General features: G+C 49.6%; 5 protein-coding genes across 13 annotated transcripts; 4 read left to right on the top strand and 1 right to left on the bottom strand.

The window, feature by feature from the left end:
* Positions 1-6,007: 6,007 nt before the first annotated feature.
* TBXA2R (thromboxane A2 receptor) lies at positions 6,008-41,579 on the top strand. 2 transcript variants are annotated; one of them, XM_053289209.1, is made up of 4 exons: positions 6,008-6,171; positions 6,539-6,609; positions 33,767-34,766; positions 41,183-41,579. In XM_053289209.1, the coding sequence occupies exons 3-4, from the start codon at positions 33,951-33,953 to the stop codon at positions 41,450-41,452; spliced, it is 1,086 nt and encodes a 361-aa protein (XP_053145184.1). In that variant the 5' UTR covers positions 6,008-6,171; positions 6,539-6,609; positions 33,767-33,950; the 3' UTR covers positions 41,453-41,579. The 2 variants fall into 2 exon arrangements, with proteins under 2 accessions (XP_053145184.1, XP_053145185.1); XM_053289210.1 differs by lacking the exon at positions 6,539-6,609.
* Positions 41,580-47,123: 5,544 nt separating this feature from the next.
* GIPC3 (GIPC PDZ domain containing family member 3) lies at positions 47,124-59,522 on the bottom strand. Its single transcript, XM_053291108.1, has 6 exons — positions 59,203-59,522; positions 58,119-58,304; positions 55,662-55,842; positions 52,206-52,318; positions 49,031-49,112; positions 47,124-47,860 (listed from the first exon to the last, which is right to left on the bottom strand). Exons 1-6 carry the CDS (start codon positions 59,485-59,487, stop codon positions 47,709-47,711), a joined length of 999 nt encoding a protein of 332 aa, XP_053147083.1. The 5' UTR covers positions 59,488-59,522; the 3' UTR covers positions 47,124-47,708.
* A 3,131-nt stretch (positions 59,523-62,653) lies between these two features.
* HMG20B (high mobility group 20B) lies at positions 62,654-82,489 on the top strand. Of its 5 annotated transcripts, none has more exons than XM_053291099.1 (10): positions 62,654-62,741; positions 65,666-65,756; positions 66,384-66,501; positions 73,628-73,831; positions 74,565-74,685; positions 75,080-75,126; positions 76,998-77,076; positions 78,336-78,551; positions 79,230-79,362; positions 80,180-82,489. In XM_053291099.1, exons 2-10 carry the CDS (start codon positions 65,719-65,721, stop codon positions 80,190-80,192), a joined length of 969 nt encoding a protein of 322 aa, XP_053147074.1. In that variant the 5' UTR covers positions 62,654-62,741; positions 65,666-65,718; the 3' UTR covers positions 80,193-82,489. The 5 variants fall into 5 exon arrangements, with proteins under 5 accessions (XP_053147074.1, XP_053147075.1, XP_053147076.1 ...); XM_053291100.1 differs by having other exon boundaries at positions 66,384-66,489; XM_053291101.1 differs by lacking the exon at positions 66,384-66,501 and having other exon boundaries at positions 62,707-62,741.
* Positions 82,490-85,969: 3,480 nt separating this feature from the next.
* FZR1 (fizzy and cell division cycle 20 related 1) lies at positions 85,970-105,032 on the top strand. 4 transcript variants are annotated; one of them, XM_053291092.1, is made up of 14 exons: positions 85,970-86,121; positions 90,022-90,178; positions 90,841-90,966; positions 92,431-92,494; positions 93,042-93,169; positions 94,010-94,092; positions 96,112-96,295; positions 96,826-96,891; positions 97,576-97,678; positions 98,638-98,822; positions 99,144-99,377; positions 100,267-100,371; positions 100,868-100,960; positions 102,359-105,032. In XM_053291092.1, the coding sequence occupies exons 2-14, from the start codon at positions 90,110-90,112 to the stop codon at positions 102,398-102,400; spliced, it is 1,482 nt and encodes a 493-aa protein (XP_053147067.1). In that variant the 5' UTR covers positions 85,970-86,121; positions 90,022-90,109; the 3' UTR covers positions 102,401-105,032. The 4 variants fall into 4 exon arrangements, with proteins under 4 accessions (XP_053147067.1, XP_053147068.1, XP_053147069.1 ...); XM_053291093.1 differs by having other exon boundaries at positions 86,024-86,172; XM_053291094.1 differs by lacking the exon at positions 85,970-86,121 and adding an exon at positions 86,962-87,096.
* Positions 105,033-108,545: 3,513 nt separating this feature from the next.
* TEKTIP1 (tektin bundle interacting protein 1) lies at positions 108,546-117,551 on the top strand. The gene is made up of 4 exons (XM_053291110.1): positions 108,546-108,769; positions 114,024-114,253; positions 115,926-116,051; positions 117,093-117,551. The coding sequence occupies exons 1-4, from the start codon at positions 108,621-108,623 to the stop codon at positions 117,236-117,238; spliced, it is 651 nt and encodes a 216-aa protein (XP_053147085.1). The 5' UTR covers positions 108,546-108,620; the 3' UTR covers positions 117,239-117,551.
* The last annotated feature ends 1,101 nt before the right edge of the window (positions 117,552-118,652 follow it).

Consider the following 118,652-nt stretch of genomic DNA (forward strand, 5'->3'; position numbering starts at 1 on the left):
ACAAAAAAGCCCAAGTGACTAGACCTCATGGTATGCTTGAAAGTATGCTGGGAATCTTAGAAGGCCAGAGGGGTGTCTGAAAAATATTTCCAACAATCAGCAGCGTGGCTTCAGAATCCTTAGACCTCCTGTGAATAAATTATGCAAAAGAGCAAATGCAGAATCAATTATGCAAAGTCACTCATTTTGCAGCACTTATACAGACCCCAGGATACCTTTCTTGGAACATAATTATAATTCTTCAGACTAGAGTACATATGCCCCTCTGGAGGTCTTGGGGTGTGGGGAGTGTGCATATATTTATTTAGATTTAGACTTAAACTTCCGAGGCCTTTGGAGAGAAACTTAGAAAGTTGAGCTTATGGGACAGAGAAGGAGCTAAATCAAATCAAATCAACGATTTCCCATACCTCAGCAATGGAGCTTCTGTTTTACTGTCCCAAGCAGTAGTTCACAACAGATCCATTGGGAGAACGGAAACTTTGCCTTGCAGGAAACTTTAGGTAGCTGCTGCCAGTCAGAGCAGACTGTCCTGGTCTAGATGGAATAAATATCTGACTCAGCAGAAAACCGCTCTGCTGCCTGTTCATACAGACCATCAGAGGCAAGGCCTAGCTAGTCCAGCATCAATTTTTTAGCAGTGGCCAGAGAGACAAGAACATAACAGCAACCCTGCTGCTGTGTCAGGCCCAAGGCCATTCTAGTCCAGTATCCCATTTCACCAGATGCCTCTGAGAAGCCCACAGGCAAGATCTGAGAGGGGCATGTCCTCTCTCCTGCTGTTGCTCCCCTGCAACTGGTATCAATTCTGAGGCTGGTTGCTGTACCCATTGTCATTAGTTTAGTCTTCTTTACATTTAGTCGTAGTCCCATTTTTTCACAGTGCCCCTTGACTTTCATTACTAGAACTTGCAGATAATCCGCATTCTCAGCTCTCAGGGTGGTATCATCAGCATAGCGCAAGTTATTGATGTTTCTTCCTCCAACTTTAAAGCTGCGCTCATCTTCTTCCAATCCAGCTTCTCTCGGTATATGTCCAGCATATACGTTGAATAAAGAAGGAGAAAGTAGACAGCCTTGTCTTACTCCTTTGCCGATCTGGAAAGAGTCTGTTTCACCATGTTCTGTCTGGACTGTGGCTTCCTGCCCTGTGTCTAGGTTTCTCATGAGAACAATGAGGTGTTCTGGGACGCCCGTTTTCCTAAGGACATTCCACAACTTGGTATGGTCGACGCAATTGAAGGCTCTTCTGTAGTCAATAAAGCACATTTTGACTTTCCCCCCTGGTATTCTTTGGCTTTCTCCATTATCCAGCGTGCATCAGCAATGATGTCTCTTGTTCCCCCGGCCTTTTCTGAAACCAGCTTGAACATCCGGCATTTCCCTTTCCACGCAGGGCTCTAATCTGCATTGGATGATCCTGAGCATTATTTTGCTAGCATGTGAAATTAAGGATATTGTGCAATGATTTGCACAATCTGCTAAGCCTTCTTTCTTTGCTATGGGTATGTAGACTGGCCTCTTCCAATCTGTTGGCCACTGTGTTGCTCTCCAAATTTGCTGGCATCCTTTGGTCAGAGCCTTGACTGATTCTTCTTCTGTTGGCTGCCATATTTCTGTAGCGATTCCATCGATTCCTGTAGCCTTCCGACTTGGTAATGACTGGAGTGCTGTTCTAACTTCATCTTCCCGTACTAGAGGTTCTTGCAAGTAAGGAATATCTTCCAGAGTATCTTCCCTGCTGTACAGATTTTCAGTATACTCCTTCCATCTCTGTTTGATCTTCTCTGAGTCAGTCACTATCTGTCCTTTGGCATCCCTTAATATACCAGTTCGAGGCTGGAACCTCCCTCTGAGTTCAGAGATCTTTTGGAAAACTTGCCTTGTTTTTAGCCAACTTTCCAGTAGGCCTATGAGATCAGCTGACATTCTGTGTGTGTGTCCGTCCATGCGCCCTCCAGTATCAACTTCACAATGCCTGGACCAATATGAACCAAATCAGGTAAGAACATCAGAACAGCCCTGCAGGATCAGGCCCAAGGAGGCCCATCTAGTCCAGCATCCTGTTTCGCACAGTGGCCCACCAGATGCCGCTGGAAGCCACAGGCAGGAGTTGAGGGCCCTCTCTCTTGCTGTTGCTCCCCTGCAACAAACAGTTGTAGGGATGCATCGGGACACTTCAGCGGCATAGCTTGTGATGGTGTCATCCACCCTGATCTAAGACGGCGGACATGTAAGCTTTCTAGGTGCAAGTGGGCTAATTTGTGAACCACTTCACCGATTTGAACCAAATTTGCTACAGCTGCAGGGATGCCCAAATGGCATGGTGTTTGATGATGTCATCCACTCCAATTCAAGATGGGGATTGTGTGAACATTTGAGGCAGAATGGTGGGTACATTGAAAATGGTGGGTACATTCTCAAGATCCTATTGTGGAAGCTGGATAGTATTGTTTTGATTTTAGTTTGATTTTATAGGGGGTGGTATTTGATTTGTTAGTTTGATTTTATAGAGAGCCCCCCCATGCGCACACACACACGTACATACATGTATGTGGCGGATCCTACCCTCCAAGGAGGTTGCCCAATGCTTCTCTGGATGAGTTACTGCAATGGCTTGGCTTCTTTCTAATCCTGGGACTCGCCTGAGTGACTTGTACAGAAGCCTGTTTGGGCCTTCCTGGGAGGGTGCATAATGTAAGACAGTGAACTGTTTCTGGCTACAAATCCGAAACAGCACACACGACACGCCAGTTGCCCAAAGGAGTGTGTTTGTTCCTTCAGAACTAAGCAGCCCAGTCTTGCGGGTGGTTGTTCTCCCCTGCTCCGAATGTGACGGCATCTCTCTCGCCCCATAACCCCCCCGGCCTTTGCCTTCTGGAGAACTAGGAGGAGGGATCCAAGCTGCCCTCCCCCAGACATCAAAGGGGCTTCTAGCACGTGCTAACGGTCATTATCCCTCATCTAGGACAGGCAGGAAAAGTCTGCAGAGGCTCAGAGCTGATGGGTGGTGCGTGAGGAGAGGCGCATGTTGCATTGCCTGGACACGGGGGTGGGGGGGGGGTGGGGGGGGAGAGACGAACTAGAGGCAGCCGCTGCCAAAGAGGATGGGGAAGAGTTTGCCAGAATCTCAGCCTGGCTGGGGCCATGAAGGAATTCGCACACAGGCCTTATTTAGCACTCTCCTGAAAGTTGGCGAGCTTTGATTTTCTTTGAGAATGTGGCCGCTGCCAGGGAGGCAACATTTTGCAAAAGAAACTGGGGGAGTGGGCGACAAAATGGCAGACGCAGTTCAGTGTAAGCAAGTGTAAAGTGATGCCTATTGGGGCAAAAAAAAAAAAACCCACCTTCACATATAGGCCGATGGGGTCTGAACTGACTGACCAGGAGGGGGATCTTGGGGTCGTGGTGGACGGCTTGTGGGAAATGTCCGCTCACTGCATGGCAGCTGTGAAAGGCATGAATGATGGAGGTGCTGTGGGTCAGCAGGAGAGCCAATTGGGATGAGGGCATTCAACACGGCTTCAGCTATTTTAATTTAATATTTTTATTGTGTAACTTTTATAGTCTTATATGGTTTTGCCTCATATTGTCTTATTGTTTTGTCAACTGCCTTGTTTTAAAAGTTTTGCAAACCGCCTTGAGATTGTTTTAATGAAAGGCAGCATGGAAATCTAACAAGAAAATAAATAAGTAAATAAAACTTCACTCGCAAACCCTAAACTTCGTCTTTAGCCAGGGCAGGGGCATGAGGAGCCCACTGGGGCTGCCGGACACAGCCCCTTCTCCGGTATTGGTTTGGGCATATGTGCCTGCACACATGGGCCTTACCCCCAGAGCACGATATGTCATGCGCAGAGGGTAGGGGTGTGCAGAACCAGTTCTATTTGAACCTGGTTTGAATCGAACCGACCCGGTTCGACCAGTTCGGACCAGAACAGAACTGGACCTCAAAGTGCTGCCGGTCTGAGTTTGAGCCAAATCAGCCCCAGGTCATAGGAACATAGGAAACTGCCATATACTGAGTCAGACCACTGGTCTATCTAGCTCAGTCTTGTCTTCACAGACTGGCAGCAGCTTCTCCAAGGTTGCAGGCAGGAATCTCTCTCAGCCCTTTCTTGGAGATGCTGCCAGGGAGGGAACTTGGAGCCTTGATGCTCTTCCCAGAGCGGCTCCATCCCCTGAGGGGAATATCTCACAGTGCTCACACTTCTAGTCTCCCTTTCATATGCAACCAGGGTGGACCCTGCTTAGCTAACAGGACCAGACATGCTTGCAAGCACCAGACCAGCTCTCCTCTCTAAAATAGGAAGCTGCCATATACGGAGTCAGACCATTGGCCCATCTAGCTCAGTATTGTCTTCACAGACTGGCAGCAGCTTCTCCAAGGTTGCAGGCAGGAATCTCTCTCAGCCCTATACTTCGTTGGCAACGTACTGTATACTTTGGTAGTTTGTTGGTTCAATAAAAAATTCTTGTCCTATTAAAAAAAAAAATCTTGTCCTATACTTCATTGGAACTAACGAAATAGTTTGGAACTGGTTCAGCGGTTCGAGGGGGCATGCCTATAAAAAAATAATAACAATCTGAATGGGATGGGCAAGAGGGCGCCTGTAGTCTGAGGAGGGTAGTGGCGGTGGAGATGGTGGCAGTCGCGCTGCTCCTCCTCTCTGGACCGGGCCCAGTGCTCCAGAGCGGCCCGGTTCTGGCCTCTGTGCATGCGATTCAGCCCAGTTTGACACTCAGACCGAACCTGGGCCCAGTTTGACTCGAACCAGCTTGTGGTCCAGTGCTCCGGTTCGGGTTTGGTTCTCGAACCGAACCCCCAGAATTGGTTCATGCACACCACCGGTGGCAAGGATTCAGTGCTTCATTCACGCACCATTGGGGTCGGGTGCCTTCTTGCTCTGCTTCACTCTGCGCAGAGAAAGAACGCACCCAACCCGAATGGTGCATGAACGAAGCGCCGACTGGAGGCAGCAGAAAGATGAGCGTGTCCATCTTGTCACCTGTGGCTATGGGGTGGTGGTGGTGGACCAGCTTCCGGAGGCCCCCTGGAGGTGCGTGGGGAGCCTATGGGGGCCCGCAGCAGTGCTTGGGGTGGCGGTGGCTTGAGAAGGCTTATGGGCTGAGTGCTGATCAGTTCAGCTGTTAAATATAGGAGTTGTTGATATCTACATATTACTGTCCTGGTTCTGGAGATAACGGAGTCAAGGCCGTGAGGACGGGTCCCCCAAGCATCAAACTGCACTTTCACCAAATGCTCTGTGAAGAATGATCAAAAGTGTGTGTGTGGGGGGGCTTATTGCCTTTGATTCCTCCACAAGGGGAAGGTGTTGTGAGAGGCTGCCCTTCTCAGGGACTGCGATTTTGGCTTTCACCCAGAATCAAAAACTAAGTTTCTAGTCCCCTTGATTTATGGAGATAGAAAGAGAAGCAGGGAGGCCAAATTCTTGCTACTTTCAGGAAGAAGGAAATCACCTTCCAGGGGGTTCTGTGTGTCAGGAGTGCAAAGGGACAACTGCCAGGCGCTAGGTTTATTTTCCATTTTTCTAAATTTGGTAATATTTCTATCTGGTGACAAAGCCTTGAGAAACATATTCGGCGACCCCTGTCTGTGGAGGTCTAAATGGAACCTCCATGGACAGAGACATTCTTCCTCCGATTGCTAAATGCCGAGGATGGGGAACAGGGCGGAGTCCCCCCACCCCCGGCCGCCGCCAGATGGACCCAGGAACCTACTCCGCATCAGGCAGTGTAGGCCGATTCATGAAGGCTCGGTCTCGTCCTGGCAATTGGCCCTGGCGGCTCAATGGAGCCTCCAGCTTCAGGAGCAGTCTACCCCTCAGCCCCGACTGGTGGGAAGCCAGCCGAGCGGGGCGGGGGAGCGCAATAGCCTTCCTGGCCGGCTGGAGGCGTCTGATTGGCCAGTGTGGCTGTGAGGAGCAGCGTGCGAGACCCTTGGCTGGCTCTCGCGGGGGTGGCGGCGCGGGGGGGTCCCCCCCTCCAGTCCTTTATCTTCCCCCTTTTCCCTTGGAATACGAGGAATGACCTTCTTGGCGTGGAAGCTGCGAGGCAGGAGGAGGAGGAGGAGGAGGAAAGCCCTCTCGGACGGACGGAGGCGGCGCGTCCCAGGGTCTCTGCTCCCCCCGCCTCGCGCCCTACTCGGGGGTGAGTCATTTCCGCAGCCCCGTCCCCCTCCCCAGCCCGGCTCCCACGTCTCTGCTGCTGCTGCAGCCGCCCTCTTTGCGCCGCCAGGCTTCCTGGGATCCCCCTCTCCGGGCGCCTTGCCCAAACTCTCCCCCAGCCAAGGGGATCCCTCCTGCTGCTGCCTGCCGGGGACAGTCAGATCAGAGGCTCAGCAGCTCCCCCCGCCCCCGCCACGTGGGAGTCCCTTCCCTGGAAGAGGAGCGTCCCCGATCCACCAGCCGAGCCAGGAGCCACCCTCTTCCCCCCGCCCGCCCGTCCCTCCTCCCCTCCCCGTCCCTCCTCTATTTCAACCCCCCTCTCCTCCCCTTCTCTTCTCACACTCACACAGAGCCGGCAAGTTCCCTCCGGGCGCTTCCTCCTCCTGAGCAAAACCCACCGGGCTTCATCTTGGAGAGGAAGGTAAGTAGCCCAGAAGATCCTTCTTGCTCATGCCGGATTCCTTCCCCGCACGGTATTCCAAAGAGAGGGGGGTCCTCCTCCTCCTCCTCCAAAAGAAAAAGAAAGAGAGAAATTCCAGAGATAAAAGTGACACTGTCTTCTCATTCCAGCTCATGGGGATCAAGGACAGTAATTCTTGAATGGCACACTTTGTACGTGATCAGGGGTTAGGGTAACCAGCTTGCCGGTTCCCGTGAGCGGAGGACCTCCCACACAACGTTCAAAGCAGGTCCCAGCGTTGATGCACCCTGGCTCAGTTCAGTCCCGTTTTTATAGTCCTGCTTGCGGCGTTGCTCGAATGCCCAGTTAAGCTGTGGAACTCTCTGCCACCAGATGAGACGGCAGCCTCCTATGTTGATGGCTCTCAAAAGGGGTTGAGATGAGTTCCAGTCACAGAGCTGAGCTCTGCCACGGAACGTTAGTCTTGATAGCTAACAGGAGCCTCCACAGTCAGAGGCAGTCTACCTCAGAGCGCCCACTGCTGGAGGTACACTCTGGCAGGAGGGCTGTTCATGCTTGCTTGTGGGCTTCCCACATGATAGGAAACACAATGGGTTTGACGGACCTTTTGCTCTGATCCGGCTGGGCTCTCATATGGCGCCCAAGTGAATTTTACCGAAGGGGTGGTTTTGCTTCACATAGGCGCCTGGGTGGGCTTTCTTAGTTCCTATATTCAGGGCCTGGCTCCAAGTTTCACAAGATAATGTAGCCGTTTACCAGAGAGCACCTCTGGCCGTGTGCAGAGTGCGTGGTCCCGGCAACTGAGACATCACCACCGGCCCCTTTTGGACTGCCACAAGAAATGATCCCCAGGCAGGCTTTGAACCTGAGCGCCGGTTTCGTTTTAGGACATGAGGCGTGGCCGTCTGCAGCCTCTTGCTGGGAGCTCTTTGCAGGGTGGGGCCCAGAGAGGGTTTGGGGTTCACGGCACCCTTCTGCGGTTTTCCGCTCCCGGCGTTCTGCAGGTTCAGCAGCAGATGGGTGGGCAAAGGGGAGATGAGATGAGAATCAGAATCAAGCTCACCCCGCTGCATGAATAAGGCTGTTTCTGCAAACCATTTTTTTATTTTTTCCCCTTTTAAGGCAATTAGTGTGGTAATCTGTTTTCTTGGATTGGTTCGGACTGGCGACTTTGAAATGTAGCCCCCTGTAGCTAGCGGCGAGACAGGCTGGGCTCAATGGCTAAACCTGGGGAGATGTGAACGCATGGATGAAAGGGTGCCCTTGAGCAAGTGCAGAGAGCTTTTCGTGCACTCTGAGTGGCTGCATAGCAAGGATTAGCAGGGAGGCTTCAAGATTAGAGGTGCGACAGTCTTCTAGATGGACTGGCATTTCTTTGTTGTGCGTGCTAAAAATTCTGGAGAAACAAGGTTGCAGCGGTTTGCTAGACATTTGGACTAGCAGGACGTACGGACGCCCTGAGCCTCATCTGGGTTTTGGATTCCACAAAAGCCTCAGTGGAATCATCTTTATCAGACGGGGAGGAAGCACTTAGAGGGGCCTTATGCCAAGGGTTCTCAGATGTTGTTGGACTACAACTCCCATCATCCCCAGCCTGGGGTTGGTGGGAGTTGTAGTCCAACAACATCTGGGGACCCAAGTTTGAGGACCCCTGGAAAGCTGAGATGAAATTTCTGTCTCCAGCTCCAGCCATCATCTGTTCTTAAGCAGTCCTCTGAGCATACACAGAGTCCATTTCCCAAAAAGCCAAATCTTGCAGATCAGCGTGGTAAAGCCAATGTCTGTTTTATTAATTTAAATTAATTTTTGCTGAGCATTGCCCATACTTTGGAATGTGGAGGAGCTGTTTCAGAACATTCTGCAACATCTCTCCATGGGAAAAATGCAGAAAACATCTTCACATTTTAATTTCTTCTGGAAGGTACCCTGAAAAACTATTTTGAACTGCACTCTTTGAACTCCAGGCATTCAGCTCCAGCCGTAGGGGCTGCTTCCTGAAAAGTATCCATCGGGAGTTCACTGTCTTTCCCTCCCTGCCTTTCCATATCTCCTGCCCTCAGCATCAAAACACAGATTTCATCTTCCTTTTCCAAGGACTCTGTTACTTTTGTGCAGAAACTCTCAGTATAAACAGGGTGGTGATGGCCGTTAGTTGACTTGCAAAGGACAACTCAACGTCCTTTAAATCAATCTCATGGAGTAGGAACCTATTAATGACAGACTATTAGGATCACTCAATGGAACCTCCATGATCGGGAGCAGTTCAGGATTTTGGGGTTGCAGCGGACAGCTTATTGAAAGTGTCGACTTGGGCTGTGAAAAAGTACTTCCTTTGCTTGCTCCTAAATTTCCTGGCATTCAGTTGCATGGGATGACCCCTGGTTCTAATGCTGTGAGAGAGGGAGAAGAATTTCTCCCTGTCCACGCCATATGTCATTCCATACACCTCTATCACGTCTCCCCATATTTGCCCCTCTTCCCAACTAAAAAGCCCCACGTGCTGTGGCCTTGCCTCCTAAGGAAGCTGCTCCGGACCCCGATCATCTCGCTTGCCCTCTTCTGCACCTTCTCCAGTTCTGCAATGTCCGTTTTGAGACAGTAGTGACCAGAACTGTACACAGTACTCCAAATGTGGCGGCATTACAGTTTTCTCTAAGGGCATTATAGTATCAGCAGTTTTGTTTCCCATCCCCTTCCTAATGATCCCGAGCATGGAACTGGCCTTTTTCACACAGTGCATAGTTAACCTATAGAATTCTATGTTAGGGGATGTGGTGACGGCCACCAGCCTGTTTGGCTTTAAGAGGGGCTTAGACAATTTCATGGAGGACAGGCCTATCAATGGCCACTGGTGGCTAGAGGCCACCTCCAGCCTCAGACAAGATACCTCTGAATTAGGGATGTGCACAGAACTGGCTGTCCCGGTTTGGTTCAAGGCCGGACCGGCCTTGAATCCATCCGGGCCCATTTGGTCCTGCACCCCCTTGAACCCCCCACGGTTCGGTTTGGTCCGGGGGGTGGGGTTCACAAGTCTTTTACTGTAATAATCTTTAAAGGGGGGGTCTGTGGAGGTTCCCCCTCCCCTTGCAGGCCTTAATAATCACCGCCGCGGCCAGTTCTTCTGACCTTTTTGGCCCGTTCTTACTTTTATTACAGTAAAAGGCTCGTGAACACCCCTGGACCACCGGGGGTTTGGTTCCTCGTCAAGCTGAACCGGAGTGGGGGTTCGGCTCGATGTTGAGCCTTCAAACCGAACAGGCTCGAGAGCGAACCATTGAGCCGTCAAGCTGTTTTGCATATCCCTACTCTGAATCACAGTTGCAGGGGAGAGGATATGCCCTCACCTCTTGCTTGTGGGCTCCCCAGAGGCATCTGGTGGGCCACTGTGGGAAACAGGATGCTGGACTGGATGGGCCTCCTTGGGCCTGATCCGGCAGAGCTGTTCTTAGCTCCTAAGTGTACCTTCCAGTATCAGTTGCTGGGGAAGAACATCACGAGAACTTTTGCCACCTCCATTCCCCGCTCTCAAGCTTCTGGAACACGGGATGAGGAACTTTCGGTGAAGGGCTTATGTTCTCCCCCAAACCCTGCAAACTCCGGCCACCCCCCAGAATGACAGATCTCTCTCCATCTGCATGGCTTCGAAGCCTCCAGATATTTAGCAGCTCCTTTGAGCAGCCAGGATCAAAACATGTCGTGGTGGAAAGACCTTTCCACGTCCATCAACTCTTCGTTGTTTTGAAAACCCTCGCTGATCATTGCCGCATGTGCTTCATGGTTTGCTGTAGTGGTCCTGTGACGGTTCTTTTGTGCGTCTGGGTGTGGGTGGCTTCTTCGGGGCTTCCAGACACGGCTCATGGTCCCCACAGCTTGTATCCAGCACCGTTTGTGTGTGTCAAAGCACACCATGAGCGAAGGCGGCGGAAACCACTCAACTTTCTATTTTCAAAACATGTCACGGAAACCAAAAGGAAACAAACACCGTCATTTCAGAAAGATTGCTAAAACAGAAAATAGTAATAATGTGGAGCGGGGAGGGGAGAACCCAACTCCTGCCCAAAGAGCTTGGCTGCTGTGCCTATGTGGGTCCTGCTGAGCTCCGTGATCAGCCGACTGCAGAGACCTGGCCCAGTTGCCTGCCCCCAGGAGGCCTTCTGTTGGGTCTCTGTCTGAGTGACTGCTCCGTCCTTGCCCTGTTCCTGAGCATCTCTTCCCAGGCCCATGTTTGCCAGTGGCAGAGCTGGGCCTTGGCAGGGATGGATTTGAACAGGGCAAGGACAGAGCAGTCACTCAGACAGAGACCCAACAGAACCAAATGTCAGAAATTGGATGTAGTTGGACCATTCAGTCATGTTGGGTGCAGAGATGCAGCAAAATCACCTGCCCCGAGGAGGCTGCATCTGTCAGTGCTTTGTAGGACTCTGCAATTATTTAGTCAGTCAGTTTATTTAGCACATTTCTGTACCGCCCCACATTGAAATCCCCAGGCCATTTACATTTTTTTAAAAAAAAATCATTTGGTAATCGGTTTCTTTTAAATGCACTCCTATGGGGCCGGGGATCTTTCAATAACAAGAGTCTAATTGTCCTGGACTGGAGTGAGACCTATCAATCGCTCTTGCTCTGGACCTCTACGGGAGTGTAAAGGAGGCGAAGAAGATACAGGTGCTTGGACTGTGTCAGCTTGTCTCCTGGCCTTGGTCTGGAGATCTTTCATAGCCTCCTGGCCACCCAGCTCGGCGTGGACAGCTTGGAGGCCGGTCCGTGTAGCCGCGCTTTGCCCTTTCGCCTTCCTGAGTGCCGGCCACTATTTCCAACTGTGGGCACTAATTTTCATCTGCCTCAGCTTGGAGTCACCTGGGAGAGAGGCGACTCTGAGGTTTTGGGAGCCTATAAAGACGGAGGGAGCGCCAGTGGCCGACCTGTAGGTGGCCGCCAAAGCCGGCCGCCAAAGGGGGCCAGCCTTTGGTGGGTGGTCTTCGGTGTGGGACTATATTCCTATTGGTTATTTCACAAGCTTCAACAGCTGGTTTGCCCACTTGTTACTGAGACTTGGCTGAAGTTGTGTCTGGATTTGTCTGGAGATGGGGAGACAGGGGGCGCCTTTGTTGACAGTGGTGGTGGGGAATAGAAGAAGGAACGTGGGCAGGTCAGCAGGCCGTTCCAGGGAAAGGGTGGTCAGAAATCTGTTAGCTGTTTCCCCTTCCGGCTGCCCTGCCAGCTCTTTGACCTCGGGAGCACTGCCAACAACTCACGTAACTTCACTTTGCTCCTTTGCAATGCCAGGTCGGTCCAAAATAAACCCGAACTCATCCATGATTTGATTGTGGATGAAGGGGACGACATGGTGTGTATCACCGAGATTTGGTTGGGAGAGGCTAGTGGCCCAGTCTAGTCACGGCTTCTCCCTCCAGGGTATTCTGTAGAGGAGCAGGTGAGGGGACGTGGGTGGGGAGGTGGAGCGGCTGTGGTCTAGAAGGATAACATCTCCCTTACCAGGGACCCTGCCAGGGTATCTGGCCATATTGAATGTGTGTACTTAAGTTTGGGGACCAGGGATAGATTGGGACTTCTGTTGGTGTACCGATCGCCCCGCTGCCCAACGGAGTCCCTTACTGAGCTCACGGATTTGGTCGCGGAACTTGCATTGGCGTCTCCCAGACTTTTGGTGCTGGGGGACTTCAGTGTTCATTTTCGGACCAACTTGTCCGGGGCAGCTCAGGAGTTCATAGCGGCCATGACAACTATGTGCCTATCCCAAGCGGTCTTTGGACCAACACATGTTGCAGGTCACATGCTTGATTTGGTCTTATACTCCGATCAGGGTGGGTGGGGACTCCTCTGATTTCCCCATTGTCATGGACGGACCACCATCTGGTTATGGTTAGGCTTACAACCACTACCCACCTGCACAGGGATGAAGGACCTATTAGAATGATCCGCCCAAAGAGGTTATTGGACCCAACAAGATTCCAAGAAGCCTTGGAGGGATTCAGTGTTGGCTCTGCCGGTGATCCTGTTGATGCCTCGGTGGAGAACTGGAACAACTTGCTCACCAGGGCAGTAGACATGATTGCTCCCAAGCGTGCCTTCCGACCCGCTTCAGATTTGGCCCCTTGGTATACGGAAGATCCATGGGGGCAGAAGCGGCAAGGTAGGCGACTGGAGCGCAAGTGGAGAAAGACTCAAATCAAATCTGGCAGATTACGACATAGAGCACATTTAAAGATCTGTGCTCAGGCAATATGGTCAGCAAAGAAGCAGTTCTTTTCTGCCTGTATTGCCTCTACGAGTTCACATCCAGCGGAATTGTTCAGGGTTGTGAGGGGGCTAGTATGTGCCCCCCCTCCTTGAATCAGAATCTGGAGCCATCAGTTACCCGCTGTGATGTGTTTAATGAATCGTTTGCAGATAAAATCTCTTGGATTCGGGCCGACTTAGATGGAGACTCCACAATTACTGTGATGTCTAAACTGAAGGTGTCCAGCAACTCCTCTTATGTGATTCGACTGGATCGATTTCAGTTTGTGACTCCTGAGGATGTGGACAAGCTGCTTGGAGTGGTGAGGCCTACTACTTGTTCTCTTGACCCTTGTCCAACATGGCTTGTTCTATCTAGCAGGGAGGCTGTTGTAGGCAGCCTGGCAGAAATAATAAATGCTTCTCTGAAGGAGGGCAGGATGTCTCATTGTCTTAAGGAGGCAATCATTAGACCTCTTCTACAGAAGCCTGCATTAGATCCATCGGAGTTGAGCAATTATAGGCCTGTTTCCAACCTCCCATGGTTGGGCAAGGTAATTGAGAGGGTGGTGGCCTCTCAGCTCCAGGCGGTCTTGGATGAAACTGATTATCTAGACCCATTTCAAACTGGTTTTCGGGCGGGTTATGGGGTGGAGACTGCCTTGGTCGGCCTGATGGATAATCTCCAATTGGGAATTGACAGAGGAAGTGTGACCCTGTTGGTCCTTTTGGATCTCTCGGTGGCTTTCGATACTATCAACCATAGTATCCTTCTGGAATGTCTGAGAGTGCTGGGGGTGGGAGGCACTGTTTTACAGTGGTTCTGCTCCTACCTCAGACAGATTCCAGATGGTGTCGATTGGAGACTGTTGCTCTTCAAGATCTGAGCTTAAGTATGGTGTCCCCCAAGGCTCCATACTTTCTCCAATGCTTTTTAACATCTGCATGAAACTGCTGGGAGAGATCATCAGGGGATTTGGAGCTGGGTGTTACCAGTACACTGATGATACCCAGATCTACTTCTCCATGTCAACTTCTTCAGGAGTTGGCATATCCTCCCTAAATGCCTGCCTGGAAGCAGTAATGGGCTGGATGAGGAAGAATAAACTGAAGTTGAATCCAGATAAGATGGAGGTACTTATTGTGCGGGGTCAGAACTCCAGAGACGATTTTGATCTACCTGTTCTAGATGGGGTCACACTTCCCCAAAAGGAACAGATATGCAGTCTGGGAGTACTTCTGGATCCACACCTCTCCCTGGTATCTCAAGTTGAGGTGGTGGCCAGAGGGCTTACTATCAGCTTCAGCTGATATGCCAACTGTGCCCGTTTCTTGAGATGAACGATCTCAAGAAAGTGGTACATCTGTTGGTGACCTCCAGACTTGACTTCTGTAATGCACTCTATGTGGGGCTGCCTTTGTACGTAGGACGGAAACTTCAGTTGGTACAGAATGCAACAGCCAGGTTGGTCTCTGGGTCATCTCGGAGAGACCACGTTACTCCTTTGCTGATAGAGTCACACTGGCTGCCAATAGGTTTCTGGGCAATATATAAGGTGCTGGCAATTACCTATAAAGCCCTAAACGGCTTGGGCCCTGGGTATTTAAGAGAATGTCCTCTTCATTATGAGCCCTACTGCCCATTGAGGTTGTCTGGAGAGGTTTTTCTCCAGTTGCTGCCAGTTCACCTGAGAGAAGCTGAATGAGTTCTTTGCATCTGTCTTCACAGCAGAGGATACTGACCATATACCCACTCTGGAACTGAGCTTCTTGGGCTTGGAGTGTGAAGAACTGTGCCAATTGGAGGTGACAAGGGAAGATGTTCTAAACTGTCTTGAAAAACTAAAAATTAGCAAATTGTCAGGGCCAGATGGCATCCACCCAAGAGTGCTGAAGGAACTCAAAGGTGAAATTACTGATGTCCTAGCAAAAATATGGAACTTGTCCCTACAATCAGGCTCTGGGAAGTAGCTAATGTAACACCAATTTTCACAAAGAGACGGGTGGATCAGAGAAACTGCAGGCCGGTTAGCTTGATGGATGGAAAGCATACTTAAGGACAAAATTGTTAAGCATATAGAAGAACAGGCCTTGCTGAACCAGCAAGGCTTCTGCAAGGGCAAGTCTTGCCCAACTAACCTTTTGGAGTTCTTTGAGAGTGTCAACAGGTGTGTGGATAAAGGTGATCCAGTTGACGTAGTAGGACTTCGAAAAAGCTTTTGACAAAGTTCCCCACCAAAGGCTCTTGAGTAAACTTAGTAGTTATGGGATAAGGGGACAGGTTCAATTATGAATTGGTAACTGGTTGAAGGACAGGAAACAGAGAGCAGGAATAAATGGAGAGTTTTCACAATGGAGGGAAGTAGGGAGTGGGGACCCCCAGGGATCAGTACTGAGACCAGAGCTCTTTATTGTGTTCATAAATGATTTGGAGGTTGGGGTAAGCAGTGAAGTGGCCAAATTTGCAGATGGAACTGAACTATTTAGAGTAGTGAAATCCACAACAGATTGTGAGGTTCTCTAAAAGGATCTCCCCAAACTGGAGGAGTGGGTGACAAAATGGAGAATGTGGTTCAGTGTAAGCAAGTGTAAAGTGATGCACATTGGGGCAAAAAACCACATATAAGCTGATGGGACCTGAGCTGTCAGTGACTGACTAGGAGAGAGATCTTGGGGTCATGGTAGATAGCTTGTTGTAAGTGCATGGCTGCAGTGAAAAAGGCCAATTCCATGCTAGGGATCATTAGGAAGAGAGTTGAAAATAAGAATGCTAATATTATGATGCCCTTATACAAAACGTCCTTATACAAAACTCCAGGCCACATCTGGAGTCTTGCCTACAGTTCTGGTCATTGTATCTTAAGAGGGACATTTTAGAAGGTGCGGAATGGAGTAGAGATCCCCTGCTAACTTGGCAAAGAGGCACCTTTTAACGTGTTGATTCTCCTTTATTTAGCAGGGGGAGAGTAACTGGCCCTGTCCACCCCCAGCACAGCATCCCTCCAGTGGCTGTTGCTGGTGTCTGACTTACGTTTCTTTTTAGATTGTGAGCCCTTTCGGGACAGGGAAGGGATCCATCTTTATTATTATTATTTATTATTTCTCTGTCTAAACTTCCCTGAGCCATTTTTGGAAGGGCAGTACAGAAACTGAATAAATAAATAAATAAATCCCCCCCCTCCCCGCTCACAACACAAGAACCAGGGGCCATCCCATGAAACTGAAGGTCGGGAAATTTAGGACTGACAGCAGGAAGTACTTTTTCACACCGTGTGTAATTAATCTATGGAATTCTCTGCCACAGGATGTGATGGCCACCAGCTTGGATGGCTTGAAAAGAGGCTTAGACAAATTAACAGAGGACAGGTCTATCAAGGGCTACTAGTCTGGTGGCTGTGGGCCACCTCCAGCCTCAGAGTCACAATGTCTCTCAATACCAGTTGCAGGGGAGCCACAGCAGCAGGAGAGAGGGCAGGCACACACCACCTGCCTGTGGGCTCCCTAGAGACATCTGGTGGGCCACTGTGGGAAACAGGATGCTGGACTGGATGGGCCCGATCCTGCAGGGCTGCTCTTATGTTCTTGTGTTCCTGTTTGCTGACTTCCCAAAGGCATTTTTGGCCATTGTGGGGAAACAGGGTGCTGGCTGACAGTGGGAGAGACTGAACCAGAGCGTCCCTTTTCAAGGGACGTATTGCAAGATCTTTGGTGCAGCTGTTCCCAGCCCTGGCCTGTTGGCACTGCAAAAGAAAACAGCAAATTCCTTGCATTCAGCAAGCTGGAGAAGAATCCCAGTGCTGTGGGTTGGGGGTGGTGGTGAATAGGATGTGTCACTGCTCTCTCTCTCTGTGTGTGGGGACAGAATAGGGCGAGAAAGGGACTCGGTGTCCCATATTCTCAACCCAGCTCTGCAGCACACATCTGGATGGCTTGGTTTGTCGCGGTTTGTCCTCAGGCGAGAGGGACGGTGCTGCAGATCTCACCAGGGACTAAGGAGTTGCCTTGGCCACGAGTGGTCCGCCTGTGAAAGGGGGCTTTGGAATCTCTCTTGCCCAAGTTCCCATCTCTGTCTTAGCCAGGGGGGAGACTTTTTTTTAGGGCCTCTTTCCTCGGAAGGAGAAAGCCCTAGAGACGTGCACTACCTTTCGTATGATTTGGCAAGGAACGGTTTCTAAAAGGAACCTAGGAAGCTGCCGTATACCGAGTCAGGCCCTTGGTCCATCGAGCTCAGGAATCTCTACCCAGACCGGCAGCAAATTCTCCAAGGTTGCAGGCAGGAGTCTCTCGCAGCCCTACCTGGAGATGCTGCCAGGTACCCTCTGGCTCTTTCTGCATGCAAAGCAGATACTCTTCTACTGAGCTACGGCCCCATCCCCTGAGGGGAATACCTTACAGTGCTCACACATGGAATCTCCCATACAAATGCAAACCAGGGCAGACTCTACTTAGCAAAGGGGACAATTCATGCTTGCTCCCACAAGACCAGCTCTCCAAATGGGCTCTGGGCAGACAATTCAAAGGTCTCCGACAGCAACCAGCATGCCCTTGAAACACTTCCCTCCAGCTGCAAACCCTCAAGGGCATCTGCTTCCTTTTCTGGCTGTGTGCTCTTCAAACTGGCCTGCTTTCTGAAATCGTTCTATTCCTGTTCCTCTGTACTTAAACTTTTTCTGTTTAGCTTCTTTTCTCCCCTTTCTTCTTTTCCTACTCTCTTTCTCAGTGTCTGTCATATTCATCTGTACAGGTTTCTCTCTCTCTCTCCTGTACATTCTTCCTTTCCTTCTTTCCATTTATTTTATTCATCTCCCCGACCCCAACAAATTGTATTAATCTGTAAACCAATTTTGGTTCAATTTAGGCAGGATTCATTTAGATGGTGACAGTTTCTTCCTTTCTCCCTCCCTCCCTCCCTTCTTTTTAGCAGGAGGTCCTGTTGTCGCCTCTGTGCCTCAGTTTCCCCATAGAGGTCCTTCCTTCCTTCCTTCCTTCCTTCCTTCCTTCCTTCCTTCCTTCCACATCTCTTGTCTGTCTGTCTGTCTTCTCCTTACAATTATTGGATGTCTCTCCTTTTGATGTTACTGTTTGCTAGTCTCCAAAGGAAGGAAAGGAGAGAAGCAAGGAAGGAAGAAATGGATGGGCAGAGAGATAAGGAAGGGGAAATGGGATGGATTGAGAAGGAAATACAAGAAAACTGAAGACTTGCTAATGACAAACTTTAGACGCACACAGAGAATAGTTAGTCACCAGCTAACGAGCTGGTCTTGTGGTAGCAAACATGACTTTGTCCCCTTAGCTAAGCAGGGTCTGCCCTGGTTGCATCTGAATGGGAGACTTGATGTATGAGCACTGTAAGTTATTCCCCTCAGGGGATGGAGTCGCTCTGGGAAGAGTAGAAGGTTTCAAGTTCCCTCCCTGGCAGCATCTCCAAGATAGGACAAGATTTTTTTTATTGAACCAACAAACTACCAAAGCATACAGTACGTTGCCAAAGCACAATTATATACAAAGTGGTTGTTTGTACATGATATATCTACAAAGATTTACAAACAAGGATTTGGAAACCCACAAGGTTATGAAGTATATGCAGGTAGTACTCCAAGACAGGGCTGAGCAAGATTCCTGCCTGCAACCTTGGCAAAGCTGCTGCCAGTCTGTGAAGACAATACTGAGCTAGATGGACCAAGGGTCTGACTCAGTATATGGCAGTTTCCTATGTTCCTAATGCTCACTGGATAATCGTCTTCTGGCCTTCAGTGCCTATATAAAGGAAGGACATTTAGGGTAGTTAGCGAAACAAAAGCTTTGAGGTGAGCATTTCTTTGGTGGGCATCATTATTTTGTGAACACAGTGGAGGATTCTCTATAGAGATTAAGGCTATTAATGCAACGTGAGTCGCCTGGGGCTTTTACGCACAGCAGGTTTTACCATGCGTTTATGGGGAGGCTTTACTGCGAATTTAAAGTTGTCCAAAAAACCCGCCGCAAATAGTGGATTTGTTTACCCCAGATATAAATCGGGTTACACTCTAATGCACAGTGAAAAACCCGAATTGTGTATGAACTGCTCCCCGAAAACTTGCAGGGACTTCGGGGTAAATCTAGCCAATATGTGAACACACACCCTCCATTCGTGAGGATCTGTGAGTTGAAGGGCTTCAAAAGCCCCATGTGAAAAGCTTCCAGACTAGTAGCCATTGATGGACCTGTTCTCCATGAATTCATCTAAGCCCCTTTCAGTGCCATCCAAACTGGTGGCCATCACCACATCCTGTGGCGGAGAATTCCATAGATTAATTATGCACTGTGTGAAAAAGTACTTCCTTTTGACATTCCTAAAATTCCCAGCCTTCAGTTTCATGGGATGGCCCCTGGTTCTAGTGTTATGGGAGAGGGAGAAGAATTTCTCTCTCTCCACTTTCTCCACACCATGCATGATTTGATAGACCTCTATCATGTCTCCCTGCAGTTGTCTTTTTTCTAAACTAAAAAGCCCCAGGTGTTGTAACCTTGCCTCATAAGGAAGGTGCTCCAGGCCCCTGATCATCTTGGTTGGCGTCTTCTGCACCTTCCCCAGTTCTGCAATGTCCTTCTTAAGATATGGTGACCAGAACTTTACACAGTACTCCAAATGTGACCGCATCATAGATTTGTAAAAAGGCATTATAATATTGATTGGTTGTTTGGTTGGTTGATTGATTGATTTATTGAGTGCTGTCAAGTTGGTGTCAACTCTTAGCGACCACATAGATAGAATCTATCTATCTATCTATCTATCTATCTATCTATCTATCTATCTATCTATCTATCTATCTATCTAATTTGTGAGACAAAATTTGCACTTGCAAAAGCCATGCTGGTTCTCCTTCAGCAAGGCCTATTCTTCTATAACCATTTTGGCCTTAAGTATTCTTTCCATCAATGTACCCAACACAGAAGTTAAGCTAACCAGCCTGTAGTTTCCTCGATCCCTCCTAGATCCCCTTTTGAGAATTGGAGTTACATTAGCTCCTTTCCAGTCCTCTGGTATAGAGCCTGTTTGTTGGGACAAGTTACATGTTTTTGCTAGGGAAATTACCAATTTCACATCTGAGTTCCTTCAGAACTCTTGAGTCGATGTCCTCTGGCCCTGGCGATTTGCTAATTTTTAGTTTTTCAAGGACATCCTCTCTCCTCACCTCAAATTGGCCCAGTTCTTCAGACTTCAGGCCTGAGAAGCTCAGGTCCAGATTGCATATATGTTCAGTATCCTCTGTCCTGAAGACAGATGCAAAGAATTCATTCAGCTTCTCTGCAATCTCCTTATCCTGTTGAATTTTGGACAGAGCCAAGTTTTGGTCAGAGCCGCTGAAGGCCCAGTGCTCTGAGTGGCCCGAAATAAATACATGTACATTAATAATACACAGCAAGAAAGCAATATAAAGTGCAGTGGAACACAGAAGGAGGTGGGATTTGCATCCTAACTGGATACAGCCGGAGCTCACAACTCCTGCTCCAGTTCAGGAACCAGTTCTAGGGATTCTCCTACTTCAACTAGAGGTTGCAATTCTGAAACCTTAAAGGAACAGAATGGGAGGGAAAGTGGCTCCGTTGATGAGCTCCCAGTCAGAGAAGACTATACCAAGCTAGCTGAAGCAATGATCTGACTCGACCTGTGGCAACCTCCTTTGTATGGTGCACCTGGGCGCTTTCCAGATTGCAGGCTACCACAGGGTCATGACATATCCCTTAAGGGTCCTTCTGTACTTCCTTTCATGTTTTATTGCTGCTCCTAATGACACAGCAGGGAGATGACTTGACTAGCAAGCCAGAGGTTGCCAGTTCGAATCCCCGCTGGTGTGTTTCCCAGAATATGGGAAACGCCGATATTGGGCAGCAGCGATCTAGGAAGATGCTGAAAGGCCTCATCTCATACTGCGCGGGAGGAGGCAATGGTCAACTTCTCCTGTATTCTACCCAAGACAACCACAAGACTCTGTGGTCGCCACGAGTCGACACCGACTCGATGGCACACTTTACCTTTACAGTCCTATAACGTCGCATCTGTGTTACCAAAAAAATACCAAAAAAATCTGTTGCCTTGTTGGAGGCAACAGATTTCAACTGCGGTTTTAAATCGGCACCAGAAAACGTCGCAGGTTACGCCACTTTTTGCGGTGTGAAGCTCGCTTTCTGGAAACCACCCTGGGGAGATTAATTCTGAACGGCTGAAAATGCCACATGCACCTGTTGTTGCCCAAACCACGACAAAGCCAAACACGTCAACAGCCTCAGAAGCTTTTCTTGGCCAGAGCCCTTTCCTGACGTCGTCCTAGAATCCCTTTAACTAGGAAGAACCACCACCCTCTCTGCCTACAGCACCACCTTTGCTTTGAGGTTTATTGCACCTCAGCTCCCGATAAAGAGCGAGTCCTTCCCCTGAGGATGAAAGGCATGCCTCTGCATTCACGTCCAAAAGGAAATGGTCTCCGACTGGATAAGCGAGGAGTCTTCTTTGCTAAGCAGGGTCTGCCCTGGCTTGCATTTGAAGGGGAGACTACATGTGTGAGCACTGTAAGATACTCCCCTTTCAGGATAGAGCATCTGCAGGCAGAAGGTTCCCAGTTCCCTCCCTGGCAGCATCTCCAGATGGGGCCAAGAAAGACTCCTGCCTGCAGTCTTGGAGAAACTGCTGCCAGTCTGAGTAGACAATACTGAGCTAGATGGGCCAAGTGTCTGACTCAGTAGAAGGCAGCTTCCCATGTTCCTTTGTTCACACACAAACTCACACACTGGATTGGGACTTCTTGATTTGGGGGATTATTATTTCTCCCTAAATAATAGGAATAGTGGTAGTTTACTTTTGTCAGTGCAGACAGTATTGAGTGAGGTGGACCAATAGTCTGACTCAATACGAGGCAGCGTCCGATGTCCCTATGATTTCCAAATTCACAGCAGCATCTTTTCATCTCTGAAGTGTTGGGAACTCTCTCCCACTGGATCCTCAGACCAGCACAGGCTAGTCATCTGCTGGCCATCCTCACGGGCTGGTCACTCGGCCTTGAGAATGTTAAAGCGGGGGCTCTGACCTTCTCTGCTGCGTGGAGGGAGCAAAGTCAAACTCCACCTCGGGCGCCAAAAACCCTCAGGTGTAAGAGGGTGGGTATGTTTTTGTTCCAGAAAACCATTTCTGCTGCAAACTAAGGTTGCCAACTTTAGCATTGGTCCCCTGCTCCTGTGCCTCTACAAGTGTGTAAAGTGTGTGTCGATCTACAGGCATGCGTGGAGAAGGCAGCTTGCTCCTGTGCAGTCAAATGTACACCCTGCTGAGCAAAAGAGGCACCATTTTAAAGAGGTGGTTCTCTTTATTGAGCAGGGGGAGAGCAACTGGCCCTCTCCATCCCCAGCACAGCATCCCTCCAGTGGCTGTTGCTGGGGTCTAGCTTAGGTTTCTTTTTTAGATTGTGAGCCCTGCTTTCGGGACAGGGAGCCATCCTCTGTATGTATGTATGTATATACAGGTGAAACTCAGAAAATTAGAATATCGTGCAAAAGTCCATTAAATTCAGTAATGCAAATTAAAAGGTGAAACTGATATATGATACAGACGCATTACATGCAAAGCGAGATGTCAAGCCTTAATTTGTTATAATTGTGATGATCATGGCGTACAGCTCATGAAAACCCCAAATCCACAATCCCAGAAAATTAGAATATTACATGGAACCAAGAATACAAGGATTGTAGAATAGAACAATATCGGACCTCTGAAAAGTATACAGTGTACTGTGCTTGATTGGCCAGCAAACCCGCCTGACCTGACCCCATAGAGAATCTATGGGGCACTGCCAAGAGAAGGATGAGAGACATGAGACCAAACAATGCAGAAGAGCTGAAGGCCGCTAATGAAGCATCCTGGTCTTCCATAATACCTCATCAGTGCCACAGGCTGATAGCATCCATGCCACGCCGCATTGAGGCAGTAATTGCTGCAAAAGGGGCCCAAACCAAGTACTGAATACATACGCTTTGCATGTAATGCGTCTGTCTCATATATCAGTTTCACCTTTTAATTTGCATTACTGAAATTAATGGACTTTTGCACGATATTCTAATTTTCCAAGTTTCACCTGTATGTATGTGTAAGCCACGTTGGGAAATTTTGTTGAAAAGCAGCATATACATACCCGCCGTATTTGCATTTCTGCCGACCGAGTTGCTGTTGATGTCACAGGAGCGGGCTGGGGTTCTCCTGGTGAGCTGGCACCACAGCTTCAAGCCAGGATTTGGCTGCGTTTCACAGGAGGGCAGTGACTCCTTCTCGGATCAGCGGACGCTTTTCTCCCAGGCGTGCTTGTACAGGTCCAAGACCCAGGAAATGCCTCTCAGTTCATGAAGGTCGCTGTTCTCGCTTCCGGGGCTCAGCCTTTCCTTGGTAAAGTATCACCAGCCCGTCAACCCAAGCAGATGCTGCAGTTTTGGGTGAGGGATCAGGGCCAACTTATGCGTTTTGCCCTTCTCTGGAGAAGCAACACCAATTTGCCACCGGGCTGCTTCTCCCTAGCCCCCTCCCGGTTCTTTGGTTTCCACAGCTGTTCTTGCTGCCTCCCGTCCTCTTAGGAGCATAGGAAGCTGCTGTATACCGAGTCAGACCATCGGTCCATCTAGCTCCATATTGTCTACCCAGACTGGCAGCGGCTTCTCCAAGGTTGCCGTCAGGAATCTCTCTCAGCCCTCTCTTGGAGATGCTGCCAGAAAGGGAACTTGGAATCTTTTTTTTTTTTTTTTGCAAATTAAATTTTTATTGATTTTAACAATATTCTTATTAACATTCACAACAAATAAACAAATATGGACTTCCCACTCACACCTCTTCGTGAATCATCAGCTATAAAATTTACCTTTGCTATAATAATAATTCAAAACATAAATTTAAACCTTATAAACACGATTTTAAGGGAACTTGGAATCTAGATGCTCTTCCCAGAGCGGCTCCATCCCCTGATGAGGGGAATCTCTTCCAGGGCTCACACTTCTAGTCTCCCATTCAGATGCAACCAGGGCAGACCCTGCTTAGCTAAGGGGACAAGTCCTGCTTGCGACCCCCAGCCCAGCTCTCCTCTTCTGTAACCCCAGAAAGTTCCCACTGGCCTCTGCTGGTAAAAGCTGACCACTTTAGCAGTGCCTTAGCTGGACAGAAAATAACAGAGGATTCATTGGGTTGGGCCGGCAGAGAGACAAGCTTCCCCCCAAAGAAGGACGGCTCGCAAAGTGACAGCAAAGCCTCTGCTTTGGTAGCTACCAAACTGCGCTTTCCAAGCAGGGAGACCACAACCCTGGAGGTGCCCACTCAGAAGGCTGGACCTCCTGTGTTCAGTGAGGCTTGCTCCCGGGAACACGTGAGCAGGCTTGCACCCCCGGTTGCTTCTCATGGCTTGGCCAAGCTCTTTTGCAAGACCCGTGTTGTGACTCTGGGGTTCGCCAAGTCAGAGTGCCTCTGAGCACATGCCGAGTTTTCCCTCAATACGGAACCGTTGCAGCTTGCGGCTGGGCCAAAGATGGGGATCTTACTCCTGTTCGGCCTATTGCTCCTGATATTTTGAGCCTTGGCTTGTGGACGGAGCCAGAGGCGGAGTCCTGGCTTTGCGTTCTGGTCCTTTCCCCGTGATATTATTGGGTCTGTTTTTGGTTTAGGGGGAGGCCCAGTTAAAAGTGCCGGTAGGACTTTGCCAGAGCCGAATTCATGGCTTAGGGCTCTTCTTCCCAGCCATTCTGTGTGTGGGTTGTGTGTGTGGGTTGTGTTGTCTGCTGAGTGGCGAGAGTCATCTTGCCCAGCTCTTCACAAGAGCGGAGGACAATTTCCAGCCAGTTCCTTCCCGCCGCAGCCCCTTTGGCTGAAGCCAGGCAGGCGATTGCCGAATGCAGCACACAGCAGAAAGCACCTAGTCCAGGAACCGAGCCGCAGATGGGCACCTCCTGGGAGATCACAGGGGGATTTGCAGGAGAACTGCATGCTTCCAGTGGTTTAGCAGCAGCTGCAGGGATGCTGGTTTTGATTCAAGGTGCTGGTTTTGTCCTTTAAAGCTTTTAACAGTTTGGGCCCGGGATACCTGAGGGACCGCCTGCTCCCCAGGGTTGCTGCCCGCTTGGCAAGGTCATCTGAGGGGGCTCTGCTCCGTGTGCTGACAATGAGGGAGGCTCGGTTGTTGTGCACGCAGGGCAGGGCCTTCTCTGTGGCTGCCCCCAGACACTGGAATGCTCTCCCAGTGGCCATTCGCTCCTCAGTCTCCATCATGTCTTTTAGGAAGCATGTTAAATCCTGGCTTTTTACCCAGGCTTTTATGTGATTGTCTCTACTGCTGCTTCTTTGTATTTTGTACAGTTTGATGCTTGTATTTTAAATATTTTTAATCAGATTTGTTTGTTTTTAATATTTGTGTAAACCGCCTTGGGATTGTTTTAATGAAAGGCAGTATATAGATTTAACAATAAATAAACAAAATAAATAAAATGCAAGAGGGGCCTGAAGCTCACTGGGGGAGCCCCCGATTTGCAAGCTGAAGGTCCCAGGTCCGATCCTGGGCAGGGCTAGGAGAGACACACACATGTTTGTTTATTATACTTGTGCACCGCCCCAAACTCACGTCTCTGGGTGGTTACGACGACACAAAACAAATTAAAACCTTCAAACAATTGGGAACCACAAATCTCGTTTTAAAAAGCATGGCCGAATCAATGTCTCTTTTAAAAAGCTGTCTCCGATGGGGAGGCGCCTGGCAATGCGGGAGCCCCTTCCGGTTAATTCCCATGGGGGTTAAAAGAGGGGGGCGTGGGGCAGTCGCCCTGCTGGCCCTGCCCCAAGGACCCCCCTGCTTTTTCCAGCAGGGAGCGCATTCCTGGGGTGGCAACCTGGAAGGCCCATCCCCGAGTTAGTGGCAACTGTAGACGGACTTCTCCGGGTGGTCTCTCTAGTGCAATGCTGCACTTTGCCCAGGATTGGTGGGGGCTTTGATAAGGGGCACGGGGGCCTTCTGGAGCCCCTGCACCATCGTGGGAGGCGTGCCCAGAGTCCTGGGAAGTGTAACCCTTCCCAGGAGGAGTGCTTTCCTCCGAGAGCTCTCAAGAGAGGGCTCCGTCTCTCTTCAAGGGCCCTCCCAAGGGGGAAAAGCCCTCCCACTGAGAAAAGCGCAGTGCTGTGCAGAGGTCAGTGCCGTGGGAAATGGCTTCTGCCTTGAAGGGTTTATTTTTTATTTTGGGGGGCAACCTGAAAAAACTTGAAAAATAGCGAAGATCCCAGCTGTAGAAGATCCAGAATAGAAGGCAGCATCTCATGTTTTGGAGAAGCTTGTAGTGGTACCGTTTTGCGTGCAGAAGATCTCGGTCCTTGGCAGCATCTCCAGGGCGGGGATGGCTGGGAAAGATTCCTGCTTGAAACCCTGGAAAGCCGCAGCCGGTCCATGTAGACAGTCTTGACCTCGATATGGACCGAAGGTCTCAGTAGGCAACAGCTTCAACCTAGTCAGTCAGTTACTGGGTCAGTTTCCTGCTGGGCAAAGGGCTTTTATTTGCACTTCTGGATAAACGGAATGTGTTGTTTTGTAATGCGCAGGAAAGGATTCTCCGTGATACTGTAATTGGATACGTATTCTTTTAAAATCAGCCCACCGATAAACTAATGAAGTTTTTAAAAATAAGTTGGTGGGGCTTGGTGGTGGTCTTTGACTTTTTTTAATGGCCTAAGCTCCCTTGGGGCATTAAAAAAAGTCAAAGACCACCACCAAACCCCAACAACCTATCCTTGAAAGACACCTTAAGTGGCACAGCAGGGAAATGCTTGACTAACAAGCAGAAGGTTGCCGGTTCGAATTCCCCCGGTACTATATCGGGCAGCAGTGATCTAGGAAGATGCTGAAAGGCATCATCTCATACTGCGTGGGAGGAGGCCATGGTCAACCCCTCCTGTATTCTACCAAAGACAACCACAGGGCTCTGTGGGCGCCAGGAGTCAGAATCGACTTGATGGCACACCTTACTTTAAGCTACCTGGAGCAGTCTGTTTAGTGTGGAAAGGCAGCAGAGTCAGAGTTAAATCTCCAGTGAGGATTGAGGTCTCTAATGTGCACACATTAGAAATGGATGCACATGAACACAAAGCCCACAGGCAAGAGGTGAGGGGAGCATGCCCTCTCTCCTGCTGTTGCTCCCCTGCAACTGGGATTCGGAGGCTTCCTGCCTCTGAGGCTGGAATCGGCCTATAGGCCTCAGGACTAGTAGCTTTTGATAGACCTGGCCTCCAGGAATTTGCCTAAGCCCCTTTTAAAGCCAGTTTAGTTGCATAGTTGAATAGGAAACTGTCTCCTTCTGAGTCAGACATTTGGTCCATTAAGCTTTGATGTTTTGCTCTGAGGTTTATTGCTCCTCAGTTTATTGCTCCTCAGCTCCCAATGAAAAGTGAGGCTGATCAGCTGTGCTTCTTCTCCTGAAGATGAAAAGCATGCCTCTGCATTGCATAAGCGAGGAGAGCTGGCCTGGTGGCAGCCAGCAGGAATGGTCCCCTTTGCTAAGCAGGGTCTGCCCTGGTTTGCATTTGAATGGGAGACTACCTGTGTGAATGCTGCAAGATATTCCCCTCAGAAGATATGCCCTGCCTGTTTGCTTGTGGAAGGTTCCACGTGCCCTCCCTGGTGGCATCTTCAGATAGGGCTGAGAGAGATTCCTGCCTGCAGCCTCGAAGAAGCCTCGAAGAAGCCGCTGCCAGTCTGCGTAGACAATCCTGAGCTAGATGGACCAAGGGTCTGACTCAGTATATGGCAGCTTCACACACACACACACCCCTGCCAAAACAAAGGAAGCTTACAGGAAAACCAGGGGTGGATTTCTGTGGCAAAGGACTACCAGTGCAGCAGACCAGTTTTTAGGTTGATCATATGTCCACTGGCAATCCGTTCTTTAATTCTATGCCTGTCCCCCTGCCCTGTTCTTTTGTGCCTAACTTTGGTTAGTGGATATCAGGGTTTTAAGTAAAAAAACAACCATAGAAAGCTGCTGCCATGCCGAGTCAGGCCCTTGGTCCATCTAACTCAGTTTTGTCTACACTGACGGGCAGCAGCTCTCCAGAGTTTCAGGCAGGAGTCTTTCCCAGCCCTGCCTGCTGGGGATTGAACCTGGGACCTTCTGTATGCTAGCAGATGCTCTTCCACTGAGCTACGCCCCCATCTTCAATGGGGAATATCCTTCAGCTGACAACGCTCACATGGACTCACCCATCTAAATGCAAACCAAGGCCAACCCTGCTTAGCAAAGGGGACCACCCATGCTCGCTGCCACAGGACTGGCTCTCCACCCCGTGCCAGATCCCACCAGCCCCAGGGCTCCCCAACGCCTGGTCTTGAGCCTGTAGCCAGATGTAGCTCAGGAGGCTCAAGTCTGAGCCCTCAACGGGGCTATAAGGACAGGGGTGGTGAGAAGCATGGTCTCCTGTTCACACGTGGAGTGTGTGGAATCATGATTTCTCACAGTTCTGGAGCACTGGCCCTCTGTGCGTCAGGATTCGAGCATTGGCTGGACTGCACGGCAACGGTTTGGGGTGTTTCCAACCTTTGTGTGTATGTGAGAGAGAGGGAGCGCCTGCCCTCTCCGCCCCCCGAAATGCCTCCCCTTTCCCAGCTGCAAGCCACATGTGACTTTTGGGCAGCTAATTAAGCACCATCCAGTTTCCATCCCTTCCCAGATGCTGCACTCTGGGAGATGAGCCACGGGTGTCATTCAGGGCGGGATGGATGGGGTGCCACTTTGCTAAGTGAACCTCGATTGTGATTCACAGTCACAAAAAGTGCCATTTTCTGGCTTCGATCTAGACTCCCGTCCCTCCCCTCTGTCCTGATTTCCCATCCCGGCAGCCCTCCGTTGGGGGAATCCCTGCCTCGGACTGGACTAGATGGCATAGGAACATAGGGAGCTGCCATATACTGAGTCAGGCCATTGGTCCATTTAGCTCAGTACTGTCTTCCCAGGCTGGCAGCAGCTTCTCCAAGGTTGCAGGCACGAGTCTCTCTCAGCCCTATCTTGGAGATGCTGCCGCCAGGGAGGGAACTTGGAACCTTCTGCTCTTCCCAGAGCGGCTCCATCCCCTGAGGGGAATCTCTTCCAGTGCTCACACATGTAGTCTCCCATCCACATGCAAACTGGGGTAGACCCTGCTTAGCAGAGGGGGCAATTCATGCTTGCTAACCCAAGACCAGCTCTGCTCTTGGGCTCCCTCTAACTCTAGGATCCTGTGAGCCTTGCACACTTGTGGAACAGTTGGCGTCTCCAGGAAGCAACAACACCCTTCTCCCAGGTGACTCTTGAATGGCCTGATCTGATGCAAAATATTGCTGGGGACGGTGTGTGTGTGTGTGTGTGTGTGTGTGTGTGTGGCATGAATCTCTCGCCATAATTTCCGTGAGAACTGACGACCCAACGTAGTATGAAATGACGGAGCTTCTCCGGTGATTCAGACCAAGTAATGTCTCATTTATTTCAACAGTCCTTAATACAAATAACTTCCGTCTGGGTCCTCCTGACCCCTGCTAGGTGATTATATGCAGATCAGGGGCACAACGATACACGGGCGGTGTCTGGGGGCCATGGTGACCCCAGATATGAACATAATAAAATCCGCCCCACCACCCCCGGATACATATAGCATAGGCTGTTCTCAGAGATGGAGGTGGGAGTGGAACTGCACTGAGTCTGATGCCTGACCACGGCTGGAGCAGGTTCTTCTGCCGTCAGAAGGTCGCTTGGTGGTCTCATGAACAGTCATAAGAACATCAGAACAGCCCTGCTGGATCAGGCCCAAGGAGGCCCATCTAGTCCAGCATCCTCATTCACGCAGTGGCCCACCAGATGCCGCTGGAAGCCACAGGCAGGAGTTGAAAGGGGCAGGCCCTCTCTCCTGCTGTGACTCCCCTCAGAGGCATCCTGTCTCGGAGGCTGGAGGTGGTCTGTATCCCTCCGACTAGTAGCCCTTGATAGACCTCTCCTCCATGGAGTGATCCAAACCCCTCTCCAAGCCATCCAGGTGGTTGGCTGTCACCACATCTTGTGGCAGAGAGTTCCACAAGTGGATTATGTGTTGTGTGAAAAAGTACCTCCGTTTGCTGGTCCTAGATTTCCTGGCGATCCATTTCATGGGCAATTAGAATCTTTTTAGTCATGGTTCTAAGACTGTGGAACTACTTGCCCCTTGACAACTGTACCCTCACAGTACATTTTTAGGCCGCATTCCCAGAATCCCCTGTCCCGCTTTGGCTGCGGCTCCACCATGAAATCCCAGTTTGAACCAAACCTTGGTGCCATTCTCTCCTGTAGTCCGACAAATGCAGATTGGTGGAGTCCCACTAAACTAAAACTTCTGGTCTGTATTCGGCAGACGACATGCTTATCCATCTGACCGGGAGCCACACGATCAGGCTGGGTTAGCTTCTGTTTCTCCGTCCCGGGCCCCAGGAGGATGTTCTCTCCTTCTTATAGTGTCGGGTTTGATCTCCCAGGGAGGCCTGGCCCGTCTGCTGCTGCTGCTCCTCAACCCTTGGCTGACTCCTCCTTCCGGCTTGCATCAATTACCAGCAGGATGGGAATTCTTTGCTGTCTTGCAGGATTGATTTATAATTTGGGGTAAGCGAACGCAGATGTTTGTCCAGTCTGCGGGTCAGATGTCATAGGAACATAGGAAGCTGCCATATACTGAGTCAGACCATTGGTCTATCTAGCTCAGTATTGTCTTCACAGACTGGCAGCGGCTTCTCCAAGGTTGCAGGCAGGAATCTCTCTCAGCCCGATCTTGGAGATGCTACCAGGGAGGGGACTAGGAACCTTCTGCTCTTCCCACCCCCTGAGGGGAATCTCTGACAGTGCTTGCACATCAAGTCTCCCATTCATATGCAACCAGGGCAGACCCTGCTTAACTTAAGGGGACAAGTCATGCTTTCTACCGCAAGACCAGCTCTCCTCTCCAAAGTAGCTGCCATATACTGGTAGAAGAACCCAGGTCAGAGCGAGGGTCTCTTGGCCATTCTCCTGCTTTGCACACTGGCTTCTGCAGAGCCCCAGAAGCAGATCAGCCTTCTCCCAGAGTGCCTTCCCTGCAGCTGGTATGCAGGGGTAGACTGCCTCTGGGTGTGGAGGCTCCATAAGGCCCGCATGACTAATTGCCAACGATACACTCCTGCTGATTGGTTTCGTTGGCTAACCCTGGCTTCTAGTGTTTGAGGATAGAGAGGGGAATTCCTCTCAGTTTTATACACCTCTGTCTTGTGCCCCTACCTCCTGATTGCCTGAGTGTCAAAGGCTCCCCCCCTCCAAGAAGCATTTCCCCCTCCTCTTCTCCTCCCTTATTGTTCAACTTACACACCGCCTTTCAGAAAACATATCCCAGGGCGGTTTACAAGAGCTAATACAATAAGACCCCATAAAATCCCATTAAAGTATTAAAATCAAGTAAGACCACAAAACTCTTTTTGACTCTTCGCTTCCAGAATGGCACACAGGATTCCGAGTATGGCTCTGCTCTAGATTTGTATTCGGGCATTGTGGTGTTTGTCGTTATTTGCAGTCCCTTCCCTAAGCGATTCCTAGCAGGGAATTTGCCTTCTTCACGGTGGCTGTGCACTGGGGCGCCGTTTTCATGGAACTGTCCGCCAACCCCACCCCACTCCCCACTGGGGTAGGAGCGTCCCCCTGTTTGATATGAAAATCAGGATTTCTTGGGTCCTAATTTGAGGCAGAAGAAATGAGCTCATCCATTCCGGAGTGCTGGGCTGATTTACGTCCCATTTGGCAGCAGAGAATCCACAAACAAGTTTGTTTAAACAGTGTGCAGAAAGGGGAATGATCGCTCTAGCATAACTTTCCCCAAATGGCTTTGCTCGGGTGGCTGAGTCAACCGAGATAATCCCAGGGTCCACTTGTGCAGTATTTTTCCCCCGGAGGGGTCATGGCATTGTAATTCTCTGGGCATCCACTCTTCAGGGTTCAAATCCATGGGAGTAAGGATGACGAGGGGTTTTTTTGGGGGGGGTTGCTTTAATTGGTGAGAGTAGGCATCATTTAAGATTTCTTTCCTTCATGAGCTGAGCTTCAGTGAGGGGGGGCGTATTTTAAAATCTTGTCTCTGGGCCCACTCCAACCTTGCTACGCCCCTGAGCCCTAGGGATCTGGAACTGATTTATGAATATGGGTGTCCAAGGAACATCAGTGCCTGGATTCCTCAAGGGGTGGGGGACGGAAATTATGACTGCATAGCTGAACGCCAGGATCTCAGCCTTCAATGCAGCAACCAGAGCCAAGAAATCCGAGGGGGTGTTTTCCAAAATGCACTTTTGCCACATCCTTTTCTGCTGGTGGTTTGAGGTTTGAAGAAGTTTGTTTTTGGGTTCTCGCTTCTCAAACAGGGCACCTGTTTCGTGCACCTGCCCCATCCCTGCGCGGTCATGATTGCAAAGACAGGCTGCTTTTTTGGACACGGCAGCTGCTGAGGTCTGCCCTGAACCGTTTTGTAGGAGAAGTGATGCGGTTTTACTGTCTCTCGAAGCCAAAGAAGAAACACCCTCCTGGTTTTTCAACAGCTGGCGGGAGAGAGAGAAGGGCAGAGTTAGCAAATTATTATTACTAGAAATATTCATATGGTCAATTTCAAGCTTGCCTGCCACCTTTTTCACTTTTCGTCCCTGCTAAATGGAATCGTCAACTACATTAAAAACCAGCGGTATTAATGTCGCGCTCTGTGTCTAGCTGCCTCTGGACGTAGTTCGGAAACGTCACTTAGTCCAAAATGCAGCAGCCAGGATGCTCTCTGGGGCAACCCGGAGAGACCATATTATGCCTGTCCTTAAACAATTGATTTGACTGCTGATATGTTTCCGGGCAAGGTGCAGAGTGCTGACCTGAGGGAACACCTTTCTCTACAAGATCCCCACCACTCATTGAGACCATCAGGAGGGGTCCGTCTTCGGGTGCCACTGGTTCATCTGCTGGCGACTTTGGATCGGGCCTTCTCAGTTAGTCACCCCTGGGTTGTGGAACGCACTCACTGCCCGTGGATCTAAGAGGATTATCTTTCCTGGAGGCCTTCAGGGGAGCCTTATAAAGACTCATCTTTTTAGCCTGGCTTTTCGTGGTATCTAATGGCACAGCGGGGAAGTAACTTGCCTAGTGAGCAAGAGGTTGCCAGTTCGAAATCCCGCTGGTATGTTTCCCTAACACCTATACCAGGCAGCAGCGATATAGGCAGATGCTGAAAGGCATCATCTCATACTGCATGGGAGGAAGCAATGGTCAACCACTCCTGTGTTCTACCAACTCTGTGGGTGCCAGGAATTGAAACTGACTCGATGGCACACTTTACCTTTACAGCCCTATAAAGTCGCATTTGGGTTGGAAGGGGGGAAAAAGCTGCACTTGCCTATTGTAGGAGGCAACGGATTTCAACTGTGGTTTTAAATCGGCACCACAAAACATCGCACAACTTTACTAATTTTAATTTTAATCTGTTTTTAAATGGTTTTTCATTTTAATGTAAACTATCCTGAGCTACTTTAGGAAGGGCAGTATATAAATTGAATGAATGAAATGTTTCATGAGATTATGCTGGTTTTAAAAGCTATATAAATGAGTATTTGAATGAGGCCTTTGCTGGTGTGATAATATCTTCCTGATGGAAGTGTAACTTGTGGGTGCTGTTTTCTCTTTTGTAATGTTTGTGGGCATTTTTTCCTAAAGGGTGCTGCAGACCAAGGTATGTTTATTAGGAACGTGTGCAAAAGAAATGTGCCCGTTTTGTCTGAGAAATATTTGGAGGGGATGAATTTATAAATGTCTTCAGTAACAACAACAACAACAAAAGACAGAGATACATGAAAATCTCTCTCTCTCTCTCTCTCTCTCTCTCTCTCTCCAGAGCTTGGACTCATGACAAAGTGGAATGAGTGAGGAATATGTGAGGTTGCGTCTCGCTCTCAGGAGGAGAGAGAGTGGGGCCCTGAGCCATGAGATCCCGCTGAAAAGGGCAATAGTTATAGCCAGATAGATATATCAGGTGGCATATAAATATGGCAGATACACAGATCAAATAAATGTTTTGAATGGAATACGAGGCCCCGTTGTTCCTGACTATGGAGCTAAGCAACTCCAGCAGGCTGGGCTCCTGCTTCCGCCCAGGCAACGTCAGCAAGGAGGGGCAACTCATCGCCTCGCCGTGGTTCTCCACCACCTTCGGCCTCATCGGCCTCTGCTCCAACCTCTTTGCCTTCTGCGTGCTGGTCAGCTCCTCCCGGAAGATGCACAGCGGCTCCCGCTCCTCCTTCCTGGTCTTCCTGTGCGGCCTGGTGGTGACGGACTTCATGGGCCTCCTGGTGACCAGCTGCATCGTGGTGCCCTACCACTTCATCCGCTTCCAGTGGACGGCGGTGGACCCTGGCTGCCACCTCTGCAACTTCATGGGCCTCGCCATGGTCTTCTTCGGGCAGTGCCCGCTGCTGCTGGGAGCCACCATGGCCGGGGAACGCTTCGTGGGCATCACCCGGCCCTTTTCCCGCTCCACTCGCCTGTCGAAACGCCGAGCCTGGAACCTGGTGGGCTTGGTGTGGGCCTTGGGCTTTTCCCTAGGCCTCTTGCCCCTCTTGGGCCTGGGGGATTACACCTTGCAGTACCCCAATTCCTGGTGCTTCCTGACTCTGTTCCACGATGCCAAGAATGTGACCTTCTGCTTTGCATTCGCCCTGCTGGGCATCTTCTGCGTGGGCCTCTCCTTCGTCCTCAACACGGTCAGTGTGGTGACCCTCTGCCGGGTCTACCACGACTCCGAATCTGTGCAGCGTCGGCGGGACAGCGAGGTCGAGATGATGGTTCAGCTTGTGGGGATCATGATTATTGCGAGCGTCTGCTGGCTCCCTCTGCTGGTGAGTGATGCTTATGAACATAAATATTCTGTGGTCTCTCAACAGCCTAGTTCTCCCTCAAGGTGAACAACTTGTCTTTGGCCTGCACCTTTGTTTTGTTTTGTTTTGTTTATTGCATTTATATCTAACTCTTCCTCCAAGGAGCCCAAAGAGGTGCGCTTGGTTACATTTATCCTCACAACAATCGCCGTTTTCCCATTCAGGTGAATGGGAAAATAGGGCCACCTTGGCAGGTATGCAATCCTGTGAGGTCGGTGAGGCGGAGAGAGAAGTGACTGGCCCAGAGTCACCCAGTGAGTTTCATGGCTGGTGGTGGATTTGAACTCGGGTCTCCCCGGTCCTAGTCCAGCACTTGAACCACTGCACTGGAAAAGGCTAATCTCCTTGGCGTTCTATTTTGGGGGGGGGTTGTTTTGTTTTGTTAATGAAGAGCGCCTTCCTCGGTCTGATCCCCACCACATGCTAAGATCATCTGAGGAGGTCCGGCTCCAGTTGCCACCGGCTCATCTGGTGGTGACCCAGAGGCGGGCCTTCTCTGTAGCCGCTCCTAGATTGTGGAATGCGCTCCCTGCAGAAATCCGTAATTTGAATTCTTTATTGCCATTTAGGAGGGCCCTAAAGACCTATCTGTGCAGCCTGGCCTTCCAGGGTTTTTTAATTGTTTTAAAGGGTTTTTAAGGGTTTTTAATTGTTTTAAAGGGATTTTTAATGGGTTTTTAAAGGGTTTTAAATTATTTTAAAGGGTTTTAAATTATTTTAAAGGTTTTTTATAAGGTTTTGAATTGTGGTGTTTTTTAGCTGTTTTATTGTATTTTAAAATTTTCATTCCCAATCACTGATTGATTTTAACTGTTTTATTATATTTGTGAACCGCCCTGAGCTATTCTGTAAGGGCGGTCTAAAAATCGAACAAATAAATAATGAATGAATAATAAATGAAGGACATCCCATGAAGCCAGTTCCTGCCTGCAGTCCAAAGTGGTACAGTCCAGACATTCAGTCCAGAGCCAGTGTGGTGTAGTGGTTAGAGTGCTGGACTAGGACCAAGGAGACCCGAGTTCAAATCCCCATTGAACTATGATACTTGCTGGGTGACTCTGGGCCAGTCACTTCTCTCTCAGCCTAACCTACTCCACAGGGTTGTTGTGAGGAGAAACTTCTAGTATGTAGTACACCACTCTGGGATCCTTAGATATAAGAGCAGGATATAAAATGAAATAAGTAAGAAATATGAGGGTTGTGCTACAGTCCTGGCCACGTCTGCTCTTCTCTTCTGGTCTGTCTTTCCTTTTGCCGTCATCTGAGACCAGGGCTTGAAGCTGTGAGGAAGAATAAAACTGGAGGCCTCCTGGGTTTTTGTTTGGTTTTTTACTGCTCTCTTATAATTCTAAATAAAACAGAGACATCCTCACCCCATCTGGCTTGTAAACGTCACCTCCTTTGTGAGTGGTGAAAATGAGAGAGATCGGTTTACTGGAACGGAGGGAACCCAACCGGGCCCGCAAATGACGTTCTGGCCCACGGTTCAAATATTTTGCAGAGAGCGGGGTGCACAGCATGTCGAGTGCCAGGGTCTTTGCTCCCCCGTTGCCACAATTCTGTTATAACTCCCATTGAATCCTTCTTCTGAGATGACGAAGGGGGCGTGAGGAGTGCATGAGAGACAGAGAACCAGAGGCAGGACACAGACGGTCAGAGTTGAAGGCCAGGCTGGGCTGAGAGGAATGTCTCACCCTGGCTCATGAGGTGGGAAGTCAGGCTCACCCCCTGAGAAGATGGTTTGTGGCAGGTGGCAAAAAGAAGTCTTTTGAAGAAAATGCCTGACTGACTTATGGAACTCCCTGCCACAAGAAGCAGCAACCACAAGAATCATAGAAGGCCAGAGCTGGAGGGGACCTAGCTTAACTCCTTGTTCACTGTGGGAGGAGAGCTGGTCTTGTGGTAGCAAGCATGCTTAGCTAAGCAGGGCCTTCCCTGGTTTGCATTCAAATGGGAGACTGCATGTAATCACTGTGAGATATTCCCCTTAGGGGATGGAGCCTCTCTTGGAAGAGAATCTGCATGTTGCATGCAGAAATTCCATGTACCCTCCCTGCAGGGGCGTAGCAAGGTTGGAGTGGGCCCAGAGACAAGATTTTAAAATGGGCCCCCCCCCCCCCCCCGCAAAGTCCAGGGCCTCCGCACACCCCAGGCCCCCAAGGATTTAAGTCTGATATTCCAAAATAAGTATGCTGCCTGCAAATACATTTCACTGAATACACACACGCACACGTCACAATATATAGTGATATACATTGAGTACTATACATTTGTTTTACTTTTAATGCCTAGAACACACTAGAAAGATGAATTATTAAAATGGGCCCCTCGCTGCAGATTAGCAAAGGAGACTTTCAACCATGCAGGGTGAGCCTATGATTGTTTTCCCAGAATTCTGAACAAATTCAGTCAAGTTTGATTGCAGGAGGTTTTTCACAGGAGGCTTTTAAAGCCCTTTAAGACACATCTCCTCTGGAATGGAGGTGCTGCATTCACATGTGGGCCAGATTGACCCTGAAGTCCCTGCAAGTTATTGGGGAGCAGTTCACACACAAGAAAAATAAAATAAAATAAAAGCACCGCACATGCTTCACAGTTCTCACTCAGACCTTCTGGGTTGCAAAACAACTTGAACATACGTGCATTTATAAATGAATGAATGAATAAATAAAGTTAATAAAATACTGTTCCAGAAGTTTTTGCAATTTTCTGCCATGAAACAAGCCACTTATAGGACTTTTTAGATAGTTTTTTTTAAGTCAGCAAATTTTCTAAGCTGTTTCAAAATAAATATTCAGAGACTTCTCGGTCCCTCCCCCCCCCCCATATCCAAGCCCTATGGCAAGCAGATGCCTATATATGGGGGGGGTGGGGCGGGAAAGGTAACCACAAAAAGGAGTTCAGACTCTACCTGGCAAATGCTGGTCTGGGTTAAGCAGGGCAGCAAGGGGTCTTCTGCTGCAGAGAGCACTCTGGCTGCCTCCTCCTTCCTGGCTGGCTTGGGCCCTACTCGAGTTCAGGCTTCACTGCGGCCTACACGGAGGCCTCCGTGGAAGCCCCGCCCACCCGCCGATCAGCTGAGAGGCGGGAGAAAAGGATTGTGGCCAGCAGAACAAGCAGGAGAGACGGCGAAGAGGGCAAGTGGCTGAGAGGCTATGGGGCTGGGCAGGGGGCAATGGGGAGTCACATGAGGTGCCTCTGGGGTGCCCCTCCAGGCAGTGGGGCCCCCAGACAACTGTCTCCCCTTGCCCTATCATTGTTACCCGCCTGCCTCCCTGGCAGCATCTCCAAGACAGGGCTGAGAGAGATTCCTGCCTGCAGCCTTGGAGAAGCCGCTGCCAGCCTGTGAAGACAATCCTGAGCGAGATGGACCAAGGGTCTGACTCGGTATAGGGCAGCTTCCTATGTTCCTATGAATCTGTCACAGCATCCCTGGCAGGGCTGTCCAGCCTCCCTGTTTCAAGGAGAGCCCTCCACGGCACGAGGCAGACTGATCTACAGTCCAACAGGTCTTGCAGTCATAAGGACATAGGAAGCTGCCATATACTGAGTCAGACTATGGGTCCATCTAGCTCTCAGTATTGTCTTCACAGACTGGCAGCGGCTTCTCCGAGGTTGCAGGCAGGAATCTCTCTCAGCCCTATCTTGGAGATACTGCCAGGGAGGGAACTGGGAACGTAGATGCTCTTCCCAGAGCAGCTCCATCCCCTAAGAGGGGCATACCTTACAATGCTCACACATCAAGTCTCCCATTCATATGCAACCAGGGTGGACCCTGCTTAGCTAGGGGGATAAGTCATAGCTTGCTACCACAAGACCAGCTCTCCTCTCCGAAAAGTTAAGGATATACTGTATAAGGATATATGGTCAAGAAATACAGCTTAACACTAGCTTTGGTGACATTTAAAATTTAGACAAGGTAATAGATAATGGATCCATCAGCCATGATATCCCTAAATATGCGCAGCTGACTTGTGCAGAGTCTATCCCTCGGTCCATCTAGCTCAGCATTGCCTACACTGACTGGCAGCAGTTCTCCAGGGTTCCAGACAGGGGTCTTTAAGAACATAAGAACAGCCCTGCTGGATCAGGCCCAAGGAGGCCCATCCAGTTCAGCATCCTGTTTCACACAGTGGCCCACCAGATGCCTCCCAAGAAGCCTACAGGGAAGAGGTGAAGGCATTTCATCTTACTTGCTGTTGCTCCCCTGCAACTGGTACTCAGAGGCATCCTGCCTTTGAGGCTGGAGGTGGCCTGTAGCCCTCCGACTAGTAGCCGTCGATAGACCTCTCCTCCATGAAGTGATCCAAACCCCTCTTCAAGCCATCCAGGTTGTTGGCTGTCACCACATCCTGTGGCAGAGAGTTCCACAAGTGGATTATGCGTTGTGTGAAAAACCCTACCAACCCTACCTCCAGATACTACCAGGGACTGAATCTAGGACTCTGAACTATGGGTCTTCCCCATTTTTGGCCTGTGGGTGCCATGCTCCCCCAGCACTCGCCCTCCTATATTGTTCTGTTGAAAAGATAATAATTTATTCTTTTCCAGCAATGTGCAATAGCCAATCAAACAGAATGAGCAAAGGGCATTGATGTATTGCAGAGAAAAGAAGAACACCCACTGATTGTCTTTTGGGGAGCCCTTTGCCTCCTTGGATAACACTGAATAAAACTGACAGCTCAGATTCTATGCCGCCACTGTTACGGCTAGAGTTTTACAAGCTTTTGAAAATTCTTGTCACTGGAAAAAAGAAGCTTTTCTTTTCCATGTGTTTTGCTGTTGTTGTCATGGCTGGGATTTTAGAGCCTTCCAGCATTTAGGACTTTAAAATCTCTTCTGCCTTAAAACAAAACAAAACAAAAAACCAACCGTTAGTATACATTAATCATTGCCTGTTAATATTTCTTCTTTTTAACATAGCCACGAAGGAAAAATAGCAATCTAGAAACCTTAAATGCTGCCTCCCTAATGACACATTGCTCCTTTAATGTTGTGCATTTTAATTCTGTGCTGCCTCCCTTTTCTCCTTCTTGATTCCAGTGTAATTAGGAGAAGTTCCAAAATTACTTCCAGAATTGGAACGTGTGTGGTTTGTTAAAACAGAGAGGGAAGGATGAAAATTCTCAGTGTTAACTTTGGTAAAACACTGCAAAAAAGCAACCATTGTGACAGCATGATTCAGTGTCACAGGATTCTTTGTGGTGTTTTACTGATGCGCTCCGTGTGCTCCTGCGCAAAAACTACATAAAAAGACTCTTGTGGCACTGATACATACCATCCCATCTGGTGCTTTTTTTGCAGTGTTTTATCAAAGTGCACGTCAATAATTTTGATACACACACACTCATAGATACGGCCATGTCAGAATTGCTTTTTTGTTCTGTGCTTTAAAAAAACCAAAAAACCCTATGTGCACATCACCCCTGGGAAAACAGGATGGTGTTGAAAGCCATGTCCCAGAGCACATGTGCTAGGTTCTGTGAAAAATTATAAACGGATAAAATAAAAAAAATGGGGGACTCCTAAAGCATCTGTTCCTGTTTTGAAATGAGAGCAGGTGATTCAGAACATCTGGAGAGGAATTCAGATGAGGGGAAAAGTGAGGTCAGCTGCCTAGAGATTTGTATTTGGGCTGTATAAACATGTACAAAATAAATAAAAGGCAATGCTGGAAGCGTCTCTGTCGCTATGACCCAAACTCTTGGAATCCATGCGAAATCCATGCGGAGAGGAGAGCTGGTCTTGTGGTAGCAAGCATGACTTGTCCCCTTAGCTAAGCAAGGTCTGCCCTGGTTGCATATGAATGAGAGACTTGATGTGCAAGTGCTATAAGATACTCCCCGTAGGGCAGGGGTGGGGAACCTTGGCCCTCCAGCTGTTTTTGAACTACAACTCCCATAGTGCAAAAACAGCCGTAGGGGATGGAGCCACTCTGGGAAGAGCAGAAGAAGGTTCCCAGTTCCCTCCCTGGCAGCATCTCCAAGATTGGGCTGAAAGAGACTCCTGCCTGCAACCTTGCAGAAGCCGCTGCCAGTCTGTGAAGAGAATACTGAGCTAGATAGACCAAGGGTCTGACTCAGTACATGGCAGCTGCCTATGCTCCTATGCCTGCTAGGGATGTGCACGAACCGGACCGGTCTGGCACTGAGGGGGGGTGTCTACCTTTAAGGGCAGGGGGGTAGAACTTACCCCTCCCGCTGTTCTCCCCCCTCCGGCGCTGCAGTTTAAATCAAAGTTTTGGGGGCGGCCGCGTTCCTCCCTGCCGCCCCTGCCCCCGTCGTTGCCCGGAAGTTGCAGTACTATAAGCGCGCACGTGCCACGTGGTTCCGTGCACACCACTAACGCCTGCTCTCTTGTTTCCTCCTCTGCTGCAGATATTCATTGCCCAAACGGCACTGAAGACGCCTCCTGTCGGTTTCGCCCCCAACCAGATTCCCCGTGAGACCGAGAAGATGCTGCTGATCTACCTGCGTGTGGCCACCTGGAACCAGATCCTCGACCCCTGGGTCTACATCCTGTTCCGCCGGGCGGTGCTGAGACGCATCTACCCCAGCTTCAAACCTCGGCCCTCTATCATCTCTCTGTACCCCACGCTCAACCCATCCCTGCGGCGGAAATTTACCCAGGAGTCTGTGCTCCCATAAGAATGGTCCTTCAGATTCTACGGCCCCTCCCCAGCAAGGCAGAAGCCACCCATTACAGAAACGGGAAGTGGCTTTGCTCCCATATACCACTCACTGCTGCAACCTGGCTGTCACCACAGGGAGAAGCTGCTCGGTGTATACTCTCACCTGCCTGTATTCTGTCCCCCCGCCACACCCCGGACTTGATCTTCGGACCCAGAAGGCCCCCAAGTGTATCCGGCTTCACCCATAATCTCTCCTTTGGCAGAGCTGGGGTAGGCGTTCCTTGTCATGCCCACAGGCCCTTTGGCCCAGTATGGATGCTCGGTGTGCTTGCGCTTTATCAGTCTGGGGACAGAGGAAAAGATGGATGCCTCAACCAGTCCCAACGAGCAGAGCAGCTTGGCCAACAGGAACAGGGATTTCTAGTCCTGTGGGGAATATGACAGTCCAGTGGTCAGGGTAGCGCATGGAGCATGTCAACTGCATGCATGATTGTTGCGTTAATAAAGGTGATGGTGTTTTGTCTGTGCAAAAGCTGTCTCCTTTGGCTGGAAGGGTGCTGCACCCAATCTGCACAGAAGGGTCCCAGACCTGTGATGTCTCGGAGAGGGAGACCTCTGAAATCCTCCTCCCTCCACATTTCCCCCTGGATTTTGGAATTCCAAATTATCAAACAAAAAAAGGCCATCCTGCTTCATTGCCTCCTTTATTTCTGAATTCCATAGAGGGCCTCCCATGTGAATTTCCCACACCTTTCTGTGGATTTCCCACACCTTTCTGTCCCTCTGTTTCTTTTCTCCTCCGCATTACCAGTTTGCTGGTGCACACACTGATCACACACTACCAGACAAAGGCCAAGAAACACTTCGGTGTACAATTGTACCAAGATGAGTTATGTGCAGTGTTTTGACTCGTGCACAGGAGTGTGCGTGTGTGCATCACAGGAAACTGTGCAGAAAACACCTGGAGACGGTGACAGGGATCCTCATGTCAAGATTAAATTTTCACAGTGCTGTGTCCATGTGCATTAGACACATACTGAATGGAGTGGCAAATGGGGCATGCCAGCGTGGTGTAGTGGTTAGAGTGCTGGACTAGAACCGGGGAGACCCGAGTTCAAATCCCCATTCAGCCATGAGACTTGCTGGGTGACTCTGGGCCAGTCACTTCTCTCTCAGCCTAACCTACCTCACAGGGTTGTTGTGAAAGAGAAACTCAAGTATGTAGTACTCTGGGCTCCTTGGAGGAAGAGCGGGATATAAATGTAATAATAATAATAACTCTGAAATTAATCTTATATCTATTTTCAAAAGAGATGAAAATGTTATGATCCTTATGAAAAGAAGAAAAATACAGTGGAAAACTAATCAATTATATTAGAACATATCGAACTTGCTCAAAATAAATTTATAAATTCTAAGTCAACAGAGAAAAATATAAAATATCAATACACACCTATAAATATGGGAACTATAAATACAAAATAAATAACTATAAACAAAGATATGAAAGTCTCAACAATAATACAAAAACTATATTAAAGCTATACAAAAACATAGACATAGATGAGGAATGAGTATTCCAGTATCCAGGGCATGAAAACAGTAATGTACAAGGATATTCTTCGTCTACATATGGGAGACCCACAAGCATGTCCACAAGACTATCACTCTGATTTAATTGAATGAATTATTTTAGGAATTTATTCCCCTGGGTCCATGCAAAAAGTCTAGCTTCTCCTTGTACATTACTGTTTTTCCAAGAGTTTATCTATTCATGGCATATTTGTGACGGGCTTCACTGTATTCAGTTCTCTTCCAACAACGGAGGGACTTTTCCACCATATTATGGACTTTCATGCCCTGGATACTGGAATACTCATTCCTCATCTATGTCTATGTTTTTGTATAGCTTTAATATAGTTTTTGTATTATTGTTGAGACTTTCATATCTTTGTTTATAGTTATTTAATTTGTATTTATGGTTCCCATATTTATGGGTGTGTATTGATATTTTATATTTTTCTCTGTTGACTTAGAATTTATAAATTTATTTTGAGCAAGTTCAATATGTTCTAATATGTTTTTAATAGTTTTCCACTGTATTTTTCTTCCTTTCACACAGTCTTTTTATTTGTGGTACCTTTGTTTTTACGTGTTACCCATTTTTTTTATTTGTGACTGTAATGATCCTTATGGGTGCATAACTCGAGTACCTACAGGCGAGGGGGAGGTCCCAGAACAGACTCGGGGTAACCCGCAAATAGTCGTTTTCACAAAAATCTGAAAGGGGGGGGGTCGAAAGGCCTCTCAAAAACACCCCCCCAAGTAACTCAATGGAATGGAATGTTTGTGGGTTCCGAGGGCACGTAACAGACAACCGGATGGGTAGACCTAATGGAACTCGGTAAGAAAATTGGTGATGGGGGAGCTTGAAGCAGGAGAGCAGGACCTTTCTCAGCTTGAAGAATGCTCCCTCAAGACAGACACAAACCCTTCTGCTTCTGCGGGTGAAGGATGTCTGAAACTCTTGTTTCCTCACCAGCCATTTCACAGCCTGTTTCCTGAGAGGGAAGGGTCTGACACATTTAAGCTCTTGGCATGTGGGAGGGTTAATCCAGCCTCCCAAATAACATAAAAACCAACTGTACGGGTCTGAAGTCTCCACAGGGACAGTGTGGGAAGTTGCTCACTGAATCTATTAATCTGCACACACAGACAGAGTCACGGCCACACAATAAACTCAGAACATTCCTCGTTTCTATCCACACCAGGGATCTGCTGCAACGTTTTGTCACGAGTCCAGACTCGCTTTAAGAATTGTCCAGGGTCAGCTGGGCTGCAGCCAGAGAAACAATAATGGAATAGAGAGTGTTTCTGTGGCAGAGTGAGAGATGCCTCTGAGAAGCCCACAGGGTCGAGGTGCTGGCTGGCATTTTCTCTTGCTCTTGCTCCCCTGCAACTGGTATTGAGAGCCATCTTGCCTCTGAGGCTGGAGATGGCCTGTAGCCACCGGACTAGTAGCCCTTGATAGACCTGTCCTCCATGAATTTGTCTAAGCCCCTTTTAAAGCCATCCAAACTAGTGGCCGTCACTACATCCCGTGGCAGAGAGTTAACAGATTTTTAGATTGTGAGTCCTTTGGGGACAGGGAGCCATCTTTTTTATTTTATTCCTCTAGGTAAACTACTTTGGGAACTTTTGTTGAAAAGCGGTATGTAAATACTGGTTGTAGTAGTAGTAGTAGTAGTTCCACAGATTAATTTACGTGCTGTGTGAAAAAGTACCTCCTCCTTCTGGTCCTACATTTCCCAGCCTTCAGTTGCATGGGATGACCCTTGGTTCTAGTGTGGTGTGAGAGGGAGAAACATTTCTTGCTGTCCTCTCGTTCTACTCCATGCATAATTTTATACACCTTTATCATGTCTCCCCGTAGTCACCTCTTTTCCAGACCGAAGAGCCCCAGATGCTGTAGCCCTGCCCCATAAGGAAGGTGTTCCAGGCCCCTGATCATCTGGGTTGCCCTCTTCTGCACCGTTTCCAGTTCTACAATATCCTTCTTAAGATACAGTGACCAGAACTGTATGCAATACTCCAAATGTGTCCGCACCACAGATTTGTATAAGGGCATTATAATATTAGCATTTTTTATTTTCAGTCCCCTTCCTAATTATTCCTGGCATGGAACTGGTCTTTTTTTACAACTGCCAGGCACTAAGTCAACACTTTCAATGAGCTGTCCACCATGACCCCATGATCTCTTGATCCTGGGGTGAGTCACTGACACCTCAGACCCCATCAGCGTATATGTGAATTTGGGGCTTTTGGACCCCAATAGGCATAATTTTACACTTGCCATCAGTGAACCGCATTTGCCATAGTGTCCCCCACTCACCCAATTTGGAGAGATCTTTTTGGAGCTCTACACAATCTGTTTTGTATTTCACTACCCTAAATAGTTTCGTGTCATCTGCAAATTATTTCCACCTCACTGCTTACCCCAACTTCTAGAGCATTTATGAAAAAGTTTAAGAGCACTAGTCCCAGTACATATCCCTGGGGGACCCCACTTCTTTCTTTCCCCCATTTAGAGAAATGTCCATTTATTCCTACCCTCTGTTTCCTGTCCTTAAACCAGTGCCAAACTCCAATCCACACATGAACCTGTCCCCTTATCCCATGACTTCTAAGTTTACTCAAGAGCCTCTGGTGGGGAACTTTGTCGAAAGCTTTTTGCAAGTCCAAGTATACTATATCAACGAGATCACCTTTATTCACATGTCTATTGACACTCTCGAAGAACTCCAAAAGGTTAGTGAGTCAAGACTTGCCCACGGCAGAAGCCACGCTGGTTCTCCTTCAGCGAGGCCTGTTCTTCTATGTTTAACCATTTTGTCCCTAAGTATGCTTTCCATCAATCTACCCAGCACAGAACTTAAGCTAATTCCAGTCCTCTGGTACAGAGCCTGTTCCTTGGGACAAGTTACATATTTTTGCTAGGAGATCAGCAATTTCACATTTGTGTTCTTTCAGAACTCTTAGGTGGATGCCATCTGGCTCTGGCAATTTGTTAATTTTTAGTTTTCAAGACAGTTTAGAACATCCTCTCTTGTCACCTCAACTTGGGCTAGTCCTTCAGCCTCCATGCCTGAGAAGCTCAGTTCTGGAGAGGGTATATGGTCAGTATCCTCTGCAGTGAAGAAATAACTTATTCAGCTTCTGAATTAAACTCCCCAAACTCTCTTTTTGCACCCCTTATTATCTCCTTGCATTTCTTTTGCCAGAGTTTATGTTCCTTCCTGTCCTCTTCATTTGGGCAGGACTCCCTATTTTCTGAAGGAAGTCTTCTTCCCTTTTATAGCTTCCCTGACTCTACTTGTTAGCCATGCTGGTGTCCTCTTGAACTTGGTGGTACCTTTCATCCTTCTTGGTATATATTCCAACTGAGCTTCTAGTATTGTGCTTTGGAATAAGTTCTTTCTGGAGTGATCTGACCCTCCTGACTTTCCCTTTCAGCTTCCTTTTCCCCAGTCCCCACATTTTTGAGAAGGTTCCTCTTCCGAAGTCCAGCACATCTGTGTTGGACTTCATTGACAATTCTCCACTCACACATAAGCTGAACTGGATCACACTATGGTCACTGTTCCCCAATGGTTCTACAACTCTGACATCTCAGAAACCTGCCCACAAGGATTCTGCAGACCCCACACTGGGCTAAAGCACACTCCAGGCCATCCAGGAGAGGTATCCATGTCCAATTCTATCCTTTTACATGGTTGGACAGCCAGTTGTGAAATTCAAAAGAGGATTTCAGGGCTTTTCTCCAGGAGAAACCATCTTTCTTACATCCCTCAGGATTTTCCCCATACCCGGCAATCCATGTTCCCACTGGAGAAACACTGTACAAAATTCACCTTGATGCTACTAGATTTGTGAACAATCACCTTTTTTGCAGTGTATGGTCAATTTGAGCCTTTGAAATGGCTCAGTTTAATTTATACCGACCATAAAAAGATATAGGCCTTGGAAATTTGGAAAGGATTGGAAGCTGCAAACTATTGAAAAGTTGTGGTGTATTGAATTTGGTCTTGTTGCAGGAGTAATTTAAAAAGATTATCCTAGTTAAACTAGAGTGAAGGAGCACCTGTGTGCATCAGAAACACACTGCACCAAAATAATCATACCTACAATCATAATCAAGATCACTTTTTTGTAATGTTTTAGCAATGCACATGGGGAGCGTGGAAGAGGGAAAGATGCATTCTATTTCTATTCTGCAATTAATTCTATCCTTTCTTCTAGTTCAGAGCTGCACAACTTTGGAACTCCAGCTCTTGTGGGACTATAACTCCCATCGCCCCCATCATAAGTGTCCAATATGGATGATGGGAGTTGTAGTCCAACTTCAGCAAGCAGTCCAAAGTTGTGCAGCCCTGTTCTAATTAACCCAGAAATCAGGACAAGAGCAAAATTCCGAAACCGTAAAGAAAGGCTGTGGCGAGGAATCCCTACAATCCTGGGACCCACGGAGAAGGTTCAAAGGGGCAGCACAGGCTTTAGTGCCGAACAGCTCTCCTGCCAGATTTGGGATCAGGCGAAATCTTCTAAAATGTTTGTGTTTGAAACTCACCCTTAAGCAATTAAAAAAATAAATAAATAAAAATAACCACTCCGGATAGAAAGAGCTGGCCAAGAAAATATTGACCGGGGTGGGGTGGGAGACAGAGGGGATTCTTTGCTGGGGAGGGAGGTAGCAGCAGCTGACCCTCCGCCTGCTACTTGGAGTCGCCTCTGGATTCGTAGATCGCTGTCCAGACCTCAGCGACAAACTCTTCCGGAAAGGCAAATTCCCCCAAGAGCGAGTCCAGGCCACGGGCAAAGTCTTCGGGGTCGTGGCGTTCCTTGGACATCTCCACCATGGTCGACGCTGTGGAAGGAGCGGCTGCTGTGAGTGTTTGGTAGGATATCGCTGTGGGGACCCCCACCTCCCACCCCCACAAATCCCAGCCTTCCCAAATGAAGGGCGCTCGTTGGTGTGAAAGCAGAGCAGGGTTGCACCAAACCAGGAAAGGGCAAGCCCAGGATCAGAGTGTCATGACCCTGGGCTCAAGCGGAGGAGGAGAGCTGGTCTGGTGGTAGCAAGCATGAATGCCCCCTTGCTAAGCAGGGTCCACCCTGGTTCACATTTGGATGGGAGACTCTCTGAGCAGCACTGTCAGATGATGGGGCCACTCTGTGAAGAGCACCTGCATACAGGAGGTTCCAAGTTCCCTCCCTGATAGCATCTCCAAGATCGGGTTGAGAAGGTTTCCTGCCTGCAACCTTGGAGGAACTGCTGCCAGTCTGTGAAGACAATACTGAGCTAGATAGACCAAGGGTCTGACTCAGTATATGGCAGCTTCCTATGTTCTTAAGTCCTCTTTCACACAAAATGCCTAACCAGCAGGCAGAACTCCCTGCCACAAGATGCAGCCATGATCACTAGAATAACAGAATGTTAGGGCTGGAAGGACCCTTGGAGGTCTTCCAGACCAACCCCTTGCTCAGGGCAGGAATCTGCCACAGGATCCCTGGCAGGTCACTGACCGGCCTCTGTTTGAAGACCTTCAGTGAAAGGGAGCCCACCACCACTTCATGAGGCAGGCTGTCCCACTGCCCCACAGCAATTATTGGCCACTAGCTTAAAAAGAACTCGGTGCCACACTTTTAAAAGGGAATCATTTGTCACATCCAAGGAGGAGGAGACATCTGTCAAAGATAAGTCATAATGGCTTCATGGAACCTCCAGGATCAGTGGCAGTATACCACTGAATACCGGCTGGTGGGAAGCAACCATGGGAGAGGGCTGCTCCCACCCCTGATCTCCTGGGTGAGACCAACGTTGCATCTAGTCCATCCTCCTGTTTCCCACAGTGGCCAACCCGATGCCTTCTCCGCTTGTCTGCCTTCCAGAAAAATGGGCATTTAAAGGTAGACTGTCTCTGAACATGGAGGGTCTATATAGCCCTTGTGGCTGCTGGCAATGGCTCTTGGCCTGTTGGATTTCTGCCTGCCGCTCAGCTTTTTAAAGCAAAGGAGTACCTTGATCTCTACTCACCCAGCTCCACATCGCGAATGCCCATGTAACTTTCCAGTAGGTCATCCACTTTTCGGGCGGCTTCTTCCTCAAACTCACTAGGCTGTTAGAGGGGAGAGAGAAGTATCAGATGGAGAGGATAGCTGGTCTTGTGGTAGCAAGCATGACTTGTCCCCATAGCTAAGCAGGGTCCGCCCTGGTTGCATATGAAAGGGAGACTAGAAGTGTAAGCACTGAAAGAGATTCCCCTTCTTAGGGGATGGAGCCGCTCTGGGAAGAGCAGAAGGTTCCAAGTTCCCTCCCTGGCAGCGTCTCCAAGATCGGGCTGAGAGAGATTCCTGCCTGCAAGCTTGGAGAAGCCGCTGCCAGTCTGTGAAGACAATACTGAGCTAGATAGACCAAGGGTCTGACTCAGTATATGGCAGTTTCCTATGTTCCTATATAACTGCAACACCGTGACTTAACAGGGGTATCCCAGTACCGGGGCTGCACAACTTTGGCCCTCCTGGAGATGCTGGACTACAACTCCCATCATCCCCGACTACTCACCGCTGTGGCTGGGGGTGATGGGAGTTGTAGTCCAGCACCAGCTGGTGGGCCCAGTTTGTGCAGCCCTGCTCTATAGGGCGGGCAGCTCTTGCTTCTGGCCTCTCAGAGGGGCCTAACAGTTCAAGGCAGAACAGCATGGCGGAGTGGATAAAAAAGCATCACACTTGAGGAGACGTGGGTTCGAATCCCCCCTCGCCCACCACCAAGCTTGGTTTGTTCTATCCTTTGACTGGGTTTGCTACATTTATAACAGCAGCATCTAAAGAATATTACAAACCAGGTCAAAGGATAGAAGAAGGAGAGCTTGGAGGGCAAGGAAAAAGAAGAAGAAAAAACACACCAAGCGGTTCACAAAATGGGCTGAATAATCCATTGTGAAAAAAACACAATGAAGAACGCGGAAAGAGTAGCATTTAAATCAGCAAAGGTTTAAACCGGTTCAAATAGGGAACAGCTTTAAGCTGCAAAACGAAACTCCTTCGGAAGGAGGACAGAGAAGCAGGGAACCTGCCTAACCTCTCTGGGAAGTAGTTTTCCAGAATTCTGGCTGCCAGCAAAAAGATCCTCTCTTGGCGAAACCTCCCTCGCAGGTTTGTTGTGATGCTAACGTTGGGGGTGGAAGAGCAACACATGGGCCACCCTGAGCCTTTTGGAGAAAGGACAGGATCAATATGGAGCAAGCTCAGGGCAGTCCTCAGGGGGCTTTTTCCAGCCAGGGCAGAAAATAATATGCAGTATCTCCTGCAATCTGGACGTTATTGTGTATCGGACACCCAGAACTGATTATCTTGCAGAATGCAGGTTGCCTGGGGACCCTCTCCGCCAGCCCCTTGCTGGACCTAGAGTAGGGTTGCCATATTCTGGCTCTTCAAATCCAGGTGCCCTAATTTGCATATTATTTAAATTGGCTTGCAAATCATTTGCATATTATACAAATTAACAGGTGCATTCTCCAGTGTATGTATTTATTTATTTATTCGATTTATATACCACCCTTCCAAAAATGATTTGTATTTACTCTGGATATCTACCAACAATAGTTGGGGGAAATATCTTTGCCTGACTATTCTCCTTAACATATTACCAGCAGCAATAGAACAAAAAACAACCCCACCGCAAAAGCACAGGTTTTTAATTAAGGCTGCACTTCTGTACACACTTATTTCAGAGAAATCTGATTGAAATCAACAATGCTTGCTTCTAAGTAGGCATGCATAGCCTTTAAACATGACAATACACAACCTAATAGGCAGGCAGTGATTTACACAAAAAGCAAGCTATCTTCTCAACTGCCTGATAAGAGATTATGATGATGATGATGATTACATTTATATCCCGCTCTTCCTCCAAGGAGCCCAGAGTACTACATACTTAAGTTTCTCTTTCACAACAACCCCGTGAAGTAGGCTAGGCTGAGAGAGAAGTAACTAGCCCAGAGTCACCCAGCAAGTCTCATGGCTGAATGGGGATTTGAACTCGGGTCTCCCCGGTCCTAGTCCAGCACTCTAACCACTACACCACGCTGGCTCTTTATCAGGGGATCTTTGTCAGATCCCCTGCTGATAAAAAACAAGTCAACATTCCTTAGGGGATTACTATACAGAAAGCCACACAGTGTACAGAAGCAGCTGGGCAGAGCTTTCTCAGCCTGCTTTCGCTCCGCCAGTAAAATCCAGGCAAACTGGACGGCACATTTGAAATCAGGGTAAAATATGGGTGAATTCAGCAGCTGGGTGGAGGAGCCAAAATTCGGAGGCCACCCGAAATTCCGGGTGACATGGCAACCCTTAGAGCGGTCCAGACCCTTCTGGGCTGCAGGCAGAAATTTCAAGGTCTGGGAAGCCATACAACCTTCCCCATCTCTCCCATGATTCCTCAGGGCTCTCCCAGTCCCTAATTGGCTAGGAGATCTATAGGCACCTTCCCTGATTGGCTAGGAGGCCTATGTGAGTCTTCTCTGATTGGCTAGAAGGCCTACGCGAGCCTTCCCTGATTGGCCAGGAGGCCTACGCGAGCCTTCCCTGATTGGCCAGGAGGCCTACGCGAGCCTTCCCTGATTGGCCAGGTGGCCTACGCAAGCCTTCCCTGATTGGCCAGGAGGCCTACGCGAGCCTTCCCTGATTGGCCAGGAGGCCTACGCGAGCCTTCCCTGATTGGCCAGGTGGCCTATGCGAGCCTTCCCTGATTGGCCAGGTGGCCTAAGCGAGCCTTCCCTGATTGGCTAGGAGATCTATAGGCACCTTCCCTGATTGGCTAGGAGGCCTATGTGAGTCTTCTCTGATTGGCTAGGAGGCCTACGTGAGCCTTCCCTGATTGGCCAGGAGGCCTACGCAAGCTTTCCCTGATTGGCCAGGAGGCCTACGCGAGCCTTCCCTGATTGGCCAGGAGGCCTACGCGAGCCTTCCCTGATTGGCCAGGCAGCCTACGCGAGCCTTCCCTGATTGGCTAGGAGGCCTAAGTGAGCCTTCCCTGATTGGCTAGGAGGCCTACGTGAACCTTCTTGAATTCCACTTCAAACATGCATGTCCGATTGCTTCACGCCATTCCTGTGGACATCTGTTTCCTATTTTGCCACAGAAATTTCTGCCCGATTGAGAAATGGGAGCCTGACAAATACGGCCTGCTCCCCTTCCCCCTCCTGACTCACCGCCTCCTCCACAGTGGCGCTGCCCTTGGCACGCAGCCGTAGGGTCTCTCTGCCGCTCGCCACCTTCCCCTCGCTGGGGCTCTTGTTGCTCCGTGTCCGCTGGCTGATCATATCTGGTGGGGGCAGAGCACACACACAAGAGAGGCATTGGATGGTGACCTCCAGTCTTCCTGATTCATTGGTCAGGTCAAAGTGCGACTTCCCAAATGCCGTTCTGGGGAGACACAGTGACTCACACAGAGAGGCGCCAGGCAGTCTCCTCTGACAGAAGATATCCTGCTGTGTTTTTGTATTCGGAGCAAATGAAGACTCGTATCACACCCAGAACAGAAACAGGGCAGAATCGCATGTTCCCCAGCACAGGCTGACGAGAAACCAACAACAACAACAAATATGTATATACCGCTTTTCAACAGAGGTTTCCAAAGCGGTTTACACATACATACAAACAAACAAGACAGATAAGATGGATCCCTGTCCCCAAAGGGCTCACAATCTAAAAAGCAAAGTATGTTAGACACCAGCAACAGACATTGGAGGGATGCTGTGCTGAGAGTGGACAGGAAGGCCACCTCCAGCCTCCAAGGCAGGATGTCTCTGAGTACCAGTTGCAGGGAGTCACAGCAGGAGAGAGGACATGCCCCTTTCAACTCCTGCCTGTGGCTTCCAGTGGCATCTGGTGGGCCACTGTGCAAAACAGGAGGGCAGACTAGATGGGCCTCCTCGGGCCTGATCCAGCAGGGCTGTTCTAAAAAAGGACATTGTAGAACTGGGAAAGGTGCAGAAGAGGGCAACCAAGATGATCAGGGGCCTGGAGCACCTTCCTTATAAGGTAAGACTACAACACCTGGGGCTTTTTAGTTTAGAAAAAAGACGACTGCAGGGAGACATGATAGAGGTCTATAAAATCATGCATGGTGTAGAGCAGTGATTCTCAAACTTGGGTCCTCAGGTGTTATTGGACTTCAACTCCCATAATCCCCAACCAAAGGCTACTGAGGCTGGGGATTATGGGAGTTGAAGTCCAATAACACCTGAGGACCCAAGTTTGAGAATCCCTGGTGTAGAGAAAGTGGATGGAGAGAAACTCTTCTCCCTTTTCCATAACACTAGAACCAGGGGTCATCCCATGAAATTGATTGCCACGAAATCTAGGACCAGCAAACGGAAGTACTTTTTCACACAACGCATCGTCAGCTTGTGGAATTCTCTGCCACAAGATGCAGTGACAGCCAACAACCTGGTTGGGCTTTAAGAGCGGTTTGATCAACGGCTACTAGTCAGAGGGCTAAAGGCCACCTCCAGCCTCAAAGGCAGAGGATGCCTCTAAGTACCAGTTGCAGGGGAGTCACAGCAGGAGAGAGGACATGCCCCTTTCAACTCCTGCCTGTGGCTTCTCAGGGGCATCTGGTGGGCCACCGTGTGAAACAGGATGCTGGACTAGATGGGCCTTGGGCCCGATGCAGCAGGGCTGTTCTTATTCTTATGACCAGTTGCTTCCCCGCTGGAAAATAAAGAGAATCACCATGTTAAAAAGGTGCCCAGTTAGCAGGGGAGAAATGAGAAACGATGACCAACACACAGCAGCAACGCACAGAGATGCAGCCGGCACCTCTGGCATGGGTGGGTACTTGGGCTTCCCTAGAGCTTTTGATTGATGGATGGATTACGTGCCGTCAAGTCGTTGTCGACTCTTAGCGACCACAGAGATAGATTCTCTCCAGGACGATGCTCTGTCTTCCACTTGGCCTTTCAGGTCTCTCCGTGGTGCCTTCATGGCTGTCGTGGCTTTTACATCCATCTATTTCTCATGCAACACATTTGATCTTCTTGTGGTATGCTACTGCGCCCTGGTGCATCGATGGAGAACGACTTGGTTAAGGAAGGTCCCCAATTATGCTTGCTTGGAGTGACTGGGACAGTGGCCCTTTGTGGTTGCTGCTGGGGAACCTTGTGGGAACTGGCATCGTTCAGAGTTTCCAAGTTGCAGCAAGCCAGTTTATTGCTCTGGGAAAGGAGAGGGAAATCCCGGCCTTACGGCCCTTGGAGCTGACGCTCTATTAGCATGATAGCTAAAAATACGTCAACTCCAAATATGTCAACGCACTTAACGGGTGCAGGGAGATGCTTTGAGCTGGTGTTTAGGGCACGATCCATGGTTTTACGGGGGGATTTCCGTACTCCACCCAAAGGGATGCAGACACTTCAGAAAAAAGGACCACAACACCCCAAAAGATCAAGGGACGGGTGTATTAAATGAGTCGAGGGGAGAGATGACAACAGAAGGGGTCCAACTCATAAATGTAGCAATCGGAGTCATGTGCCACACCTCCTTCTAAGCTCCCTGCGAGACACACACACAGCACAGCTGTCTTCCAACGGTGCACATAATATGTACAGCACTGGTCTCTTCTTGGGTGTAACAACCAGGACTAGAACCCAGGGGTTGAAATGACAAGGAAGCAAATTTAGCCTAGACATCAGGAGGCGTTGCTAACAGTAAAGGCTGTAAATTCCTAATAAGTACAGGCTATTGCACACAGGAGCAGTCTGCCTTGTGCGCTGATGGGCTCTCCTCTAGACGTTTCCAAACAGAGGCCGGACGGCCATCTGTCATGGTGCTGCAGCAGATTCTGGTACTGAGCCAGGGTAGGTCTAGAAGACCTCTAGGGTCCCTTCCAACTCTGACATTCTATGATTCTACGGACTGATTCTGAACAATAGCATAGGGGAAGGAATAGCATTATGGGAGGAGAGCTGGTCTTGTGGCAGCAAGCAGGAATAGTCCCCTTTGCTAAGCAGGGTTTGCCCTGGTCTGCATTTGAATGGGAGACTACATGTGTGACACTGCAAGATATTCCCCTCAGGGGATGGAGCCGCTCTGGGAAGAGCATCTGCCTGCTTGCATGCAGAAGGTTCCCAGTTCCCTCCCCAGCATCTCCAGAGGGAAAAGCTCCTGCCCGCAGTCTCAGAGAAGCCGCTGCCAGTCTGTGTAGACAAAACTGAGCTAGATGGTTCAATGGTCTGACTTGGCAGAAGGCAGCTTCCTATGTTCCTATGACTGCAGCTCAGTGGCAGAATGCTTGCTTTGCAAGGAGAAGGCCCTAGGTTTGGTCTTGGGCATCTCCGAGCAGGACTAGGAAAGACCCCCGTTGGAAACTCTGGAACTCTGTTGCCACCAGAGCACACTGGCCAGGAGAAGAAGCTGCTGGCCGCCTGTCCCAGAATCCTCCTGGTTCTGCAAACCAGGTGATTCCAGAAAGCCAGGCCCGTGCCGCCACCTGCTATAAAGTTCCTAGAGCTTCTCCCTTTCCTCATTTTGGCCAAGACAGTGTTGAGGAAGATCGTGGCGAATGGCTTTCACTGCGAACGCTGACCCTTTGCTCCAGGAACATAGCCACCCCATTGGGTAGGCAATGAAGGAGGTCCCACCCCACATCCCTGCCGCCCACTCACCAAAGGCCCGTTTCGGCTGCACCAGCCTCAAGGTGAACGGCTGGGCCTTGGGCATCTCCCGCAACATCTTGGCAACTTCGTAATGGCGGCATCCGACGATGGTTTGGTCGTTGATGGCCTCGATGCTGTCGCCGACGCAGACGGTCGGGATCCGGTTGATGATGCTGCCTTCCTTGATGCGCTGTGAAGTGGCACCAGAAAGATGGCATTAGGACCCCAGAAGGGAAACCTCGGAGGAGGGAACCTTTTTCCCTTCACGGCTCATGTGACAACAAACTGGGGGCATGCTGAATCTCAGGTTCCAGGATGCATCACCTGCATCCTTTTTAGAGATGCAAAATGGCCCTCTGCAAACTCTGGCTGAGCTTGCTAGCTGGATAGTCCAGCATTGAGGACTGGTAGCTACCAGCTATTGAACCGCCCTGAGACCTTGGGTTGGGGCGGTATAAAAATGTGCTAAATAAATAAAATAAATAATATTGACTCTTGCCTCACTTGTTTGTGTCAGGAATGGAGAGGAACATTTGGTGGTTTTAGCAGGAAGGTTAAGCAAGTGTGGGCTGGGTTAGTTTGTAAGCTGGCTAGCAGAGATGGGATTTTTCAGGGCCTGCTGGTTGTTTTGGGGCGGATTGAAGTTGGCTTTAAAAGTTTATTATTTATGTATTTATGTATTTATTTAATACATTTCTATACTGCCTGAAACACAAGTTCTCTGGGCGGCTTGCAAAACAATAAAAACAGCCAATAAAAAGATTAAAACATTTCAACAATTAAAATTAAAAAGTTAAAACTATCAAAACACAATTAAAACAGTATCTAATTAAAAGCCTGGGTGAACAAATTAGCCTGGGTGAACAAAAGTTAGCACTGCCTAGCCTTAATTGTAAACCGCCCAGAGATGCAAGCTTGGGGCGGCATAGGAATATTTTTTTACATTTTTTAAAAAAATCCTGTTACTGGGAATTTTTTGAAAGAAGTTGTTTTAGTGTTAACAGAAATGCCAGGGTACCAATTACTGTATTCTCCTAGAATAGGTTTATATTACCTGTGTTTTAGCTTCAGGTTGGGGGGCGGGGGAAATCCGTTCCACCAACAGAAATAGACTGGTTTGCTCAAATCTGGAGAGCAATGTATTGGGTGGATGGAATTAACCTCTTATAAAAATGCAAGAGAAACAGATACAATTGACCACTTTCCTAAGAAACAGGACATTTATTTATTCTTTACTGGAATGATAAAATGTTAGTGATCTAATCTTATACATTATTTTCTCTGATTTAACATCTGTTATCAGAGAAGAATCAACTCTATGAAGTTTTTAAATGCTTCGGCGTTGTGAAATAATATGAAAATGAAAAATGCCACAAGGGTCCACTTCTCTCTCCTCACAGTGCTGTGGAAAGTACAAAGCACATCTCCAGGGTGAGATAAGACTGTCTCTGTAGAGTGAGGCTCTTTTCTGAGCTAATGGGTTCATTTAACTCTTGATAGACCTCATTTTCCTTAATTCTAACCCTTTTTTTAAAAGTCCATCTGTTAGAAGCAGTCACTGCATCTTGTGTCAGGGAGTTCCGCAAATTGATTATGCTGTATCTCTCTCCCTCTCTCCTACAATGCTGTAGGAATAGGAGTAACCAAGCAACCCCAAAGTGCTTAATTTGCTCCCATTTCTGAAATGGTAATGATTTCTGAGTTCATGTGCATGTGTGGGAAAGGGACATTGAGTGTAGGATCAAGAAACTGCTCTTGATCTGCAGCCAAATAACAAAAAAATGTAAGTCTTCTTTGTGGACCATTGGGTCCCTCAGCAAACTTATTATCACAAATAAAATGGACTAGAAACTTAACTTTTCTCATGAATGCTGGATATTCAGAGAGGGAACCCAGAATATCCCAAAGGACTGGAGGCCAGCCACACCCCCACAGCCCGTGGATATTTCCCTGTATCTAAACTAAAGCCCATCACATCCTGTAGCACTGAGTTCCACAAGCTTATGGTGTGCTTAGGTAAAGCAGTGCTTCTGTTTCTCCATCCCAAATATACTGAAAGGCAGTTTCTTGAGTACTACAAGCTGACACCCTAACCCATCACCGCCTGTGCCTCCTTCCCCTGCTCTTGTGGAAAGGAGGAGAGCTGGTCTTGTGGTAGCAAGCATAAATGGTCCCCTTTGCTGTGCAGGGTCTGCCCTGGTTTGCATTTGAATGGGAGACCACATGTGAGCACCGTGAGATATTTCCCTTAAGGGATGAGACCTCTCTGGGAGAGCACCTGCCTGCTTACAGGCAGAAGGTTCCAAGTTCCCTCCCTAGCAGCACCTCCAAGATAGGGCTGAGAGAGACTCCTGCCTGCAACCTGGGAGAAGCCGCTGCCAGTCTGGGTAGACAAGACTGAGCTAGATGGACCAAGGGTCTGACTCAGTAGGAGGCCGCTTCCGATGTTCCTGTGTGCATTCCCACCTTGATAAAGGCATATCCGGCCCCGTTATCCGTGATGGTCAGCCCTAGGGCGTCCTCCGTCTTGGTCACCTCCACTTCTTTGGTCTCGCCCCGGATGTGGGCGAAAATGAAGTCCTCCAAACCGATCTGGCCTCCCAGTAACTTCAGCATGTCCACTTTGTGGGTGTTGAGGGTGCAAAACAGGATCTGGAGGAGACAGCAACTGCGTTACGAAGGCTGGGGATACAGACTATCGGCCGCTGGAGAGGGGGATGATGGGAGTTGTAGTCCCACAACAGAGAGCCACCGTTGTGCAGCCCTACTCTACGGAAAGGAGGCCTGGCGCCTAAGAGGACACCACATTGCTTTGGATCACAAGACGTGGAGCCTTGCCATGTCCCCCAGAATTTAGGGGAGCCCCCGGATTTTGGATTCTCCACCCGGCTGCTAAATTCCACCCAGATTTACACAGATTTCAAATGCACTGCCTGGATTGCCCGGATTTTACTCTGGTTCCGATCACATGGGAGGGCAGAGAAGGAGGGGAAAGTAACACAAATCTGTCAAAGAAACATAAATAAATAAATAAATAAATAAATAAATGCAAATTAGTTGCCACATAATTTGCATAGTATGCAAATTAGGCCACCCAGATTGGGGGAGCTTGCATATTATTAATATTATTATTATTATTATTAATAATAATTTGATTGCATATGGCAACCCTAAAGACGTGGCACCAAGCAAACCATCCAAAAATGACCCTCATCTTCCTTTTCAGCTCATCGGTCCCCCAAGAAACACGGATGCCAACCGGCTCCCGCCCATTTTATTCTAACAACAGTCCTGCGAGGAAGATTAGGCCGGGAGATTGGCTGGTCAGCCCAGAACAACCCAGAAGGCTCCACTATGGTCCATGGTGCAGAACAGGTAAACCCCTACTCCACCCTGCAAATATTTTGGCCAGGTAACTGGACAGTGCAAGAGAGCCTCTGAGGCTGCGCAGAGTGCCTTCTTGTCCCCGCCGGCTTATCAGGGACCCCACCCTGGCTCAAAGGCCTGGTTTCTCTTCAAGGCCCCCGAGCCGGAGCGCCGCCCTCCTCACCTCTGTCGGGGGGATGTCGAAGACCTCGGCGATTTTGGCGTACAGTTCCTTGACGTTGGTGAAGCCTTCGATCTTGCCGGTGGGGCTGCCATGGGCCAGCTGGGTGTGGAAGACAAGCCTGGGCCGCACCCGGTGGGGGGCGTGGGGCACTGGGGCCGGGCCGCTCGGGGCCGGAGTGTTCTTGCCCCCCTCGGAGGAGGCCTGGGCCACACCGTTCTCCATGGGTGTCCCCTCCAGCTGCTGGGCGTCTCCGCTCCTGCTCTGCCGGCCAGACCTGCGCAGCATCGCGCCACCCGCCTGCCCAACCACCGGAGATGGGCCCTGGCTGAATTATTGATGCCGCCGGCCTCCAGGTGGAACGGCAGGGTCGTAAGGCGATCCCAGGCCTGGCCGGCGGCCCAGAAATCTAATCTCCCTCTTTCAGCCGGGGAGAATTCCGGCAGGCGGCCAGGGCCCGCTGCCCAGTTACGGCGTCACCTCCTCACACTGGCCTCGGCGGAGGACGGGCAGTCAGATGGCAGGCACCTGTTCAGGTGGCACACCTGCAGGAGGGAATCTGCCGCAGGGTATTTTCCAGATGCTGTCAGCATCTCCTGAGACAGCTTGTACACCTGGCTGCTGTGTACAGAGAACGCCAGCATCCAGCCCCTTCAGCCTGGTTGCCGTATTGAAAGGAAATCTGAGTAAATAGCAGCCCAAAGATTTCTTCCCCTTTGTACTAGCAGGCATCAGAATGTGAGCAGAGTCGGGCAGGATCGGACAAAAGGCCCAGCATCCCGTTTCCAACAGCCAGATGCCTCTGGGAAGCCCCACAAGCAGGGCGGGAAGGTGACAGCTCTCCCCGGCTGTGGTGCCCCTAGCAACTGGTCTGGAGAGGTAGACTGCTCTTGAATGTGGAGGCCCCATTGCTGATTCATAGCTGTGGGTTGTCCCATCCTCCAGAAGAAAACTTTCTTTCTTTCTTTCTTTCTTTCTTTCTTTCTTTCTTTCTTTATTTATTTATTTATTTATTTGATTTCTATACCGCCCTTCCAAAAATGGCTCAGGGCAGTTTTCACAGAGAAATTAAAAATAAAAATAAAGAAGATAGGCAGAATCCTGACTCCTGGTGGATCACGCCAGACATTCATCTAGTCCTGTTTCAGGCCAGCCATCAGATGCCTGTGGGAAGCCCACAAGCAGCGATCTCCTATTGGTTGTCATTAACATCTGGTATCCAGAAATAGAACCACCTAATGGCGCAGCAGGGAAATGACTCAAATAGCAAGCCAGAGGTTTCCGGTTCAAATCCCTGCTGGTACGTTTCCCAGACTATGGGAAACACATATATGGGGCAGCAGCGATATAGGAAGATGCTGAAAGGCATCATCTCATACTGTGCAGGAGGAGAACATGGTAAACCCCTCCTGTATTCTATCAAAGAAAAACCACAGGGCTCTGTGGTCACCAGGAGTTGACATCGACTCGATGACACTCTTTACCTTTTATCCAGAAATAGACCTCCTCTGAGTATGGAGCTTCCACAAAGCTATTGGGACTTATCACTCATGATATCGCTCCTCCTCCATGAATTTTTCTACTTTCCCTTTAAAGCTAGCTAAGCTATGGGACTCACAGCTTGTGGCAGTGAGTTCCACAGATGTGTGAAGGAGCCCTCGCTTTTCTCTGCCCTGAATTTGGTTGGGTATGAGCCTGTAGCTTAGTAGAAGAGCATCTTACCCCTGCTAACTGGGCAAAGAGGCAACTTTTTTACGTGGTGATGCTCTTTATTTAGAAGGGGGAGAGTGGCCCTATCCACCCCCAGCACAGGACCTCCAGTGATTGCTGCTGGTGTCTATCTTATATTGTTTTTTAGATTGTGAGCCCTTCTGGGACAGGGATCCATCTTATCTTATTTATTATTATTTCTCTATGTAAACCGCTTTGGAAAGTTTTTTGTTGAAAAGTGGTATATAAATTGTTGTTGTTGCTTTGCATGCAAAAGGTCCCAGGTTAAAACATCTCCAGGTAGGGCTGCAAAAGCCTAAAACCTTGGAGAGCTGATGCCGGTCAGTGTAGCTAGTACTGAGCTAGATGGACCAAGGGTCAGACTCAGTATGGCAGCTTCCCATGTTTTAGGACTGTGTGCATGAGAGGAAAACATCTCTCTGTCCCCTTCCTCCACGCCATGCATAATTTAATCTATTTATAGTTTTATTATGTGTAGCCAAGCTGGCCAGTGTCTGAAGGCAACCATTACATGCCATGGTTGTGAGGGACTGAAGGACAAATTGCGTGGGTGCCAATTTGCTTAGATTGTAATCCTTCCGTTTCTTTTTTGTTTTTATTCAGCATTTACTGTTGTTTGTTATAATAAATAATAACAAAACCACCACCACCACAGCGATCATAATCGTTCAATGTCTTGAGAACCTTGGGTTTTGTTTTGAAGTTGCTAATCCTCATTGATTAATTAAAACCTTCCCCGCCCACCTCTTTGTCGTAGATTCCGGAGTCTGTAGGCAATGTCTGCTGGTCTCTCAGGGCTGGAGAAGGGGCAGGGTGAGATTGCCAGTAGTTAGGGGCGGGTGGTGAAGTCGCCCCCACACATTCCTTGTGCTTCACTGTGATTCACACACGACGCGTCGGCAAAACGATAAAAGATGTGCAGAGCAAAAGAAGAGGCCTTTGCAGTTGCTCCATTTGGCAAGCCAAGCGTGAAAGCTCCCTGGCAGGGGAGGGGGGCACATCACCTGTTGAATTTCTGCCTACCCCGTGGCTGTTAAAGACTCAGGAGCCCTCCCCGGGGATGCGAAAAGCGCAACCACAATCCTAGCTATTGGAGAGGGGGCGAGTCGACTCCTGGCCAGCGGGACCTCCTCGAAAGGCTCTCTGACGCAGGAGGATCCAGCTCTGAGCGGTTTTATTCCTTGAGACCAATCCGCCCCCTCCAAAGTTTTTGCCCAACCTCAAGCCATCAAAACCCCCAATCTTGCTTTCAGTCGTGACCTGGAGACGGAGTCCGATCCCTGCAGGGCTAGCAACCCTTCTCTGATGGCTAGCAGAAGTGGGGTCTTGTTTGGCCCCCATCTTTGGAGGGTGGGGGGTCCACCTTTCTTTTTTAGTGGGTGGCGGCCCCACCGCGCTCTTTTGCCAACAACCCAGCTAGACCTTGTGCCCCACTATTTCCTATTGAGAAAAAAGATCCCTTGTTCAAGCGGTGGGGGGGGGGCTGGTCCCTGGCCCTTTTAAGGACATCGCCACCCCCACTTTGAATGCACACACTGGTTTCTGCCCAATCTCGCTCTCTGGTAGGAGGCTGGGAACCAACCGCGCGCGCCTCCGAGCCGCGACGCGTCTATTACGCACAGGGGGAGGTGGCGGGGAGGAACCCGCTTTGGAGGCTGATGGAGACCTCCCTGGGCCAATCAGGGCTTTGAGAGAGCTCATTAGCATAAGGAGCCAGCTGGGGGGCAGGGTGTGGGGCGGGGCCTCTGCTTGTGAAAGAGACAAGAGGGAGAAAAGAGCCAAAGAAAAAGGACCCGGAAAGTTTTGGAGAGGTTCGTAATCGTTGGTTTTTGGTGTGCTGTGAAAATGGGGAGTGGATGGGGAGGATCGGGGGGGGCGCAGAGAGCGGGAGGGACGTGGGTCTGCAAGGGAGGGGATTCCAGAGGCAGAAGGGATCCAAGGTGTTTGGGGCAGACCCTGGGAGAGAAGGGTCAGGGGGCTTGGTGCGCAGCCGGTGGGACCCTGCTTCCCGTCTCCTTCCCAAGAGAATCTGCTCCCTTAATGGCGAGCCCCTGTCTGCTTTGCAGTTTTCCAGCCTCTCTGAGCAGGACTGATCCTGCCCTGGTCTACTAAAAACAACAACAACTAGAAAGGCCATTCTGGATGCCAACAAACTGCATCTTCAAATGCGACCCCCCCCCTCCAGATGCCCCCATGGGAAGACCCACAACTGGGGCACAAAGCCCACAGCCCTCCCACTGTTCTTTGCCCCCCAAGATCCGGTAGGTAGAGGTAGGCTGCTTCTGAACGTGGAGGTTCTGCAGAGCTGCCTGCCCTTAATGGACCTCTCCTGCTCCTCTGTAAAATCCTCTAATCCCTTTTTAAAAGGAGAGAGAAGCTGGCATCCTTGGCTTTGCCTTGCGGTAGCAATTTCCATAGAGCTGTATTCCATCAGTGAATTGTGCATTATGGGAAGTGCTCCCTTTCGTAAATGAATCCCAAATCCCAGTCTATTAATGACAGGTTAGGTGAAGAAGGCCTTTCTTTTGTCAGGATAATGGCTTGCAGGTCAGTTTCACTGGCAGCAGGATTTACCCCAGGTTTACTGCGTGTTTGAAATTGCCCCAGAAAACCAACACACAAAGTGGATCTGCCCCCTCCCCGCCTGCCCCCCAAATATAAATTGGGCTACACTCTAAGGCACAGTGAAAAACCCAAATTGTGTGTGAAGTGCTTCCCGATAGCTTGCAGGGACTTTGGGGTGAATTTGGCCAATATGTGAACACTCCCACCCCTCCTCCTGTAGGAGATGCGAAAAGCTCTGTGTGGAAAAGCTTCCTGGAGATTTTAGTCCAATTCAGACATCATACTGTATGAAGTACGGATGTCTGTGCACTCATACGCGTCTTTGTGTGAATGACTCTACGTGTGTCCGTTTCAAATGCATGGTACAGATAGGAAGTGTATTTCTGTACCTGCGTTCACCATTCACCAGGGAGTTGGGATTGGGTGGCTCTGCCTTTCAGTGGTTCCACTTCTATCTCTCAGGCAGATTCCAGATGGTGTCGCTTGGAGACTGTCGGTCTTCAAAGAGAGAGCTATTTTATGGAGTCTCGCAAGGTTCCATGTTGTCTCCAATGTTTTTTAGCATCTGCTTGAAACCACTGGAAGAGATCTTCAGGGGATTTGGTGTAGGGTGTTACCGATACGCTGATAACACCCAAATCTATTTCTCCATATCAACCTCATAAGGATATGTCATAATTCCCCTGAATGCCTGCCTGGAGGTGGTAATGGGCTGGATGAGGGATAACAAGCTCAGGTTGAATCCAGATAAGACGGAGGTGGGGGTTGGGACTCAGGAGATGATTATGACCTGCTTGTCCTGGGTGGGGTTACACTCCCCCAGGAAGAACAGGTACATAGTCTGGGAGCACTCCTGGACCCAAAGCTATCTCTGCTTCTTCAGATTGAGGCACTGGCCAGGCCAGGTATGCTTTCTATCAGCTTCAGCTGATATGCCCCTTATGCCCATTTCTGGAGGTAAACAACCTCAAAACAGTGGTACATATGCTGGCAACTTCCAGGCTAGACTTCTGTAATGCGGTGTATGTAGGGCTGCTTTGGTTGTGGTTCGGAAACTGCAGTTGATGCAGAATGCAGCAGCCAGGTGGGTCTCTGGGGTGTCCCAAAGAGACCATATAACACCAATTGCACTGGCTGCCAATAGGTTTCTTTTCACAATGTTTTCTTCTTGTTTAATGCCCCCCCCCTTTGGGGTTTAGGACATCCTCTTTGGTTTTAGTGCCCAGCATTTTCTCCCCCTTTTCTCCTTATAGTGTTACCACCAGCAGTTGGCTGGTTATTGGCTGTACCCTGCTGATTGACAGGAGAAGAGGACCCTCCTTTCCCGTGGATGCAAAGCAGTGTGTTCTCTGCTTCTTTGGGGCCGGCGTTTGGGTCTGGAGCAAAGACCTGGGCTTCTCTCCCCAACTCACATTTTTGGGCATCCTCAAATGCCCTCCCACCCTTAACGGGAGCTTGCGGAGGCCCTGTGCCTATCCACACGCTGCAGTCAGCTCAGCAATCAGTTCATAATGTTGTGATTCTCTTAATTTAGCAGGGGGAGAGTAACTGGCCCTATCCACCACCAGCACAGTACTTCCAGTGTGTTGCTGGTGTCTATTTTATGTTTCTTTTTATATTGTGAGCCCTTCGAGGACAGGGATCCATCTTATTTGTTTGTTATTTCTCCGTGTAAACCGCCCTGAGCCATTTTTGGAAGGGCGGTATAGAAATCAATCAAACAAACAAACAAACAAATAAAAGGTGCATAATTAACCTATGGAATTTCCATCCCCTTGCCTAGATGGCTTCAGACACATTCAGAGAGTCTGTTCATGATTCTTGGTGGGGGGCATGAATGGAACCTCCATGTGTCGAGAAGGTCTACCTCAGAATGCCAGGCGCTGGGGATGACGATGAGCGAAAGCGGCCACCGTCATGCCTTGTGTGTAAGCTTCCCGGAGGCATCTGTTTAGCTCCTTCTGGAAGTGGAGAGCTGGACTAGATGGGCTGAGATTTTCTGCACCCTCCAGCTGCCGTACCTTGCGTGAAGGGCATTCACATGTGCAAACAAAGCATGTCAGGGGAGCTTTCAGGGGACCTTTGGGGTTGTATGAATGCAGCTGCTTCTCTCCCCGCCTGTTGCCTGGGCTTTGTGAGGTTGGTTATAATGCTGGGTTCTCTTTTTCAGGGCCCTTGTCAGGAGCAGCCCTTCGTGGTCCTTGAGAAGGCAAAACAACCGTCATGTCCTATGGTCCCAAGCAGCAGAGTGCTGGGCTGCTGTGAGTGCTGAGTTATTCCTCCCTTTGGGAATAGGGGTCTTCTTGTAGGTTCTTTTTTCACACATGGTCCTCCCTCCCTCCCCATCTCCTTTTGGAACTCCATCTTGGTCCAGTTTGACAACCTCCCAACTGACCCAGTTGAATTGCACTGGAGTGGAGAGCTGGTCTGGCGGTAACAAGCATGACTTGTCCCCTTTGCTAAGCAGGGTCCACCCTGGTTTGCGTTTAAAGGGGAGACTCTGTGTGTGAGCACTGGAAGATGTTCCCCTTCGGGGACGGGGCCACTCTGGGAAGAGCACCTGCCAGCTTGCCTGCAGAAGGATCCGGGTTCCCTCCCTGGCATCTCCAGACAGTGTTGGGAGAGACTTCTGTCTGCACCAGTGGAGAAGATGCTGCCAGTCTGGGTAGACAATGCTGATTTAGAGGGACCAAAGGTCTGACTCAGTATATGGCAGCTTCCTATGTTCCTCCTGGGGAGAATGTGGGGAGAGGGGACAGCACCCACTCTTCATCCGCATGCAATTAAAGGGGAAATTTGGGGAAGTTTGCTGGGGGACGGGGCAGTGACTTTCCTGTTTGCCCCTGTAAAAAAAATATTTGTGGTAACCTGTTGTGCTTGGCTTACAGAAACACTGCTGGGAAAGCCCAGCATGGAAACTTCTTGGTGGCTATTAAACAGGAGAAGGGGGAGGCCCCTCGGCCAATCGGGGAGAAGCCCCACGGCGAAGAGGAGGTGAGCCCCCTGGTGCGTTCACAGGGCTAGGCAACAACCTTCCCGTGGGGGGAAACCCTTGTGCGTCAAGCTTGGTGTTTGACGCAAAAAGGCAACTGAGTTGCTCTTGGGGATGCCAACCTGAGTCCTCCAACCCCAGTTCCATTGATCTGCCTGGATGGGCAGTGTCCTGAGCAATGGGCGTGGTCAGTGGGGGGCCTTCTGAGAAGAGTGCGCGGCTCAGAATAATCGGAGAGCTGGTCTGGTTGTAGCAAGCGTGAAATGTCGCCTTTGCTAAGCAGGGTCAACCCTGGTTTGCATTTGAATGGGAGACCACACTTGTGAGTCCTGTAAGATATTCCCTCTTAGGGGTTGGGGGTGCTCTGGGAAGAGCACCTGTAGGCTTGTAGGCAGAAGGTTCCAAGTCCCCTCCTTGGCAGCTCCAGATAGGACTGGGAGAGATTCCTGCCTGCAACCTTAAAGAAGCCGCTGCCAGTCTGTGTAGACAATACTGAGCTAGATGGACCAAGGGTCTGACTCAGTATATGGCAGCTTCCTATGTAGTGTACCCTGCATTAAAGAACAAATCCAAATTCTGCACCTGGACAGTCCAGTTTCAGAGTCCAGAAGCTGAATTCTGTGTCCTGTAAATGTTGCAAAAAAAAAAAAAGTCCCCTGATTTTGCATAATGTATTCTGGGTTTGCTAATCATGGGGAAGGGCTGGGAGCCCACCAGCCTCACAGATGTTTAATGTCTAGCTTGTGGGATTGCAGTGGTCATTACCCATTGGTTTCAAACCTGTCTCCTCAGCCATGAGAACTAGGAACTTGGTTTGGTTTTAAAGCATAAGTGGAGATTTTCATGCAGCTTGAAAATCCCATGCCTCCTGCTGGGAAATTCACAGTGGCACAGGGACAAGCAATCGGAAACCCAATGCATTTTAGCGTGGAGCGGCTAGCCATCTCTGTTTTTGCCCTGAGTAGGAGATCCTCAGATAGGGTGATGTACTGCACGTGCTCGAGACAGAACTGGAATCACATGGTTTGATTGAAGGCGTGGTTACTTCCTAGCCCCAGTTCCAGTTCTGTCTCGCTTGAGATAGGATTGTTGTGGAGAGAGCTCTGAGCATTTTAGGTATTTGGTGTCTTCTCTTACCATTTCAGGTTTTTTCTCTTCACTGCTCCCACTCCTCTGTCCCTCCTACTATTGTTAGTGTGCAAGGGCGGGAAGGGAGCAGTTCTCAATTCGGCTTGCCTCTAAAAACTTTCAACTACCCTCTATTTCAGTTCCAATTTGCATTTGGCTCCAAATTCTTTTACCTTTATTTTCTTGAGGGGGCTGCTTTGGCCCATCTCCCTTTACTATGCAGGCGGCTCATTCCGAGGAGCTTATGCAAGGCTCCCTCTCGGAGAGCACGCATCGGCCGCAGGACCTGGGCAGTCTAGCGCCCCCGCCGGCTTCTTTAACATCTTTGCCGGCGTCTGCTTCGGCGGCCATTTCCCCTGCGCCTCCGGGCGCTTCGTTACCGCCGCCATGTCCCGCCTCCGCTCAGCCCAGAGCTCAGAGTACCAGAGAGCCATCGGAGCTGCTCCCTACAAAGGCGAGCAAGAAGACTAAGCATCTTGCTGACCAGTCTTCTGCCCCTAAGAAAAAGCAAAAGCGCAAGGACTGTAGAAAGGAGGCTCTGCATAGCGAAGGGCGCAAACGTTGGAGCGAGCGGCTGCTTATACAAGCGGTTTGCCGCCGCTCGAAGCAGAAGCTCACTGAAAATGGCGGGAAGACAAAAGAGAAAGTGAAAGGAAAGAGCAAACTGGTGGTTGCAGCGCCTGGAGTCCGGAGCCCGGTGGGCAACCTGCCGGCTCCAGTGCCTAATTCAGGACAAGACCTTGCGGTAGAGGGGGAACTGGCTGGTCCGTGCTGTCCCCCCCCGCCTCCCGATGATTCCCGCGCCATTTCTCCCGCCAAGCAGCCGACTCCTCTTCTAACCGTAAGTAAAGATCCCTTTTCCCCCAAAGCCACTCAATGGCTCAGGGATTTCTTTGCAAGGGAGTTCAGTCTGGGGCCAGCTGGGATCCCAAGCGCTATGCAAGGGTACCCTTCTGCTTTAATTAGCTCTGAGCCACCTGCGGCTCCGCATGTTGGGCAACAAGACTGCATGCAATCGATTGTACTTGAGCCACCTGCGGCTCCGTTTTCTAGTCAAGCGGGACCTTCCACTTTGGCCCCTCTGGCTCCTCAGTTGGGAATTTCTGCTCTCCCAAACCAAAATGTGTTACCTTCTGATCCCTCTTGTAGGGCTAGAGAGCGCAAAAGGGCTAGGCTACAAGGCGCAGATCGCCTTTCCTCCTCATCCCCTGACTCCAGCCCAAGGCAAGGGCTATTCCCCTGGGGGAATGTGGGCTCTTCCTTCCCAGGCCCCCCAGGCGTAGGGAAACTAGCAAGCATAGGAGGTGCTCCTCCTCCTCCTCCTCCCCTGTTCGACCTAACCATCCATACGGTCCTACCCATCCTGTTACCAACCCCCTACCTCCCCCTCCTGTACAACCCCCCCCTTCCTCCTCCCTCTCCTATCCTTCCATCCAGACCGATTCCTCCAGTGGCCCCATCCTCCACCTCAGGGGAGGAATCCTCGCACTCAGGGCCTGGCCTTCCTGAACAACCCTCAGACTCAGGAAAGGAGGAAGGGGAACTGTCTGATGAGGACATCACTCCTCCTATCTCTAATTCCACCAGACTATTTTCCTCTTCTGGTTTTGAAATCTTACTTGCTAAAGCCAAATGAACTATTAATGCAGTTTCTCCAACAGAGAATACGCCTACTCCATCCAGTTCCACACTGGATCAACAGGTATTCCCACCGGCAGACCCAGTTACCCCGGTGGTCCCTTTCCCCCCTCTGTTCCATAGAGTCATGTCCTCTGAATGGCAACGACCTACCTCCTCCAGACCTATAGGGAGCCTACCAAAGAAACATTATATGTTGCCTCCTGATGTATCTTCTCTTCTAGCAACTCCTAAGGTGGACCCCCCGGTGGTCCAAATGGTGTCAGGGGCAGTGGTGCAGTCCGAACACCAGGAACAACTCAAGTCACAGGAGGACAGGCGTTGCAACGTACTATTAAAAAAGGCCCACGAGGCTTCAGCATCCTCCATTAAGATGGCCACCACTAACTCCATTTTTGCACGAGCAACGGTCCTCTGGGCAAGGGAGTTAGTCCAACTGGTGCCCCCGGACCTTCCAAAATTGCGACAGGGCATTAACAAAATCAGCAAGGCCGCAGCCCTCACGGCTGATTCAAGCCTAGATATCATTCAGCAATCATCTAGGGCCCTTTCAGCAGGTGTTGCAGTGCGCAGGACCCTCTGGTTGAAACCATGGAACGTCGATGCCAAATCCAAACTGGCCCTGACTGCTGCTCCTTTCGCTGGCGCCTCGCTCTTCGGCCCAGCATTGGATCCAGTCCTTGTAGATACTAAAGACAAGAAAAAAGTTATGCCATCCGCTCGGAAGGACTTCAGGCCTTCCTTTCGGGGTGGACACAGCTCCTTTCGTTCCTTCAGACAGCACTCCTATCAGCCCGCTCACTTCAACCAACCTAGGGACTTCTGCCCAACCCCCTACAGAGGTGGCAGCCGGACACAGTGGAGACAGTGATCCAGAGGTCCATCCCGAAACCCAGCTACCTGACCATTCTCCAATTTCCGTCAACGCAAACAATGACTACATACCTGTGGGGGGAAGGCTATCGCATTTTGTTCTGACCTGGATGTCAACTGCCACGGACTGATGGGTCCTAGAAACCATATCCAGGGGGTACACCATAGAACTAACCTCTTCCCCCCCCGTCCCGCTTCATCCCTACACCAAGGTCTTCCGTTCCACTGAAACATCATCGAATGCAGCGGGCAGTGATTCATCTTCTCCAGATAGAAGCAATAGAACCAGTACCTTCTTCACAAAAATTCAAGGGAGTGTACTCCATCATTTTCCTAGTACCAAAGAAAGACGGATCCTGGAGGGCAGTGCTGGATCTCAAGTCCTTCAACCACTTTGTGTGCAAAAAGAAATTTCGTATGGAGTCGCTCCGAACGATAAAGGAGGCCGTGAGAAAGGGGGATTTCTTGGCTTCGGTAGACCTCTTGGAAGCCTATCTACACGTCCAGATCGCTCCTGCCAGTCGAAAATTCCTCCGTTTCGCTTGCAACGGATCCCACTACCAGTATCGGGCCTTACCCTTCGGTCTGGCATCAGCACCAAGAGTCTTCACGAAGTTGATGATCTCCCTCATCTCATTCCTCCGCCTCCAAGGGGTGGGGCTCCATCCATACCTATACAACTTGCTTATCAGAGCGCCCTCCAGAGGCCAAGCTGTGAAGGACGTTCAGACCACCCTGCGGGCCCTGAAGGACCACGGTTTCGTGATCAACGCTCAAAAGAGCCATCTGGAACCGTCTCAGGAGCTAGTCCATCTGGGTGCCTTATTCAATACGGCACAGAACACAATTTCTCTTCCACCGGAACGCAGGGACCGCATTGTCAAACAACTCCTCCCTCTCCTCAGCAAAAACCGAGAGGATGTGATGAAATTGGCCCAGTCCCTGGGATCGATGATAGCCTGCTTGGATTGCACTCCTTGGGCACGGTGGCACTCCCGACCCTTGCAGTGGCTCCTTCCTCCGTGGCAAGACCACATCATGGCGGCCCAGCATCAACACATCACTATTCCCCCTGCTGTCCGGGACTCAATCCGTTGGTGGTTGTCCCCTGCTCTCCTCCGAGGACTTCAACTGACGGAACCTCACCGGGTGGTGGTCACCACAGACGCCAGCCTCTACGGTTGGGGGGCCCACTGCCAGGGGTCAATCATCCAGGACACCTGGTCTACATCGGAAGCGGTCCTGCCCATAAATTGGCTGGAACTTCGGGCAGCCCGCCTGGCCCTTCAACACTTCCTCCCGGTCCTGCAAGGTCAACACGTACTGCTTCGAACGGACAACATCACGGTCAAGGCACACGTCAATCGCCAAGGAGGGACACGGTCACCCCTTCTAATGCAAGAGACCAACCTCCTATTCAGTTGGGCGGAATCCAATCTCCGGTCTCTCCCAGCCGAACACCTCAAGGGAGACGACAACGAGATAGCGGATTGGCTCAGCAGAAAGGCGATGGATCCGGGAGAGTGGACACTACACCGGGAAGTATTCCTCCAAATCACTCAAGTCCTGGGAACACCTCTAGTCGATCTGTTCGCCTCCCCAGGCAACAACCATCTTCCTCGGTTCTACACAAGATACTACACACCACTGGCAGAGGGAGTAGACGCGCTCCACTCGCGTTGGCCAAAAGGCCTGCTATACGCATTTCCTCCGACTCCCATCGTAATGAAGGTCATCCAAAAACTGCGACTAGAGAAAGCAGAACTAATTCTGGTGGTCCCCTACTGGCCTCGGCGGCCGTGGTTCCCAGATCTCCTCAGCCTTGCGACCGCCCCTCCATGGCGCCTCCCAAGCCGCCCGGACCTGCTTCGTCAAGGTCCAGTCCTGCATCCAGACCCCCAATGGTTCCAACTGACCGCCTGGAGGCTGAACGCACGAATCTAGAGGCACAGGGGTACTCGAGGAGAGTTCAGAATACCATCCTCGCATCACGCCGACAGTCTACCATTAGAATATACCAATCTACCTGGTCTGCATTCATACGCTGGGCTAAGGCTCACGGCAAGGAGCCACTTGAAGCAGGAGTTCCAGAGGTGCTGGAATTTCTTCAAGCCGGCCTGGACATGAAACTGCATCCCAGTACGCTCAGACGTCAAGTTTCTGCATTAGCTTCGGTCTTACAGATTTCCTCAACTACTACCAGACAAGCAGTCCTCCATCAACATCTTTCTAGGTTCCTCCGGGGAGCCTCTAACCTTGCCCCTCCTCCCCTTTTCGTTTTCCCACCTGGAACTTGAATAAAGTACTTAATGCTCTCACGAAAGAACCATTCGAGCCTCTTTCATAGATTCCATTGAGGACCTTGACATTTAAAGTTGCCTTCCTAGTGGCGGTGACCTCTGCCCGCAGAGTCTCAGAGTTAGCTGCACTATCAGTGCGTAACGAATTCTGCACCTTCAACTCCGACTCCGTCATCTTGCGGCCGGATCCGACCTTCCTTCCCAAGGTCAACTCCATTTTCCACAGATCCCAGGTTATCGTCCTCCCGTCTTTCTGTCCGGACCCAGTACATGTCAAGGAAAAGCTGTGGCATAAGCTCGACGTGAGGAGGGCACTGAAGATATACATCAGACGCACTAAGGACATTCGCCGGGCGGACACCCTGTTCGTTTCCTTCCGTTCTGCAAACAGGGGCGAAAAGGTCTCCAAATCCACTTTAGCTAGTTGGATCAAGTCCTGTATACAGATGGCATATGGAGCCTTACAGCTCCCCCCCCCCCCCGGGAGGAGTGACCGCTCATTCCACCAGAAGCACCGCGGCATCCGCCACTTTCGCAGTCCATATTCCTCTGACGGAAATATGCAGGGCGGCGACTTGGTCGTCGGTCACGCCATTCATAAAGCACTATAAGATCCCTGATTTCTCTCAGGATCAGGTGGCTTTTGGCCGTACCATTCTTCAGCAGGTTGTCTGAGCACATCCTCCCATCCCTGGTCCTGAGGGGGCTGCTTTGGCATGTCCCTATCTGAGGATCTCCTACTCAGGGGAAAAAGAGACATTGGTCTTACCGTGAAGGTTCTTTCCCCCTGAAGTAGGAGATCCTCAGCCCCACCCGGATGGGCAGAAAGGGTTGGGGCTCCGCCCACCGAGTTATGGCGGGTTCGACCTTTGGGTTCCTACTGAGACTGCTCTCAAGGTTATAAAGTTTAGTAATTACTCTGTTAACTTCATACTGTCTCTCGATCTCCTTTCTGTGTTGACTTTCTTCTATAAATGTTCTCATGTTTTTAAAAAGTTTTGCTTGAGCTCTCTCCAGTTGTCTCCTTCATACCTCGCTCGTCATTCCTGGAACTGGGGCTAGGAAGTAACCACGCCTTCAATCAAACCATGTGATTCCAGTTCTGTCTCGAGCATGTGCAGTACATCACCCTATCTGAGGATCTCCTACTTCAGGGAAAAAGAACCTTCACGGTAAGACCAATGTCTCTTTTCCGCTGCAGCCGGTGAAGAAGAGGGGATGGCCGAAGGGCAAGAAGAGGAAGAAGATCCTCCCCAACGGGCCCAAGGCCCCGGTGACCGGCTACGTCCGTTTTCTGAATGAACGGCGGGAGCAGATTCGCATGCAGCACCCGGACTTGCCTTTCCCGGAGATCACAAAAATGCTCGGGGCAGAGTGGAGTAAACTGCAGCCCACAGACAAACAGGTGGGGGTTCATATAAAGCACTTTTGGTTTGGCTGTGTAAATAATAACAACATAAGGAGGCTGTTCCCAGACTAGGGAAGCCCAGTGGGGCAGCACCGCCTAGCCCGGCTTTTCAGCCCGGCTGTTAGCCGAGGTTAAGGGAGCGATTGGTCCCTTGACCTGGGCTATCTGTTTGTGTGTGAGCATGGGCTGCTTCCAGGCCAGCCACACATAGAGACAGGTGCCTAGAGCGTCCCTCTCTTCCCAATGCATTGCGTGTGTCCTTCAGTGCATTGTGGGATTCTCGGAGGCCGGGACACGTCGTTTTGGCCTCTGGAGCTGCTCGCCTGGGAGCGTGGTCCATGCGCCCAGAATCATAACATCGCTCGTCCGGGGGGAAGTTGAGTAAAATAAACCTTCCCTCCACACCTGCCCAGTCGTGTGAAAACCTCAGGGAGAGGCGATAGCAGGTAGACGGAGGATTAATGAGGACCGTGCTTCATTTTTGAAGCGTGAGTGCATGTAGCATTTGTCAGAAGGAACATGGATTTCCTTCGCCTAGCTGCCCCTCTCTCTGTCTTCCCTGCTGTTCCAGAATTTAGATTGTATGCTCCTTGTGGTCAGGGACTGGCCTCTTGGTGTTTTGCATAGGAAGTTCTTTCCAGGCGCCCTAATGGTGTCCTCCGCACAGTAACGACAGAGAGCAGGAATCGGGGATAGATTTGGGAGTTGGTAACCCTTCCTCTGATTGCAGCGGTACCTGGACGAAGCCGAGCGGGAGAAGCAGCAGTACATGAAGGAGCTGAGAGAATACCAGCAGTCGGAAGCCTACAAGATGTGTGCTGAGAAGATCCAGGAGAAGAAGATCAAGAAAGGTGTGTCTGGCAGGGCACTCCGGGGGTGCCTTCCGGAAGATTCTGGGACCATCTTTGGGGCAGGCAAGCCGAGGTGGGAGTTGAGAAGCCAGCCTGGTTCTGTGGGTGGAACATTCATTCCCAAACTGCTCACCATCCCTCGTTAATGTGCCGCGGTGGAGTCTAAACCGCCAACCCAGTGAGGAGGCATCTCTGTTTGAGTTCGTGTTCTGGTCTTGCCTGCTTCCGGTCAACCTCCTTTGTGGGTGGGTAAATCTGCTGCATGGGTATGCAAAAATGATCCAGTCATTTCCAAGCATAGCAAATACAATCTGCCATCAAAGGAGTCTGCCTGTTGTGTCTCTGTGTGATTTTCCTACCTTGGTTGACTTTATATTTTTCTTAATCCCCCTAGAGGATGCTGGATCTGGGGCTATGAATGCCCTGTTGAATGGATATAAGGTAAGGGATTTGTCCTGAAGGGTTGGTGGGGAAATGAGTTATTCTAAATTCCTAGTCTTCATATCTTAATATAATTCCTGGAGCTGACCCCACGGAGCTCTTTTGTTTATTATTTATTTATTCAGTTTTTATACTGCCCTTCCAAAATGCCTCGGGGGCGGTTTACAATTAAGACAAAACTATTAAAATCAATTAACAGATAAAACAGAGATTATAAAACACCATAAAGCCAATCGAAACAGTTTCAAAAACCCTGAAAAACCAGGCTGCAGCATTAAAACCATTTGCAACAGTTAAAAAACCCTGGAAGGCCAGCCAAACAGATAGGTTTTGAGGGCTCTCCCGAAGGCCAATAAAGAATTCAAATTACAGAATTCTGCCGGGAGTGCATTCCATAGCCCAGGAGCAGCTACAGAGAAGGCCCACCTCTGAGTCGCCACCAAACGAACCGGTGGTAACTGGAGACGGACCTCCTCAGACGACCTTAACGTGTGGTGGGGATCATACAGAAGAAGGCACTCTCTAAGGTAACCTGGAAGCCATTCAAGGCTTTAAAGGTAATAACCAGCACTTTGTATTTTGCCTGGAAACATATCAGCAGCCAGTGCAGCTGTTTCAAAACAGGCTTAATATGGTCTCTCCGGGTTGCCCCAGAGACCAGTCTGGCTGCCGCATTTTGAACTAACTGAAGTTTCCGAACTATGTACAAAGGCAGCCCCTCATAGAGCACATTGCAATAGTCAAACCTTCTCTGTGGTGGCTGATGCACCACTGTTTTGAGGTTGTCCTCTTCAAGACATGAGCACAGCTTTTCAATCAGCCAAAGCTGATAGAAAGCACTCCTGGCCATAGCCTCCACCTGAGATACCAGGGTGAGGCCTGGGTCCAGGAGTACTCCCAAGCTGCACACCTGCTCCTTCCAGGGGAGTGTAACCCCATCCATCACAGGAAGCTCTAATTCATCCCTCAAACTCTATGCCCCTACAATGAATACCTCTGTCTTGCTTGTATTCAGTCTCAATTTGTTATCCCTCATCCAGCCCATTACTGCCTGTAGGCGGGCATTTAGGGAATGAATGCCATTTCCTGATGATGCAGATGAAAAGGAGAAGTGATTTGGGAGTCATCAGTATACTGATAATGCCCTGCACCAAATCTCCTGATGACCTCACCTAACGGTTTCATGTATATATTAAAAAGCATTGGTGACAGAATGGAGCCCTGTGGGATTCCATGTAACAGCTCCCGTTTTGAGGAGCAACTGTCATCAAGCTCCACCATCTGGAATCTACCCGAGAGATAGGAGCAGAACCACTGCAAAGCAGTGCCCCCTATCCCCAACTCCCCCAGGCAATCCAGAAGGATGCCATGGTCGATGGCATTGAACCCCACCAAGAGATCCAAGAGAACCAACAGAGTCCCATTCCCTTTGTCGATTCCCCGGTAAAGGTCATCTGTCAGGCTGACCAAGGCTGTCTCAACCCCACAGCCAGCTCTAAAGCCAGTTTGAAATGGGTCTAGATAATCGGTTTCCTCCAAAACTGCCTGGAGCTGGTTGTCTTTAGATCCCTCCTCAGAACTGACCTTTTCTGCAGAAGCCTTAGTTCAAACTTCTAGTTCCGGTATTCTCTTGTAATTAATCCACATGCACGTAAAACAAATCCTAAGTGGGTGTCAAGAAAACGGCCACTTCTTCTTCCCCAGTTTATCTCTACCCTGCTCTCCCTCCCTCAGTCTTCTCCCTTGTGTCAGTTTTAGATTGTGAGCCCCTTGGGGGCAGAGACCTGTCCTCTCATTCTTCATAAAGTGAGCACCAAACACAGGTCTGCCACGATATAAATAACAACACAGACTGGCTCTGTTTCTTTCAGGCTGGAGAAGGAGGCAGCGATGGCTTCTCAACCTTTGACGTCCCCATATTTACGGAGGAGTTCTTGGACCAGAATAAAGGTACGGACCTGGGCGAAGGAGAGAGAATCTCCTCCTTGCTCTGTCATAAAGTTCTCCTTGAAACTTGGTACACGTTAGGGTTTTCTGGGTGGCTGCAATGGGTAGACCACAGTAAGTGGTGGGAGATAGCTGCCTGTAATGGTAAAATGTGCCATCGAGTTGGTGTCGACTCCTGGCACCCACAGAGCCCTGTGGTTGTCTTGGGTAGAATACAGGAGGGGTTGCCCATTGCCTCCTCCCGCGCAGTATGAGATGATGCCTTTCAGCATCTTCCTATATTGCTGCTGCCCAATATAGGAGTTTCCCATAGACTGGGAAATATATCAGCGGGGATTCGAACCAGCAACCTCTGGCTTGCTAATGAAGTCATTTCCCCACAGCGCCATTAGGTGGCTGTGCTTGCCCTGAATTGGAAGGAGGAAGGATGAGTTTTCCTCCCTGGCAGCATCTCCAAGATGGGGCTGAAAGAGGCCTTTGCCTACAACCGTGGCATCATATACAGTGGTCCCTCGACTTACGAACTACTCGACATCCGAAGTTTTCGACTTACGAACGACAAAAATGGCCGCACGCTTACGAATTTTTCGACATCCGAACGGAAACCGTTGGCGGTTTAGATGCGGTTTCCTCGACTTACGAATTTTTAGATGCGGTTTCCTCGACTTACGAATTTTTAGATGCGGTTTCCTCGACTTACGAATTTTTCCAGACCTCCGTGGGTGCGCTTTTCGACTTACGAAATTTTCAACCTACGAACGTGCATTCGGAACGGATTAACTTCGTAAGTCGAGGGACCACTGTAATGTAAAACTGCTTTAGAATCTAGAAGATTGAGAAGTCAACAGCATTTACCTACAAACAACCAGAAGGCTGGAAAAGTCGGATCATATTTATCCAAGTTGAACTATATTCATCTCCATATCTGTGGAACTGTGAATGGGATGCTTTGTTGCCAAACAAAGAGACAATACAGTATATTATATATTATGTGTAACATCTTTAGGGTCATTTATGCGTATTTTGTTGGGGTGTTAGTCCTGTTTAGATACATCTATAAGCAGACTTTTGAAGGTGTATCGACAAATAACAGGTTGTGGATTTAGAGTTCAGGATCTGGACAAGTGTGTAAAATTCGGGATTGACTTTTTAAGCATCCCTTTTCTGGATGATTTAGTCACGCTGACTCGGTATATGGCAGCTTCTTCCTGTGCTGACGGAATAGCTGTTGTTGTTGTCGTTGTTATCTTTTGCTGGAGCAGCACGAGAAGCCGAGCTGCGGAGACTGCGCAAGGTGAACACGGACTTTGAGGAGCAGAACGCCATCCTGCAGAAGCACACCGAGAGCATGAGCAGTGCCAAGGAGCGCCTGGAGCAAGAGCTCGCCCTGGAGGAGAGGCAGACCATGGCGCTCCAACAGCAACTCCAGTCGGTGCGCCAGGCCCTGACCGCCAGCTTTGCCAGCCTCCCCATCCCAGGTACGGCGAGGAAAAGGGTGGCACAGCCGATCCCGAGAGCCTTGGCTTGAGCTCACCTTCTCTGGGTGGCAGAGCAGTGGCTTGGCAGGCAGGGGGTCCTCGGTCCAATCCTGAGGCTCTCCAGTTGGATGGGAGAGACCCAGGAGAGCTGCTGCCAGTCAGAGTAGGCAATACTGAGGTAGGTGGATCAAGGGTCGGACTCAGTAGGAGGCAGCTTCCTCAGGAATAGCCACAGCTCAGTGGAAGAGCAGCTGCTTTACGTGAGGGTGGTCCCAGGTTCAATCCCTGGCATCCCACAGTTAAATATCTTGGACTGCAGGACTGGGAAAGACCCATGCCTAAGAGAGCTACTGCCAGTGTCTTGGTATAAGGCAGCTGCATATCTCTATCGCCATCTCTCCCCATGTTGTGGAGATGTGCATTTTCTGTACTTCTGCAGCATGAGTTCAGGAACTGCTGTTGAGTATAGCGTCCAAATTCCCTGCTTCCTTTAAAAAAAATCAAGTTGCTAGTCCCTAATGTTGCAAGGACATCTGAAAAGCCAGCAGGGTTGCCGAAATAAGATTCCAGGGACAGGACGTAGCTGCATCAGTGATGCTAAGTAAAGCAGATGGAACACACTCAGGTGGGTTACCCAGACAGGCGGATGGATAGCTGAAGGGATTTCCCCCCCGACAGGAACGGGTGAGACCCCTACGTTGGGCACCTTGGATTTCTACATGGCGAAGCTGCACAGCGCCATTGAGAGCAACCCCCTGCAACACGAGAGGCTGGTGGTCCGGGTGAAGGAGATCCTGTCCCGCATTGCCAGGTGAGCGTGCACCTGAGGAGGAGAGCTGGTCTTCAGGTAGCAACCATGAATTGTCCCCTTTGCTAAGCAGGGCCCGCTCTGGCTTGCATTTGGGTGGGAGACTACATGTGTGAGTGCTGTGAGATGTTCCCTTTAGGGGATGGGGCCGCCCTGGGATGAACATCTGCATGCTTGCCTGCAGAAAGGCTCCAAATTCACCCCCTGGCATCTCGTAGCAGAATGCTGTGTCCATGTACGAGGTTTACTTTGCGGCTCAGGTGCAGCCATGCATCTTGTCTGAAAGCCACACGCTGACTGGTCTGTGGTTATGCAGAGCCCACGAGGACCACCCTTGGGTCATTTTAACCCCAGTGCTCCTGTCACAGGAGACTAGTCTGGGTAGGATATTCCTTCTGCACAAGGAACACGCTTGCTCACCACAGATGTGGCTCTTCCACACAGTGGGGAGAGAGGTAGGGTGAGCATCCTGCCCAAATTCAGGAGCTGTGGGCAGGTAGGAGGTTCCAGCAGCGACAGTCAACTCGCCTCCCGCTGGGTTAGGGGGCTCCTCTGTCCTGCCCAGAAGCTGTACCCAGCTGCTGAATGAGGGAGGAGGGGAAATCCCACTTGCCCAGCAGAATCCTTGCAAATGATCACCGCTAGCTTGATTTTCGCTTGCACGTGATCACAAAGCGGGGTCCTGTTTTGCTCCCAAACCTGGGTCGTATGCTTGTCCTACCCTGTCTCTCCTTGTGGGAACGCAGCTGGTGTTTTGATGAAATATGTTGCAGCACAGAATGGTTTGATTTCTTTCGCTCTCTCTCTCTCTTGAATCCAGTGAGCACTTGTGAGGAGCCACGGATTTCCTGGAGTGATGTGATAGCTTCTCGATTCAGACCTGCTGTGCTGCTTGACGCTAGTCCTGATGCACAGCTGCCTTCATTGTCCGGATCTTCTCGCTGTGCCTCTTCTCTTTGCCTTCTCTGCTCCTGCCGTCTGTAGCAACCGCTCTCTCCTGTCCCTTCCCCATTCCCCAGAGCTGACCAGCAGGTCTGTGGTTTGGTAGGACAATAGAAAGCAGTTTCTATTCCGGTTTCTTTCCTCGCTTGGGCAGCCCGCTGGATTTAGGGGCTGTGGCAGTCCGGGGCGGTGGTGTGCTCGTTCTTCTTCTTCCAACGTTGCTGTTGAAACTCGTGCCCGTGGGAGCAGCTGGTGCAAATAGCCAGTGGACCCACATGTTGTTTCCTTAGGTTGTAGCCCCAGGGAGAGCAGCTGTTCATCTCCAGCCCCGTGCAGCGTCCCTCGCAGGGGCTATTGCTGGAGTCTCCCTTGTGTAAGCTGCTCAGGGAACCATCTTCGGAGCAGGCCTCCTTGTGTTTGGGAACCACCACTGCTACCTGGGCCAAGAGGCCTCTTTTCAAGCGGGCTCTCTCTTCTACTGAGCAGTGGGAGAGAAGTTGTCCCTCTTCAGCCCAGCCGGCGTCCCTCCAGGGACTGTTGCTAGTGTCTCCTTAGTGTTCCTTTTTAGACTGTAAGCCCTTTGGGGCGGGGAACCAACTTCAGGCCCTCTTGTGCTTGGGAATCCCTCCTGCTAACTGGGCAAAGAGGCACCTCGTCAATTGGGGGCTCTCTTCTATTTAACAGCGGGAGAGCAACTGTCCCTATGTAGTCCAGGGTAGTATCCTTCCCTGTGGCTCTTGTTGGGGTCTCCCCTGTGTTTTTTTAGATTGCGAGCCTTTTCGGGACAGGGAAGTATCTTTTTCCTTTTGCTATGTAAACTGCTTTGAGAACTGTTTGTTGAAAAGCAGTGTATCAATATTTTTTAAGGCTGATGATGATGATACTGGCCCATCTAATCCAGAATTGTCTGTGAACAATCCTGAGTTCTTGGAAGAATGGCGATTTATTCTTCAAACTAGAGGTGCTATGGATTGAAACTGGGACCTTTTTAGAGATGCTAAGAATTTATCTAATCCCCTCTTCAAGCCATCCAGGCTGTTGGCTGTCACCACATCTTGTGGCAGATAATTCCATAGGTTAACTGTGCGTTGTGTGAAAAAGTACTTTCTAGCACGGACCACCTTGCTGCCTCTATGTTCTTTCCAACATGAATGCCCCATCTTTTATTTAAATTGTGACTCCCTCTTAATGTGTTACATTATATGAGCTGCCTTAAACCATTGGCTCAAAGCCGGTATTGCCAACTCAGATGGGCAGCAGTTTTCCCCAAGTTTCCAGGCTACTTGAAAGCCTTTTAACTGGAGACTGAACCTGGGTCCCTCTGCATGCAAAGTATTTGCTCTGCTACTGTGCTATATAGGTCTTTTCTGAACTTCCAGGCACAGAGGCAGTATATCTGAATAGAAGTGTCTGGAGGAAAAGAATAGGGGAGGCCTGTTGTCCACCCATCTTGCTTGTGAGCTCCTCAGATACATCTGATTGGCCACTGTAGTAATGGGGATGCTTGAACAAATTGGACCTTTGGTCCATTCCAGCAAGTCTCTTCTTACATTCTTAACGGGAAATGCCAGGAATTGAACCTGGGACCTTCTACATGAAAAACAAGTGCTCTGCTATAACTGGTCTGCACATCCACTGTGATTTTGATGGTTAATCAGCAGCGCCCCCCTCCCATATACACATGTCTTTCTCCTTAGTCAATCTAAATTTCATTGAAGCTGTGTGCATCTGTGTGTTCCACAACCAGCCAGCATCTGTGAAAAGGCTGAATGCAGCATCTCAAGAATCCTAGCTTCTTTGCTTTATGAAAAGTGCAGTTTTGTTTTGCAGAATTTTTTGTTTTGCAGAATTCTATCTGGTTGCAGGGCCCTGTAACCAGAGCAGAGCATTGAAGTTGTCTTGGTGTAATTTTTGAGTTTTAAATTTATTTATTGGTTATATGCCCTCATCACCCCTTTCTGACCCAAATGTTTTTTTTTAAAAAAAATCCAGTCTGTCTCTATCTATCTTGGTGCATTAATTTTCACTTTTAGTTCTAGAATATCTTATTTTCTTAGTGTTGTCTACTGAACCCAAAGGGGAAAAAAGCAACTATTTTAGCAATAATGGAACTGGTTATGTGTGCTTCTGTGGATGCAGGAACTCTTTTTTAAAAATAACAAATAAAAATGTTTCGAAAACACACAAACGTGTATGGCTGGGTGTTTCTGTTATTCAAAAATGCTTTGGGTGGGTAGAAAGCTGGAAGGAGGATTGCAGTCTCGGACGGAAGCTATTCCTATTATTCCAACACTGGAGACCTACTCTTCCCCCACCCACCCCGATATTTTCCAAGATGAAGCCATTCAAAGCTGCAGGGATGCCTTCAAGAGTCACCAGCTGGAACTATATGTATGAAATGCAAAATTGGCTGTCAGGTGAGAGAGTCAGTGATGTATTTGCAGCAGAAGGTTCCAAGTTCCCTCCCTGGCAGCATCTCCAAGATAGGTCTGAGAGAGATTCCTGCCTACATCCTTGGAGAAGCCGCTGCCAGTCTGTGAAGACAATGCTGAGCTAGATAGACCAATGGACTGACTCAGTATATGGCAGCTTCCTACGCCTTTTAAAAATAAGCCACCTTATGGCACAGCAGGAAAGCAACTTGCCTAGGGAGCAAGAGGTTGCTGGTTTTAAATTTAATCCCTGCTGGTATGTTTCCCAGACTATGGTGATGTGTTCAATGGGAAACACCTATATCAGGCAGCAGCAATATAAGAAGGTGCTGAAAGGCTTCATCTCCTACAGCACTGGAGGGGGCAGGGGTAAACCCCTCCTGTATTCTACCAAAGAAAACCACAGGGCTCTTGGTTGCCACCGACTCGATGGCACAACTTCACCTTTAAACTGCTTTGGGAACTTTGGTTGAAAAGCGGTATATAAATATTCATCGACAGCACAACTTCATAGGCAAAATGAGCAAGGACTCCCCCCCCCATCTTTAATTTATTAAAAAATAATAAATTATTTTATCTATTAAAAATAAGCATGTACACTGCTCTGAGCTCCTCCAAGGAAAAGCAGGATATACATGTAATGGAATTTTCTCTGAGCTCCTTGGAGAAAAAGTTGTCTTTTAACGAAAGGCGGTATATAAATGCAAAAATAAATAAATAAAGTGGGATATGAATGTAATGCAATAAATAAATAAAAATTTCCCAGAGCAGCTCGGAGGAAAAACGGGATATAAATGTCATGAAATAAATAAATAAAATTTCTCCTGAGCTCCTTGGAGGAAAAGCGGGATATGAATGTAATGAAATAAATAAATATGGGTTGATGGGTTGGATGTGGGCCAATAAACTGAAATTGAATCCGGACAAGACGGAGGTAATGTTGGTCGGTAGAAGAGCCAATCGAGATGAGCTTCTACCGGTTCTGGATGGGGTTGCACTCCCCTTGAAGGAGCAAGTACACAGCCTGGGGGTATTACTGGACCCGGCTCTGCTTTTGGAAGCTCAGTGGAGGTGGTGGCCAGGGGTGCCTTTGCATGGCTTCAGCTAGTGCGCCAGCTGTGTCCCTTTCTCGAGAAGGCAGATCTGGCCATGGTTACCCATGCCTTAGTCACATCACGGCTGGATTACTGCAATGCTCTCTACGTGGGGCTGCCCTAGAAGACTATCCAGAAACTGTAGCTAGTGCGAAACGTGGCAGCTAGGGTTTTATCTGGAGCTGCCCAGTGGGAGCACATCACACCCATTCTGAAAGAGCTGCACTGGCTGCCAGTTTGTTTCCGGGTCCAGTTCAAGGTGCTGGTTTTGACCTTTAAAGCCCTTAACGGTTTGGGCCCAGGATACCTGAGGGACTGCCTGCTCCCAAGGGTTGCTGCCCGCTTGACGAGGTCATCTGAGGGGACTCTGCTCCGGGTGCCGACAATGAGGGAGTCTCAGTTGCTGTGCATGCAGGGCACGGCCTTCTCTGTGGCTGCCCCCAGACACTGGAATGCTCTCCCGGTGGCTATCCGCTCCTCCGTTTCCATCATGTCTTTTAGGAAGCATGTTAAATCCTGGCTTTTCACCCAGGCTTTTATATGATTGTCTCTGCTGCTGTTCTTTGTACTCTGTATTGCTTTTATGCTTTTGTTTTAAATGTTTAATCAGATTTGTTTTTATATTTTTAGTTTAATATTTTAATTGTGTCTTTTTTACAAACTTGTTTTTAAATTTTGCTCTAAACCGCCTTGTGATTGTTTTAATGAAAGGCGGTATATAAATTTAACAAACAAACAAACAAATAAATAAATAGAATTTTCACCTCGTGTACTTATTAACTTTCAATTGAATCGATTTTATCCACTTTTTTCCTCTCTCTCCCCCTTTGCTGTGGATTCCACTTTTCTTGCATTTTGACCAATACAAAACGCAGATAAGCAAAATACTGTGATGTGGTCCTTTTAATAAAAATAAACAATGATTAAATTAACTTTCCAGGCTGCACTCCTCCGGGAGTAAGCAAGCCCCTCCTTTTATTTATTTATTTATATTTACATTTATATCCCACTCTTCCTCCAAGGAGCCCAGAGCAGTGTACTACACACTTGAGTTTCTCTTTCACAACAACCCTGTGAAGTAGGTTAGGCTGAGAGAGAAGTGACTGGCCCAGATTCACCCAGCTAGTTCTATGGCTGAATGGGGATTTGAACTCGGTTCTCCCCGGTCCTAGTCCAGCACTCTAACCACTACACCACGCTGGCTCTTTCTGTGCCAACCTGTGTTGTCGCTTGTGCTGTCCATGATTCCTAGTTCCCCTTCCTTTTGGATTAGGGGAATCCAAATTCCTTTTTAATTAGGGATATTAAAAAGGAATTCCCTAATTAATATTATATGAATAGGAAAAGTGCTCTCACACCACCACCACCACTACTACTACTTCTTCTTCTAGGGATCCTGTTTGTTTTTGTTTTCTTGTTGTATGTAAACTGCTTGAAATTTTTGATTGAAATGTGGTCTATATTTTATTTAAATTATTTATTTAAGGTATTTTTTTTTATACCGCCGAAAACTTGCTTCTCTGTCTGGGCGGTTTGCAACAAAGGAAAGACGGAAAAAGTAAAACAGTAGTTAGGACAACAGAACAACAAAAAGTTAAAATGTTAAAACAATTTGAATTTTAAAAAATATTTTAAAACAGTCTGAAAAGAATATTTAATTAAATGGTAGTGGTAGTATCTCTTTTTTAAACACGCCTCACCACTGCATTTTGCTTCTGTGGCTGACATTTCTGTGGGGTTTTATTTGATTTTGCTTCTCTCCCCATTCTGCTTGTGTGAGTCGTGTTTCTATTCTATTTATTTATTTCTATTATCATTGTTTCCCTTCTAGCACGTGGCTCGTGTGTCCATTCTATCCCCCTCCCATTTTATTTCATTTCGGTTTTGCTTTTATTTATTTTTTATTTTTATTTTTGCTTGTGTGTGTGTTTTCCTCTCTTCCCCTTCTCTTTCTTTCTTTTTTTGCTTGTGTGGGTTTTTATTTTATTTTTATTTGGTTTTATTTCCCCCCCCCCCCCAGTTAAACGGGCTCCGCACAGCGCTACTAGGCCTGAGGCGGTTGCCAGGGCAACGGCCACGCTCTCTGAGCTCCCCCCCTCCCACCAGTCCTCGGTTGTATTGATTCGAACGGGGCGAATCAGAGAACGCGGAGGGAGGGGCGGCGGCCACTCCTCCCGTCATGCCCCGCGCGCCGGGCTGGGACGAGGAGTGGGCGGGGCCGGCGGAGGGAGGGCAGAGAGCAAGAGCGACGCCATATTGGACCGCTCTGGACGGAGGGAGGGTCGCCTTGACAGGTGAGCAGGAGGCGAAGCACCCCTGCCATGGAGGTCTCCCACTCCCTCCAGGTGAAGAGAGGGGTGGGATTCCTGGGAGGGGGAGATATCTTGGAGGAGTCCCTCTCCCAATTCGTGCAGTAGGGAGGGAGTTATGGGGAGGAATGCAATGGGGTGTTCATAGAATGGGTGGTGGGGGGAGGCTATGCTGTAATGGGGGGGGGTGTCAGCAAGGCATACCCACCCACCCCCTTCTCTGTAGCAAGGCTGATGGGATGCCTTGCCTGTCATGCACTGGGGTGCTCATTGGGGAGGAGCAGCCCCTCTGCAATTGAATGGGAGGGAGGTGCCCCCCCTTCTCCACCCCCAGCCTAGGGGTGGGGTGGGCCTCCCCGCCCTGCCCCGCCTCATTTCTTGCAAGGAGAGGGGAGAAGTGAACATGGGTCTTTTGTTTTAAATGCCACGGGGTTCTTGTGGTGGTGGTCATTGGGGGAGGGGGGAGAGCTAAGCTGCAGGGGGGGGGGGCGCGAGGAGAGTCAGGTGCCTCTGTTCCTCCTTCCCCCATGAAGGTGGGAGTCTGGGAGGAGTAGTGCCCACCCCGCACCCCACCATTGCCAGCAAAAAAATGGGGAGAGTGCACATAAAGGAGACCTCCGGCGTGTGTGTGGGTGGTGGGGTTTGGTTGGTCCTATTATTGGGATGCTGAAGGGCCAGGGTTGTGGGGAGCTCTTAAGCAGTGGGGTGAGGGAGGCGCCTCTTCCCAGGGTCTTCCTCCAGCCTGGATGGATGTCGCAGGTGGGCTTCACCACCTGTCCTGGCAGTAGTGCCCCCCCCCACTTCCTGCACCAAAGGAAATGGGGATTTTGTTATTGGAGGGAGCCGAACTGCGGCCCTGCGGGCAAGCCTGAACAGCAGTTGCGAGGCTGCGAGTGATGGAAGCACCCCGTCTCAGTGATCTCTCCCCCCAGCCCAGGTGAAAGTGGGGTGGCTCCTCGGGTGAGTGGAGTCCCCTACGTCTTGAATTGGAGGTGATGTAGACGTTCTCTGTTGTTCCACACAAGGGAAGGCCAGGTACTGCTGCACAGGGTTATGTTCCTGGGATGCTGATAAGGGATGGCTGCAATTGGAGGGGGAGAGGTGATGGTGGTGGCTCCTCCCTTTCGGGTAAGGTAACCAGGTGTGTGGATTGGGGGGACAGGGTTTTAAGGGGCATTTGGGGGACAGGGTTTTAAGGGGGTGATCTTGTGGCTTTATGCCTGCTGGGCTTTAGGGGGAGGGAATGCCATTATTATTATTTTTATTATTTTACATTTATATCCCGCTCTTCCTCCGAGGAGCCCAGAGCGGTGTACTACATACTTGAGTTTTTCTTTCAGAACAACCCTGTGAAGTAGGCTAGAGAGAGAAGTGACTGGCCCAGAGTCACCCAGCTAGTTTCATGGCTGAAGGGGGGATTTGAACTTGGGTCTCCCCGGTCCTAGTCCAGCACTCTAACCACTACACTACGCTGGCCATATAAGATGCTGGTAGGAAGGGGGGCAAGCCCAGTGTAGGTTATCCGAGGCTTCTGCTCTAAGGGTGGGGGATTTTTTTGGTGGGGAGAGAGCCCTTCATTAGGAGAGGTGGATTATTTTGCTGGCGGAGGGGAGTTCCTGTAAGGCTGTCATGTGAGGGCAGTTGGATTATATGGGTGCAGGTGAGTTGTGGGAGTTCTGAGCTCTGTTGTGGGGAGCCCTTAATTTGGAGACATGGCTGGGGGGTGGCTTATGGGGGACGTTGACTCTATGGTGGTGAAGGCGAGCTGTTGGTTGCTGGCTGGGTGGGGGCTTTGTGCCCCTGTATGGTGGAATTTCTAGCAACTGAGTAAGTTGGCAGTTATGGGATGAATCGCATAAGGAGGGTATCTTGGGTTATGAGGAGGCTGCTGCCCCTTATTGGGGAGAAGCTCATCTGTGTGGGGGGCTGTACCGAGAGGGATAATTGGAGGGCTGCATCGGTTGTGGGGCCATCTTATTTTTATGTATTTTTTTCCCCTATGTAAACCACTTTGAGAATTTTGTTGAAGAGCAGAATATAAATATTTGTAGTAGTCGCAGTATTGATTGTGGGTGGCTGCATTGCATTTGAGGCGACTTGTGAGGGGGTGTACAAGTAAGGCAGGCTGGGGAGAGCAAAGAGACTTTTTGAGCTGGGCGGGGGGACGGACTGTGTTTTAATGCTTACACTTCTGTGGGACCTTTTGCTAAATGAGGATGTTCTAGGTCCCCCCAAATAGCCTCTATTTGAAGCCAGATGACTAAGAAAGGATGTTAGAAGCGGTTTTACTTACAGCTGAAGATTGTAGGGGGCATTGTTAGAAGTGCCTGCCTGCTATGGGGAGTAAGTTATGGGGAGAGTTATTTGCTGTGGGTTGAAGTGCATTTAAAGGATACAGGCCTGTTTGGATGGGCAGTGGTCAGGGTGGTTGATTTTTTTTTTTAAGCAGTGCACAAGTTGGAGTAAGAATCTTGCAAAAGAGGGACTGGATATTGGTCTCTGACTTTCTGAACTGGGCTGCAATTGCTTTAATATGCACCCACTGAGTAGGAGAGCATGAAGAGGGCAACAGGTTTGTTAATTTTTATTTATTTATTGTTACATTTATATCCCACACTTCCTCCAAGGAGCCCAGAGTGATGTACATGGTTATTTTTATCCTCACAACAACCCTGTGAGATAGGTTAGGCTGAGAATTAAATGACTGGCCCAGAGTCACCCAGTGAGTTCCATGGCTGAATTGAGATTTGAACTCAGGTCTCCCCAGTCCTATTCCAGCACTCTAACAACTACACTGCACTGGTTCAGGGCTGTGTGTATGTTGTAGTTTTATAGGAATAATAATAATAATAAGAAGAAGAAGAAGAAGAAGGTGCCACAGAAATCACCATCAGCGAATTACAAAAAGCAACTTTACTGGAAACAGCTTATGTTCTACGACGATATTTATAATAATAACGATATTGATAATTGTTAACAGTTTGTTTTTTAAGATGTGTTTTAACTGGTGTTCATATTTATATTTCTGTTTTAATTGTTATTGGTTTTAATGGTTTCTATTTTTAATTGTAAACCGCCCTGAGCCATTTCGGAAGGGCAGTTTAAAAACTGAATAAATAAATAATAAAATTCAGCCATCCCAGGTCCTTGGGAAGGACTCGGTGTCTGGATAAAACAAACCAGTCAATAACACCTGTCTGACTGTGTAAAATAATAATAATAAAAACCAAAATCCCCCTTGCTATGAATCTCCTAGTTTTAATTTAAAAACAGCTAAGTTTCTAGCCCTCGTGATTTGGAGGATGTGCTTGAAATGTGTGGTGAAATTTTGGGAGCAACAAAATTGGAATAAGATTTCCAGGAGGTCAGGACTTTTGCACTCTGGTTCCTCCGTTATGCCTTGCGGCAACTAACAGAAGCAGAACAAATAACGTGATGTAAGAAGAAAAAAGTTGCCAATATTATACGGTCTGCAGAATCCATCTCTTCTTGGCCCAGTATTTTAATTCCAGCACAACCTCACTTGTATTTGTAGAGCTGGAAAACCTGTTCCCATTTTCTAGGCACCAGAGCGATGAAACTTCTGGGGTTTTCCAAGCACAAATCATCGCATGTGAAATTGAGATTTGCTCATTGCCTTAGTCTGATTCCTGTACCTCGTGGTTGAGAGCAGAAGACAATGATTCTCACCTGAGCCTTGAAGTCCACTTTGGGATTATCCACTTGAAGTCCACTTTGGGATTATCTTAATGAAAAGCAGTATATAAATCGAACAGATACATAACTAAGACAAGTTGTATGGAGAATGTTCTGTGTTTCCCCCTTGGTGAATTCCCCTGCTGCCTATAGTTAAGGCTTTCCCTGTTGGTCCCTCTCTTTCTGTAGCAAGCTGGTTGCACTCTGGGCTCCATGAACAAGCAGTCGTGAGGCTGTGATAAGAGACCTTGGCTTTCCTCCCCCCCGCCTCCCCACCATGGACCAAGACTACGAAAGGCGCCTCCTTCGCCAAATCAACATCCAAAATGAAAACATGATGCCTTGCGTAAGTCCTGGATAACTCTTGGCATCTTCTGCCCATCCTGCTATATGACATTAGTAATGAAAAATGGTACCACTTGCAGCACTGGTGTAGGGAGCGTGGGGGAGGCCTGTGTGCGCCCCCTGGCACCCAGCCCCATTGGTGGCATGTGCTGCATGTGCACCCCCCGCTCACCTGCGGCGGTGGGGGTGGTCAGTGAGTGGCACATGCCTCATGCCACCCACTTCACTTCCTGCCACCACTCAAAGCTATCTCTCCTCTCCACCACCTCCTCTTTCTTCCTCCTTGTCTGCCCATGTTGCTTGCAAGCGCTTCCTGCTTCTGCAGGAAGCGGTGGCATGCTGGCAGGAGGAGAGGGAAAGAGGAGGCGGACAGGGAGAAGGGAGGCAGCAGTGAGCGGGTGGAGTCAGGAGAGCAGCAGAGGCGGCTGGAGGGAGAGGCAGGGGCAGATGGGCACACCCGAATGCTGGTAGCTCTGCCCCTGCCTTGCAGAACAAATTATGCAGGAGAAGGGAAAGAGAGCTTCATTTTGTAGAGGTTGGGGAATCCGACTGCGGAACCTGGATTTCTTTCTTCGCGGCATCAGGCACAAGTAAAACCAATGTAGTGAAAATGGAGTGAGGAGCAAGGTCATTCCTTTCTTTCTTTTTTGACCCAAATGGCAGGTAGCAGACATGAGGAGAACTCTGACACCTTCCAACTCCCCCGTCTCTTCTCCTAGCAAACACGGCGACAGGTTCATCCCCTCCAGAGCAGGGGCAAACTGGAGTATCGGCTTCCACAGGATAAACGTGAGTGTTACAAGAAATGTCCCCGGGGCTTATGTCTGGGGAAACACAACTCCTTCACTACAGCGAGTACTTACATACTGCTTTTCAACAAAAAGTGCTCAGAGTGGTTTACATAGAAAAATAATAAAAAATTAAGAGAGTTCCCTGTCTCCAAAGGACTTGCAATCTCGAAAGAGACACAAAGGAGACACCCACTACAGCCCCTGTGAGGGGCATGATGCTGGGCTGAAGAGGGACAGTTGCTCTCCCCCTGCTAAATAGAAGAGAGTGGCCCCTTTGAAAGGAAGCTTGCTCAGTTAGCAGAGGTTGACAAAAAGCTTGGGAGTCGACCTGCTGATGGGATGCCTCTCAGTGTCCCTGTTGGTCATCACTCTCCTTAAGCAAGCACGGTGTGGGGGTAGCGTTAGGCTACTTGACTCTTCCCTGCTTTGGATTCGGGGTGCTTTAAAAGTCTTTAGCCCCAGGAGGGGATAAATGAAGCTGCCTCTTACTGAGTCAGACCCTTGGTCCATCTAGCTCAGTATTGTCTACACTGACTGGCAGCTGCTCTCCAGGCTGGAATCTTTCCCCGCCCTATCTGGAGACGCTGCTAGGGATTGCACCTGGGAGCTAGATGCTCTGCCTCTGAGCCGTGCCTCATCCAAGCAGCTGCTGTTCCATACTTGCCAACAGAAGCCACCCCAAGCCCAAGGGGGCCTGATTCCTCCCTGGATTCTTCTGGCTCTTGGGAAGAAGTTAATGGTACCTTAACACACATTTTGAAGTTGCTTTGAGGATCCGTTACTTTAAAAGTGGGTTATAAACCAAACAGATAAAATAAGTCTGTCCTGAAAGATGGTCCCTTGTATTTAAGAGAACGTCGTCTTCATCATTAACCCCACCGCCCATTGAGATCATCTGGAGAGGTTCATCTGCGGTTGCCGCCAGCTCATCCAGCAGCTACTCTGGGATGGGCCTTCTCTGTTGCTGCCCCGAGGCTTTGGAACGTGCTCCCTCCTGAAATTAGAGCCTCCCCAGCTCTGACAATTTTTTTAAAAAACCTTTAAAGACACATCTATTCACCCAGGCTTTTAATTAGATTCTAGTAGTTTTAACACTGTTTTAAAATGTTTTAATGTTTTGACTTTTTTTGCTGTTTATTTTAACTAATTCTTCTGTTCTCATTTATTTTGTTATGTTGTAAACTGCCCAGAGACATAAGTTTTGGGTGGTATAAACATGTTCAGATAGATAGATAGATAGATAAGAAAGATTGCATTTCTCCCCTTGGCAACCTGGAGCCTCAGAGGAGATCTGCAGCCTTGGCCAGGTTCTAAAATGTGCCCCCAAAATCTTCCGCTATGGGTTCCCGTGGCAGATGGAGGTGCTCTTCCTTGGCAGCATGGTTGATGAGGAAGGAATTCTTTGAACTTCGGGAGTCCTGAAAATAGTTGGGTTAGCGTTCATCTCTCTACCCCTCTCCAGGAAAACGAAAAGTCTCCGAGTCAGAACAGAAAAGCAAAAGATGCCACCTCAGACAATGGCAAAGGTAGGCAGCGGCTCCTGTGTTTCTGTAATCCCTTGTGGTGAATCCTGGCTGGGCTGCAGGTGGGCAATCCCTTGCCAGCCTCTGGCATCTGAGCTCCTCGCTCGGTTTGATGGGTGCCCTCTTGGAGAGCACTCACCTGGCCTTTATCCTCTAGAGCAGGGCTGCTCAACTTCGGCCCTCCTGCAGATGTTGGCCTACAACTCCCATAATCCCTGGCTATTGGCCACTGTGGCTGGGGATTGTGGGAGTTGTAGTCCAAAAACATCTGGGGGGCGTAAGTTGAGCAGGCCTGCTCTAGAGCAAGGATTCTCAACATTGGGTCCCCAGATGTTATTGGACTTCAACTCCCATGATCCCCAACCAAAGGCTGCTGGGGCTGAGGATTATGGGAATGGGAAGTCCAATAACGTCTGGGGACCCAACATGGAGGATCCGTGCTCTATAGGATACCTTAGCAGGGTCTCTGACATCGTAGGACCAGTCTTCTCCAGACACCTTGTCGAGGTGCCTTCAAGTTTCCCTGCTCTTCCCCCCCTTGCCTGCATAGACGGCCTTGCGTATTCGGCTCTGCTGAAGAATGAGCTCTTGGGAGCCGGGATCGAGAAGGTGCAGGACCCCCAGACAGAGGACAGGCGGCTACAGCCCTCCACACCCGAAAAGAAGAGCCTTTTCACGGTAAGGCAGGCAAGTGAGGAGGTTGTGGGTCTGGACTTGGGGCCTAGCTGTCAGTGGCAGCTTTCTAGCACAGAATCTCCTCTCCTGTCCAGTCCTCCGTGGAAGGAAGGCTTGCAGGCGACAGGGTGTGTATGTGGGAGGAGGACACTAAAGTGGCACAACTCTCTGGAGGAGGGGGCAAGTTACTCTCCCACTTCCTCTCCAAGTAGGGCCGTGCCTCTCAAAGGAGGTAGGCTTGATCATCTGCCCTGGGAAGAGACCACACTCGGGAGCAGGGCTAGTTGTGGGAGGAGAGCTGGTCTGGTGGGAGCAAGCAGGAATGGTCCCCTTGGCTGAGCAGGGTCGGCACTGGAATGGGAGACTTGATGTGTGAGCACTGCAAGATATTCCCCTCGGGATGGAGCCGCTCTGGGAAGAGCAGAAGGTTCCAAGTTCCCTCCCTGGCATCATCTCCAAGAGAGGGCTGAGAGAGATTCCTGCCTGCAACCTTGGAGAAGCCACTGCCAGTCTGTGAAGACAATACTGAGCTAGATAGACCAATGGTCTGACTCGGTATAAGGCAGCTTCCTATGTTCCAGCCCTCCCTGCTCTGCCACACTGTCCACGTGCCTACTGCTAGGCTGGTTGGTCTTCCCCCAGGTGGAAGTTCTTTAGCATCCTGGTTTTATAAAAAAAAACAACAACCCCATTTTGCCTTCTGTGGCCCAGCTTGATGGGCACCCCAACATCTAGCATGCTTTTCTGTTGATGCTTTTTAACCCATAGCCCCTTGACACTCTGGCGGGGTTGCTGGTTGATCCTCCGTTAATTCTCCCCCCCCCCTCTCTCTTCTTTGTCCAGTATTCCCTCACCACAAAACGCTCCAGTCCGGATGATGGCAACGAGGTCTCTCCGTATTCTCTCTCCCCCGTTAGCAACAAAAGGTCGGTGACCCCTTTAGGGTTCGGGGGGACTTGTTCTGTTGGTGGTGTTGTAGGATATGGGGAAGGTTGGAGCAGAAAGAGACCCCCTCGAAGGGTGCACTTGAGTCCCCTCCCCACATTGCTGTGCCCTCCTCTGCCTCCCTGCAGTTGGGTTAGATCTGGTTCACACCTGTCAGAGATCTAATGGTGCCACTTCAGGCCACAATTGCGGGGGGGGGGGGGTGCCATTGCCTGCTAGCTGGGGAAAAAGGCCTCCTCTTAAAATAGTTGCCCTCTTCTGTTAGCAGGAGGAGTGCTGCTGTCCCTCTTTGGCGTAGCGTAGCACCTTCTTCCTGTGGCTGTTGCCTCCCTTGTGTTGCTTCTTAGATCAGCGATGTCCACTATTTTTTGAGGCCACTTGGGCAAAAAGCCCTTCATGCGAGAGCCGTTTCCCACTGTGCTGACCTCTGTACAGTACTGTGCTTTTCTCAGTGCCAGGAGGGCCCTTTGAGAGAGAGCCCTGCACCATCTCTTTGGAGCTCCGTGCACGCCTTCCAAGATGGTGAAGGGGCTCGAGCGGACTCCGTTTCCCTTCTTAAGGAGTTCCCCAGCACTGAGTGGAACACAGTGAGGACAGTCTTCTCCATGTGGTACCCGAGGGGCTGTGCAAAGTATTCAACTTTGACCAAAGCGTTGTGTTGTCCGGATAAGCAATTGGTCAGGGAGCCTCACTTAGGGCTGAAGGTGGGCTGCCCCTGGACCCTGGGTCTTGGAGTGAAGAGCGCTGTCTTAGACTGAGAGCCCTTTGGGGACTGGAAGCCAGTTTCAGGTCCTCTTGTGGGATATTGTAGAACCGGAGACAGTGCAGAAGTGGGCAACCCAGAGGGTCAGGGGCCTGGAGCACCTTCCTTATGAGGTCAGGCTACAGCATCTGGGGCTCTTTCGTTTGGAAAAGAGGTGACTGCAGGGGAGATATGATCAAGGTGTATAAAGTTATGCATGGAGAAGAGAGAGAGAGTGGACAGAGAAAATTTTCTCTCCCGCTCTCTCAACACTAGAACCAGAGGTAAGCCCATGAAACGGAAGGCCGGGAAATTTAGGACCGACAAGAGGAAGTACTTTTTCACACAGTGTATAACTATCTTTGCCATGGGATGTGGTGAGGGCCACCATCTTGGATGGCTTTAAAAGGGGCTTAGACAAATTCATGGAGGACAAGTCTATCAATGGCTACTAGTCTGAGGGCTATAGGCCACCTCCAGCTTCAGGGGCACGATGACTCTCAATACCAGTTGCAGGGGAGCAACAGCAGGCGAGAGGGCATGCACATACCCCTTGCCTGTGGGATTCCTAGAGGCGTCTGGTGGGCCACTGTGGGAAACAGGATGCTGGACTAGATAGGCCTTGGGCCTGATTCAGCAGGGATGTTCTATGAATCATTCCTGCTTAACTGGGCAAAGGGGCACCTTTTAAAAATAGTGGCTCCCTCCTATTTATCAGAGGGAGAGCAACCATCCCTGTTCAGATGCATAGCATCTTCTCAGCTATTTATTTAGGGTAATTTCCTTTTTTAAAAACAATTTTTATTGTGAGCCCCTTTGGAACAGGGAATTGTGTTTTCATTCACCTGACCATCTAAACCGCTTTGTGAAGTTTTATGTTGAAAAGTGGTGTGTGAATATTCTCAATACTGTAGTGAACATTTCCAGATCTGAATGCTTCCTCCCCCATAATAATACACACATCACTCTCTGCAAATAGGCAGCTACCGGAGCAGCTCTTTACCAGCTGTGCTCGTTCTGCCTGAACCCAGGAGACAGTGGCTTGTGCCAGCCACCAGTTGGTTTATCATCCAGGATTGGTAGCCAGGATCTGGTCAACCGTGGCTCAGCATGACATCTGAACTAGTGCTGGTACACTTTGGCCCTTGAATGCTTAAAGTATTTTTTGTCTTCTTTGTATCTGTGGAAAGGTGGAAGTGTTTCATCCGAGCTCTGGGTGCTTGTTAGGGATAACAGCGTCTGGTTTTTGCGTCTCCAGCCAGAAGCTGCTAAGATCCCCTCGAAAGCCCACAAGGAAGATCTCCAAAATTCCGTTTAAAGTTCTGGACGCTCCAGAGCTGCAGGATGACTTCTACTTGAACCTGGTGGACTGGTCTTCCCTCAACGTCCTCAGCGTCGGCCTGGGGACATGCGTCTACCTCTGGAGTGCCTGTACGAGCCAGGTGAGGACAGCAATGGTCTTTGCTCCTGCAGCCAAGCAGTGGCAGGTCTTGGTCACTTTCCTTAGCAGCATCTCTAGGATGTACCCAGTTGCCTGGGTTTGTTAACAAATCATATAACTTATTAGCTAATAATGCCTGCTTCAGAGCAGGCACAGTTCTTTCCCACTGAAAATCATTCTTGAGTGTAAGTATGAACAGTTTTCTTCCACTTTGAATTCAGAATAAACCTGTTACGTTTGGAAGATCTTGGCCGTTTGTGTTGATTGCTACACTTCCTTTTAAGCTGCCATGCAAGAGGTTGCTGGGGGGCTTCTGAATTAAAACCGGGCACCAGTGGGCCCTCTAACAGGGATTACCAGATGTTGTTGACTACAACTCCCAGCATCCTCAACTGCAGTGTCCTTTGGCTGGGGATTATGGGAATTGTAGTCAACAACATCTGGGAATTCCTGTTAGAGGGAACACTGCCAAGCACCCCTTCTTAGTGCTGGCCTTAGTGCTGACTTTTGCTTCTCTCACCCCCTTTCTAGGTAACCCGGTTGTGTGACCTGTCGGTGGAAGGCGATTCCGTAACGTCCGTGGGATGGTCAGAGCGGGTCAGTATACTACTGTTGCAGAATGGGGCTGAGAATCCTGGGCGAAGCCCTAACCATTGAACCAGTTGTCTCTCTAGCAAGAGTGTAGTCAGGGTGGTGTGTGTGTGTGCGCATGCGTCCGGTAATTTTGCCTGAGTGCAGAAAAGATGTAGTGCCAGCCTTAGAATTAAGCTTCCTTTTAAAATTTTGTTTAAACTTAACTATTGTTTGGTTTTTTTAAATTGCATTGTGTCATGGTTGTGTTGCTACTTATCTCTTAGTTTGTAGACTATTTTTGAAATCTAATGTGAAAAACAGCCTGTAAACATGCTTCAGTGAAATGAATATAAATAGCAAAGAGTAAAAATACGGTTAGTGGTGGTCTGAAACACCTTACATCATGGATTCTCAATCTTGAGTCCCCAGATGATGCTAGACTACAACTCCCATCATGCTCGAGTACAGTGGTGGTGGTGGACGTTGGGAGTTGTTGTCCAACATCTGAGGACCAAAGTTTGAGAACCTCTGGCTCAACTACTCACTGGTGGTGCAGCCCCCCAGAATGTTTTTAGAACCGGGATGGTGCTGTTTTCAGAGGTTCCCTCCCTTCTGTGAAGGACCATGAAATTCAAGGATGTGCCTAGGTTCTCCGGACCTTGTGGTGTCTCACTGGTGAACTCTGCTTTGCATTGCCTCTCTGCGTAGGGAAATTTGGTGGCAGTCGGGACCCACAAGGGCTTTGTACAGATCTGGGATGCCGCAGCAGGGAAGAAGCTCTCCATGTTGGAAGGTCACACGGCTAGAGTGGGTAAGACAAGCCGGGCAAGACCAGCAAATGAAACGTTGTGCTGGGAATCATTGAATCCAGTGACCACTGCAATGTAAATGGCAGCCCTGAACAGTTTGGGACCCGGATAACCCGTAGCTTGCCTTGAGGCTTACAAAATAAGAATACGGTGAATATTTATATACCGCTTTTCAACCAAAGTTCCCAAAGCAGTTTAAAGGTAAAGTTGTGCTGTTGAGTTGGTGTCGACTCCTAGCGCCCACAGAGCCCTGTGGTTGTCTTTGGTAGAAGACAGGAGGGGTTGACCATTGCCATCTCTCATGCAGTATGAAATGATGCTTTTCAGTGTCTTCCTGTATCACTGCTGCCCGATATAGGTGTTTCCCATAGTCTGGGAAACATACCAGTGGGGATTCGAACCAGCAACCTCTTGCTTCCTAGGCAAGTTCCTTCCCCGCTGCACCATTAGGTGGCTCAAAGTGATTTACATAGATGTAAATAAACAAATATAAGGGCTTCCTGTCCCCAAGGGGTTCATAATCTAGAACAGGCCTGCTCAACTCCGGCCCTCCTGCAGATGTTGGCCTACAACTCCCATAATTCCCGGCTATTGGCTGCTATGGCTAGGGATTATGGGAGTTGTAGTCCAAAAACAGCTGGGGGGGGGCAAAGTTGAGCAGGCCTGATCTAGAACAAACAAAATGTTGCTAAAGCCCAGATGTTTCTCTCCACGAAACCTGCAAGTTGCAGACAGTGTTCTCTCCGGCAGCCTTCCTCTCAGCAACGAGCTGGTAAGGTTGGTGAACATCCCTGTGACCTCACAGCAGCTCCACCAATGGCGGCGAGCTGGAGCAGGCCCCCAGAAGAAACGGGCAGCCCTTCTGCTAACAGGAGGGCTGTTGGTTTTGCTTTTCTCTTCTCCCCCTGCCCCCGGGCAGGTACACCAGAGTGCTCACTTCTGTCCTTGTTCACCGTTGCAGGTGCTCTGGCCTGGAACGCTGACCAGCTTTCTTCCGGCAGCCGGGACAGGATGATCCTCCAGCGGGACATCCGGACCCCTCCCTTGCAGTCCGAGCGGCGCCTCCAGGGCCACAGGCAGGAGGTGTGTGGCCTGAAATGGTCCACCGACCACCAGCTCCTAGCGTCTGGCGGCAACGACAACAAGGTATGGAGGCAGGGATGAGGCCCAGCCCTGTGTGCCGCCTTCAGCATAACCTGGAAATGCTCTGTGTGTGTGTGTGTGTGTGTGTGTGTGTGTGTGTGTGTGTGTGGTGTTGACTTTTTTTCATTTTCAAGTGCTGTTAGTATTGCAGTGCAGAATGCAAGTCGCAACAACAAGATTATTTTCTTGGTTCAAAAGTCCTGATTGGGGGGGGGGGCACTTGGTTTGGAAGGGGGCCATTTGCTGGACCGGCCTCCCCTTGGTGCTGCTGCAGAGACCATCCAGTCAGGGGATCACAGGCCTGTCTCTTCCTTCCCTTCCCAGCTTCTCGTCTGGAACCACTCCAGCCTGAGCCCCGTCCAGCAGTACACGGAGCACCTCGCGGCCGTCAAAGCCATCGCCTGGTCCCCCCACCAGCACGGGTTGCTGGCCTCGGGCGGAGGCACCGCCGACCGCTGCATCCGCTTCTGGAACACGTTGACCGGGCAGCCTTTGCAGTGCATCGACACCGGGTCACAAGTCTGCAACCTCGCCTGGTCGAAGCATGCCAACGAGCTGGTAAGCCTGGGAGCTGTCGGCCAGTTGGGCTGCCCCCTGCAGCGGAGGAATGGGAGAGTGGCCCCCGTTTGGGGCCTCTTCTGATCAGAGAGCCCATGAGATGGGGCAGGCCCCTACGGAGGGAAGCTGGACTCAAAGCCCCACTTGACAGGGCAGCCTGGGGCCAGTTGATGCCCCTCAGCCTATTCTCCCTTGCAGGGTGGTTGTGAGGATAACATAGGTGGCTGGAATAACCATATATACAGCCCTGATCCCCTTGAAGGAATGAAAGCAAGTGGGCACACCTGGAGAGTTCCCGTGTGTCTCGAAGATCATTGAATCATTACTGTAACCCTGTAAGGGAGCTGCACTGCCTCCCCCTGCCTCCTTATTCACATATTTCAACAAACAAAAGTGACTCTTCAGGCACATAGGAAGCCGCCATATACTGAGTCAGGCCCTCAGTCCATCTAGCTCAGGATTGTCAACCCAGACTGGCAGCGGCTTCTCCAGGTTGCAGGAAGGAGTCTCTCTCAGCCCTCTCTTGGAGATGCTGCCAGGCAGGGAACTTGGAAGCTTCTGCTCTCCCCAGAGCGGCTCCGTCCCCTGAGGGGAATATCTCTTTGGGTGACTTGAAACTGAAACCGGGACTTGCAGAGCATCCTGTGCGTGCCACTTTTAAAATCTCAACTACTTCTTCTTGAGGTGGCAATACAGAGGGTGGCCTCCCGGGCCATCTTCTCCCGCTGCAACCATGGACTGTGGCAAGCCCCCTTTCCACCCCTTTGCTTCTGAAAGGGGGCCTGGGGATACCTGTCAAAGGCCTGAGCCCTGCCCCGGGCACTCCGCGGCCACGTGCCAGCCTTCCTGCTTCCCCCATGGCCTGAAAGGACCTCTCCTCCTCCTGCAGGTGAGCACTCACGGCTACTCTCAGAACCAGATCCTCGTCTGGAAATACCCGTCCCTGACTCAAGTGGCCAAGCTAACCGGGCATTCGTACAGAGTCCTCTACCTGGTGAGTGTCACGTCCCAACCCCTTGCAGCTTTGGTATCCAGTGAAGACCGACCCCTCTCTTCCCCCCCGCCTGCCCCCAATCAACCCATGGGGGGACCCTGTTTTTGGAAGAATGGCTCTCAACATCTGGGCAAGTGCCATGTGCCATTGGATGCAGAATGGGTTTCTCCCCCCACCCCGCCCTGCCCTTGATGCAGAAGAATTGGAATAACTTGCCACCTCTTTAGCGAAGGACTCGCTACCACAGTGAATGGACTGGGGTCTAATTCAGCTCCATGTACCACCCCCGCCAAACCCTCTTCCTGTTCTCTAAGGTTCTGTCTGAGGCGTTCTCTTAACAGGCGCCGAAAGTATACAAATCCTCTGTCTGTTTGTGGTTTTTTGGTGAAAATATCACCAAATCTATGATCCCCTGGCCTTGCCACAACATTCAGGAAATCCTCTCTCTGTCACTCTCTCACATCCTTCCTCCTTGCCTTCTCCTCCCCACCTTTAGGCTATGTCGCCTGACGGAGAGGCCATCGTCACGGGTGCTGGGGACGAAACGCTGAGGTTTTGGAACGTCTTCAGCAAAACCCGCTCCACCAAGGTAAAAACCACCAGGCTTTGGGTTGAGCTGCTGTTACCCCACCACTTCCCACCCATCCCCAATCACTTGCCAGGATGACCTTGAAGAACGGCTAGTGTGCTGTGAGAAGCTTGCCCTGAGATTCGTGGGAGGTCGTGAGCATTCCTCCTTCTGCCATGCCACCTTAAGAACATAGGAAACTTGTCATGTACTGAGTCAGACCACTGGTCTATCTAGCTCAGTATTGTTTGCACAGACTGGCAGCGGCTTCTCCAAGGTTGCAGGCAGGAATCTCTCTCAGCCCTATCTTGGAGATGCTGCCAGGGAGGGAACTTGGAGCCTTCTGCTCTTCCCAGAGCGACTCCATCCCCTAAGGCAGGGTTTCTTAACCTTGGGCCCCTAGATGTTGGACTACAACTCCCATCATCCGCAGACATGGCCTTTGTGGCTGAAGATCATGGGAGTTGTAGTCCAACAACATCTGGGCGGCCCAAGGTTAAGAAACCCTGCCCTAAGGAGAATATCTGACAGTGCTCACACTTCCAGTCTCCCTTTCATATGCAACCAGGGCAGGCTTAGCTAAGGGGACAAGTCATGCTTGCGACCACCAGACCAGCTCTCCTCTCTCAAGAGCTCCACCTGGAGTGAGGAATTCTGTGCCTCTTGGGGACGTGAAGGAATAACCCTCACTGTGCTTGTTGAAATTGCCTGCTCCCAGGGAGGATAGCTACTGCACCTCTGTGCTTGTGTCCTTTCAAATCTTAGTCTGATGGGGTCCCCCTGAGGTCCTCTAGTCCATCCCGCTGCTCAGTACAGGAATCTGCTTCAGCACCCCTGATAGCTAGTTTAGATGGTTCTGCTGATTCCTCCTAATGTCTAACCCAAACCTGCTTTCCCCTTTGGGGGTTCAAGACAAGCCGTGGAGAACAGGTTGCACGGGTTCCCTTTTTCAAATTCAGCGGATCAGGCATGTAGGTCTGCTTGCCTCCTGCAGGAACTGAAAGCCCTGCTTGACTGCATAACTAGGTAATGTTTTAAAAACTAGGAGTGAGTTTCTAGTCCCTGTTGATGCAAACGCGTGCTTGAAAGCGTGTGAGCCAATTCCTGGCAAGGTATCTGGCGCCTGAGACTGGACTGAGCTTCGCGGGGCCTCTCTCTGCCCCATCAAGCTGCAGGGATGTGTAATGCACTGGCTGGCAGTGACTCTGCAATGTTTCAGGCAGGGGTCCCTCCCAGCCCTACCTGGAGATGCTTCCAGGGATTGAACCTGGGACCTTCTGCATGCAAGTGCCACTGAGCTATGGAGACCTCCCCAAATCTAGTTTTCTGCGTGCAGAACTTGATGCTTGGCTTGGTTTAAAATACAGCCAGTGGGAATGTGGGTCCTAATAGTCTGTTGTCGTCTCTTTTAAATCCTAGGAGTCCGTGTCAGTGCTTAACCTCTTCACCAGGATACGGTAAAACCCACCAAGAGACTGTGTCTGGGGGTCCGGGAGAGAACCACTAACTGGCATGCATGGAAACTGGAGGCATTCGTCTTGTGGGGGAAACGGGGCGGCGGGGGGTGGGGGGGAGAATGATATGTCAATCTGTTCAGAGGGTGTCGGAGATGCTTATTAAATACCTGGAGTATGACAGCTATTGGATGTTATTTAGGGAAGGGAGGCGGGTGGGACGGAATGTTCCTTCTCTTGTCCGTTAGGGAGGGTGCAAGCAGGGGAGGGCTTTAAAGGGTGTGTGTGTGTGTGTGTGAGAGAGAGAGAGAGAGAGAGAGAGAGGGTGGGGAGCGGGGAATGTGTGTGTGCAAGTAAACTGGCCCATTCAATACAGAGTCAGATTTTTTTCAGTCAGAGCAGGTTAGAAGAGAACCTTGTATGCACTGTAGAGATTGTGTCCCCAGATGCTGTTGGACTAAGACTCCTATGATCTCCTGCCATTGTGGGGATGATGGGATTTGTAGTCCAACCACATCAGAGAACCCACAGTAGAGAACCCCCGTTGCAGAGGATAAGCCAGATTTGATTGATTGAAGAGAGTGACGAGAGCGGGAGCTGCTTTCTCCTGGAGATTAGAATTCCCAGAGCCTGGAACGGCCGTGGATCTTCCTTTTGCCTTGCAGTGGCGAGTTCTTTGCTCTCTCTAGGGCTACCAAAACGGGTTTCCCAGAGTGCTGGGTCCTTTCGGCCCTGTTGTGGAGGATGGGGAGGCAAGAAATGGTGTGTCCTGAAAGACAGGCCAACCTGAGGCTTCCTCCTTCTCCTTCAGCATGTTTAGGATTAAGTCTCACTGATTTGACAGAACTTGCTTCCAAGTAAACAAGCTCCCCCAAAATGTGAATATGGTCAACTGTTCAAGCTGTGTCTTGAAACCTTGGCTGAAACTCGGAGACAAGGACTGAATGTTTGGCAGTCTTGGGAGTAATTTCGGAGTGTGCAGGAGGCCTCTTCTGAAGATGGTGATCCAGAGTTGGCTTACATGGGACATCCCGATCTCCAGCTGGACTGCCAGCTCTGAATCTTGGGTTCATTCGCTTCTCCATCCAGCCTCGGATCCAGATTCATGTCATAGTCGGCAAACCGTGGTTCTCCGTTACGTAATGATCAGGCACACTCTGGTTTGCTCTAACCCATGGTTTGTCTCCAGAGGAGAGTTGGCTCTTCGCGGTTCTGGTTTGCAGGCAAACTTTGACCTGGGCAAGCCTCCAGTTTGGAACCTTTCAGCAAACAGGAAGGGGATTGGAAGGGGAGGAAGGAGGACATGCCCTTGAGCTTTGGACCGGATGGCCAGGCCGTAGTTGGGATGTTGGCAGCCGAGTGTCTTTCATGTGTTCGGAAAGGTCTTCAGGAGGCTCCCTTCAGTTGTTCGCAAATGATTTGTATGACCTTGCAGCTTCAATCCGGGGTGTGTGTGTGTGTGTGTGTGTGTGTGTGTGTGTGTGTGTAAGTAAGGGGTGAAAATGCTCTTTGGGATTGTGGTTGTGTGTTTTTTTTAGAGCTGTTGTGGAACTGGGGTCTGTCTGTGTGTCTCTCTCCAAAGCACTTGTGTTGTGTCTGCTTTTGAAGACAACCCGTCCCGGAGCCCATCCGTATCCTCTGTTCTACGTGCCAACAACTGCCCACCTGTATACTTTTATTTTATTTTGGTTTTGGTTTCTTGCCACATCTTTGCTTTGTGGTGCATTTTGGGAGAGCCGTGTGTGCGTGTCCATCTGTCCGTTCACAAGGGAAGTACCCCTTTTGTCCTTTGTGTCTAACATGCAGAGACGTGACCACCTAGTTCCATTGGGCTAGCTGAGGGTGAGGGCAATACCGTGTGTTTTGAGTGCATTGGCAGAAGTGCTCAGGTGGGAAGCTATACCTGGCAGAACGATCCCATGTACACAAAGAGGGGAGTGTGGCCCAGACAGAACCGAGAGAAGTTATTTGGGTCCCGCTTGGAAAACCATGTGGGCAGTGCTTTCGCTGCCAGTTGGGCAGCTTACGAGGCCAGAAACCACCGCAGGGGTACAGATTCTTCTTAAGATGAGCACCCCTCTGCGGTGCTCCTGGCCAGCATCCTATGGAGACCTCCCTCTTCTTGACCTCACCGCTGTGACCTCTGAGCCCAAGGATGGCACTGTCAGGAGTCCGTGTCCCTGCAGGAGGAAGCAGCTGAAGCCCCCTTCCTGCCATATGTGGGGCAGTTACTGTGGATGAGGCTGGATAAAGGGGCTGACCACCGTCTCTTGAGAAGCACCTTCTGTGTGTATGTGTGTGTGTTGTCCGTCTTCAAGTGTGGGTGGCTGCTTAAGAGGTGATATTTCTGCAGCACGTTGGCCTGCATTTTTTTTTTTTAATCATGATTAAGGGGGGGGTGGGGAAATAGGGGAAAACATACAAGTTTGTATCCTCGGTATGTGTTGCTTTCTGGCCAGAGTTTATGGAGAAACTGAAGAATATTTGAAATCTGGTATCTGTTTTCCCCCTCCTTTCTTTTGGCATTATGATGATGATGTTCAGTGCCTTGCCGGAAGCCGGCAGGGTCCCGGGAACCCTTGTTACTTGATATGTAAAGCTAAATGTATCTGGCATTAAAACAATGTATGAGTTCCGGCTTTCCTTTGCAAGCGTGTGGTGGTGTTCTGCTCGAAGCTGGTGAAAACTTTCTCTCGCTTCCAAATTCCTCGGTGCCAGAAGCAAAGTTCTTGGAGTCACTTCTGGAGCCTGAACACAGAAGGCGAGCCAGTCGACAACCAACTATATTTTTGTCAAAAGTGCTACCAGCCCGAAGTACAAGACCATGCTGTTGGATGTACAGCCTTCTGTTCCTCTGCCTTGAAGTTAAAGATTCTAGACTCCTGAACCAGGGGGGAAACTGGAAAGTCACCTATTCTGTCTGGCTTATGTTATGGGATTTGACTGTCCACCTTCTCAAAATTGGGTACTTCTTTAAAAAAAAAAAAAAAGCAGACTTCCTTTCCCCACTCAAAGCAAGAAGGGGTGGCCTCCTGTCCAGGTGGGCTTTCTTGCTAGGTTGTGGGAGCTGGACTTCAGGATGTGTGTGTCCTTGATAGGCTTGAAGCAACACTTCCCTTCATTAGGGCCCTTCACGCGATGGTTATGGGTTGGGGGCGACTCCCACCTAGAGTTGCCATGCCCCCTTGAGTTTTAGGTTTCACCCAGATTTGCCCGGATTTCAGCTTTCATAATAATAATAATAATAATAATAATAATAATAATAATAATAATAATAATAATTATAATTATTATTTTAAAAAGTGAAGCTCTAGCCCTTGTAGAATCAGAGTTATTCTACTCAGAAATTATTTTCAAGCCAATATACATTATTTATTTGTGTGTGTCTATACATTTTGCATATTTACATTTCTCTCCCGCTCTTCCTCCGAGGAACTCAGAGTGGTGTACATGCTTATTTTTATCCTCCCAGCAACCGTGGTTGAGAGGTACATGACTGGCCCAGAGTCACCCAGTGAGTTACATGGCTGAAGGGGGGATTCGAACTCGGGTCTTCCCGGTCCTCGTCCAGCCCACTCACCACTACACTGTGCAAATTAGACACCTGGATTTGGAAAGCCAGAACAAGGCAACATACTGCGTGGCAGGGCTAAACCCCTCCCGTATCCTACCAGAGACAACCACAGGGCTCTGGGCGCCAGGCGTCGGGATCGGCTTGACGGCACACTTTACCTTTACCCGACTCCCACCCTAGTTGAAGAGCTGTGCGAACTCCCCATATTCGATCGTGGGTGAGGAGACAAGGCCGGAGACTCCTCCCATGATTGGGTGGTGAGCAGCAGCGGCGTCGGGGATCTCCCTCCCACTTGGCCTCTGTACCCAGCTGCAGAATGGAGGAGGAAGAGGAGCCCGTCCACCCAGCTCCGGCCACACACTCCTAGATGGTGCCTCTGACCTCATTTCCCTCTCAGGTGATCCAATTCCAGGTGCTCACGCAGCTCCTGCCCTGTGAGAGGAAGAGTCTCCTGCCCTCCTAACTGTGTGAGCTCCCTTGTGACGATCTTTCTCTTCCCTTTCTCCCATGGTGAGAATTTTTTTTTTTTTTAATAAGAGTCTCAAGAACCAAGATTCAGTTCCTCCTGGAATCTCAAGACTGGGCAAGGACTTTCGGACTCTGGGATCGATGCTCCCGGTCAGAGTAGGCAACACCAGCCAAATTTGGTCTCTGACAGCAACCAGAGTCCAAGGGCGCCCCCTCCCCCCCCCAAAAAATAGGGGCTTTGCATTCCTGCTTTTGCGTCGAAGGTTCAGGCAGGAACACGGGGAGCTGGCTTACCCTGAATCAGAGCCTTGGTCCCTCTAGCTCAGGATTGTCTACACCTGGGGTGGGCAAACTTGGCTCTCCAGCTGTCGTACTACAACTCCCATCATCCCCAGCCACAACTTAAAAGTTTGCCCACCTCTGGTCTACACGGACTGGCAGGGGCTCCCCAAGGATTCAGGCAGGAGTCTTTCTCAGCCCTACCTGGAGATGCTGCCAGGGAGTGAACCTGGGACAGAAGCTGTGCCATTGAGCTGGGGTCCCATCTCATCAGTCCAGGGGGTGGAGCAGGTTTGGGTGCGCAAGACCCTAGTTCAGCCCGTGCACCCCTCATTTCCCCCCAAAGGGATTTTGCTGCCACCACCAACCTGAAATAAAAGCACCCCTGAACCCCCAACTTGCACACGGGATGGTTCAAGCGTGTTAATATAGAGGATTTCCCCAGAATCCCAGAGCTTTTCAGAAGAAAAAACAGCCCAAGCAGGCGTAGGTAGGTAAGACTCTGCACAGACCAGAGTTATGATTCCCCCCCCCCCAAAAGAAGAGTTTATTACAGAAAGGGAACAGTTTACAGGTACACTAAACTGAAAAGAAAATGTTCAAAAGGCCTAAAATGTTCGACTTCTCTCCTAGCCCAGATGAACATCAACAGCCCTGCTGGATCAGGCCCAAGGAAGCCCATCTAGTCCAGCATCCTGTTTCCTACAATAGCCCACCAGATGCCTGTAAGAAGCCTACAGGCGGGACTTGAGGGCATGTCCTCTCTCTTGCTGTTGCTCCCCTGCAACTGGTATTAGTTAGTAAGCCTGATTATAATACGCCAAGAAGTTAAAACTCTTAAGATGTACCAAAAGATGGATTTTTAGCCCCCAAAGCATGATTATAGCAGTCTCGGCCAGGACAAAAGGACTCTGTTGGGGCTCATGAGCTCTGGAGCGTGCAGCTTGGACTCTCGGAGAGCTCAGAACAGGAGCTGATGGGTGCGTTTCTCCCCCTTCCTCAACATCAAACAGAAAAGGGCTTCCAGGTGTCTGGCTGGCCCCGTGGAGTTTGGGGTATCTTCAGTTAATAAGATCTGAATGGCCTTGTCCACCTGGTTTGATGTCCTGGCCATATATAGAACAGGAGCGATATGAAAAGCATTCACACCAAATGGTCCAGGGTAAAAAACAGGGAAAAAAGGTTACATGACAGATAAAGCCTGGAGACCATGGCTTATGAGGTCAAGCCACTATTTAAAAGCCCACAAGAACCAAGATGAAGGTTCATTCTGGTGTCTGGGCTGAATAGAAGCCTTTCTCTACACATGGTGCCTCCGGTTAAAATGGCTTCAGCCAGTCATCGCAAGCCTTTTTCTGACTCGGCTGCTGCCAATTGGAGTCTGGGGCTAGACAGACCAAAGGCTTGGCTCAGCAATTTGCAGCTTCATATATCCACTTCCTAAATGTAGGTGGTTCAGTGGTGAGGCAGGCTGAGCCTCAATCGTTTTCTCTCTCACCTTATCTAAAAGACTCTCTTCTCCCACTGCTTGGGGCAGTTTCCAAAATCGCGAGATGGGGCTGGCCGATCGATGCCTGCCTTTTAAAATTGGGGGGGAAATGCAACCATTGCAGATTTTTGTGCTAAACTCTTTTGGCTGTCAGGATTGCCCAAACAGAGTAACCCCTCTTCTTCCCCTCTCCCCAGTTCTGGTTTTGGGATCCCTCCCCCATCTCTGGAGGATTTCCTCAAACTGCTGCATCACCCATGCAACTGCTGGCCTCTCCAGGCCTTGGTGTGTTGCCAGGAGGAACAGTTGCTAAGAGGTGTGTATGGCAAACAATGACAGCCACCTTCCTCACTCGGCCCTGCTAGCAAAATGTAAACCCTCCTTAAGTCCTAAACCGGGCTGGGCTGGAGGCAGGGCATGGATTACCGTAGCCTGAACTGGGTCGGCGGGGCACACCGCAACGTGCCAGTGGATTACCGGTGTCTCGACTACCGGGATTTGGTGCTGGATCGTCCATATGTCCCTCAGAGCATCTTGGAGACTGACTTTCCCACCCCGCTGTACAGGTGAGTGCTCTCTGTCTTTCAGATACAAGATCTTAAAATAACAGCTTGGGTCTCTGGTGTTTAAGAAAGCATCTCATAGGAATTTAGGAAGCTGCCAGATACTGAGTCAGACCACTGGTCCATCTAGCTCAGTATTGTCTACCCAGACTGGCAGCGGCTTCTCCAAGGTTGCAGGCAGGAGTCTCTCTCAGCCCTACCTTGGAGATGCTGCCAGGGAGGGAACTGGGAACCTTCCGCTCTTGAGCGGCTCCATCCCCTGAGGGGAAGATCTTACAGTGCTCACACTTCTAGTCTCCCATTCATATGCAGCCAGGGCGGACCCTGCCCCCCCCCCTTAAGATCATCTGGGGAGGTCTGGTCATGGCTACCACCGGTTCTCCTTGGGTGCCTACTTGGGATCAGGCCTGCTCTGTGGCTGCCCTGGGGCTCTGGAATACACACCCAGTTAAAAACAGAGTTTCGCCATCTCTGGCTGTTTGTAAAAAGACCCTTAAGGTGCACCTGTTTTCTCAGGCTTTTAATTAATGTTAATTGGTTTCCAGTCATTGTGTCAATCATTTTATACTGTTTTTATATTTGTTGTATTTTAATTTAAGGGATGCACATGTCAGGCAGTTTAGAAATACAAGATAGATCAGATCGAATCTGATTCCAGACCAGATCCGTTTGGGGTCCCAGAGACCTGCTCGGTCCGTTTGTTCTAAATTCTGTCACTTGTCAAACAGGTGAGATGCAGTTGTCCCTGTCAAAAGAAGCTTAAACTCCTGGACACGCTCCTGGCTGGCTGTGTTATTTAGATGATATCCCAAGGATTAAGAGACCTCTGTGTCTGTGTCCCTCTCATATATATCGCCTTTACGGTCAGCTGCGAACCAGATTTGCGGCAGATGGGTGGTGGTCCTAGGCAGTGGTCCCTCTCATTTTTCTCATCTCTCAGCGGAATGAGTTTTGTTCTGGGCAGTGGTATCAAGCCAGGGTGTGTGCACCTGCATTCAGAATGAGGCCTTCCTGATTAAGAACATAGGAACAGCCCAAGAAGGCCCTTTTAGTCCAGCATCCTGTTTCACACAGTGGCCCAGCAGATGCCGCTGGGAGCCTACAGGCAGGAGTTGAAAGGGGCCTGCCCTCTCTCCTGCTGTTGCTCCCCTGCAACTGGGACTCAGAGGCATCCTGCCTCTGGGGCAGGAGGTGGCTTATAGCTCTCCAACTAGTAGCCGTTGATAGACCTCTCCTCCATGAAGTTATCCAAACCATAGGAACATAGGAAACTGCCATATACTAAGTCAGACCATTGGTCTATCTAGCTCAGTATTGTCTTCACAGACTGGCAGCAGCTTCTCCAAGGTTGCAGGCAGGAATCTCTCTCAGCCCGATCTTGGAGATGCTGCCAGGGAGGGAACTTGGAACCTTCTGCTCTTCCCAGAGCAGCTCCACCCCCTGAGGGGAATATCTTACAGTGCTTGCACATCAAGTCTCCCATTCAGATGCAACCAGGGCGGACCCTGCTTAGCTAAGGGGGCCAGTCATGCTTGCTACCACAAGACCAGCTCTCCTCCCTTCTTCAAGCCATCCAGGTTGTTGGCTGCCACCATGGCAGAGAATTCCACAAGTGGATTATGCGTTATGTGAAAAAGTACTTCCGTTTGTTGGTCCTAGATTTCCCGGCAACCAATTTCATGGGATGTCTCCTGGTTCTAGTGTTATGGGAGAGGGAGAAGAATTTCTCTCTATCTGCTTTCTCCACACCATGCATGATTTTATATGATTCAACCGGAGTGGGATCTAAAAATGAACTGAGCGGACATCCAAAAACTTGTGAGCGCGCACACGTATGCATGTCTAGAGGGAACAGTGGTCCTAGAGGACCTCAGTGCAAAATCTTTTTTTCCTGATCCCGCCATATTGGTTATCCCACATACTCCAATATATCCAACATCCCTTGGTAACTCATGCTGACACCTGACACCAAACCAAATGCACAGAGTGTAGAGCAGACACCTTAAGTGGCACAGTGGGGAAATGCTTGACCAACAAGCAGAAGGTTGCAGAAGATTGCCGGTTCCCGCTGCTACTATATCGGGCAGCAGTGATATAGGAAGTTGCTGAAAGGCATCATCATCTCATACTGCGCGGGAGGCGGCAATGGTCAACCCCTCCTATATTATTATTGTTATTGTTATTGTTATTCTACCAAAGAAAACCACAGGGCTTTGTGGGTGCCACAAGTTGACACCTTTAGAGCGGGTCCTAGGTTAAGAAGAGTTGCCATGCTAAAAGAAGTGAAGTTTGGCTTCCTAAGTTCTAATTCATTACTTGTTTTAATTTGGCCGTACCATGGAAATTTATCTGAACTGGGGCCTAATCCCAGACAGCCAATGATGAGCACAGGCATCTTAGGTCTCCACCTCTTGGTTTTGGTGTCTGCATTTGGGGCTCTGAAATCAGTGCCTCTCTGAGCCTGAAGACTGAGTAGTTTCAGGTTAGCCTTTGCAACTTCTGGAAAGTATTTGGGTTTTAGCATTTATTTAAAGTGTCTACCCTGCCTAATGGTGCAGCAGGGAAATGACTTGACTAGCAGGCCAGAGGTTGTCGGTGTAAATCCCCCCGGTATGTTTCTCAAAGTATGATTCAGGCAGCAGTGATATAGGAAGATGCTGAAAGGCATCATCTCATACTGTGCAGGAGGAGGCAAGGGTAAACCCCTCCTGTATTCTGCCAAAGACAACCACAGGGCTCTCTGGGCACCAGGAGTTGACCCTGACTCCATGGCACACTTTACCTTTACCCTGCCATTTAACTCCGCCTCCTTGGCAGCCTGCAAAGCGAAACCTCCCTTTCCAAAGAGGACAAGTGAAAGGAACATAGGAAGCTGCCATATACTGAGTCAGACCATTGGTCTATCTAGCTCAGCATTGTCTTCACAGACTGGCAGCGGCTTCTCCAAGGTTGCAGGCAGGAATCTTTCTCAGCCCTGTCTTGGAGATGCTGCCAGGGAGGGAACTTGGAACCTCAGATTCCCTTCCCAGAGTGGCTCCATCCCCTGAGGGGAATATCTTGCAGTGCTCACACTTCTAGTCTCCCATTCATCTGCAACCAGGGCAGACCCTGCTTAGCTAGGGGGACAAGTCATGCTTGCTACCACCAGACCAGCTCTCCTCCTAAGAGAACTAAGACCCAATCATGAATATAGTTCTAAAATGTAAGATTTTTATTTAACAGCATTTGCACACTGTGCATGTCTCTGCCTGCATTCCTCTTTTTTTTTTAGTGGAAGCTTCAGAAGTATAAAAATAAAGTGTACCATTCAAAGTGGCTTCAGGAGATTTCAGGGTGCAAAACCAACCTTGGACAAAGCCCCTGGTGGCGCAGTGGTAAAACTGCCGCCCTATAACCAGAAGGTTACAAGTTTGATCCTGACCAGGGGCTCAAGGTTGACTCAGCCTTCCATCCTTCCGAGGTCGGTAAAATGAGTACCCAGAATGTTGGGGGCAATATGCTAAAATCATTGTAAACTGCTTAGAGAGCTTCGGCTATAGAGCGGTATATAAATGTAAGTGCTATTGCTATTGCTATTGCTAACTGTAAACTCAGCCAAGCAGGGGCGTAGCAAGGTTGGAGTGGGCCCAGAGACAAGATTTTAAAATGGCCCCCCCCCAAAGTCCAGGGCCTCCGCAAACCCCAGGCCCCCAAGGATTTAAGTCTGATATTCCAAAATAAGTATGCTGCCTGCAAATACATTTCACTGAATACACACACGCACACGTCACAATATATAGTGAGATACATTGAGTACTATACATTTGTATTACTTTTAATGCCTAGAACACACTAGAAAGATGAATTATTAAAATGGGCCCCTCGCTGCTGATTAGCAAAGGAGACTTTCAACCATGCAGGGTGAGCCTATGTTTGTTTTCCCAGAATTCTGAACAAATTCAGTCAAGTTTGATTGCAGGAGGTTTTTCACAGGAGGCTTTTAAAGCCCTTTAAGACACATCTCCTCTGGAATGGAGGTGCTGCATTCACATGTGGGCCAGATTGACCCTGAAGTCCCTGCAAGTTATTGGGGAGCAGTTCACACACAAGAAAAATAAAATAAAATAAAAGCACCACACATGCTTCACAGTTCTCACTCAGACCTTCTGGGTTGCAAAACAACTTGAACATAAGTGCATTTATAAATGAATGAATAAATAAATAAAATTAATAAAATACTGTTCCAGAAGTTTTTGCAATTTTCTGCCATGAAACAAGCCACTTATAGGACTTTTTAGATAGTTTTTTTTAAGTCAGCAAATTTTCTAAGCTGTTTCAAAATAAATATTCAGAGACTTCTCGGTCCCTCCCCCCCCCCCATCCAAGCCCTATGGCAAGCAGATCCCTATATATGGGGGGGGGGGCGGGAAAGGTAACCACAAAAAGGAGTTCAGACTCTACCTGGCAAATGCTGGTCTGGGTTAAGCAGGGCAGCAAGGCGTCTTCTGCTGCAGAGAACACTCTGGCTGCCTCCTCCTTCCTGGCTGGCTTGGGCCCTACTCGAGTTCAGGCTTCACTGCGGCCTACACGGAGGCCTCCGTGGAAGCCCCGCCCACCCGCCGATCAGCTGAGAGGCGGGAGAAAAGGATTGTGGCCAGCAGAACAAGCAGGAGAGACAGCGAAGAGGGCAAGTGGCTGAGAGGCTATGGGGCTGGGCAGGGGGCAATGGGGAGTCACATGAGGTGCCTCTGGGGTGCCCCTCCAGGCAGTGGGGCCCCCAGACAACTGTCTCCCCTTGCCCTATCATTGTTACCCGCCTGCAGCCAAGGTCAGATAAAAGGAAAAGGGACAGCTTTTCTGAGAATCCCCTGAAATCTCCTGCCTATTTGGAATTGCGCTGGGGATGGCTACTGTTTGGGTGACCCAAACATTTATCCTCTCGACCTTTCTGTGAGGTTGCAAAGGCTTTCTGAGACGATGAAGTTTATGGCGGAGTACGGACCTGAACGTGGGTGCAACTTAGTTTGTTTTTCTTAACCCAGGGGTTCCCCACCTGTGGCACTCCAAATGTTGTTGGACTACAACTTGCATCATCCACAATAAACTTATTTTTATTCTAACACATTTCTATGCTGCCCCAAACTTGCATCTCTGATTGTCGCTGAAGATGATGGGAGTCCAGCAACGTCTGGAATACCACCGGTTGGGAATCCCTGTTCTAACCCCGACGGCTCTTCCAGAGTCTGCTCTGCTGACGGTTGCCGCTTCTCCTCTGCAGCGATCAGTACGTGTCATTGAGGGGCCCCCAAAATGCACCCATTATAAAGGAGGCCGTCCGCTGGAAGTTCACCCCCATGGGCTGGGACGCGATCCCGCAGACCTGGTACACGGGGCTCACCAACAGCCACAACCGCGAGGCCTGGTACACCCTGACCCATGGCATCGGCCGGGAAGCCTATCACCGCTGGCAGAAGTCCCATGCCAAACGGGAGAGGACGCTTCCGCCGGGTAAGGCTTTTAATAACAGGGTCCCCCTGCGCGTGCTCTCTCCCCCCGCCTCTGTCTCGCACCCGCACTCTGCTGCCTGGCGGGGGTCCTAGTTTTATCTTGATCCTCCTCTGTGCAATTATCTCGCGCGATAATTTAAAAAATAAACAAAACCAGCTACTACTATTAAAACAGAACCAAGACAGGCAAGAGAGTCTCTCTTGCATGTAATTAATATGTGCAAATCCCTGCGGTGAGATGTATATATTGAATACAACATATATTGTGTCAGCTGCATTGGTTCCCAGTCCGTTTCTACTAGGCCCAGTTGCAGGTGCTGTTTTTAACCTTTAAAGCCCTTAAACGGCTTGGGACCAGGCTACCCGAGAGAGCACCTTGCCCCATATGCCCCGACCCGAACCTTGAGATCGTATTTGGAGGCTCTGCTCCGAGTGCCCCTGCCCAGTGAGGTGGGGCGGGTGGCTACTAGGGAGAGGGCCTTCTCGGTGGTGGCACCCCGTCTATGGAACAGCCTCCCCAGTGAGGCTCAGCTGGCGATGTCACTTCGCCATTTTAGATGCCAGGTAAAGACCTTTCTGTTCACCTAGGCCTCTTCCTTTTTTCCTTTTCTTTTCACAAAAACAAGTTTTAAAATATTTTTGTATTTTATTGTAATCTTTTGTTTGGGTTTGTGTTAATGTTTATATTTGATTAGATTTTTCTACTCTGTGAACCGCCCAGAGGGCAGATTGTTATGGGACAGCCAACAAAGTTATTGGTGTTGCTGTTGTTACTCTTGAAACAAAACACATTTTGTATGTTCTGACTGTAAATTCTCTTTATTTAGCAGGGGAAGAGCAATTGGCCCTATCCAACCCTAGCACAACATCCCTCCAGTGGCTGTTGCTGGTGCTTACCTTATGTTTTTTCTTTAGACTGTGAGCCCTTTGGGGACAGGGAGCCATCTTTATACATTTATATCTATGTAAACCATGTTGAGAACATTGTTAAAAAGTGGTATATAAATATTTGTTGTATTTGTAAAGATCCCTTATACCACTTTTAAACAAAACGGTTCTCAAGGTGGTTGATAAAGAAAAATATCAGAAAGAAGATAGTTCCCTATCCCCAAAGAGCTCACAATCTAAAAAGAAACTCATGGGAGATGCCAGCAGCCGCCACTGGAGGGATGCTATGCTGGGCTGGATAGGGACAGTTGCTCTCCCCCTGCTAAAATACAAAGAAATCCACCACTTTGAAAAGTGCCTCTTTGCCCAGTTAGCAGGGGAATGGGGTGGTGGCCACCCTGCATGGAGTGACTTCAGATGGAGATACTTCAACTTCGTGGATGGATCTAGCACACAGTCGTCTTTCCAGGATGCTATAACTGATTCCTGCACTGAACTGGGGGTTGGACTAGAAGACCTCCAAGGTCCCTTCCATCTCGAAAACTGTAGGATTCTCCAAGACATTAAACTTCCCTGTTTAAAACCCATATACCACTAAATATTGGTTGCTGGGGGGACACAGCGTGGGAGGGCTCTTATGTTTGTTCAAGGTTTAAAAAAGCAACAAATACTATTATGCTGGTCCATGAGCAGATAATCCAGTGGTGTTGGCCTTGTCTGCTGCAGCTTGATGCTGTTGGCTCGCGTTCATTTTGTGCTCCATTTCTTCTCTCCACATCCACCAGCGTACGCCCAACATATGAAAGAGAGCAGCTGGTACGATCCAATTGTCCCTGCCCAGTACTTGGAAACTAGTACTCGTTGGGGTGCGTTCTTGTGGAAGGACAAGCCCATCCTTGGAAAGGAGTACGGTAAGGACCATGGTGCAGGTGAAGGGGATAGAGGAGTTAGTTGAGGAACTTCTCTCTGGGGTCTGTGGCCGGCGACCGGAGTGGACCAGCCCAAATGCAGCCCGCCCTGACAGGGAGAAGTTGAGGGTTCTCCAACGTGGGTCCCCAGATGTTGTTGTTGAAATACAACTCCCATCTTCCCCAGAGCCATAAAGGCCATTGGGGCTGGGGAAGATGGGATCTGTAGTCCCACAACATCTGGGGACCCAAGTTGGAGAATCTCTTGGATAAGTGCCCCCTCCCTCCAATCCTGTTCTTTTTACTGCTCTGGAAACTCATTCTCCCTGAATTCTGCTTTAATTAGGAGAAAGTTTAAAATTACTTCTGGTTCTGGAGCAGGCGTGGTTGCCAAACTTTCATCTTTTTTGGCCGTCTGAGTTCCCCATGGGTGAAGATGCTGCCAGATAAAGCAATGTCCATGGAAATGTTGTTGTGCTATTGTTGGGCGCCCCCATGTGGTGCAGCGTTTCCATCAAGATTTCTTTGTCTGGTAGTATTTGTGCGATGGTATCTCTTTCCCTGCATCAAACAAAGACACTGAAAGACCAGACAAACGATGCATGCAGAATATGGGCAATTAAAAAACCATGGTATGACGGAGAGTTCCTAGCAGACCTGATCCACTCTGGAAACGAGACCGCAGTTCAGGACTGAAACATTCTGGTGCAAGGCTTGATAGCTGTCTTGGAAGGATGAGACTGGTTGTGGCCCCCGGTCGGCTCCCAAAAGTGGTTGCTAGACTGTGCAGGTCCCAGCTGTGCAGGCCCAACGAGCACACACAACTGAATAAGCATCTGTTGTATGTTATGGGGTACCCCTCTCTTTGGTTAGGAGGACTGGCCTGGAAGACTTGATTGGGCATGTTCCTAGTGTTGGGAATATCCTACAATCCTCCCCAGAGACCAGGGAGGATTGTGGGATATCTTTGGATTGGCCATGAGCTAGGTCTCCTGTGGCCTCGCTGCTAATCTACTCCTTTGCCCCCCATAACCCCTCTCCCAGTTGTCAACCGCAACCGGGCTGCCGAAGAGCTGAAGGGGAAACCAGGCTACGTCCCCTACCTGTCGCTCCACACGCCGGCCTTCACCCGGAAGGACTACCGTACCTGGAGGATGTTTAGCCACAGCCCTTCGACCAACAACCAGTGAAGCAGATTCCTGCCAGCTGACGTGGCGTGAGGACCGTCATCCTTCGCCCACACCTATGCTAACGCTCTGGCCCCAAGAAAGAGGTTTTCTAGCTGTGTTTGTGTGTAATATATTTTATTATAGCCCACCGCCATTCTACCGGGACAGGTCTGAAAGGCGGGCGTGTGGCTGGAGCCTGGAGGGTGTAGAGAGAGAAATCTAGGCTCCTGTGTGAAGGCGAAGAGGAGGGCCTCCTGCTGTGGTGCGTAATTCTGTGCCAAGACCAAAAAGAAATTGCAGTTCTGCAACCTGCACATACAGATTCTGCAATCGAGGTGAATGTGTTTTGAGTGGTTTTCTCTGGCTGCTTTAAACCAGCTGGCAATGAAGGATTTACATGGGCAGGGTAGGGGTGGTGGTGGGGAGTCAACAGAAAGCAGTAGATCTCTGGGTGACGGTTTGCCGTCCATGGGCAAGGGTTTCCAGTGCCCTCCAATTGCATTGGGGGAGAGCTGGTCTTGTGGAAGCAAGCATAAACTGTCTCCTTTGATTGGTTAGATGGATCAAGGGTCTGACCCAACACAAGGCAGCTTCAAGTACGGTAAAAACCTTTTAGAGAGCATCAGTTCATGGGAGAGTCAAATGTCCAGTTACCTGATGCCATTGTGATGAAACACAGATCTCCGTCTTAGCTCAAGAATCCCTGAGTGCTCTGAATGGGGGACATTCCTCACTTTTGTTACTGAATTAGGGTAAGAGACAGAGCCATCAAGCTATAGTCTCAAAGCCCTTTTCACATAGGCGACCAGCTGAAACCAGACCCGCCTTCAGCCATGTAAATTCAGACACATTAAGGAGGAGTAACCCTCAGTTTGGAGTTAAAACCGAGGGAGGGAACTTGGAACCTTCTGCATGCAAATTTGGCCACTTCACTGGTAACCTCAACTTCTAGATCATTTGTGAACAAGTTAAAGAGCACTGGTCCCAGTACCGATCCCTAGGGGACCCCACTTCCTACCTACCTCCTTTGTGAAAACTATCCATTTATTCCTACCTCGTTTCCTGTCTTTCAACCAGTTACCGATCCACACATGAACCTGTCCCCTTTATTCCATGACTAAGTTTACTCAAGAGCCTCTGGTGGGGAACTTTGTTAAAAGCTTTCTGGAAATCCAAGTATACTACGTCAACCAGTTCACCTTTATCCACATGCCTGTTGACACTCTCAAAGAACTCCAGGAGGTTAGTCGTGAGACAAGACCTGCCCTTGCAGAAGCCATGCTGGTTCTCCTTCAGCAAGGCCTGTTTTAAGTATGCTTTCCATCAATTTACCAGGCACAGAGGTTGAGCTAACTGGCCTGTAGTTTCCTGGATTCCCCCCAGATCTTTTTCTGAAAACCTGAGTTACCTGAGAGCCAGCGTGGTGTACTGGTTA

The sequence above is a fragment of the Hemicordylus capensis genome, chromosome 2 (assembly GCF_027244095.1).
Source record: "Hemicordylus capensis ecotype Gifberg chromosome 2, rHemCap1.1.pri, whole genome shotgun sequence".
Taxonomy (NCBI): Eukaryota; Metazoa; Chordata; class Lepidosauria; order Squamata; family Cordylidae; genus Hemicordylus; species Hemicordylus capensis.

Coding starts and splice junctions, on each gene's coding strand:
- FZR1 (XM_053291092.1), top strand. CDS start 90,110: ATGGACCAAGACTACGAAAGGCGCCTCCTTCGCCAAATCAACATCCAA. Junction 92,495..93,041: donor CACCTCAGACAATGGCAAAG/GTAGGCAGCGGC, acceptor TTGCCTGCATAG/ACGGCCTTGCGTATTCGGCT. Junction 100,961..102,358: donor GCAAAACCCGCTCCACCAAG/GTAAAAACCACC, acceptor TTTAAATCCTAG/GAGTCCGTGTCAGTGCTTAA.
- TEKTIP1 (XM_053291110.1), top strand. CDS start 108,621: ATGGATTACCGTAGCCTGAACTGGGTCGGCGGGGCACACCGCAACGTG. Junction 108,770..114,023: donor TTTCCCACCCCGCTGTACAG/GTGAGTGCTCTC, acceptor TCTCCTCTGCAG/CGATCAGTACGTGTCATTGA. Junction 114,254..115,925: donor GGAGAGGACGCTTCCGCCGG/GTAAGGCTTTTA, acceptor CACATCCACCAG/CGTACGCCCAACATATGAAA.
- HMG20B (XM_053291097.1), top strand. CDS start 67,833: ATGCAGGCGGCTCATTCCGAGGAGCTTATGCAAGGCTCCCTCTCGGAG. Junction 74,686..75,079: donor GGAGAAGAAGATCAAGAAAG/GTGTGTCTGGCA, acceptor TAATCCCCCTAG/AGGATGCTGGATCTGGGGCT. Junction 75,127..76,997: donor CCCTGTTGAATGGATATAAG/GTAAGGGATTTG, acceptor TGTTTCTTTCAG/GCTGGAGAAGGAGGCAGCGA.
- TBXA2R (XM_053289209.1), top strand. CDS start 33,951: ATGGAATACGAGGCCCCGTTGTTCCTGACTATGGAGCTAAGCAACTCC. Junction 34,767..41,182: donor TCTGCTGGCTCCCTCTGCTG/GTGAGTGATGCT, acceptor CCTCTGCTGCAG/ATATTCATTGCCCAAACGGC.
- GIPC3 (XM_053291108.1), bottom strand. CDS start 59,487: ATGCTGCGCAGGTCTGGCCGGCAGAGCAGGAGCGGAGACGCCCAGCAG. Junction 58,305..59,202: donor TCGACATCCCCCCGACAGAG/GTGAGGAGGGCG, acceptor TGTCTCCTCCAG/ATCCTGTTTTGCACCCTCAA. Junction 55,843..58,118: donor CCGGATATGCCTTTATCAAG/GTGGGAATGCAC, acceptor GCCACTTCACAG/CGCATCAAGGAAGGCAGCAT.